We start from the raw sequence: 110,288 nt of genomic DNA on the forward strand, positions 1-110,288 counted from the left end.
CAGGAGTGGCAGGTTTCTGGCTTGGGAGAACGCTAAAACAGAGTAAGAGAAAGGGGACAGGCTTGGGGACAGTTGAGGAGCCCTCTCCCAGCCCCACTCCTGCCTCCCCTCCCCTACAAGGTCTGGCTGGAGGCAGCGGGGCTCTCTCCTCCCCTTTGGAGCGGCTCAGCCCTGTGCCACGGGACCCAGGCAGAACTTACACTGGGCATTGAGGTCCCCTTTCTGGTCTCAAGTGAAAAATCATGTGAAGATTTGGTGTTTGGTGCCACCTAGTGGCCAGTTCGAGTTTTTATGCCTTGGCTCCCCTGGGTCTTGGGAGTGAGGAGATTCCGAAAGCCAGCCACAAAACTTTTCTCTTCTTGACCAGAGACTGACTTGTTACAGAGAGAAGGGACACAGGACCTTACCACAAGGAGAGATGAGAACACTGGACTGGGAGCCAGCTAGCGCTGCATTCAAAGGGCTGATCCCTCCTCTTATTTCCTGATATTGTGGCCTTGGATGTCTCCTCTCCCTAATTCTATTTTCTCAACTGAGACAGGAAAATCGACCTCTCCTGCCTCCCTCTCCTGGGAGGTGTCCTGGGAGCACTGAGCCTGACCCCAAAACCCAGCACCCCTGAAGGTCTCCCATGAGGAGCCGTCGCATAGAAGAGGCCCAGCCGGGGCCAACTGGTCTGGGCCTGGGAACCAAGAGTGATCACCCTAAGTGATCAGGTCCCGCCCCCCAGGCCCAGCTCCATTCCTCTCTGGGGGCAGGACATCAGGCTGGAGGGGACAGAGGTCTTCTTTTTCTTCTGTTCCATCCTTTCTCGGGCCACACAGCAACACAGAGCAGTCTGCATACTATGTTTCCCCAAAAATAAGACCGAGTCTGTCACGCAGGGTGTCATGCGGGGTCTCTGGTCCCTCTCCTCACATAAGAATGCACGATGTGGTGAGGCCAAAAAGGAACACCCACGGAGCCATAGATAGGGAAGTCATACCACTATATTCTCGCCGGCGGCTGGGTTGGAGACACAGGAAGCAGGAGCCACACTATCTGCAATCCACCGCCCACTTCTCTGCCAACCCACCTCACTTGCTAGCTGCAATCCGCCGTGCTAACTGCAATCCGCTCTTGCTAGCTCAGCCACCATCTCCTTGCTAGCCCCCATTTTCTGCTAGCCTAGCCACAGCAGTTATATTAGTGACCAATGGCTCACTGGTTACAGCTGACGGCCAACTAGCCACAGCTGATGGCCATCCAATCACAGTTGATGGCCATTTACTACCCGAGGGAGCACCTTTCCACGTGAGGGCAAGAGCCTGGAAACTGCACTCCTGGCTCTGTCCCCACTGGGTCTTATATTAATTTTTGCTCCATTAGGCCTAATTTTCAGGGGATGTCTTATTTTTTCATGTACAACAATCTATATTTATTCAAATACAGTCACGTCATCTTCTTCTGGAACATCGTCACAACGTACTAAATGAGTCCGTCTGGCTGACAATCTTAACTGGGGCTTATTTTCAGCGTAGGTCTTATTTTTGGGGAAACATGGTACACAGGAGGAAAGATGGATGCTTAGATGGTAAAACTACAAAGAAAATAAAAGTGATTACCATAAAGTCCAGGGAGGGAGGGAGGACACTCAGCAGGGGTGGGGTGGCTTCTTCTGGGGTCCTGGCAACATTCTGTTTCTTCACTGCGTGATGGTTTCTTCACATGGATGTTTGCTTTCTAAGTATTCATTATACTAAGCTTCCTGATTTAGGCATTTTTCTCTGTGATATAATTCACAATGGAAGAAAAAGATATAATCATGTCTCACACTTAAATCTCTCCTATTGTTTAAATTGCTTCCCTTTATAAAAGGGTCAAAGGACGCACAGCGATTGCAGTTATCAAGAGGAGGTAGAGCTGATAGACTGGGCCTGTGGTTGCCAGGGTGGGAGTTGGGGGGCATGACGGGCAGGGGATGTTGAAGCTGATGCCAGTGGTTTCGATTTCACTGCTGAGAACAACGAAGTGCTCCAGCCACAGCTTCCAGATGGACCCCAGCCACCACTTGGCCCCCAAACTAACCTCCTAACCGACTTCATTAAAATGTAACTCTAATAACTCCACTCCCCTCTTCAAATTCAGCCAAGGGTTCCCACTGCCCTCAGGATAAATTCTAAGCTCCTTTCCTGCCAAGGAGCCCTGCAGCTCCTGGTTCTTGCCATCCCAGACCCTGCCCTCTATGTCTCCTTCTCTGGTCCTGGAACCTGGCATGTTCTGGCCGCCCAGCACTGGGCTTTGCAGATCCCTCTATCAGACAACCTCGTCCCCTCACTTTGTCCCACTAACTCCTCAGCTAAAACACCATATGCTAAGTAAGGGCAGCCTGCCCTGACCTCCACCTCCAGGGGAGTTCCCCATCCCCTTACACACCATGGTTGCCCCCGAGCACTTGGCATTCCTGGCATTTTTGCAGTTTAATGTCTGCTGCTTCCCTCAGACTGACAGTTTCATGAGGCCAAGGAAACTGGTGGAAGCTTTGCTGTTGGACAGAGTTCCCTCAGAGCAGGGCAGGGCTGGAGCTGGACCCCAGAAAGCCTCAGCTTGGAACAACGGACTGGCTTTCCCCCTTACCAGGAGGAGCTGGAGCCCCTGCACCCACCCCAACCCCTCAACTAGTAATCTGCTTGCTTCAGCACACCCTCCTTCCCACCCCCTCACTACACCACTCCCTGAAAGGCAGAGGGAGAGCCTTCTCATTCAGAAAAAAATGTTTCTTCCTTCTCTCGTTGCCATGGAGACTGTTCTTCCCTCACCTGGTCTGCCAGTTACAGTTGTAAGAGAAGGGGTAAGAATGCCCCAAGCCGGGAGAGCCTCTTCCTACATTCACTCATTTGTTCCCCGATGCTTGATGAGGCCATTTAATCAAAGTTTAAGAATTCGCATATTACAGTCAGACACCCAGGGTTCAAGTTCCAGCTCTGATTCTGTTCCAGCCTAGGCAAGACACTTCGCCCATCTGAATCTGTTTTGTCATTTGTAATGGGAATAAAACTACTCTACTTCATGGAGTTGCTGTGAGGATTAAGGCAGAGTAAAGAAATGCACTTAGCACACATGTGGTGAGGGCTGGACAAATATAAGCTGCTGTATCGATGCCCACGGCATACCGGGCATTCTGACAGGTTCTGACAGACAACGGTGACAAGACAACCCAACTTGAAAGACTTTCTAAGTGTTTCACCTTCACGGAGTCTTTCCCACACTTTCAATTTCATTTTTCTAAAAATACTCTTGCTTTCCCTCCTCGTATTTCACTGGTAAAGGACATGAATTAATTACAATAAGGAATACTGCCAGCATAAACAGGCTTGGGAACAAACACGCCTGACACTTGGGAAACAACTCTATTAGGGAACAAGGTGAGTGAGCAGGCGAACTAGAGCAGTGAGCCATTGTAAAATAAATGTAACGAGCTGTCACCGGCACTAAAAAAATAATAAAATAATAAAATCTCAAAGGACCATCACACATAGTCAAGCACTGTTTCAGGAAACGTTTGTTTCGGGTGTATATATGTGTGTGTGCTGGGTGTCTTACCTGGGTACTAGTCCCCTTGGTATCCCCTGTGCAAGAACCCCACACACAGCACCACACACACACACACGCACACTCAAACACAAACATACACACTCAGACACACACATTCTTTGCTTGGTTAACTCATTCTCTAGGTCTCAGACCTAGATAATAATTTTTGTGTCATAATTTTCTCTGATTGGGTAATTACTTATTGATTATTTGACTCATTCATGTCCATCTCTTCCCACACACTAGATTTGAGCTCCATGAGGGTAAGGAATGCTTTGTGGTCCATTTTTAGCATAATGCTTAATCTATTATGTTGGTGCAAAAGTAATTGCGGTTTTTGCAATTCCTTTTAACCGTTTAAACCACAATTACTTTTGCACTAACCTAATATCAAACACCATTAGGTATTTGGAAAAACATGAGAGAGGGGACATGGGGAAGGAGGAGAAGGGCTGGGCGAGACCAAGGGGATGCCCTCTGAGGCGTGTTGGTGAAAAGTGCCTGCAGTGCCCAGGAGGAGTTGGGTATCCAGGAGGTGAGTGGATACACCTGCATGGGAGAAGGAGGAGAAGCAGTGTTGTGCGGTGGGATGGCACGTGGAGTCTGGTCCCAGACTGGCAGACTTTGAATCCTTGGCTCTGTGACTTACTAACTGAGGGAAATCGGGGCCCAACCTAACTGTTTGTCTATGCCTTGGTCTCCTCATTTAGTGGCAGGCTGCCATGAGGGTCAAATGAGCTCATAATATAAAGTGCTTGGAACACAGGTAGCTGGTGCATAGTAAGGACTCCATACATGCTCTTTGGTCTCACCATCCCAGGGAGGGGAGAGCAGGGGAGCGGTAACTGAGGCCACAGAAGTGGGTGAGATCAGCCAGAGATGGAGAAGAGGCTAAGGACAGAGCTTCAAGGAGCCCATCAGCAAAAGAATGACCAGAGAGGTGGGGAGTTGTGGGGGTAGTAAGGGGGGAGGAGACCAGATGAGGATGGCAGCAAGAAACCGAGGGGCCGCACTGGCCAGTGCTGCTAAAGGTGGGGGAAATGGGGGGAGCTTTCTGTATGGCATATTTTTCAGATTGTTTGGATGCTAAAGGGAGGGAGACATTCATCAGAAGAGAGGGGAGGGTCAGTTGGAGTGGGGGAAGGGGAGCTTAATTGGAGGAGAGCAGGCGATGTACTAGCTACCTTCCCTCTTCCCGGTTGGGTTTTCTCTGGGGCAGAGCGAGGGTAAACACACACGGTAGCGGGCCAAGTGGGAAGTTTGAAACAAAACATCCCCGGGAACCCAGGCCCTGAGTTCTTTGTGACAAAACCACTGAGACCTCCTGGCAGTATGGGAGGGAGCCCTCTGAGCCTGAAAGGCCGCCTGCGCCCCGCCCAATCAGACCAGCCTGAATCCTTTGTAGTTCGAAGAGGGGGCCCGGCGGCCTGGGGCTGAGCGTCCCGGAGGTGGAGCAGGGGGGCCTGGCTGGCCGGCAGTGGCGGATTCCCGCTGTGGCGCGGGCTGGACCTGCAGATACAAAGGGGCAGCTTGGCTGGGCGCCTAGCCCCGCGGGGGTCCTGAGGGATGAATGGGGACGGCCGGGCCAATCCGAGAGCAGAATTCACAAAGCCGCTAGAGCAGAAGGCCAATAAGATCCCCGATGCGACAGCGACGCGGGGAACTAACCAATCAGATGTGAAAACTGGGCCGGGGGCGGATCCGCGCGGAGTTTCAAATCAGCTGGGATGGGCTAGGAGCATATGTGCTCGGCTTCTGTTCTACGTGGGGGCTGTTGGGTGAGTGCGGGCCGGGGCGTTGTGGGGCTTCTGTTCTGAAGGGACGTGGGCCCCTGGGGAAGCGTGGAGGTCTAGTTAGGACGGGCACGCTGGTGGGGTGTCTGGGTATTGCAAAGTGGAAATCGGGGGGTCTTGTCAGCCGGTCGGGGTCTGGGCAGGAGCGCGTTGACTCAGGGCGAATTTGTCAAAGAGCCACAGGTCGTCGAGCCCGGGGCCCAATGCTGAGGCTTGACGAGGGCCGCTCCTGACCCTCCCTCCCTCCCTGCTTCAGGCGACAGCGGAGAGGAGGCTGAGGTGAAAAGACAGCTGTTTTAGACACTTGCAGCCAGGAAATGCTGACTGGCCTTGTTCAGCCTCTGCCCTCTTCTGGGCCTCGCTGACCTCCCTTTCAGGAAACTCCCTCCTCTCCACAGCCACCGTTGCCAAGTGCCTCCACCCCACGGCATGAGCCTCCATCCCATCCCTTCCCTCATACCCAGGGTCTCTGTGGAGCCTGGGAATGGGATGCCGGATGCCTTGCTGACCTGCCTTTTGCCATCCCCAGGGGCTGGTGAGCGGAACAGACTCTTGGCCAGGCAGATGGCCTCTCGATGGCCAGCTGTGCGGGTCTCCATGCGCAGGAGATCTCTCCAGGACCGGGAGCAGCTGGAGGAGAGCGAGGTGCTGCAGCCTGCTGTTGGCCATCTGGAGACCTCCAGCGGGACCCTGGGCTCCCTCTGCAGAGAGTTCCAACGGAGGCTGCCCCTGAGAGCAGTCAGCCTCAACCTGGGGGCAGGCCCCTCCTGGAAACGCCTGAAAACCCCAGAGCCAGGGCAGCAGGGCCTCCAGGCTGCAGCTCACTCAGCTAAAAATGCCTTTGGTGCCATGTCCCAGGTAATGCTGACCACGTCCAGGTATGGCGAGCTTCCTTGGTGCCAGACAACTGCTGCCCCAAGGAGCCCCCAAGAATATTGACTCCACGAAGACAATGCCTTCAATTTGCTCATTGTTGTGTTCCCAGCACCCCAAGTAGTTCCTGGCACTTAGTAGGTGCTCAACACATAGTTAAGTGAGTGAATGAAAACAGTGTCATGGAAGAAACATCCTCACAACATAAGATGGTAGAGCTGTATTGTGATGGGAAGTTGCAAGCAAGCGGCTAACGGTGGGGGGAAACCAGAAACAAGTTTAGTTGGTGAAGCTTTCCAGAGGAGGTGAATCCACGGAATTCACACAGGAAAGGGGAGGAATGAGGAGTGTATACGGCAGGTGAAGTAGTGTGAGTCCAGACCCGGAGCTGAGGGGCAGCAGGATGCTAAAGAGGGATGGAGAGAGCTTAGTCTGGGTGTGGCATGAGGACAGAGAGCAAGGTGAGGCAGTAAAAGACGGGTCCCGTGTGCTGAAGGTGTTTAGATGGTCCCAAGAGCCAGTGGGAAGAATTTACAACAGTGGGAATCAGGTTCGATTGGCATATTAGAACTTGTTCTTTAGCTACTTGAAGGAAAAGGGATTAGTAACATTCTCCCTGGGGGTCTGGCCTTGCAGAGGAGGGAACAACTTCAAGAGTTACTTGGACGGTAGATTTGAGAGGGTTTGGGGACAGATGAGATGTGTGGGCAGGAAGATGTCACGTATGTTGGGTGTGAGATGCCTGCGGGCCTTCCAGATCGATGTGTTTTCTAACCTGGAGTTGGAGATGTGCGGAGTCTCCCCTAGAAAGGACAGAGGCCAGGAGAGTGAATAGACCTCCGAGGAGAGAACTGGGGGTGGGAGGAGGTTCCCCTTGGTGTCTGATTGGGACTCTGAAGATGTGAGATGGGAAAAGCTGTTTCTGAACGCTTTACAGAGAGGTCTCTGAACCAAATGTTAATCCTTGTCTGGAAGAGCCCTAGGACTGTGTTATTCCCAGGGATCAGACATGAAACAAGGTAGCCTGCCCAAGGTCACATAACTCACCAAATGTAACTCGAGCTGGCTCTAAGCTCTGGACTCTGGTTTGCCAAGGCAAAGACAGTCTAGCTGAGGAAGAGCCTTCACGTTCATCCCCCAGCTGGTGTGAAAGACACAAGAATTAGGTCTTGATCCTGTGAGTAACGAGGAGCAATAGAAGGGTATTGATCAGAACTGCTCTTGAGAAGGATCTCTGTGCACCAGTGGAGGATGGATTAGAGGGAGTGAGACCAGAGGCAGGGAAATAGGTTATCTCACTGTGTCTTGGGGGGTAGGCTTTGCCCTTGAGTCCCTGGGTCAATCTGTGATCTGAAAGGGTTTGGACTTAGGCAAATAGAGGTTCTATAAGCCAGTGGTTCTTCTGCTGACCACTGCACTCATGTCTGGGAGCTCTGAGCGGGGTCCCTACAGTGGACCCATGTCATAGAGTATCACCTACATCCCTCACCCTTGAGACTAACAGCTACCTGTGCGTGTAGGACAGGCTGAAAAGTGGAGGGGTCAGAGGTATGGCTTGGAGATTGGGGTGGCTCACCCTTGGCTTATCTGTGCTCTTTTTTCCATGTACTTATCTCAGCGAATCCAGGAATCCTGCCAAAGTGGCACCAAGTGGCTGGTAGAGACCCAGGTGAAAGCCAGAAGGAGGAAGAGAGAGGCACAGAAGGGCAGTAGCGTGCCAGCTCGTAGTCTGAACCAGAGGAGCACCCGCCTGTCTGGAACTGCCCCTGCCCGCTCAACCCTGGGCCCCTGGGAGAGGGAACGTCACCACCACTCCACTCAGAGGGGCTCACGGGCCCACCCACTTCGGCGGTCCAGGAGGGAGGCCGCCTTCCAGAGCCCCTACTCCTCTGCAGAGCCCCTCTGCTCCCCCAGGCAAGTGGAAGAGAGCCTTGCCTCCAAAATACTAATGGGCCCCAGAGGCTTCTGAGCCCCTCCTGGGGCTCCCTAGAGCCAGGGGCACCCTAAGCTTAATCACGTCTGTATGCTGACCCAGCTCTGTCCCCCACGAGTTGGGGATCTGGGAAAGTCCTTTGGAGCCTTAGTTTCCCTATCTGTAAAAGGAAGAGGTGAGCCCAAAAGCCATATTTGAAGCCATCTGGAGGCTGAGACTCAAGCGGGAAGAGCAGGGCTTTGTTTTGCAAGATCACCTGCCCTTCACTTTGGTCTCATGAGCCTTGATCCATCTGTTCTCTGCCAGCAGCTCCAAGTCACTCTGATGTCACTTCCTGGAGTGAGGGTCTCGGGTGATGACCAGACCCTACTGGCCCCAGGCTGCAGTGCTGGGTTGGGAGGGGCTCCAGCCACAGGTTTCCAACTAGTCACTGGTGCCTGCGACTTTTCCTTCCCTTCAGTGAGTCTGACAGTGACCTGGAGCCTGTGGGGGCAGGAATCCAGCATCTCCAGAAGCTGTCCCAAGAGCTGGATGAGGCTATTACGGCTGAAGAGAGGTGAGTTGGCATCCCATGCTTCAACGCGAAATGGCCGGGAGGGCCCCCCTGGAGTCATGCCATCTTTTAGGCAGGACTCTGGTTCTGGGTCTGGCTCTGGCCCCCTGTGTGACCATGGCCAGCCCCTCCTCTTCTCTGAGCCTCGGTCTCCTCTTCTGCAACATTAGGGAATGAAAGACCTAGATTGGGGTGGTGATTAAGGATGTACCCTGGATTTCCATGGCCCCCTGGGCCTTGGGCCCCCACGTTTGTCCATCACCTGGAATCTCACCAGGCTGGGTACCTGATTCCTGAAAGAACTGCCCTCCCTCTAACACTCCCCATGGCTCCTCTATGCCCTACCTGCCCATGGAACAGGGAAAAGTTGCACGGCTGCTGTGCAGATCTCTGCTCAGAACCCCATCTTGTGAGCAGGGCCTGGGTCTGGAGCTGCCCTAACTTGGGGCCATTTGTTCTTGGCTTTGCTGGGCTCTTAGGTGGGCCCCTGCCAGTTCTGAGTATATGCCGAGTGGGCCACCTTACCACAATGTAGCCACGTCTGGTCTTGTCTAGTCCCGGCTGGGAGGGGCCCTCAGAGCCTGCAGCCCCCAGTGGCATCTGTCTCTCCTGCTTTCCCATCTCTAGCAGCGACATGACTGTTTCCCTCCTTCGTGACTGAGGATAGTGCCCTTCAGGTAATGCCCTCCTCCCGAGCGTCTTTCTCAGTGTCCTCCCACTCCTCCTCCCCCTCCTGCATGAGCACATACGCATATTTGGAGACATGTTAAAGAACTGAATCTTTCCTGGAAAAACCTGCAGAACGGATGGGCCCTGCAAAGTAGTAAGTGTGCAGCCTTCCCACGGGCGCGGAGCCAGAGCTGCTGACCTCACTGACCCCATCACAAACGGAGCACACAAACGGACCCCATCACAAACGGCCCCACATAGCTACAGCCACCTTCCGGCTCCTTTTGCTGGGAGGCTACAGTTTGCATACCTCCCCTGCTCGAGCACAGTGATGTGCACGAAGGGAGCTCTGTCTTACAGGAACAAGCCCTCCCTGACCCCCACGTCCCCACGCCCAGGATCGGTGCCGCCCCACGAGTTCCTGGAAGAAGCCCCTAGGAGTCGGACGTGCCCCTGGTCCGCTGCCAACAAGGACCCGGGTCGGGGCTGCTCTGGGCCTCTGCTCTCCTGCTCCAGCTACATCTGAACCTGCCAGTGACTGCCTGCCACAGCCCGAGGGTGACTCAGGAGGACCTGGGAGGGGTGGGAGCATTGTGCATCCTCCCCTCGTGGGCTTTGAAACACTCCCCACCCTTGAGCCTTGTCGTTGCCTCATTTGCAACATGAAGCGCAGGCTGCAGAACATACCTGAGAGCACTGACCCGTGGGGTCTGCAGGAAGTCACCCACTGTGTTGCCAAGTGCCGAGGCTCTTGAGAACCAGCTCCCGTCTCTGCTCTGGAAAAAGCAATGGGAGGGATTTCCAGGCTCTGAGACCCTGGGTCCACAAGTCCCTATTTATATTCTCAGCACAGGGCACTGTGGGTGTGCAGGGGTGGGGGGCACTGCTCAGCAGCAATTCTGCCCTTCGTAAATTATTTAAGAAATCTGCTTTGTCATTTTATTAGAAAGAAACTGGTGTGTAACTTACCTAGATAACGTTGCTTTTCATAATAAAGACTCCCTTTCTGTATCTGACATCTCTTCTCTATCACCGCCGTCTCCCATGACCCTCTGAGCCACAGGTCTGCGGTTTGGCGCCAGGTTTTGTTCCCCGCACGCACCCCCACTCTGAGTCAGTCTGCCCCCCCAGCTCAGGGAGAACAGGGGCAACGGGAAAGTTGTCTCAGCTTCTTTCAGAGCAAAGCACATTGTAAAGGCAAATAAGGTTTTTATTTAAGTGACAACGTTAGAGAGTTAAAAACCAGCTCACATCAAAATCAAGACCAGTTGTAAAAATCTTTTAACTCCGTAATGCTGTTTTTGTCTTGTTAGAAATCTGATATTTTACATGTTCTTTTCTAACGGATTTTGTACAAGGCAGCCATGAGGAATATAATAAACCTTTTTCACCACAGAACCATCCACCACAGATAATACTGAGAGTTAACACACTTAGGAACAGTCAGACCACGGACGAGATCAGACAGGCTGCCACCACCAAGTAAACAAATAGAAAAGGACAGCAGGATCCGGGGGTGGGGGTCCCCATGAGTGAGCTGCCCTCCTGGCCTGCCCCTCTTTGGTGTCACCTGCCTCTCCTTGTCCCAACAAGTGTGGTATCCCACTGATATTTCTCCCGACCACTCTGTTGGTTCCTCAGCAAGGAGCACAGGACCCAGACCAGGCCTAAGTGCTTAGACTTAACCCGAACTATGATTTTTAAGAAAGTTTCCCCCAAGCCCAGAGGAAGCAGAAGGAGGGCGGTGACTTTTCTTTTGGCTGAGCCAAAGAGAATAGGTGTCAGAGCACTGGGCACCCAAACCCCCAGGATTCCGCAGGAAAGTTTAAGGCGGGGTCAGCTGCGCGGCCTCTTCTCAGTCAGGGCACCCCTCCCGGGCAGGGCCGCTCCTGGGCTAGGTGGGAGAGTGCCCATGCAAAACCATGTCACCTCCGGACTCCGTCTCCAGTCCAGCTTTCATTTAAAAACTGGTGACATATTTTGTCTGCAGGACACTTCTGGATGTGGGGATGGGCTCCAGAGTGGTAAAAGGAGTTTGTTTAAAAGCCATGAGACCCAGCCTCCCCTCTTTCAGAGAGCCTCCCCTCCCCCAGTAGTCTCTGAAATACTGGGGTTCAAACATGTTTGTTTTCTCTGGCCCCGCATCCAGGCGGGAGGCCCATTCATCCAAATGCATGAAACGTCTCCTTTTTTAAAAAAATATTTTGCAGAGTGTAAGGGAGGAGTCGAGCACTTTAGGAAAAAAAAAAACACAAAAAACCCATGACGCCAGAAAAGCAGGCCCCAGCTACGGGTGCACCCTGAACCCCCAACAGGGCAAAAGTAGAGGAAGGCGGCAGGCAGGCCCTCTGTCAGGACAGCCACCAGACTGGAAAGAACAAACATGCCACATGAGAAACAGGGAGCTTTGGTCAGGCGGGAAGATCTGTTTCCAGCTCCCGAGGAGCAAGCACACCGGAAGCTGGAAGGATTTTCTAGAAAACAGCCGGACATGGGTCACAGAACTACTCGGGGAAAGGCAGCGGCCCCCCTCCATAGAACAACACGACTTGGTTCTTTGTTTTTCTCCCATGTAACTGGACAGACAAAATTGAACAAACCACTACTAGAGAAAGTGCATATTGGTTACAGAGTTGCTAGGAAAGCATTACTGAAACCTTCATTGTCTGAGGCAGGTCACTACACAGAACCACACATACAGTCAGTCACACACCAACTAAAGCTCCTAGAGCATGTGCTCACAATATCTCACTGTACACCTTCAGCATCTCAGTGTGAATCGTCAGAGCCCCAATCCGGAGCTCTGGAAAGGAAGGGGTGGTGGCACTCCTGCTGGGGCTGGCATCCCAGTTCCGTCCCCCAGAACCACAGAACCCTGCTCAGGTGGACTCCAAATTCCCTCCAGGTCCTGCCAGCTCCAAGCCTGTGGTTCTCAGAAAGGGCAGAGGGAATCGAACTTGGGGACAAGTATCCCATGATAATTATTTTATCATTGGAAAGTAATATGTCAGTGGCTTCTCCAAAAAGGAGACGGTAGAGTGTCAGAATCAGACTAACTCTGCCCAAGTTTAACTCAGGGTGTATTTTGGGAAGGAAGGGATTAGGGTTGAGGCGGTTATGCCACATGAGCCGGTACGTCATGGAGAGCCGTGAAAGATGACATGTGAGAGGGGATGTGAACCGCCAGGAGGCAGGCCCAGAGAGGAAGCTGAGGGTGATCACCCCTCCCCAGCAGACTTGCCAGCAGCTCAGTGCTGTTTAAATGCATATGCAGGGCTGAAAGTGGAGCACAGAGCTGGGAGACAGGTGGAGCGGATGCGGCCGGAGCTGGCAGACTGGAGAAGACACGTTTCTAGTAGAGGGAGCAAGGGTGGGGGCTGGGAGCCTGGACCCCTCCAGCCCCCGCAGGGTGCCCCATACGCGGGTGGTGCCACACGCCCCTACCAGCAGCTGCGGTCGGGAGGACACTGGCCACATGGGAAGTGCAAGAGGTAGACAATGAGCAGAAGCGACACTGAGCTGACACAGGTGCCTGCTGTGCATACATTTGTCTGGGCTCGGGGACAGCCTGGCCCCTGACACAGAGCCCTAGCTGAAAGAGCTGGATCAGCCTCAGGGGCAGCCCACAGGGGGCTCAGAGGCAAGCCCTGGCCGCCCCCCATGGTGGGTGTGAGCCTGAGCCAGAGAGCAGGGGGAAAGTGCAAGAGACCAATGCTCAGGCCAGGGACCCAGCAGCACGAAGGCCTGTGCAGGCTTTGAGGGGCCCCAGGAAAGCCACACCCTGCCAACCTCAGCGCATGACCCAGGAGGAAGTCTTGGGCACCAAACCAAGCTAAGGGGTGGGGGAAGGGAAGAGAATACAACAGTTTGAGCCAAAACTACATGAACCCCCAGAGCTCTGGGATCTCAGCTCTACACCTTTCAGGAGCCCAAAGGAAGAAATCAGTCCGGGCAGAGCTGGGGAGGAGCAGTCAGATCAGTGCCCTCTGAGAAAATGTCTCTGTCCCTGGGACACTGAGTTTGGGCATCAGTGCAAAGCAAATCTCTCCATGGAGCAGGGACCCCTACGCCCCACCCTGCACCTCCAGGGGCTTCCTTTGAAGTGGTGGGGCACCAGCTGCTTCCCCCTGGTCCACAAGCGCCCCCTCTCAGACTATAGGGACGGTAGAGATCACTGAGCACTCGGAGGGAGTCTTAGGCCTGAAAAGCCACAGGGGGCAGAAATACGGGACAGCCGAGGAGTCAAAAACTCGCACCAATCTCAAGTTGGTGCAATTGAGATCCCTCAGTTACATAAGGAAGGCAGGGCCCAGAGAGGGCAAACAACTGGCTCAAAGGGCTCAGAGCCAGCCCAGTTCAGCCAGAGCCCAAGGCCAACGCCACACCTGGAAGGGCACTAGGCAGGACTCTGGGAAGAGGAACAACTGTCCTCAACTGCCACGGGAGAATGGTGACGATACAGAGGACAAGAAGGGGGATGTGAACAGCTGCAGGAGGACAGGCTGTCAGCACCAGACCCTGCCCCCAAGGGCTATGGACAGACGTCTGAACATAGGAGGAGCCCAGGGGACATCCTCGCACTCCCCAAAAGTGGCCACTTTGCTATAAGAGAGCCAGGCTCAAGATGGTAACCCAGAATGTCACAGGGAGGGCAGGCACAAAAGCTACTGTGCCCCTCCACCAGACAGCCAAGGAGCTGTACCTGCCAGCGACTGTCTACCGCTGGTCTGGGGGCTTCTCCCTTCCGGGCCTGCCTAGCATTGCTGCCGGAGCCTCAGGAACTCAGAAAGATGGTCGACTTCGTCAACTACTCCAGCTCCGGCATGCCTGCCCCCAGGATTAAACAGACATCAACCCTGACCTGGGCTTGAAGTCGCAGGCACGGGGGAGGCGGCAGCAGCGGCACCGAGACCCTGGATCGCACCCCCTGGCAGCCTAGGGAGTCCCCAAGGCCAGGCAGAGTCCCTCCCCCTTGTGGTCGGACACCGCTGGACGGACACAGGAGGAAAAAAGCAGGAAAAGGCCTGTGTCGGGGAGAAGGCAGCGCTCTGGTCCCCGCAGGCAGCCTGGTAGGGCCCCCCTGCTCCGCGCATAGGCCAGCCCTCAGGGCACCGACTCAAACTTGGGGGGCCCACGCGCCCAGCTGAGCGCGGGCAGCGACCGCTCATGGTCCTTGTCAGACTCAGGCTGGCTCTGCGCCCTCTCGGGTTTGGGGTTGGCGGGGGGGTCCGGCTGCTGCACCGACATGGTCCTACGCAGGTGGTTGCGCTTCCGCAGGAAGTCGGGCTGCGCGTGCAGGCCGAAGCTGCCCTTGCGCAGGATCATGCGCGAATTGTTCTTCTTGGGGCGCGAGCGGTGGCTGGCTTCCAGGGCGGCCAGGTGCGCGGCGTAGCCTTCACTCAGGAACTGCGGAGGGCGCAGGCGTTAGGCCCGCAGGGCAGGCCCCTTGTCCTGCCCCCCCCCCAACATCCTCCTACCCCGCCAACACCCGACCACGAGGTCTCCGGCTTCTCCATAGAATTCCGGAAACCGGGAAGCTCTGCAGGTGCCACAGACAAGCTCATTACCGGTCAAGGCTCCCATCCTGCTTTGGACAACTGAGCGCTTCTATCTGTCCGTGAGGGTCACTGGAGAGAGTACTGTAGGTTCTTGATGGGGACGAAACTCCCATCTTAGTCACTTACACTAAAATCCCCAAATATGTCTCTCCCATCATCCACCTCCCAACAGTGTCATTTTCTGACCCCCCACAGCTACTGTTCTTGCCAATCCCCCCACGGTGTCCTCAGTTTGCTACTCAAAGTGTGGTCCCTGGACCCTTGTTAGGTGGAATCTCAGGCCCCACCAGAGGCCCACAGAATCCGAATCTGCATTTAAACCAGATTCCCACGTGGTCCGTGTGTGCATGTAGAGTTTGAGATCAGCATTGCTCTACTGTCCCCACGCTGAGGTCCCTCTGTCTTGGGACTGTCCACTTGCCAGTCAGCATCAGACACCTCACACTCAACATGCCCCCAAAGGAGATCACCGTCCCTTCAATGTGCTCCTAACACCTGCTTCTCATTCCAATAATGGCACCCAGTTACCTACCGAGCTAGACATGGGCACCTTCCTTGGCTTTCCCCTTCCTTCATGCCGCAAATCTGATCTGCTCATTATCAAATCCAATCCATCGTGCCTAGAAATGTCTCTGAGACCCCCTGGCTTCTCTCCTCCCTACCACCCCCTGCCTCGGCTTTCCTCCCTCTCCTCCATCTGCCTTCCACCTGCAGCCTGAGGGAGCTCTCTGAATCACAAACTCACTGTGAAGAGTTCAAGTCCCAACTCAGCACGGCACGCGGACCACAGAGAAGCACTGCCACTCCAGCCCCCCTCCCGTCCCCTCCCTCCCACGTCACACTCAGCCAAGCTGAGTCACTTGCAGTTCCCAGAATGTACATATTCTCTGTCATCTCCTGACCTTTTACTTTTGCTTCTGCCTCTGTCACAAATGTTCCTCCAGCCTCAGGCTTTTCCTGGACAATTCCTTCAAACACCTGAAAACCAGCCTTGCCCCGAGTACAGCTTAGCTGCTCCTGGCTGGGGCCCTACAAGTCTCTGTCTCCCCGTCTTTCATTGTGGCTCTTGCCACTCTGCACTGTTATTGTCTGCAAATTTTCCCATCTCCCCACTAGACTGAGTGGCATGACATCCAGTTCCACCGGGGAACCTCCCCTGCTCCCAACACAGGGCCTGGTCAGAGGCAAGTGCCCAGTAATATTTGTTCAATGAATGAATGAATAAATGAGCAAATGAAGGAATGAACAAAGGAATGAACCACCTCCTCCCTGCTACCATTTTGCCCCTCCATCCCCCCCAGCCCCCAGCCCTGGCCCGGCCGCCCCTCACCTGGCACTGGGTCTGGTACTTCTTGGTGGGCCGTCCCACAATGAAGATCTGGGAGGGTGGCAGGCCCAGCACACTGTAGACAGAGATGTCCTTTGTGGAGCCATAGGCGGCGCTGATTTTGATGAAACACTGAAACACAGGGCAGCTCATGGAGGGAGAGGAGGCCCTATCAAACCGCTCCCCAAAGGATTCCTAGACCTCCCCGGGAGCCCTTGCCGGGGGCACCCTTTCTCTGCACACCGATGGACTCCAAGCCATGGGTCCACCTTGCAGCAGCCTCCCCTGCCAGCCCCCACCCTGCACCCAGGCCTGATACAGGGCTTTTGCTGGTAAAGTCACAAGCTCATGATTCACTGACCCCACTCGGTCAGCACTATGCATAGGTTACGTAACAACTGGCAAAGCTCCTTTGTTTGTGGACAAGGAAATTGAGGGCCAGAACTGCAGCCAGTTCTGTCTGGCCTCTGACCCTGTGCCAGCCACACCGCACCAGACTATGGCACACCATTTGGCCACTCGCTGGTGCTGGCGGGTCTGATGTTCTCTCCAGAAGCCTCATTCCAATTAAAAGAAGTGCCCCGCTCCTCCTCACTGCAGGGCCACGTGCAGATTTGCCACCCACCCCACCGGGATTGAACCATCCCCACCTTTGAGGTGCTCGCCACCCCATGGCTCCTCCCGTTGAGCCGCTCATGAATGTCACCTTCTTTTCTCCCACCCCACCCTCCCTCCAAGTTCACTGGAGGCTTTGGGTTGCAGGCCACAGCTTTCCTTCCCCTAAGGCCCACCATCACCGGGATGACTTCCTGTCCCTGTGGATGAGCCGCCAACCACCTGAGCCTCTCTCTCCATGTCTTGGCTTCTTTAAGGTCAGTGGCGGTCACCTCCAGGACTGAACCCAGAACTGCCCTCTGTGAACTCGGAATGTCTGCGTTCCCATGCTGACCCGCTCCTTCCCTCCAGGTTTCTGACAGCCTTTCCAGCCTCACGCACACCTTCATTCTCTGGACACCCCTCCTGCCTCAGGCCCTCTTCGCCCTGCCTGGGCTCCCTGTAGCCTCCCTGTGTTCTCTGGGCTCCACCTTGGATTCTCTGACCCTTCATCTTCCTCCCACACCCGCCTGGCCACACCTCAGCCTGGAATTTCTTCATACCCACCTTCTCCATTTCTATGAGAATATGCTAGCTTCTGAGAGCTGCCGGAGAAACACAAAACCACGCAGCTCTGACCCCGCATATTCTTTCTGTTCTACCACCCACCCCCCAAAAAAAGTCTCCCAATTTTTACTTCCCTCCCTAAGCTTCTACACAGTCCTGCAGGTGACTTTGTCTTGGGTGTCGAACCAAAGAGAGGGTTTCCTCAGCCCATTGGCCCCTCTCCTCATTCGTTGGCTTATTGCCAACCTGCCTGTAGCTCAAAGGAAGGAGCAGCCGCTTTGTCCCACCCTGGCCCACCTCCTGATATACGCCAGCTCACTCCTACAACTTCAATCCAGCGAGTCCACTCCCATCTGCACTACCCATCGAAGCCAAGACCCACCTTCTCTGCTCCTCACCCCACTGCTTCTGCCCCCTTGAGTCTCTGAGGTGTCCCTTCCTCACTGAGGTCATCAGCGCCCAGTTTTCACCATGAGGACATTTCTTACCAAACCACACTCCTTCACAAGAAGGATGCTCTCTCCTTGAAACCCTCTCTTCCCTGACACCAGGAGGCTTCTCTCTGCTGACTCCCTCCCCACCTGGCTCTCTCTGGTTCCTCTCCTGGCTTCTCTTCCTGCTCTCAGAGGGCGCAGCACAGCTTTTTCTCACCCCCTCCCATGGCTTCACTGACCTGCTTCAGCTGGGGCTGACATGCCTTGTGTCCCGTGCCTATCCTTGTCTCAATGCATCCACCAATGAGCTCATCTTCTTCCAGCCCGGTCCTCTTCTGTGTCCCCTCTCATTTCATTCATTCACTCATTGATTCTACTAACATTTATGGAGTGCCTGAAGTGTGCCATCATCGCCTCAGACGCCAGAGATATATTGGTGACAAAATAGATGCAAGCTCTGGCTCCATGGACACCACGATCTGGTTAGAAGCACCTCCGTCCCTCCTGGCCACTCAAGAAGGACATCTGAGCACTCCTCACCCCTTCCATCCAACCATCACTGAGTCCTGACAATTCTACCTCCTGATCCACCCATGCCTTTTTCTCCATCCGTGGCCACCACCTGGATTCCGGTCTTCCTGTCTCTTGTTTGGGCAACAGCTTCCTAATTGACTTCTCTGCCTCTCATATCTCCTACCCATCTGTTCCCCACACAGCCAACAGAAGGATCTTTATACTGCCACTCCCTGCTTTAAGCTCTTCCATGGCTTCCCACTGATCTCAGCAGAGTTCATGGTCGTTGCCTGGTTTCCAAGTTTTTCAAGGCCTACCAAGCCCAGGTGCCTGATGACCTCCAGGGCCTCAGCTCCCACTTGACCTTGGTCTAACCCTGCACTCACTCCTGTGCCGGACGCCTGCAGCTCTGAAATTGTCTCAGACTCTTTCATACCTCAGTGCCTTTGCATATGCTGGTTCTCGTGCTATCTGACAAACTCATACTCATGCTTCAAAACTCAGCTCAAAAGCTTCCACCACCTCCTAGAAGCCTTCTCTGGCTTCCCCAGTCTTTTCTCCTCAGTTTGCCAATAGGCCTTTTCTAATTATCTACCAGTAAATTGTCAACTTACATGTCTTTTTTTCCTGTAGATCAGGGATTGGCAGACTTTTTATATGAAAGACCAGATAGTAAATATTTCAGGCTTTGCACTCTGTGGCCACTACTCCACGGTTCCGTTGTAGCCAAAAGCAGCCATAGACAACACAAAGCAAATGTGTTGTGTTCCAACGAAATTTTATTTATGGACACTGAAACTTGAGTTTCATATAGCTTCCACGTGTCAGGAAATAGTATTCTTCTTTTGATTTTTCAGTCAACCATTTAAAAGTATATAAATGATGCGCAGCTCACGGGTCATATAAAAGCAGGCCACGGGCCAGAGAGAGCCCCTGGGCCATAGTTTGTCGACCCTTGCTCTAGGTCAGGCGTCCTCAAAATTTTGTAAGCATCAGAATCCCCTGGAGGGTTTGTTAAAACACAGATTGCTGAGCCCCGCCCCAGAGTTTCTGATTCAGTAAATCTGGTGGGAGGGGAGGGACAGAGAATCTGCATTTCTAACAAGCTCCCGTGGGTGGAGTACTGAGGGTCCTGGGAACACACTGAGAGAACCAAACTGCAGCTCTAGGTCAAAGCTCTGGAGAGCATGTCTCATATTCTGTTTGTCTCTGTGTGGCCCCCAGAACTAGGACAGGGTAAGGAACTCAATAGGTACTTAGGTGTCCGTTGAATGAATAACCAAATGCAGAAACCAGCGTGTAGGCCTGAAAGCCAGGAGATAAAGGATGAAAGTCTGACTCTGAGATCTTAGCAAGTCAGTGAGCCTCGCCTCTCTCACCTGTCACTGAGGACAATAGTACCATCTCACAGGGCTATGAAAGGACCCGGTCAGATCACCGTGAATGTGCTTGGTAAACGGGGCATCGCTTGTGCAGTGGAAGATGGTGGGGTACATGGATGAGGCCTCACTGGGTTGAGGGAGGAGGGGAGGAGTATAGAGGAGGGTCCTGGAGGCCTCATCCCCTCCCAGGCCGAAGGCCCCCCTCAGGGCCGGACACTCACCTCCTGCACAAGGTTGCGGAGGAAGATGGTCTTTTGCCGCAGCGGGTCGTGTACCAGCCCGTCCGAGAAGAAGATCATGCCCTGTGGGAAGTTGTGCTGGGACAGCCACGACACCACCCGCTGCTTCTGCATGTCCGGCCGCCCCGTGATGTACAGGATCATGTAGCCCAGGTCCTGCCAGTGTCTGGCGAGACAGCGTGACAGGGTCCAGCCCAATCCCAGCCCCCAGTAGCCTCCCCACCTGCTGCCCTCCTGAGAAGCCAGAGCGGCTGCTCCCAGCGGGACCCCAAATCCACATTCCCTGTTAAGCCCTGTGAGTCCTGGACATCTGGTTGGATCATAGGTACCGCATGCCCACAGCCAACTGACCCCCCCACTCCTGCTCCCTCTGCTCCTCTAATCAGTGAGTTGACCTTTCATTCCACCAGGCAGGATTTTTACTCCACACTCTCATTTTAATCCACTTCTCAGCTTTAGCTCAGGCCCCATCTCTTACCTGGGCCACTACAAGAACCTCCTGGGAGGACTCTTTGCCTCCAATCCTCTCACTCCAATCTAACTTGTGCATGCAACCTCGGGCAGGTTATTTAACCCTCAGGGTTTCAGTTTCCCCATCTGTAAAATGGGAATGATAATAGCAACTACTGCACAGGTCATCCCTAAGGATGAAATTAATTACTCCCAAACGTGCCTACAGCATGCTGTGATCCCTACAGTTGTTTCCCTGGTGATGTCTGTAAATCGCAAATCTAACCCTATTATTCCTTTGCCTAAAGCCATTCCTGGCTCCCTAGTTCTCTGAGGTCACAAGCCGTCTCTGCACTAGTGGCCCTCCATGCTGTGGCCTTGAGCCTGCCCTCCCTCCAGTCACATGGAGCTGCTTGGCTGCCCCAGACCAGCCCTGTGCTCTACTGCTGCAGACCCCACCCCTAGACTGCTTTCATGGCTCCATCTCCTTATGTTTCCACCCTCCCGTCTTTCCAGGCCCTCCTCCTCCAGGTTGCCTTCCCTGCTTCCCAGGCAGAATCAGCCTCTTTTCTCTGCCCTCACAGGTGACTTCACATGTTATCCTGGTTGTAAGAGGTCAGATAAGCCCACACCTATTTGGGAGCTTTTGTGGCACCAGCCACCCACTGGCTACTATAGATTGGAGGTTTCCAAACCTAGAAACCAACTCTGAGAGATTTGGGGAGGTTTTGTAACAATGCACAGGCCCAGGTGTCACCTCCAGGATTCTGGTTAATTCTAAGGTGGGGTTCAGTGATCTGCGATGACAAAAAGCAGCTTCTGATAAGTACCTGGAGAGTAGCACGGGAAGGAGGCAAGAGCACCAGATGGATCCCCAGAGAGGCAGGCCTACAGCCTCCCCTTCCCAGCTGTGGGATGCTGCCTCGGGAGGCCGTTTGGAGAAGATGTTATAACGGGAATAAACGACCCAGCCTTACAAGGCGGAAGCTGACCCCTGAGATAAGACGGAGCCTGTCCAGGACCTGTTCCCACAGGGCCTGTGGGCAGGATGAGGTCAGCAGTTTCCTAGGAGCCCCCGAGCCAGGTTAGTCTTCTCTCCTGAAAGCCATCACTGCTGCTGGGGTGAGGCAGGATAGTCCCTACCCCCACCCCAGGAACTCCCAGGGCCCCAGGTCTGTTCCACTCTTGGGGTTCTGACCACGTGGAGTCCCAGATCAGTTTCTCAGGCCCATGACTTATCTTCCCCACGGAACTGTGAGATGCCTCCTACTAGGCTCTCTCCCTGCACCAGTGCCCAGCACAGACCTGGCTTAGGAAAGGGTGGAGGGAGGCAAGGGTGGAGGGAGGCCAGGAGGGCGGGAGGGACTAAAGTGGTAGCTCTTTTGCTTTTCTGTTGGCAAAACCCTTTTGCACTCCTCGTAGCAATAAGATAGCCCTGAGAGGCTGTGTTTCTAACCATACCTCCCGCTCTGTCCTCATCTGCTTCCAAAATCCAACGACCCTGAACTTGTCGCACCTGTTTCCCACACATGCTCTGCTCTTTCCTGTCCTTGTCACCTTGATTCCTCCTTCTTGGCCTATCAAAATCAAAATCTTTTTTTTTTTTTTGGCCTTTGTTCATTTGCTAATATTTGTACCGTGGCATGGATTGAAAATATACATACATACATCCTTCAGGAGCTATCTTAAATGCCACGTCTCCCAGAAAGACTGCTCTGCTTTCTCCAATCAGCTGGAATAGCTCTCATCTCACACTTAGCACTGTGTGTTAGCTAGTCTCTAGAGATGGCCCTCCAGGGAGCCATGTGTCCCAGTGTTCACACCTTTATGTGGTTCCTTCCCCTTGAATCTGGGCTAATCCTGCAACTAGCTTATAACCAATAGAATACAGCGCACAGGACACTGTGACTCCCAAGTCTGGGTCATAGGAAGGCTTGCAGCTTCCACCTGGGTCTCTAGAAACCAGGGGAAGCTGGCCACCCTGTAGAAAACCTGAATAGTCTGAGACTTCCCGGGGTAGCCACATGGAGCGGCCACACGGAGAGACAGAAGGAGAGACCCAGCATTCACAGGCCATCCCTCCTGAAAACCAACCAGTGGAGCCTTTGGATGACCCCTAGCCCAGACCACCATCTGACTGCAATTGCTAGAGAGACCCCGTAAAAGAACCTTCCAGCAGCACCTCTCAATCCGTAGACACATGAGACAGAATAATAAATTATTATTTTAAGCTGCTAAGTTTGGAGCCATTTGTTACACAGCAAGAGATCATCAGAACACAGCGATTTTATCCTGACTAGGGTCAGAATGTGAGAGACCAGGCTTGATTCACTGCAGAGAATCCTCAGACAGTGTTAGAATAAATGGAGGGAGGGGGGCCGGGAAGGAGGAACTGGGGTCTAGAAAGTGGCAGGGAGTTTCTCAAGGACGTTCAGTAAATTAATATTGGAGGTAAAGCCAGGACTTCCCAGTCCTGGCCCAGAGACCAGTGAGATTCCTAGAGGAAACTAAAAAGAAAAAACATACCCACCTCCCCCAGGCCCAGGTCTGCTGGCTCCCGCCCTGGTGGTGGCAGCATGGGGGAAACAGGTCCATTGCAGGGAAGTAGCACTCACCGCACAACATCCACTGCCCCTGGCCGGACCTTGGGGTCACTTCCCATGATAGACACGCTGGCCGCGAAGGACCCATCAATGCTGAACACCACGCACTCCATGCCGCGGGGCAGCACCGTGAGGTAGCTCATCGCACAGGTCTGATCGCCCCTGAAAGGTACTACCTGTGGTCAGCTGTTTGCTCAGGGCCAGGTGTTAGCCTGAGGCCAGGGGTCAGTCTGGCGGCACGGTCAAGGACAATCTGGGTGATGACCTCGTCCATTTTGCTCTCTCCTCACAGACAGGGATGAGGACCAAAGGAGAGCACCCCGAGGACCCTGTCTTCCGGACAGGTCTGGCTGGAAGGGTCATGAAAATGGGCGAAACCACCACGAGAATGTCCCCGGGGTCTCACCTGACGACCATCTTCACAGGGTACACACCGACGCCCAGGCGTCGGGGCCGCGGCACGCTGTAGGTGATTCGGCCACTGCTGTTGGTGATCTCTGTGTCCAGGTGCACCCAGTGGCCCGAGGACGGCTCTGCCATCACCAGGATGTCTACCTGCAGGCAGCAAAGGGGCCAGGAGACTCACTGAAGGCTGGGGGGCTGCAGACTTTCTTGGGGGCTGGGCCACGGAACTCTCTACCAAGACAGCAGGCTCCAGGACTTAGCGTCCTGGCTCCAGTCATCCTCTCTGTCTCCACTGCAGCCACTCGAGCCTCTCAGACACCTCAAGTTCATCCCTTGCTCCTCGCTTGCCCTCTCTGACCTGCCCCGGCAGGGCAAGTGTCTCCCAGCTTAGCCCTCCCAGAGCCCTCGCCCCATGTGCCATGTGGCACCACAAGGCAGCTGGTGCACATGCAGCCAGCCAAGGAGGGGATGGCCCAGCCTCCATACCTTTTCTCCTGTCAGAGCCACCATGTCAAGGGGCCCGTACATGAATCGCCCCACCAGGACCTGGGGGCCATCTTCAGCAGCAATCACATCGTTGGCCCGGTGATTAGCAGTGACGTTCTGGAAGGACAGAAACCAGCTCAGCCTTTGCAAGCGGGGCTGGACCTTGCATTTCTATTACACTGTCCCTAGGACTGGCTGGAAGGATGTGGACCTGCCAAATCATGCCTTCCTATGAACTCCCATTAGAGTTTCGGAGACATGTTCCCCTGGAACCCATGAGAAAAACAGACCCTTAGCCCTGACGCTGTCTCCAAGGAGCAGTAGGGTTCCTGTAGAAGTGTGTTGTGTTCTCTGCTCTTGATTCTCCCCCACGGCCCCGAGGAACCGCCAGTCCACACCATCTGTCATCCCTCTCGTTTCCTAGGCTGGAAACTGCCAGTCACCTTTGCTTCTTCCTTCCACATCACGGCTCACATCCGACAGCCACTTACCATGGCTATCTTAGCGCGAGGTTTCAAGAGTGTAAGCGTAGAGAGAGCAGGGTAACGAAGCCTTGTGTGCCCAGCACCAGTTCCTCCGCATACCAGCTCATAGCCACTCTGATGTCCCTCTTCCCTTGCTGAGTGCCCACCCCTATCCTACCGCAGATGATTCTGCAGCCATTGTGGCCATCGCATCATTTTATCTGTGAGCATCCCAACGTCCCCATCCTTCTTCACTTCTCATTTCAATTCATTCCCCAGCACCAAGGCCTCCATTGGCCCAACCACCCACCGCACCCAGCCCAGCTTTAACCCCCGAGTCCCCCTCCCATTACAGAATTGCCCACGTGGTATCTCTCCCCACACCCGTGTTGCCTCTCGCCTGGACTCCGCTAATAGCTGCTTAATGAAGAGCCTTATTCAGAAAACAGACCCTGTGGCAGATCCATCATCTTTATAAAACACAGATCTGTTAACACCCAGTGCCCTCCAAATGAAGTCCAAATCCTGCACTCAGCATCAAAGCCTTGCCTGGCAACATTAACAGTCTTGTCGCCTGCTGTCCCCCTTCAAAGTCCCTCTGGTCTTTGCAGGCCAGTGTCTGCAGTGGCTTTCAAGTCTACAAAGAGTTGGGCCCCCCACTCTACAGCCATCACTGGCCCTCTGCCCTCACATTCCAGCCCATCCACTCTGACCTGACGCAACTTTGTCCCCTCCAAAAAGCCCTGCTTAGATTCCCCTGTGGCCTCTACCTCCTCTCAATTCCCCTTGTAGTTCAATTCAACAAACATTTGCAGTCATCTCATCTGCATTAATCCCTAAACTGGGCTGTGGGCACACAGAGAGGAACCAGTCATGAAACCTGCCCTGGAGATACTCCATCACGTGTCGGACATAAGCCCCCTGATAGCAATACTGGAGAGGGAAGAGTTGATTCATGGAAACAAACACAGGGAAAGATGCTCGACATCACTAGTCCTCAGGGAAATGCAAATTAAAACCACAATGAGGTATTCCTTCATGCTCACTAGGATGATAGAATCAAAAAGACAGAAAGTAACAAGTGCTGGCAAGGAGGTGGAAAAATTGGAACCCTCATACACTGCTGGGGGCAACGTAAAACGTAAAACGATGCTTGCTGCTTTAGAAAAACTTGCCAGTTCCTCAAACAATGAAACTAGGGTTAATGTTTGATCCAGTAATTCCACTCCTGGGTATATGTCCAGAAGAAATGAAAACATATGTATGTCCACACAAAAACTTATAAACAAATATCTATAGCAGCATTATTTGCAGTAGACAAAATGTAGAAACAACCCAAATGTCCAACAACTAATGAATGTATAAACACAATGTGGTATATCCATACAGTGGAATATTATTCAGCCATGAAAAGGAATGAAGTACTGACACATGATACAATATGGATAAAACTTGAAAACATTATACAAGGTGAAAGAAACCAAACACAAAAGATAATACACTGTGTGGTTCCATTTACACGAGATGTCTAGAATTGGCAAATTTATAGAGATAAAAAGTAGGTTATTAATTGCTTACGGTTGGGGGGAATTGGGATGGGGACGATAGCTAAATGGAAAGGGGTTTCTTTTTGAGGTGATGGAAATAGTCTAAAATTGACTGTGATTTTGGTTGCACACATCTGTGAATACACGAAAATCCATTAAATTGTATAGTTTAAGCAGGTGAATAGTATGATGTTTGAGTTATATCTCAATAAGACGCTTACCAAAAAAAGTCAATTCATGGAGCATTAATCACCTTCTACCTTTGAGGATTGTTTGTGGGGTCCATGTCTGATCTTCTCACCAGACTGCAAGTGTCCCCCATTGCACAGTCTGTATCTGTAAATCCCTATTCTCCGCTCGCTAGCAGAGGGCCTGGGACACAGTAGGCACTGATGATTGTTTGCTGAGTAAATGAATGAAGGTATACATACCAAACTCCTATTCAAACTTCAATACCCTATAAAGGTGACTCTTCATGAAAGCCGGGCATGGCCTGCCCTGCAATCCTTCTCTACATCGTCTTCCTAATCTGTGCCTCCCTCTCTCACGGCAAACACCACACCAGGTGAATCAGACTGCAAGCCCTGTGATCACGGACAGGACTCTCTCTGATTCATAGCCGCATGTACAGAGGCCTGGCATTTTTGCTCCATAATTGGCATCTGCTCACCATCCCCATGCCCTGGCTCCTCTGGAGCCAGGCCGCCAGGAACCAGTACTCCCATCTCACATACACCTCGCCCCCCACCCCACCCCCTGCAGAGCCATGGGCCTCATCTGAGCGCGAAGCCCAGACTGCGTGGGCGCTCAGCTCTGAGGGGCAAATCAAAGGCCTTAACTGCCATGCGGGTGCCAACAGCCCCCGGGACAACCCCACCTCCCTGAGGCCACATCCCAACTAGCATGGGGCTCCAACAAGCACATACCCGCAGCTTGACCTGGGTCCTCTTACGAAGCCACTTCTCCCGGGAATTCGCGGGGCTCAGGGCTGCAGGATCCAAGCCAGCGCTCTCCTTGACATTCACGCTCTCATAGCGCATCACCTGACATACAGCCAAGCGGGGCTCCAGGTCAGGTGGCCTCAGCCCCTCTCCCTCCTTCCCAGGGTGTCAGGGCCCACTGGCTTGTGGCCAGCAGGCCCTCCTCCAGGCCTCCCCACTTCCCAGCTTGGAACGCGCAGGAAGTTGGAGGCCCCCGGACCCATCTCCCTGCCTGCCTGTCCTGACAGGAGGGTGGAGGGATGGGGTGGAGGGTGAGGGGGGTCAGATCACTGTCTAGCAAATGCTGTGGTCTAGGAGCAGCCTCTGCCCTCCCTGCCCAAACCTAGCAGCTACCTGTGTCTGTGCCCATTCTCTGCCTTCCCTCCTGTCACGGTGGGTGACCCTCACCTCAGGCCAGCTGGAGCCCTGATCCCAGCCCCTCCCACCCACTCAAGAACATGCTCCCACAGCTCTCCCTTGCCATGCTGCGTCACTGATTAGTCCCTGAATCATTAGTCCCTAGGATCATTCTCCTTTGCATCGAAACACACTGTAATCGTGCCCATCGTAAAAAAAAAAAAAAAAAAGACTCTCCCTAGGACCCCGGTGCCCCTCCAATGACCACGCACTTCTCTGCTGTCCCTTACACGAACATTCCACAAATGACTTACCCTATGCCCTGTCTCCCCTGCCCCACTTGCCTCCTCCCCTCCACCCACTCCAGTCCGGCTTCTGTCCCCATCAGTCCACGGAAGCCATTCTTGCCAAGGCACTGTCATTTCCATCCTGCCCAACTCAGAGGTCCACTCCTCTCTTGGTTCTCCTCCAACCTCAGAGGGTGCCCTCTCCTGTCCCATCTCCTTTGGTTGTTCCTCCTCTCTGCCCCATGGAGCTGCAGGACTCACCCCGGAACTTCTCCATCTAATAGAAACTCCTTCGTATCTGTGGTGTTGTGATTTATCATAAGAAGTATATATTTGGTCTTCATCCCCCATTTATGGCACAGAGCTCCTAAAGCCCTTCTAATTTCCTAAGTGAGGAGAGTGACAAAGGTACCTCTTGCTATGTTGGTGAGGTGACTTTGGGGGCCTGGTTGCCAGGGGAACCAACCATGTGAATCGAGGGTTTTCACTTTCAGCCCCAACCCCTGACCTCCAGGGACGGAAGAGGGGCTAGAGGTTGGATCAAACATCAATGGCCAATGATGTAATCAATCATGTCTATGTAATGAAACCTCCATAAAAAATGGGGTTCGCAGAGCTTCCAGCTTGGAGAGCACATGGGGATCTGGGAAGAGTAACATCCCTGGAGAACTTTTGCACACACACCTGTCCCCATATCCTGTCCCATGCATCTCTTCCATCTGGCTCTTCCTGAGTTGTATCTTTTTATAATAAATGACTAAACTAGTATGTAAAATGTTCCTCTGATTTCTGTGAGCCACTTTAGCAAAGTAATCGAACACAAGGAGGAGGCATTGGAACCTCTGAGCTACAGCCAGTTGGTCAGAAGTCCGGGTGACAACTTGGCCTTGTGATTGGCATCTGAAGGGGGGGTGGCGTTAGACTTGTGAGACTGAATCCTTTCCCTGGGGTATCTGAGCTATTTCCAGGTAGATAGTGTCGGAATTCAGTGGAATTGTATGATACCAGCTGGTGTCAGAGAACCGCTTGGTGTGCGGAACAAACCACACATTGGAACTGGTGTCAAAACCAGAGCACTGTACCCTTCACTGGTTTTAAATGCCACCCAAGCTCTGATGACCCCGCATTTTTATCTCTATGCCTCACCTCTTCCCTAAGCTCCAGACTCTCTACTCACCTTCCTTCCCAACATCTAACAGGCACCTTCCCAGGTCCAGAGCCAAGATTCTGTTTCCCCACCTCACCCCATCCCTGCTCTTCCCTAACCCTAGGGAATAGCAACCCTGTAGATATTCAAGTGGAAAACAGGACCCCCTGGCCTCCCCTCTTTCCCTCACAGCCCAGAGGACAGCAAGTCCGGTCAGCACGACTCAAATGCAGCTGCTCCTCAGAACCTTGACACCCAGCATCCTAGCCCAAGTCCTCATCTTGAAGGCTGGGCTCCTAAAGGGCCTCATGCTTTCTCTTCCCTCCACCCGCTGCCCCTGCAAACAGTAGCAGGGCTTCTACTAAAAATGCAATTCAGTTGCTATCTCTCCCTTGCTCAAAACCTTGCAATGGCTTCTCACTGGACCCAGCATAAAATCAACTCCTGACCTTGGCCATGGAGGCTGCCCGTGATCCGACCTGCCCCCACCTCCCCACATCCTTCCTGCCAGCCTCTGCCTCCGTTACTGGCCTCTCTGCTCCACCTTCTCTGTTACAGAGAAGAACACTGAGACCCACAGGAGAGCAGGCATTTGTGACTGCGGTCTCCAAGTCAAAACACGGGTATATTCTCCTATGTAGTATCTTTTTAATTTTCTAGAAAGTACCATACCATTAGCCAGAAGCCAGTGCTCTTTATGAAACCCATTGTCTGACTGTGTCACCCCCACTTGGCTGAGTGTTCCGATGCCTTTCCCAACGCCCAGTGCGGCCTGCAGGGTAAGCCTCTTCTCCAGACATAGAAGGGCGGGACCCTTCAGAGGGGCCCCATGAGCAGGGCCCGGGCAGGGGCAGGTACCTGTCTCAGGATGAAGGCCACCACGTCCGTGGACTCCCAGTAGCTGGCATGGAAGAGGTGGGGCAGCGCCACAGTGGGGAAGGCTGTGAGGACTTCCGGGCAGTACAGGGCATAGTCAATGCGCTTGGTGCCCCACCACTTGACCGTGACTGCGGGGCCGAGAGGAAGGTGAGGACAGAGGGCCTGCCCAGGGCTGTGGCCCAAGGGGCAGTGTGGGTCCCTGTTACACAGACCCAGCGGTAGACATGCCACCAGGGCACAAGTTTGGAGTTAGAGCACCCAGCTTACAATGTGCTCTGGGAAATGGGCTGCATATTGGTCCCCAGGAAAGGGGACCCCTGGAGATGTCCACAGTATTATTACCCCAGGGCTGCTGGGCAGCAGGGGCTCCCAGTGGGAAAACTGAATGTTGGTATTAAGGCTCTGGCTGAGGTCAGAGCTCAGTCTGTGCCTGGAGAGGTCATGGCTCAGTTCAAGGTCAGAAGTCAGGGTCCTGTACAGGGTCAGAGGTCAAACAGTTCTCTCCGAGGTCAGAGTTCCATCTAGATTTCCTTTACCCCTCTTCCCCACCTGAGGCTTGCCCCCAGCAGCCCTGGCAGTGGACCAGCAGCCACCCAGAGGAAGGTCCCTCTCCCCTGAACCCAAGCAGGCCCCAGAAGACCCTCACTCACTGCGGGAGGCACCCATGGGTGCCAGGCTGTCTGAGGACTCTGAGCTCTCGCTGTGGGAGCTGCCCTGGCTCATCTTCCGTGCTGGGCCCTGGGACCTCGGGGCCTGAGAGGGTGAGACGGGGGCATCCAGAAGCGGTGGGCTACCCGGAGAGCTACTCTCCAGGAAGAGGGAGCTGTGGGTGTGCAGGGCGTCAGCTGGAAGGAAAATTTCGTGGTCAAGGTTGCATAGTATGTCTCAATAGAGCCGCCCATGCTGTGCCAGCCCTGTGCAGGGCAAGAGGCGGGGTGCTCAGTGAAGACCCAGCCTTGGCCCTGCTCACTCACCCACCCAACAGGCAACCTGCACCTCTCATCCCCCTGGGACCTGACAGGACTCCACCATAGTGTGTTGTTGAGTTTCACGTCCTCTAAGTCGTGGGTTATGCAGGCACAAGTCAGGATCCCAACCATCACACCTACCCCCAATAAAGCTGCGGAGGACACCTCTGGGAGAGTGCCCCCCAAAGCACCAGCTGAGGTCATGGGGTGATCATTAACCATGTGCTCTTGTATCAAACTTCTCTCATGAGCCACAGAGGACGCTGGCTGAGCTTGGAAGTGAATGGGGACCCAAGCCTGGGAACTAGGGCACTCTCTGTGGGCGGGGAGATGTGCCGGCCAAAGAGGGACCGATTTTACGGTGTGGGAGGGAGGTTTTAGAGCCTCTTCTCTCTATGGGAGCTCCTGACAAAGCTTTGGAAATTAAGCTTCCATTGAAACGGGGTGGGCGGGAGCTGGGTTTTAATCTTGAATGAGCCACATGCACAGAAGTCTCCCCACATCTGGCCCCAACCTCAGAACAGGCTCTAGGGTGTGGAGCCAAGGCTCTGATTTCAAGCCCCTGACTGTCCATTCCAGGTCTCCCCTTGACCTCACCCCAGTCCATGCCCTGCTCACTCGGAGCCCAAGAGCCCTCCCCTAAACCCACCTGCCCTTGCTCCTTCCACCTAGAAGGTTCCCCAACCCCCATTCTCCAGCCCTTCTCCACCTGTCCAAATGCCTTGGTCGAAGGCCCCCTCTTCCACGAAGCCTAGCAGGATGAGATACTCCCTGGTCTGCACCTGCAGAGTCCAGGCTGGGCACTGGGCCATAGTACTCAGCTGGATTCTTAGACTTTTAATCAGGCCTGACAGCTCCAGTCGTTTGTTGGCTCTGGCTATAGGAGCTTGGCCGGCAGAGCCTGGGTCTCTGAGACCCAAGATGCCTCCTACAGAGCAGGTGTTTGCACAGGTGGGCTGATCAGAAGGCGGATGAATCAGCTGTTTGCTTGTTCTCCTCTATCCCAAGAGCACACAGACCCTGCTCAGTTGGGTCTAGTCATTCCATCAGCTGACAGCGTGGAGGGGATAGATCAGAAGGCGGCTCTGAGTGCTGCCGGGCTGGGAGCCAGCCTCTGGCTCAGCACACTCTCTCACACCCCTGAGAGCCTACCGAGGAGGAGGGACTGTCCGTCGCCCAGTGGGAACCTCTGGTAGCGGGGCACACTGACGGGCGGCACCAGGTGGAAGTTGGGCTCCAGCAGTGGCTCGAGCCGAGAGGCGGAAGGGTCTGCGCAGTGGAAGAAGCTGTAGACCTGGCTGCAGGCAGGACGCACCTGGAAACCTGGCGGGAGGAAACATGGGGGAGCCCCTTGCTAGTACCTGCTCCCTCGGCCCTGGGAGGCTCCCCTGAGTGCAGCTTTGAGGAACCTACTCCTCTGCTCAAGAACCTGCCATGGCTCCCGGCTCCAACAGGATCAAAGCCATCATGTTCAGTTGGGCATTCAAGGCCTTGCCAAGCTGCCCCACCTAGGAGCATCGCTGTAAGCACCCAGCACTGCAGCCATGGGGGTCACCTGCAACTCCCCAACCGGGCTTGCTCTGTTCCTTTCTCTGTGCCTTAGTTCACGCTGCCCCTCCTCTAGCAGGCCCTCCTCCCATTATCTCCACTGGTCAAACTCCTTTAAATTGGTCCAGCTTTCACTTCGTTGCTACCTGATCTATGAAGCTGACCCAGTATCTTTTGGTCAGCATCAGCGGCCCCTCCCTCCAGCCCCCACTCAATTCCTAGGCCTGGTAGAGTTAGTGGTTTGCGAGAGCCCGCAGTACACTTCTCTCACAGACCAGCAGGTGGCTCCACTGAGGCCTCCTCCTCATCAGTGTGACTTCCAGTCCCTCTAGGTCAGGGATCCTGGACAGTCCAGCATCCAGGGAGCCCTAAGGTTCCTTAGTGACATTAGGACAGCCGTGGGGTCCTGTCTCCTCAGCCCACTTCACCACCGGCTGGTGCAAATCGCCTCAGTGTGTATTTTAGAGGAATGGAGGAAGGCATTCAAAGCTGTGGGTACTGTATGAAAAAGGCACTGGGGTGGGCCTGGGTATATGCAGGGGTCAGTAAGAAGCACCTGGCAGCAGTGAGTCTGCCTGGGCACTGGGGAAGGAGAGGATGGGTACAAGAGAGTAAATATATGGCTTCTCTTCCCATAGAGCGTGACAACTGGACAAGAGGCCAGAGGCATGTGACAAGGACAGTGAAATTCACCAGGGGTTACCTCACCTTTGCTGGAGAAACAGCCCCACTCTCCCACCTTTCCCCTTCCCCTCCTTCTTCCTTTCTTCTCTGTCCACCTACCCCAACTGCGACCGTGATCCTCCCACCCCTCTCCCCCCAAACCCCACTCTCCCCAATTCGAGGCCCTGACATGGTGGCCTAGTGACACAAGGCATGTCGGGCCCCAGCCCATGCCACACCCACCATCCAGCCCCGGCAGCACTGTCCTCCGCATGGCCAGGACCAGGCCAAGGGGCGAGCCGAAGAGGAAGAAGTCCGACACATCAAAGTCCAAGCGGCCCAGGCTGACCTCAGGGAGCTGGGCCGTCCCGGCTGCAGGCGGCTCGGCCTCATCCTTCAGCATACTGGAGTGGATGCTGCCAGAGAGAGGAAGCCACAGCAGGGCGGGTTAGGGAAGGAGCGAGGTTGTGGCGAGCTCCCTTAGCAGGGCAGCCAGAAGCCCCGCCCTCCACCTCCGGGTCGGGGCCCAGGACCAGCGTCCACTAGCCAGATGCTGTCAACATAAGAAGCAACCATCTTAGCACTGGCCACCGACGCCGGGCCAACGTTTGGGGTCAGCCAACTTTTTCTGTAAAAAGCCAGGAGGTAAATATTTTAGACTTTGAGGGCCATATGGCCTCCATCATATCCACTTAACTCTGCTGTGTAGCATGCAAGCAGCCATAGCTGATATTTGAACAAATACACATGGCTGTGATCCAGTAAAACTTGATTAACTCAAACGGGCTCAGCACCTGAGGACACCTAAGCATCCTACGAGCTGGCAGGCCTGCCCCACCATGCTGGGTCTGTGATGGCCACACTGTGAATTTCTGCACCGTCTACCAGAGAAGCCCAGCTGGCCAACACACAGACCAGCTGGGTGATATCAGTCCTGCCAGGATTAGGGCTTTGGTTGTAACTCATGTTCCAGGTAACCCGCAGACACAGATGCAAACAGCTTGGTCTTCTCTCCCCTCCAGCCCGCAGAGGAAGCAGAGCTTGAAGAGAAAACCATGAGACACACAGAATTCCGACCCTTCACATGCCATTGCAACCAAAGAGTTCAAGGTGATGTTTAGCCACAGACCCAGAGCAGGCTATACAGGCGGGGCAGGAAAACGGGGAACCTCCCTGTTCTTCCAGCTGGCATTTGGGGACAGCTTCAAGTTTAAGACAATCCAGTGGGATTGCGTGATCTGTGAATCAAGACTGCAAATTCAACTAACACCCTCAAGTTGGAGGAGAAAGAGAATTGTATAAATAACAGTTGAAATAGTGTGCGAGCGAGGGTCCAGAAAGTTGAATCTGAAATCCCCTGCTCCTCTGCCTCTCATAGTGTGAGCATCTCCCACTCAGGATGAGGGCTCTCGTGTTTAACAATACATATTTCATGTACAGCGTGGTCCCCAAACACACGCCAACTACTTAATTGCCAAAGAAAGAGCCATCTGTCCCTTTACCAGAGGGAAAAGCTGACTGTGTTGGACCAGCTACTGAAATCCTCCAACTTCTTGTCATTCTCCAAATTTGGGGCTTAAAGGATTTTTCAAGGATGAACCAGAAATGTAGAGATTTTACTTTGCAACCCGGGCTTGAAATGTAGCTGCTTTTCTAAAGAATAATCTGTCAGAGAGGCTGTAAATAGTCAGAGATTTAAATATGCAGAGCCTTTGCCCTAATAATAATTCACCCTCCAGGAATCTTTGCAAACGAAATAACCTAATATATCCATATGTGGTTATGCACAGAGATGGCAACCTGAAGGCTACTTATCATTGCAAAGAACTGGAAAAAGCCAAAGTGTCCAATGACTGGGATTAAAATGGTGTCCATTCACTTAATAAAATATTAGGAATATTTACCAAGTACAGTACTTTTAATTATATGGGGGAAAGATCATAACATAAGGATGTTTGGGTGTTTTTTTTTTAAGTAAAACTATATGCAAAGCATGTAAAAAATATGCCAAAGTGTTAGCAATGGTTCCCTCTGGGTGGTGAGACGATCTATTTTCTAAATGTTGTACTGACCTCATGCTATTGTACTTATCACCTGGGTAAGAAAGAAGGCGGGAGAGAGGACAGGAGGGCCAGAGTCGAGGAGACAGGGAAGAAGAGGCTTCCGTGCATCCTGAATAAATGTGCGGATAATTCATTTAGGCGGTATCGATGAACATGTCTCTTCTAGAAAGTTAAAGGGTGGAAGTTCTGTGGGGAGCCCTGCCTGGCCTATGAATAAACATGTGCTGTGTTTGGGGATTGGGAGACCAGAATGCTGACCCCAGCTCTTCAGTAATTGGCTGTGTGATCCCAGGAAAGTTCCCAACCTATTTGGCCTCTGTTACCCCATCTGAGAAACAATAACACACACCTGGAGTAGCTCACAAAACACACCCCCATCTGTTCTTTCACTAGATTCTTCAAACCACCAGGGAAGTAGGCTGAGCGTCATTTACCCTTTTGCAGAAGATGAAGCTGAGGCTCAGCGACATGAGAACAATTGTCCTGTCCCTCTACAAGTCCAGCTGGAGCAGGGACAGAGCACAGGGTCCCAGGTTTCAGCCCAGGGCCCACGGGGCGTGGCCTAGGTCTCAGCATTTCAGTGCTTGTCTATGGGCACCCACGGAGGGGCCTGGGACATACTGGTCCCAGGCCTCCCAGGTGACTTTGAGCCAAGGTCCTCTCTCCCTGGACGCTTTGCTGGAAGGAAGGGGAGGCACAGGGAGTGGTTACCTTGACAGGAAGGCATGATGCTGGGTGATGGTCTCGCAGTCATAGGTGGAAGAGTCACTCTGTTTCCGTGGCAACGGTCTCTTGGGCTCCTCGTCCTCCAACACGCTGGAGACGTCAATGCTGCTTTTGCTGAGCCGCTTGCTGCTGGCCAGACTGCACTCCTCCTCCACCATAACTGGGGAGTCCTTCGGGCCCAAGGAAGGGCAGGAGGGCACCGTGGTCACCAGAGACTATGGGGCCCTGGCTCCTCCCCCAGGCACATATAACCCGTTTCCTAGATGTGAGAGGCCATACTGCTTCCAAAAGAAGCATGGAAGCTACACAAGCATGTGCCTAATGGTGGCATTTTTAGGCACAAAGCTATTTCCTGCATCTAAACGGATTAGCAATCTGGATGGACTCTGGGTCACTGTCTAGGGACCCTACCTTCTGGGCCTCAGTTTCCTCACCTGTGGTAGTAATCTCTTGCGACTCTTTTAAGATTGTGAAACAATAGTTCGTAACGTTTATCTCCTGGTACAAGTATTAAGGGCTAACACTACCTCCCCCAGAGAGGTCCCTGCTCCCAAGGACAGACCCCGCCACCATGCCCACATCTGGCCCGCACCTGGGTGCTGCTGACGCTCCCCTTCCGGCTGCTGCTGCCAGGGCTGTCACCTGAGGGCCCCGCACTGTAGCAGATGGCATCAAAGGCCAGGAGGCCCCCCACACAGTCCCCGATGAGACACACCTGGAGAAGGCACAGCTGGGACTACAGGCCTGGCCACCGCTTGACCCCTCACCCCCACACCCATTCAGAGCTTGGAAGAACAAGGAACCTGTCCCAGAAAGGCCTGAGAGAGCCCCAGTACCGGGAGGGGTGCTCACTCTGGGACCACGGTCAGCCTGAGGACAGGAACCAAGCTAGGGTCAGGGGTCAGACTGGGGCCAAGGTCAGCCTGAGGACAGGAATCAGGATGGGGCCAAAGGTCAGGCTTCAGTAGGGTCAGCCTGAGGACAGGAACCAGGCTAGAATCAGGGGTCAGATTTAGGCAGGGTCAGCCTGGATAGGAATCTGGCTGGGGCCAGGGGTCAACCTGAGGACAGGAACTAGGCTTGAGTCAGGGACCAGACTTGGGCCAGGGATCAGCAGGTGCTCACAATCAGAGCTCAGATGGTGGCCTCAGTTTTCCCATCTGTAAAATGAGGACAATCTCAAAGATCTCAAAAACCTCTTTGGATCTCAGAAGCTACCACTCCAGAACAGCCTGGTCTAGATTCTTCAGGCAGATCCCAGCCTCTCGCTGGGCAGGGCCAGGATGGGGAGGTGGGCGCAGGCTGTCCTACCTGCCCACTGAAGCCAATGCCATCAGAGGACTTGAGGAACTCTGCGTAGACCTGGTTGGCTCGCTCGATGACGGTGGCAACCGCATCCTGGTACTGCGGGGAGGAGATGGCCAACAGGGGCAGGGCGGCCAGAGGGACGTGGTCCTGGCTGTTGCTGAGAGAGCCCTCATCGTGACTGTAGGGGTTCAGGCTGCAGACAGGGGGCCAAGGTAAGCCCAGCCAGGATCAGGCAGGGAGGTGGGTTTGGGGCCGTGGACTGGGCAGAAGAGAGCATGTGCTGACCAAGAACTGGGCCCGCCCTCCACTCCACACTCTTCAGGAGAATCCAGGCAGGAGCCAGATGAGACAAAGTCCAAAGGTGGGGGTGGGGGTAAGGGTGGGGTGGGGGTGCCAAGCCTGTACTGCCTCCCCTACTTGTCCACCCCATGCCAGCCTGTGATGTGGGCGCTGGAGTCTTGTGACAGTGGCTCTCTCCTGCCCATTCTGTGTGGCCCCAGAAGCACCCCAATTGTGAGAGAAGCCACTGGTGTGGATCCGGGTGGGGACATATCATCATGGCAAATTTCCTGCAGGAAGCGGGGTTTGAACTAAGCCTCAAAGAAGGCTTTAGGGAAACTAGAAAGGTGAAGAGAGGGCATGCCAGATATGTGGATCATATGTTGATCATAGCTTGGAGGTAGGCACGTAGCTGTATGCATGACAGTATGTCCATCTCTCTGGTACAAGGATCCAGGGCCTTCTTTCATAGTCTTTGCAGGAAACTGTGACCCCAGAAAGGACTAAGAGATCCTGCCCACTGCCAGTGGATTGTCCAGCACCAGAATGGGACCCCCTCACTTCCCTGTCTCCCCACTAGGAAGTCCCTCGGTCCCCGGGCAGCTCAGACCCCTCTCGGCTCAGCTTCCCGTTCCCTGCCACTACTTCCACCCCACCCATCTCTGTCCCCTGGGGCATCAGACCCAGCTGGCCAGGAGGGACCACAGAGTGGGGAACTGCCCACCCCCTACCCAAAGCCTGCCCTGCCCCAATAGTCCAAGCTCAGGCTGACAGAGGTTGAAACTGGGGCAGGTGACATGACTCGGGCACCCTGGGCAGGTGACAGAGACCTCGTGGTGTGCAAGGCCGGCCTAACAGCCATCCTTCATCTCCAAAGAACACAAATTAGAGGAAACAGGCCTCGATTGCAGCCGGAGAGATTTTAATTAGCTGAGAAAGAGCTCCCTCCCAGCAGTGATTAGGGCTGATGGATGGCCTGGCAAGGCACTGCCGGGGGCAGAAGTACGGGGGAGAAGTACACTCCCTCCTACTATCCCCTCGAGTGGCCGGGCCATCCATCTTCTTGGAGATCGGGCCAGGGCTGGGTGACCCAGTTGTGGGGGTCAGATGTCCTGGGGGCCGGGGTGGGGGTGGTGCCTGAGATTGATTATGGAGGAGCACAATTAACTCCAACTGTTGGAGTGTGAAGAGGATGGAGCTGTGTCAGCTCAGCTTCCCAAACACCGCTGCAGAGCAGACACTCGGAGCGGATTAATCTGCTAAAGAAGTAGATTCCAGGGCCCTGCCTGCCGGATTCAGAAGCCCCAGGGATGAGGCCTGAGGCCTTGTGGTTTTAACAAGAATCACCCAGGATTTGGGCCCTTAGCCAGGTTGGGGAACAACTGACCTACTCTCCCGCCTTCCTTCCAACTCTGACTGAGATCTGCCCTGCCCGCATCCTGGAGCACAGATAAATGAGACAGGTCTCTGCTCCCTGTCCAGGAGCTAACTTTCCTTTCCCTCATAGACCAGAAAAGTGAGGCCCAGCACGGCCTCACATGTCCCCAGAAGCTGGGGACAGGGCCTCCTGCCCCTCCCAGCACTGCTGAGCCTTAAGGCCACATTTGACTGAGAGTCTGGGACGTCCTGTCCACCCTCCCCAAGTCCCACATGGGTGAAGGCTCCTCTCTGTGAAGCCTCAAGGTCAGAGGCAGAGTCAACAGGAAAGGGAGTGAGGGGCAGCCTCCCTTTCATACCTAACCGCGACAACTTCCCGGCGTCCAGTCCCCGCCATTTTCCACATGCTCTATGAGACATGCGTGCTGCAGGTGCTCGGGCCTTCTTTGCCCATCATATTGGCGTGCAGCCAGGACTCCCACCTGGCTCTTGGCACCCATTTAAACTAATTCAACAGGACAGAGACCCGGGGAGCACAGAGCCCTCAGGTCTTGGAGCAGTGGGTTGGATCTCCCATAGGTCCCCAGGTTCTGGAGGGGCCCCTGGTTTCCCAGTTTATCCCCCACAGGGACCAAAGCAGGTTTGGATGAAGAACCCAGGCCCAGGGAGCACGCTGCCTCATTTCCGCCAGTTGGGTTCTCTGCTGGGAGACACGAACGGCTCCCTCCCCAGTTCCCTGTCCACCAACAGAAAGAGCCGCTTCTCCCCCATGAGAACGATAATGTGAGTCATAGCAAATCCTCACCATGCTCTTTCTATGTGCCTCATTCTGTGCTAGGTGCTTCATATACACTGGCACAAAGAATCCTCACATAAACTCTAGGAGGTGGTTATCACGTAATTATAATTATATGCATTTTAGAGATGAAACTGACACAGGGAGAGCTAAATAACTTCCCCCAGATCACACAGCCAGAACTCAAATCCAGGCTGACCAGAGAACACACACACTTAGCCATGTTATGCTACTCTTACAGCACCCGCCAATGTCACCCCCTCCAGGAAGCCTTCCTGGCCCTCATCCTGAGTGTCCTCAGTGCTCTGTGCCACCTGCCTTAGAGCCCACATCCCTACTGGGCTCTAATTGTGTGGCTCAGGAATGAGGCTGCCTGGGTTTGACTCCTGGCTCTATTCGGAGGTAACCCTGGGGGAAATTGCTTCACCGCTCAACACCTCAGCTTCCTTAGCTGGGCCAACGAGATCAGAGCTTGTTGAGCCTGGCTTGGGGCAGCGGAGGACTCAGGGCATGAGTACTAATTGCTCTGGACTCTTGCTGACCACTTCCCACAGGTGATGCTTACGGTCAGTAAAGATCTGATGTCCCAGAGAGGCCTCGGCCGGTACCCCCACGGCAGGGGCAGCCCCCCATTTAGTCCTCCCTGCCAGCCCCAGCCAGTCCAAACAAGCAGGAAGGGACTCACTTGGAGACGAGTGAGAAAGCTTCCGAGCAGATGGCAGGACAGGGGACAAACTTGATGAGGATGTGGCCCAGAGCTGCGGGGAAGTGGGCGCGTGTGACCTTCTCCAGCACGGAGCTAAAGGTGTGGATGTCAGCTGCCTTGCAGGATGGATCCCCTGAACCCGAGTCCAGGATGTTGCCCCCGTGCAGCACCAGCAGGAGGACATGCGTCTTGCAGGAGCGCTGTGGGCAGACTTCCTGAGAGAAACACCAGTGGGGATAGAGTGACAGGCAGCAGGGAGACTGGATGTGGGGGGAGGGGGAGGGGTAAACACACACACAGGGCTGTGGCCAGAGAAGCATGTCCAGCCTGTCTCAGCTCCACGTCGGGGAGTTCTCCACCCCCTCCTGTGGTAGGACCTGCTGTTTTTCCAGAGTAAAGGGCACAGGCTGCCAGGAGGATAAGTGCCTCACTGTCAGGGCAGGAAGGGTCCCAAGAGGCCTTTCTTGTTCATATGTGAGCTGGAAGCCCAGAGAAGAACAGGAAGCTGCCCGGGGTCACACAGAAAGTCAAATGAAGAGCTGGGCGGAAACTAGGCAGCCTATCTACCGGCCTAGGGCCCTTCCTAAAATCCTGACCACAGAGGTGGGCCCAGATGTCCTCAGAAACCCAGCCCACCTCATTGTCTTCATGGATCTCAATGCTCCCCTGGGCTGGGAACTTCTGTCTTCTCAAGGACACCCGGTACAGTTCTCCTGTGGGGGAAAGAGAAGAGATCTCAGCGGGCCCGAGGCAGGCGAGCTTGCAGGCGAGCAGAACGATAGGTGCAGAGCTAGGGACTCACCACAGCCAGCCCCCTGCCTCTGAAATCAACACAATATGAAACCCGTTCTCCTCCTAAGAAAAGGAAAACCAGCGGGATCACGGATGCTGTCCCTACTACAGGGGAAGGGTGGGTCCTAGAGAAGAACTGTCCTGCTTTTCTTCACCAGTAACAGCCACAACGTGAATATTGTCTGATGGCTTCTACTTCTAGTAATGGACAGAAATTTGGGCCAAGCATCCCTCTGAAAACAACTACAGTTGCTGTATTTAAAAAAAAAAAAAAAAGAAAGAAAGAAAGTTTTTTAAAATATAGTTCAAGCTATCAGAGAGACAGCAAGGCCTTGAAGTACGGGACCCCTGTCCAGGGGAAGGTGAACCCTCAAAGAGGTAAGGCCAGCATTTGGGACCATACTTATTATCACCGACGAGCTTTGTGGTGAAGCCACTCGCTATCAGAAATGTTCCCCTTGCTTCTCCCAGCTGCCTGGGCTCAACTTCTCCTCCAGGAAGTGCTTCTTGGCATCCAGCCCTCTCTGAGCTCTCCTTCCTCTAACACAGGGATCAGGAAACTATAGCTATGGACCAAATCTGGTGTGCCACGTTTTGTACATAAAGTTTTATTGGAACACATTGTCTGTAGCTGCTTATGTTCCACAGGGACGTTACAGCCTGCAAAGCCTAACATATTTACTATCTGGCCCTTTCCCCAATCTAACACCTATATTCCTGAGTGTCATTGCTTTGGACGCTCAGATGCAGAGAGACCTCAAAGACACTGAACGGTCCCCTCATTGTCCACCCAGTGATGCTGCCCCCCCTGAGGAATCCTTCCTTCCATCAAGCTGACATCACCTCTTCTCCTTTCTCCCCATGAGAAGGATATTATTTTCTCTGTGTGGTTGAACCTCACAGCTAGACTGTGAACCACTTGTTTGCTTTCAACGACAGGGAACTCATATACAGCCAATACCACCCTGAAAGCACCCGAGCTTCTCTGGTCTCGGAAGCTAAGCAGGGTCGGACCTGGTTAGTACTTGGATGGGAGACAGGAACTCGTCTCATAGCAGCTGGTTCTAGGCAAGGATAGCCCTTGCCCTCTTCCCCATGCCAGGAACCGGCTACAACCTGCTAGGAGGTGCATTTGGGGAAAGTCCTTCCCAAGAGCTTCGTGGGCAAGCCGGCAGTAGACATGGGTGGGCACCCTGGCCAATGTGTGTCAGCATGAACATCTGCTCAGCCTCTGCTGGCCCCAGGGGAGAGTACATCCTCCTAGAATTCCAAATAAGAAGCTTTTCGCAGGAGGGAAGTACGTTTCTGCAATATTCTGTCCTCACAGACACGAGCCTGGTCTAAGGATAACTGCTTTAGGAGCTCGGGGCTGCTTGCCCACGCAGACAGGAAATCGTTTCCTAACTGATGGAGGGCTTTGGTTTGGAGGAGGAAGAGGAAAACCGTGTTCTGAAGCCTGGCTCTGCCCAGGACTTCCTAAGGCTCCTTCCGCTGGCTCGGAGTCTTCTGCTTTATTTCTAACATCCTATAGGCCTTGCCCTGGACTTGGCTAAAAGAGACCTGTGCCCTGCCCTTAGGACAGGCTCGGAATAGAAGACAACAGTAGACGGCTCAGTTTTCCTGATTACTTATGTCCCGGGCACTATGTGTTATACAGGTGTTATCTCATCTAGTCCCCACAAGTAACCTCTGAGTTTGGCTCCTCTTTACAGATGAGCAAACTGAGGCTCAAACAACCTAGGTCACCTGCCCACAGGCCACACATCTAAGAAGACTGAGTGGGCTGGCACGTGAACCCAGCTAAGAGTACTCCAACGTTCAATAGAAAACGATGCTTGACAAAGTGCTCCCCCATTCTTCTGAACTCCACAGCTTCCCGGTGAGGTGGACACAATAATCCCCATTCTGCAGGAAAAGAAACGGGAGCACAAATCGATAAGTGGCACCTGGAAGACTGAAGTTCAGGTCTGCCATGGGAGAGCAGTTCACCAGCAGGAAAGAGAGTGTTTGAGGGAAACAGAGTATGACTTTCTGTGTCCAGCCTCATGTGCTGCTCTGGGGCAGGTAAACCAGAAGAAACCAGGAGCTGGCAAGGCTGATGTCGTGGGGAGGCCCCTGGGCTGGGAGGGACCCAGTGGAAAGCATGGACTTTGGAGCTAGAATGCCTGAATGCAAATCTTGGCTCTTACCAGCTGTGTGACCTGTGCCTCAGTTTCCTCATCCGGAATATGGGGATAATAATAGTAACAACCTCTTAAAATGGTGTGATGAGGATAAATGACTTTATATAGATATAGATGATATAGATATAGATACAGATATAGATACAGATATAGACGGCTTAGAATGGGACCTGGGACACAGTAAGTACGTGTGTTACTTGTTATCCAGAGTGCATCAGGGGACACAGAGCCAGGGCCACCGCTGACAAGATGGAGCTGGGGGCTGGTAGGGACAATGCTGCCTCCACACTGTCCTGCCCTGTCCCCAAGTCCCTCTCGGAGCCCTGGCAGGCTCCCCAGACTCACTGGGCTGGGTGCCTGCTTGCACTGAGGAGCCTGTGTGCAGTGTGATTACAGGATTAAATACTGTGATTGCCACAAATTACCATAGCAAGGCTATAAATAAGTGGCAAGAAGACATGAGGGTCCTGTCATCTCCTGGGCACCATGCCCTCCGTTAGGTGGGGGCTGCGTCCTGTCCCCTCACTGATTACACTGATGAAGGAGAATCCATAACCTTGATCTGTCTGTCACCCACATCATGTTCTGGGCATCGAATGGGTGGACGAGGGCTATATCCTGGCTGCAAATGATGCTGAGACAGTCTTGGCTCGGTGGGGAGGGAGACGGGTAGGCTTGTCCTCAGCATCTCACCTGCTCCCTAGCAAAGGGGAAGAGTCTGGCCTCCAGCGCTGTTTGGGGTGGAGCCTTGCTTCTTTCAATGCACAAAAGGCAGAGATGCTTTGTTCTGGAAGAGGGAAGACGGGAGACCTAGCCGGCCAGATGTAGATTCTGGCCCCTAGAGAGTTGACTAATAGGACCAGAGTGACCCCAATTGAAGTTACCCCACTGTCTCCGGTCTTAGACAAGTAGAAAGGCAGCCTCGACGCCCCCCTGCTGGTACCTTGCCCAAAAGGGCTCCGCTCTCCCAAGAGCCAGACATTCCCACCACAGTAGTTGAGGCCACTGGCTGTGACACCCACAAGACATAACTCTTTCACTCCTCCATGCCCTTGCTCATCCTGAGCCCTCTGGCGGATAAGCCCTTTCCTCCCTTTGCAGACCGGCCAATTCCCACTTGGCCTTCCAAACTCTGCTCAACTGTCACCACCTCTGGAAAGCCTTCTCAGATCTATTTTAGTGGAGATGCTAACCCCCCAGCATGCTGCGCTAGGCCTGGCTTATTGCTGTGAGGTACTCGTCTACTTCCCCATCAGACTGTGGACACCTTGAGAACAGGGTGTCAGGACCTAGCATGGCATTTTTGTGAAAACTTATTACACGTGAAGATTCAGGGTACACACAGACTGTGAGACAGCTCTATGCTGCCAATCCCCTTGGGAGATCGAGTTTAGGGGAGCATCATCCACTGGAAGCACAGTTCTTAAAAGTCCCCAGGGAAACCATATGGGGAAATCTCTGGGAATTCTAGAATAGCCTGCCCTGGGCTTTATGGCGCCACATCTAGGGGATTCCCCAGAACCTCTCATGACAAGAACTGCTGGCAGGGGTCCTGGGGGGTGGGGAGCCACATGCCGGGGGCCCACTTCTTGGTCATTTCTGTCTGCCTGGCCCTATTCAGGCTGGGTCCCTGCCATGCCCAGACATGGGATGGCGGGAGCCCACAGCTGTTTTTGTGGCAATGCTTTGTAACAAGCTTTGAGGCAGGCCTGCTCCCGGCACTCCTGCCAGTCCTGGCACCGCGTCCAGTGGCCCACCCAGCTCACCATGGTTCCTCCTCCCAGCTAAAGAATGAAGGCTATTTTTGCTTAATCACCACCTTGGGAAGGCACAAATTGTCATGATCATCCCTTCTAATTACTGACTGCTCTTGAGACAAAAGCCAAAGTCAGTCACCCATGCATTCAGTACCCTAAACAAAGAGTCACCTGGCTTGGCTGAGGCGTCCAGCTATCTCCACCTCTCTTGCCACCAGCTGCTGGGACCCATGAGGGGTGGATGCTGGGGTGCCCCCTGGCTAAAGCTGACCACTCAATTTCACCCTCCATCTTATCAGCCTCTGCTGTGGCCCCGATCTCCATTAGTCACCTCTAGGGGCAACTGAGCAGAGCTGGGCCCAGCTTAAGACCGTGGGGCATGTCCTGAAAAGCATCCACAAAAGTACCTAATCTTCTGCGACCATGTGGAAGCACACGCACGGGCATAAGCACACACGTTTTGTGAATGAACCCAATGGCTTTGCGATCTTGCTCTGATGTGGGCTGCAGAAGATACACCTGGGAAGATCTGGGAAGAGCTAGAGCCTCATTCAGCAGGGGGCTCAGAGACCCCAGGTAAGCCACACAGGAACACACACACACACACACACACACGCGAGGAGACAGGCCATGGAAAGAGTCATGCAATGGAAAATCAATGCCCTAGTCAGACAGTAACCTTGGACGCCCTCTCCTCACCACCGCAGAATGAGGAAGTTGGCCTGTATGCCCTCTTAAGACTCAGGCAGTTGGAGAGTCCCTAAGTCCAAGCATGAGGAGCTGGTGCCCTGCGTGAGTTCAAACTTCCATGCCCAGCAGAATTCGTCCCTAGAACCATGATGGGACCTGCAGGCATGACTAGAGAGTCACTTTGAAGGACTAAGGAGAAAGAAAGAAGAACCAGGAAACTGAAGATGGAAAACGTCACCTGGACTTTCAACGTGGTTGGTTCCAGCTAGGGAGCTTGGTGTCAGTTCGCAGGCAAGTCCTAAGCATGTGTTTAGGGAGCCGTTAGCAAAGGAAGCAGTGGCCCCTAGAGCTTTGATGGGTTCTTGCCAGCCCCACCTCATTGTTTGTTGAGTAGGGTTACTGGCCTAGGAACTTGAGGGAACGTCAAGGGCATCTGGGGAGGAGAAAGACATCGGCAGAATGACAAACTACCGTGTTTCCCCGAAAATAAGACCTAGCCGGACCATCAGCTCTAATGCGTCCTTTGGAGCAAAAATTAATATAAGACCCGGTATTATATTATATTATATTATATTATATTATATTATATTATATTATATTATATTATATTGTATTATATTAGACCCAGTCTTACATTATAGTAAAATAAGACCGGGTCTTATATTAATTTTTGCTCCAAAAGATGCATTAGAGCTGATGGTCCGGCTAGGTCTTATTTTTGGGGAAACACGGTATGTGCATGTAGGGAATGCCCAGCTCTCACAGCCCCTCAGGGGTGTGGGTCAATGAATTGCAGCCAGCACAGGAAACCTGACACCATGCTACAGGACTCTGCCAGATAGCAGGATGCGGATGGCACAGCATGGAGCAGGGGACTGAGTGGGCCTTCGTTTGATGGTTTTAAAATCTTTTAAAAACAGGGAAATCTTTTTTTTCTCCATGAAATTTTCCTTAGGATCCCAAACTGCATAACAGATGAAAGTGGACCAGCTCTGGCTGAAGCAGGTTGGGGGGCCCAGAACCCCACTTCCTTACTCCACCCCAAAGCTTCCCCTGGGGGCTCCACAAAACACAACCAAAAAGCCATCTTCCTGTCTGCCAGCCAAACTCCAGGCCACCCTCTTCTACAGTGCCCCAGACCCAGCCATGTGAAAAACAACAATCTAGGTGGAGAGGTGAGTGGGTCAGGGACCAGAGGCCATTTTGGTGTTTCACACTAAAATCTTCGTAAGTGGTTTTCTCTAAATGGTAGGACAATGGGTGATTTTCTTTTTTTTTTTCCTACTTTCTACTTTTGTCTATTTTCCAACTTTTCTCTAGTGAGCCCATGTTTCTTTTTGTTTAAAACTATTTATGAATGTATTTATTGAATGGATAATACAAGCATGTGTCATGTTTGCAATAAGAACATTTTAAACAAGCCACAATCCCCTACTTTACTAAATGCAAATACCACAAACAAAATAAATCCGTGAAATGCTGCCCCGCCCTCTCAGAGCTGACAGGCTAATGAGGGAATGTAAAAAGGAAAAGAAACCCTTGTGTAAGGAACAAATACATGTGAAACACGATGAGTGAATGATGATCCTGCATTTGGGTTTAAAAAAAAAAAAAACTACACATCACTTGCCAATTCCTACTCTATTTATTCTTGCCCAAATTTGTGTCAGGGCTAAAAACACCAAGATGAATCTGATACAACACTTGAATTCAAGGAAGCACCTAGGGTCCCATGATCAAGGCCAAGCCACATGACAAAGACCTAGGTAGGTCATGTGACCAAGCCCAGGCACATGACCAATGGCTGCAAAGCCTGAGCCAGGGTAATGAGACTGCCCGAGATACCTGTCAGCCTCTGAGGCTGCATGCACTAGATACCTCAGCTCAGAATAACGAGGGGACAAGCCTGCTCGGCCCTGCAGCTCAGGCCACTTTGAGGACATGCCTGGAGACCAATAACTGGGCAGGAAAGCTGTGGATGAAGGCCCAGCCTGGAGAAGAGCAGGCTCTAGGGGACTGCCTGCAAATCCCTGCAGAGCTTTGTTTGGGTCACAGGAGCAGAGTGCAGAGCCAGGGTGAATGGGAGTGTTTCTGGAGAGTTCCAAGTTTCAACACAACTTAGGAAATGTTTACAACAGTTGAAGAATGACCCATGCTGGCCTAGAGGCAGGGAGTTCTCCTTCACCAGGTTATACAAGCAAGTTATGTAAGTGGCCACTTAGCAGGGATGCTAGCACAGGAATTTGCAACCAGGCTTGGGGAACTAGAGGCTGAGGCCCCTCCAGGTACACCTTAACCCTTTCAGTGTCAGAATGCAATCAAGTCAGCCTGAATTCATCTGGCTAATGAGGCCAAAACCCAAGGGGGTCAATTAGCTCACTCGCAGAGATGCTAGCCCAGGCTAAGGCCTGAGCTTTGCTGGGGTCTGGGTCCCAGATCCTGCCTTTTGAAAACATGCTGTTGGCCACCCCAAGTGAGCAAGGGAATAGCAACTCCTCTTGAAACCCAGCTCATATGGAGAGTGTCGCCATCTTGAATCAAGCCCAGTGAAGATTCCGGACATACAACCACAGGAAAATACTTCCACCACACTACACAGTGATGCCAGAAGGGCTTGGCATTCCCTACCCTGGTGAATCTCCTGTAATGAACTCAGCCCTCCGAAGAATTGTCTTGAGTTTCTAGTCATCATCCAGTGTCTCAGGTAATCTTCACATTAACCCTGAGAGGTCAGGGTGTTCTCCCCATTTTACAGATGAGAAAACTGAGGCTCAGAGAGTTGAAGTGATTTATCTATCTCTGTAAGTAAGTGAAAGGGTAGGGATTTGAATCAGGTCACCAGGCCAGGGCTCTTTTATTCTCCTGCAGCATTGCCCCACAAAAACAAGGTATAAGAAAGGGGTGTTCTTGCCACTCTTTCAAAGGTCTCCACAACACTGCCTGCCCCGCAGAATGATCCCTGGCAGGGAGGACAAAGGGGACAGAGGCTGTTATTAGCCAAATAGGACCTTTCAATCTACCCCCTAAGGAATCCCTGTCAAGCCCACCCTGGCTCTGCCTGGAAGTAGGCACCAAAACAAAGAAATACAACTGCTCACTCTGACCCACACATTCTCTCCCACCCCAGTAATCTCCTCAAAATGAATGTGGGTTCCAGAAAAAGGACTGAGAATGGCTGTTAAACATAAGAAAAGGAGCTCAACCGCAGAACCCTAAATTAAAGGAATGCTCATTGAAATTACTCTAAAACACCTGTTTTTTTCACCTCTCAAACTAGCAATTATCAACACCATACTGCCCAGGGTGTGGGAAAACAGCGCTTCCTCATTCATTGCTGGTGAAAGTGAAAACCAGTACAATCTCTGGAGCCAGCAATTTGACGACGTCATTCAAAAATGCCCAGCAAGTCCACGTCCATGTGCAAAATGACATAGGTACAAGGCTAACCCCTGCCACACTATTTATAATATAGACAAAAGACAGAAAGCAACCTATGTGCCCACCAAGAGGGGATTGGTTAAGCAAGTTATGCTGCAGTGAAACATGACACACCATTGCAAAGGATACACCTCTACATGTATTGAAATAGTAGCATAATCCCAGTACATTATTACCTGAGAAAGCAAAGTGCTGGGGAATGCACCGTGTGCTCCCATCTGTGTGGGGTATATATAAAAATACAGATGAATGAATAAGGAGATATCCACATATGCAGAGAATATCTTTGGAATGGTCTATAAAAAAATCGTAATCATCACTGCTTCTGGGGGAGGGACTGAGTGAGCTGGAGGATGGGAGAAGGAGGCATACTTGTCACCTTTTGATCATTTAGACTTTTATACTACGTACGTGTGTTACCTACTCAAAAGGCATATTAAAAATCGGAATTTTTTTCAATGCGCATGTAGCAGGGTGATTTTTTTCTGAGACACTAATTTCTTTTCTCTCCCTGCTCTGGCTTCTTTGCCTCTGGGGAGGTTTGTGGCAGAGCTTCCTGGGTTTTGTTTCCAAAAGCACCTTTGTTCCAAGGAGAAAAGGATTTGAGGTGACAAAGATTCTCTCCGGCTGACAAGAGGTCCCTACCCCCACTCCAGGCTGAGAGGAGGACAGAGACCAATGCTGGGTGCCCTCCCAACTTGGGGTACCCTCACAACCCCAGGAAGATGGAGAACAACTACAGGAGGCCTGGCCACCCTGTGCCCCGAGAGATTCAGACCAGGACAGAAGGGACCACCAGGCTGGGGCCCGGCTCACTAGTGTAGACAGAGAGCTCCCTGCACACATATGCGTGTGCACAGACATGAGTGCACAAACACACCATTCCGCCATCAAGGTGTTGGGAAAGACACCTGGGAGCTTTGGACAACAGCAGAAGACTGGGGAAAGGAGAAGCCCCTGGAATCACAGAGGGGGAGTCTCTCTAGTTGGGTATGCAGAGTCAAAATTATAAATTGGCTTCTGCAAAAATAAAGGAAAACGTTGTTCTCTTCCATGTAAGTCAGTGGACTAGGCGGTAGGGTCTCCACTTGCCTCTTCAGATCCACCCTCTACCGTCCCAGCCCAGCTAAGGCCTGAGGCACAGGCTCCCTTGCTTCCCACTGGGTTTGGCCAGTGGAAGGAACCCAGAGAACTGGGGAGAGTGAGGTTCCCTCCCTGCCAGGTCACCAGAGGCTGGTCCTACAGCTCCTGCAGGGTGGGGGGGCTTTCCACAGAGCTAGCTCCAGGTGTGGGAAGGCCCAGGGAATTGCTCTGTGCCTGGTGGGGGTCCTTATACCTGTGAATATGGCCTTTATGCGACTCTCCTCCAGTCATGCAGTTAAGCATGAGCTTTCCTTTTCCTGCTGGAGCCCTGACTGAATCATGCACTAGAGCCTAACTGCTCTACAAATATCTACCACATCATCCCACACCGTCCTTTCCTCTGGCTTCCCACATCCTGACCGAGGCCCGGTGTGGTCTACCCACAAGCCTCAGCCTCCACCCACCTCTCCCACCACTCCCCCCGCCCTCTCTGAGCTCAACCAGGTTTTGCTGCCTGTGCCCAGATATTTCCTGCAGAAACCTCCGTGTTCCTTCCTCCTGGGGGCTTTCCATTCTTATTCTCCTCTTCCCGGGCCCTCCTCCACCCTGGCCCTCTTTCCTGGGACTGATCCTTACATGTTTGGTTTTGAAGTTCATTGATTTTTGTCTTCCCCACCTCCATCCCTCAGACTATAAGACCCTTAAAGGCTGGGATTTGGTTCGGGTTTGCTCCATTTTGTCCCCAGAGACTATCAAACTGCTGGCATATAAAAGATGTTCATTAAATACTTTTCACACAAATGGATGAATGAAGAAATAATGTGTGCCCATTTTGCACCCCTATTAAGTGTCAGAAGCTGTACACGTCCCCAGCGGAGCACACACACTACACAGAGAGACTCCCACAGACACACACTTATCCTCGTGTCAGTGAATGTACCAACGCATCCACATACACCTAATGCACACACACAAATGCACAGGCACACACGCCCTAGAACAGACCACGCCAAGCATCGACATACGCACACACGCAAGGAAAGTGCTCCCAAGGCGGATGTCTGCCACCCTGAGCTCATTAAAACCGGCTAAATATAGCCCGTCTGCAGCTGTGCTCAGCAAGCTGCCCACACAGGCCAGGAAAAGATACCAGTTACCAGGCAGAGGAGTGGGGAGGCCAGCTGTGGGCAGGGGGCTTCGTGAACCACGCCTGTGTGAGGCTGCAGGGCTGAGGGACACAGAAGAGGAAGCCCCTCGGGAGCTGGGCATTCAGGGCTCCAGTCACTGACCCCAGACAGTGGGACGTGAGGTGAAGCCACGTCCCCACAATGGGGTGGGGTGATGCTGAGTGCCCCCACCTTCTCTCTCTGTCCCTTTGGGACGACCACACAGATTTGTCTGACAGTTCATGGGGTCAAGGAACCAAGCTCAGTCCAGGACCAGGGCTGGCATCAGGACACAGCCTGGGACAAATCAGAGCTCCCATGGTGGCTAGGGTAGTGACTCAGGAGGATAAAGATCAAGTCTGGAACTGGGATTGGGACTCAGTCTGGACCAGTATCCGCTCTTGGTCTGGGGACAAGAGAGAGTTCAGAGTCCCCCTGAGCACCCCACACTAATAAGCAGGCGTGGCAATGGGCAGACCCTCCCCATACCTGGGGCAGCCACCTGCTGCCTCCATCGCCACCTCTGATGCCAGGCACTGACCCTGAGAAAGCCATCTGACAACCACGAGGGTGGGTCACATGTGTCAAGTCACACACTCTCCACTGGCTGGGTCCGACTCACAGGGTCTCTACACTCCTAGAAGCCAGCGTGGACAGGAAGGGGGAGAGCCGGTAGGGCAGTGGGCAGGGGGGTTTCGCAGAGGCAAGGCTCATCCTTTGCTGGAGAGAAATCACAGGAGGCCAGCAGGGGACCACAAGAACAAATGTGCCTCCTGTAGAGGACTCTCTGAGCCTCTGGAGGAAGGACTGGTGTGGGAGAGACTGGAGGCAGGGAGGACAGCACACAGAGGACAGACCAGTCTGGGAGAGAAGATGGTGGCCTCAGTAGAGGAGGGACGGGCGACAGAGAGGGGTGGAGCACTGAGAGCTCTGTTTGTGGTAGAATGGATACTCTCAGGGCTCTGATCTGGCTCTGCAAGGTGACAGCGACGGAGAAGTCTAGTTGGACCCCAGCTTTCTAGCTCGAGTTCCTGGACACTGGAAGCATTCGCTTTGGACGAAGGAGCAGGAGTGAGGTTCGAGGAGCAGATGGTGATTTCCCTGAGGTCAGATGTGCTGGAAGTGCCCTGTGGATATTGGCTGTGCCATGGGGCAGCATGAACAGGGTAGAACAGAAAGACATACAGACCAAGGAACCCAGGAGACAAAGAGGCAGCAACAGAAAACCAGAGACCACTACCATGTCAGAATTACAAGGGTCTCCACATACAGACAGGACAGGACACAGGCCGCAGGCCCGAGCTGAGGCTGCCCAGCAAATCGGTGGGAGGGGCTCGGGTGTCCCAACCCCCTGTCCAAGGCCCTCTCTCCCCTCTGTCCCCCACCCGGCCCCCCCACACACACACAACGGCTCCCTAGACTTCCTCAGGTCTGGTTCTAAATAACACGCACAAGCAAGTGTGCAGCAGGCTGCCAGGCTGTCTGTGCAACTACAGGATGAAAGCTGGGGCTACCTGACAGCCACAATGCAGGGCGGATTCTAGGACACTCCCCACCAAGGCCACTGCAGATGGCCCAGACAGGCCTCCTCCTTCCCTGCACTCACAACCCCTGTGGCCAGCTCAGGACGACTCTCTGGGACTCAGACTCAGAAGGAAACCTCTCTGTGACAGTGATAACCGAGGCAGCCACAGAACCAGCAGAGTGTCAAAAAGACTGAGCTCCATGACGACATTCATCCCCCACACCTACACCAGGTGTTCCAGATGCCGAGGCTCATCGCGAAGCCAATAATAAGTGAGAATTAGTATAGTGGTACCTCAGTTTTCGAACGTCTCCGTTGACGAACATTTCGGTTTATGAACGCCATAAATTTTATGGATCTATGGCATCATCACATAGTAAAATTCATGCTAAATTTCTAGTTTTAGGGGTTGATTTTAGAGGTCTGGAACCGATTACTCCATTTTGCATTACTTTCTATGGGGAAACCGTGCCTCGGTTTTCAAACGTTTCAGAACTTGAACCGTCTTCTGGAACAGATTGCATTTGAAAACCGAAGTACCACTGTACATGCTTCCTCCGTGTGAGGTGTGGATCTTGGCACTTGTAATGACTATAGCCCTTCCCAGCTCCCAGGTCAGCAAACCCAGTAAGTAGCCATTATGGTCGTCTTTCCACAGCTGAGTAACCTGAGACTCAGAGACGTCAGATCACTTGCGCAACGTGGCACAGCAAGCAAATAAAGGAACTGGGCCTCAAACCCAGGCCCGAGACCTTTAAAGCTCAGGTGCCACAGCACCAGTCCCAGGATTTTCTGACTCCTGGTCCAGGGCAATTTTTACCACCTCCCATCTTGCTTTTAGTGAGGTTTTGAAAACCAAGTGGAAATATTAAAAAAGATAATATACATGGAAGTGACTGTGAATGGTAAACCACATTATAAACATCAGGCTTTTCTATTATTCTGTGTTTATTCAGGGTCAGACTTTTATTTTGCCAATTTTAGATTAGAAATAAATAAAGCACCATCAGTCACTACCATCATTTCATGAAAGAAAAAGTATTTGAATGCCCAAATTTTAGGTAGGATGTAACCTGTGAAATAAAAAGCAGTCCTTCCAACTGGATGCATTCAATGCTACGGAAAAACACGTAAGAGTGTTGCTGTTCTTCCTCAGAAATGTTGGGTTTATACTGGGACTCACTGACTTCAATGACCATTTCAGCTCCAGAATTTGTCTATGCACCTACTGTTATTCTTTACTCAATAACAATATCCTTAAACAACATAAAATTTACAACCATGGTGGAAAAAAAAAACAACAACAACTTTGCCTCTACTTAAACATGCATATTTTTCAGTCAGCTCCAGAAGACACCAAACATCTGGCCAATTCAACTGTGTCTGTGGAAAACAGAGCTGTGGACCGGCATCATGGGGACAGCCCCCTGGCAGGCAGGTGGCTGTGTTTTTCACTTTGAGGCTGCAGCGTGGTGTCTTCTTCTTAGAGGCCCAGAAGGAACCATCTGGGCTCTTTTCTTCTCTCATGTTCCTGACATCCCTGTTATTATTAATCATGTTTTTTTATTCGATGAAGTTTTGACATCTTGGGGGTGCCTAGCAGGCCAGGGGGAGCCTGCCCCTCCCCAGGGCATGCTAATTCCTGGAGACAATAAACAGGGCCTGCATCTTTCATATGCAAACCAACCCACCCACCTCTTTTCTCTAACTCTCACACACCTAACCACTATTCCCCCTGCCCTAAAGACGTCTGCAGCTCTGGGCTCCAGGGATGGTCTCTTAGCCGGTCCTAAGCCATGTCTCATGCCCTGCCCTCATTTCCCTCTGAAAACACAATAAAGGCTCTGGCCCATGCTTTCCACACGCTCTTTCTACCTCCTGATCAAACCTTCTGCTTCTGCTGTGGCCCTGCATGGTGTGGCATGTCCCCTCCTCTGGGGAACTGTACATAATAAGTTTTCAATGGCATTGATCTCTCCATGTTGTCACTCAGTTACCTCTATAAATTAAAATCCCAGGGTACATTTTAACACAGCTTCTCCCCCATCCCCTGGCTGAGCTCAGCTCCTTACATTCTCTGAGGACACAGGAAAGAGAAGTGCCCCCTGTCTGCGCTGCCGTGCCCTCGCCCACTGTACTTGTGGCCTGAGCCTGGGCGGTGCCCCTGATAGAGACACTCATGCCGCTGGATGTTATGCACATAGAAAGCTTCTCAGCAGGCTTGGGCACCTACTTGGAGCTGCAGCCAGGCCATGAGAAGCTGGCACTGCAGGGACCCCTAGTGCATTGGAAGGATGGAAGAGCTTGGAGGAAGGCCTCAAGGAAGGCTTGCACCTGGGGAGGGGCTGGGCAGAGTGGGCTGAGCCCCCTGTGGAAAAGCAGAGCTTGCCACCCCAAAATATGCCTCTTAGGATATCGATTGTTTCAAGCTGGTTATTTTTAAGAAACAAAAGACTCCCCTTTGTGTCCCATTGTTCTGGGGGGCCCAGCAAGAATTTGTTGACCACATGTTTGCTCCTTACCTACCTTTGAATTGCCTCCCTTCCCTTGGAAATCCCAGACCCCTGCCTCCCTCTCCTTAGTCCAAAATGGCGTAGACGACTCAGCTGCCTCTGTGTCCTCAGGTCCCACATTCTTAAGGAACTCCCACAGGCACATAAGCAATACATTTGGTCATGTTTTCTATTATTTCATGACCTGCCTCATGTCAGTTTGATTGTTAGTCAGCTAGAAGAACTTAGAAAGGGTCGAAGGGAAATCATTTTTCCTCCCCTACATCCCCAAAGTGGCAATCACAGATCAAAACAGCAGGAGAGATAAGTAAGGAAAGTTCTGAGCATACATTCTCCTGTCACCTCCAAACATACACATAGACTCCTCTCCCTGCCCCCAGCCTCAGGTGAAACTCAATACTGCCCAAAGCAAAGACATTTGGCTCAGACAGCGCCGGTAAGTCCACCACAACCTCCAGGAATAATGTCCTGGGGTTACTTTGTCAGCAAATTGACATCTTTACCAAGTCTTTCCTGGGTCCAATCCTGTGCTCATCCCCCTGAGAAAACACAGGCAGAAGGGCCCCTGGAGAAGTGTATATGCTGTGGAGGATGGCAGGGCCTTAGGAGGGCCCTGGGTTCTGCAGGCATCGCCTCTGAGTGATGGGACGGAAGGCTCTTAACCCCTGAGCGAAGGGCCTCGGACTTCAGTCAACACATCCCAAAGAGGAAGGTCTCAAAGGTTCAGGAGGGTTTGTTCCCCATTCCTGCCCTCGTCTCTCTCTGCCCACATGCCAATGACGCACACAAGGCTTTCTATGACCCTGTCTGGGCTGGGCTGAGCTCAGCTTCCCAGCCCGCTAGCCTCAGGCCCTCGCTCTGGCTCTGACGCCTGAGCTGCCCAGTGTGTGGGAAGTCAGGAACCAAGGGCTCAACTCATGGGGCAGAGAGTGGCCCTGGGCCTTCCAATCGGGTGGAGTGGTGGTGAAGATCCTACCACCCTCTGAGCTCTGAGTGGACCAGAGCTTGGACCTAGCCAAGGGGAAGGAAAGCCTGCTTGGGGGGGCAGGCTTAACTCACGCTGCTTCTCCTGGAGGGTGCTGGACGTGCACGGCGCACTCCCTTCTCCTGCAGAAGAAAAAAAAAAAAAGAAAGAGAGAGAGAGAGAGAGAGAGAGAGAGAGAAAAGAAAGAAAGGAAGGAAGGAAGGAAGGAAGGAAGGAAGGAAGGAAGGAAGGAAGGAAGGAAGGAAGGAAGAAAAAAAGGAAAAAAAAAACAAGGAAAGAGAAAAAGAGAGAACCGTGAGCAGACTCCCCGGTATCTGTTGATCAGACACTCGACAGCCACTTGTGGCTGCCTCTGCCCCTGGTCTCAATGCCTCCCTCCCAGAGCTGGGGTGGGCAGAGGTCTCTCCCACCCCCTCATGTCCTACCCCACCCCTGCCACACATAGCTCTTGGTTCTTTATGCAAGACAAAGCATAGGGCCATGAGGTCATTGCCTGGGGAGGTATGGCCTGGCCACCTTTCACCTCAGCCTTCTTGCCTGGCACCTCCTCTCCTCCCACCTTCATAAAGCACCTGCCCCCTGTACACTTACTTTCCCCTCTAACAGTCAGCATTGAACATATCAGTGCAGATGACTGCCAAATCTCTGTCTCTAGTCTAGCCCTCCCTTTGGAGTTCTTGACCCAAATCGCCTGCTGCCTCCTGGACATCGGCCCCGGATGCTCCTCAGGTAGCGCACAGCCCGCATGACCACGTGAGGCTCCTGGAGCTGCCCCTCTTCCCAAGTCCCCACCTCAGTGCAGGTACCACCTGCGCCCCCTGCTTGGGAGTCGGCCCTGACCCTTTCCCCTCCCTTATCCCCACATTCAGTCAGTCACAGGGTGCTGTGGGGTCTGCCTCCTTCTCTCCTCACTACTTTCTCCCTCTTCACGAGACCTAGAGTCCACAATGCAAGGTATTTCTATGTTGTTCATTGGTGCGTCCCCAGGCCTAGAACAGTGCTTTTCAATCAATGTTTGTTGAATGAATAAATAAATGAACCCCCGCCCCAAACACATACCCATACTACCCGAAGGCAGAACTCCATCCTACCTTTCTGGACTATCTCAATAGCTCTGCCTTTTAATGAGGGGCTTTGTTTCTATAATTATGAAAGTAATACAAGCTCCTTATTGATAATTTGGGAAACACTAACAAACATAAAGAAGAAAAAGATTCCTTATCATCACATGAGACAGAAAACCACTGATCTCATTTTATGTCATTCCTCCCAGTCCTTTTTTCCATATGCATTTTGGGGCCTATTGAGATCATATCAGCTTTTTGCAGGCAGGACTTGTCATTTATCTCTGTATTCCCAATAACTAGATCAATGGCCCGTGGAAGGCATCGTAGGTGATAAAGAAGCCCAAAATACACTTTCTGTACTTCAAATTAAAGCATAAATAGTTCCCAGTAAAGTTACAACACTTCTGTGACGTCAGTCCAACCGCTATACATGCTTCTATTCAGAGGATACATCATGGTTGACTTTGAAATTATCCCACTGGTGGAAAGTTTCAAAATGTCACCTTTGTAATTACCGCTGCAACGAACATCTCTGTGGTGGGTGCCCTTTCTGCATTTTCGATGATTTCCTTAAAATACATCCACAGAAGGAGGATTCTGGGCCGAAGGGTAGGAACCTTTAAGGCTCCTGATGTTATTGCCTGATTGCTTTCCAGTGAGGTGTGTCTTCTGATTTGCACACCCGCCCGCAGCGGAAGGTTAAGTACTGTTCTCAGTAGATACTCACCACCCCAGCATGTACATTGATCTGTTGAATTTCTCTGCCTCCGGTTTCAGCCGGTTAATTTTTCTAAAGCCAGCTGGCCTAGGCCCCTCTCTTGCTTAAGACCCTCTAGTTGTTCCTGATCATCAAATTCTGAGCCTGGAAAACAAGCTTCTCCATAAAGTGGCCCCTGCCCCCCTCCCCAGCATTTCCCTACCCCTTCCTGCTCACTATCCACCAGCCAAATCACTGTTTGTGGATCTGCACTCATGGCACAGCCTGCATACCTTTACCTGTTCTTCTACCTTCCTCTGTCAAGTTCACTGTATCCTGCAAGCTGGGATGAGAACCAACCCGGGGCCACCCCTTCCATGAGGCTTCAATTCTTCCCCAGAAACCTCAGTTTTCAGGACCTCTGTCCTCAAAGGTCAGCTCTGGGCTCCAAGGACCAGCAGAGGGTCAGGTTCAGCAAAGGCTAGTGCCCTTCCCTCTTGCATGCTCTCCTTGAGCCCACCCCACCTGACTGGGAGGCTCAAAGGGACGTAAGCCTAAACTCCCGGGAGCTAGAAAGCTCCCTGTCCCCACACTGAGGTTGGGGTATGAGAAGTGGAGTCCCCAGACCCCAGCCACCTGGACCCCATCCAGTCAGTCAGCAGCTCTGTCTGAGCCCCCAAGGCTCTGCAGCCAGGGAGAGACTCTTGGTGTCAGGAGTCCTAGCCCTCGCTCTGTTGCACTGTGTGTTTGTTTTGGCCTCGATTAGTCCCATCTGTCCAATGGAAGACTGTACCCTACCATGCTAAAAGGCCCCACAGTTCTGCCTTTCCACTTCCCAGGAGGAAGTGTCTTGGGCCTGGGGGGTGGCACAAAAGTGGCTGGACTGCGGCCTGGGATATGAGTAAGCGATGTAGAGGTCATGCCTTCAGCCTGAAAATTCTAGCTTTCGGATCTAGAAGCAGGATCCTGCTGCCTGGTAGGACCCTTCTGAACTTGACCATGCCAGGAGAACTACTAGAGCTACCAGGCCTGCCCTGCCCCAGCTTCCTGAGCAAATCTGAGTTCCCCCAAAAAAATTGTGTCCACAACTTCTCCAAGGACCCCAGTTCTCCGAGGAAAAAACCAGGAGGGAGTGTCATTGAGATGTTCGTGAGCCGAATTCACATGAGTATCCACACAGATAGAAGGAAGAATGTTAGAAAAGAAGGTGAGAGCCACCCCCTGAGCACGGGCTCAGTTGTATAAGTGGGAAAGGCTGTACTGGGCGCATAGAAGCTTTATGGTTTGCCCAGTGTTTTGCACTCATTAGATCATCATGATTTCACACCTGTGCGGAACAGGTCCCCTTCCCAGATAAGGAAACAGAGGCTCAAAAGGATAGTCACTTACCCAATGTTTAGATCTGGTCCCTTTGTCACCCCAACTCTGCAGAGGGTTCCTCTCTTGACCTCACCTCTGCCCTCTCTAGGGTTTGGGGAGGCTTTCTAGAGCAGAAGCTTCCTGGGATGGTCCAGGTGGTGAGGGTAGTACTCCCTGAAGTGGGGAGTCATCAAGGCAGACAAAGGCTGTGACAAGTCAGGAACTGAGGAGGGGGAGCAGGGGCCGTGGAGAAGGGGCTATTTGCAAAGGGTGCTGGGGAGAAGCATCCAGAGGCTTTGGCTAACCCATGTTTCCTCAGACTTAGTCTCTTCTGCAGTGAAGCCTGAGCCAGGCATCCAAGGGGCAGGGGGCTGGTGAGGCCACCAGCCTGCGCAAGAAGGAGCTTGCTGGTTGACAAGGTGAGTACGGAGCCAGCACAGCAGGGAGCTGGCCTCCCCTGCCCAGTCGGCAGCGAGTGAGCGAGTGAGCGGAGGAGTCAGCTGTGAACCCCGGCTTCCTGATTAGCAGACTCCCAGGATGAGGGTGATTAACCACATTTGCAGCTGGCTCAGCCACTGCCTAAATGAGACCCCACTTGGCCTAGAGTTTTCCAGGGCCCCTGGGCCCCACAGCCTTGCCTCCGCTGGAGCTTTCTTCATATGCAGAAGCTGCCTGGATGGCTACACAGAGAGGGCTGGGAACCAGGAAGGCAGGGCCTTGGTAGCCTGTCCCCGGCTCAACCACGAATCGTGCCTGTCCCAAACCCCGCACCCTGTAAATCTGAGCCACATCATCTCCTTCAACGGTTTCCTGAGCGATTCTGTTTCCTCTTCCCAATCCCCTTTCCAACAAATTGAAATGCCCAAGAGCAAGAGGTAGCCAAGATCAGAAGCGCTTTCGCTAAACACCTGAAACAGGCGTGTCTTCTTGCCTCTAAGGGGAAGGTTAGGTGGCTGCTGGGGGAGCAATTCAGACAGATGGGCCTTGGTGAAGAAGGAATTGGGAATTCTCCTCCTGATACTCCAGAAAGCGTCTGCAGCCCCCATGGAGCAGGAATGGGAGCAGCTGAAGCACCGTGATTTATAGGCCTTGGGGGCTCCAACCAGGCTCTGGCCCAGCCTGGTAACTCATGGAGTAAGGCTGACAAGGAGAGACCCACACACTCCCACCCTGCTCAGGGTGTTCCCCAAACCCTGAGCCTCTACTGAGTTGCAGGGCCAAGGTTCACCCTTATAACCTCTCATCTAGCCCGTCACAATCCCTCTATACTCATTCCCTGGCCCCCCTATAATCTTCCTCATTGGCTTCCAGAATGATCTTTCTAAAAAGTGGCTTGTCACGCTCCTGCTTACACTATTCCATGGGTCCCCAGGGGCCTCCCTGAGAAGAACCCATCTCTTCAGCCTGGCATTCAAGGCCTTCATCTCCAGCTTCCCCACTCCGCCTTTTCTCCCAGACCTCCTCACCTGTTCCACCATCCCATGGTCAACACCTGTACCCCAACTTCTGTCAAGATGCACTCTGTGTGGATCCCCAAATTCCCCTGCCTTCTCATACCCCTCCCACCCGACATCTCTGCACCTGCTCTTCCCTCTGCCTGTTGCGCCCTCTTGGTTCTGTCCAGAACCCCGAAAGGCCCCCTCAGCTCCTCATGTCTCAGCTCAAGCTCCATGTCCTCTTTGATCCCTCTGTCCTTTGTTTCCACTCTTGTGAGAGCAGTTAGCTCACTGGACTGTAACTGCCCCACCTTTGAGTCTGGGAGTCGGTCATGTCTGAGTCATCACTGTGTCCCCAACTTTGACTGGCACAAGATCTGACACAGAGTAAGTATCAGAGCATGCGTACTGAATGCATTAGTGAGGGAGGGATGCATGAATGCACGATGAGCCCCTCACTACTGCAGGTTCAGAAAGAGAGGCAAAGCACACACTCAGAAATACACAACTGGAAGCAGATGGGTCAGTGCTGCAGGGGATGGTCCAACTAAGCTGTGCTGGATGTGAGGGAGCTGGTCTGGGAGAGGCGGGAGTGTCGGGGAGACTCCCTGAGGAAGTGCACAGGATTGCGAGAGCTAGAGATGAAATCAGGAGGAAAGCAAGGGAAGGCAGGAAACAGAAGAGCTTACGTGGGCTTGAGGGTCAGCAAGCAGCCCCTGGGCATTTGGCTGGAACACAGGATGAACAGAAAAGGAGGCGAGGTGTAGTCCGGAAGTAATAAATACCAGAGTCAGAGCTAACCGTGGGATCACCAGATTTAGCAATAATTGGACAGCCCCTTGATAATATCCCTCATGTAGCAACTTCCTCATTGCTACAGGAATCAAACAGCCATTCCAAGGCTGTTTGATTCCTGTAGCAATGAGGAAGTTGCTGTCCCTAGACAATTATAATTATTAGAAGGAAGAACCACTCTGATTGCCTTCCATGCCAGGCTGGAGGATTTATACTTCATTCTGCAGGCAATAAAGACCTGGTTGCTAACACCACAGCAGAATTATATTACTGGATTTATATTTTAGAAGCATTACACTAGGGTTGGATAAAGACGTTAAACTGGCAACATGATCCAACCTTTGTTTTCTGCCCCAAATCCCTAGAAAATGAAACTACATATTGCCTATGAATTAATCTTCAGTAGCATTATAAAATAAGAAGGGGTGTCCTTGGCAGACCAGAAATTGTAGGACATCCCCAAAAGACAGAAGGCAGAGACATCCAATGGAGGGAGGCAGGACTGGCTGTATAATTTGCAGGGTCCATGAAAAATGAAAATGTGGGGCCCTTGTTCAAAATTATTAAGCTTTTAATGATTTCAAAATTATTAAACATTTCAAGGCGGCAATAGCAGAGCATAAACTCAATTGTGAGACCCTGTGAAATGTGGAGCCTTGTGTGACTGTGAAGGTCGAATGCTCATAAAGCCAACTCAGGAGAGAGGAAACCATAGCCTCAATCCTACAACAGAAGGTTTGTGGTCAAAGATGCAGGCATCCCAGAAGGAACAGCAGACTCATAGGTAGAAAATACAGGAGCAAAGGAAGCTTTTGCCACTGTCTGGGCTTCCATGGTAGAGAAGCCAGGTGCTATGGACCTCCCCCGAATCCCTTCTTGTGCCAGCCAGAGGCATTTGTCCCCAGGTGTAAGAAGGCATGAATGTTTGAAGGACAGGATACCTTGGAAGGCCAAACATACTCAAGAGGAATAAACCAGGAACTAATGGCTCAACTCACCCAGCAGCATTTTCTACCCTCCCCAATAATCAGACAACAGCAGGTTGCAGTAAACAGACTCATCACATCACTCAGAGATAGACTAAGAGGGAACTGCAAATACAAAGTGGAGTACACATTCAAGTATTACCAAATATTAGAGGAAAACCAACAATGTGGAAGAAAGGTATCAAACTCAATGACTGAAGGAAGGAGAGTCTGGGGACATGGATCTGGGGATTCCTTGAACCAACGTAGTATCATAATAATTAATGGTTCTCAAATTTTAGCAAGCACCAGAATCACCTAAAGGCTAGCTAAAACACAGATACTGAGCCCTACCCCCAGAGTATCTGATTCAGTAAGTCACGGACAGGGCTCCAAAATTTACATTTCTGACAAATTTCCTAGTGGTGCTGATGCTGTTGGCCCAGGGTCCACTCTTCGAGAACCACATCACTGGATACAAGGACATAAACTAGAGTCAGGGGGTGAATGGTAAGGAAAAATAGCTCTCTGGAGAGCTGAAGACAGAGAAACTGACCAAGGACAACTAGGCTTGACTGGATCCTTTCTCTCAATGAGTATGTGGCCTCGATGACATTAAGTTTCAAAAACAAGAAGAGCCCTGAATGTAAATAGTCACTTAAGTGACAGCTCATAGACTGTTAGTATAAATTATTCTGGAAGAGATATGTAAACCCTGAGCATAAAAGATTAGTGACATCCTGGAATTTATCCCAGGAATGCAAAGTTGTTCGACATATGAAAATCAATCAATGTAATACATCATATTAACAGAACAAAGGACCAAAAAAAAGGCCACGATCATCTCAATAGATGCAGAGAAAGCATTTGGCAAAATCTGACAGCCTTTCACGATATAAGCATTTAACAAACTCAGAAGAAGAGAGTACTTCCTCAACCAGATAAAGGATAATTACGAGAAACCCACAGCTCACATATAGAATGATGAAAGACTAAAAACATGCCCCCTAAGATCAGGAACAAGACAAGATGTTGGCTCTCCCCATTTCTATTCAATATTATGCCAGAGGATCTAGCCAGGGAAATTAGGTAAGAAAAGGAAATAAAGCACAGCCAGATTGGAAGAGAAGAAGTAAAACTACCTCTATTTGGAGATGTCATGATCTTATATATATAGAAAATCCTAAGGAATCCCCTCAAAAACAACAACAACAACAAAACTAATAAATGAGTTCAGCAAGGGTGCAGGATACAAAATCAATACACAAAAATCAATTTCATTTCTATATACTTGTAATGAACAATCCATAAATAAAATTAGGAAAATAATTCAGTTGCATCAAGAAGAATAAAATACTTAGGAACAAATTTAACAAAATAAATGTAAGACTTATACATTGAAACCTATAAAATATCATTGAAAGAAATTAAAGAAGACTAAATAAATGGAAAAACATCCCATGTTCATGGGTTAGAAAACTAATATTGTTAAGATGGCAATACTCCCCAAATTGACCTATAGATGCAACACAATCCCTATCAAAATCCCAACTGACTTTTTGCAGAAGTTGATAAGCTGATTCTAAAATTCATACAGAAATGCAAGTAATGCAGAATAGCCAAAACAAACTTGCAAAAGAAGGATAAAATTGGTGGACCCCCAGACTTCCACTTCTTTCTTTTTCTTTTTTTTTTCCTTTTTCTTAGATTATGATTTTTTTATTAAAATTTATTGGGGTGACAATGGTCAACAAAGCTACATAGGTTTCAAGTGTACAATTTTATAATACATCATCTATATGCCAAGACAATTCAGTGAAGGAAAGAATAGTCTTTTCAATAAATGATGCTAGTACATCTAGTTACTCACATGCAAAAGAATGAAGTTGAACACCATACACAAAAAGTAAGTGTAAAGAGAAAACATAGGAGTAAATATTCATGACCTTTATTAGGCAATGTTTTCTTAGATATGACACCAAAAGCACAAACAATAAAAATACATAAACTTCATCAAAATTTTTTAAATTTGTGCTCCAAAGGACACTATTAAGAAAGTGAAAAGACAACTCACAGAATGGGAGAAAATATTTATAAGTCATATATATGATAGGGGTCTAGTATCTAGAATATATAAAGAACACTTATAATTCAACAATAAAAAGATAAATAACCCAATGTAAAAATGGGCAAAAGATTTGCATAGACATTTCTCCAAAGAAGATGAACAAATGACCAATAAGCACAATAAGCATATGAAAATATGCCCAATATCGTTAGTCATCAGGGAACTGCAAATCAAAATCACAATTATATATTACTTCACACCAACTAGGATGGCTATCATAAAAAAGACAATAACAAGCGTTGGCAAGAATGGGGAGAAATTGGAAGTTACACAATACTAGTAGGACTGTAAAGTGGTGCAGCCACTTTGGAAAAAAGTTTGTCAGTTCTTCAAAAAGTTAAACAGACTTATTATATGGTACAGCAATTCCACTCCTAAATATATGCCCAAGAGACTTGAAAATTTCACACAAAAATTTGTACATGAATACTTACAGCAGCACTATTCATAGTAGTAAAAAAAATAGAAACAACTCAAATGTCCATCAACTGATAAATGAATAAATAATATGTGGTGTATCCATTCAAGGGGGCAATATTCGGTCATAAAATGGAATGAAGTGCTGATTCATACTACAAGGATGAAACTCAAAAACATTACACTAAGCCAAAGACACCAGACACAAAGGGTCATATATTGTTTGATTCCGTGTATATGAAATTCCAGGGGCTTGAGGGAGAGGAAAATGGGGAATGACTATTAATGGGTAGGAGATTTCTTTTGAGGGTGATACAAATGTTCTGGAACTAGATGGTGGTGCTCATTGTACAACTTCATGAAGGTACTAAAAACCCACTGAACTGTATACTTTGTAACTGTAAATTTCATAATATGTGAATGATGTTTCAGTTTTTTTTTTTTTAAAAAAAAACAATTTGGCAAGACCTACTTTACTTGAACAATGTTAATGATAGCTGTGCTTCTTTAGATAATTAGAATGAAGCTTGCTCTTGCTGTGTATTATAACCTCACTTATGGATCTTTGGCTAATGAATCCAATTTGAAGCATGTGTAGTCTTTCCCATCCACCTCTGACCTACCAGAAAACTCCAATAGTTAAAAGAACAAAGAGATGGAGACTTTAAAAAGCCATGACTCCGTGGCATCTGTGAATCTATATCAAATTTCATGAAGAAGAACGAATCAGAGCACATGAAAAGGAAAAGATGATTGTTTAAAAAAAAAAAAAAAAAAAAAAGCCCTCCACAGAATAGCAGACCAGAAGAATGGAAACAACTGAAAATGAGCAAGTTGATGAGCTGATGGTTAGGTTAGAACCAAGGTATAATTCCAGAACCCAGGAAAGACCAAGAAATAAGATTGGGAAGGGCAAGTTGAGACGTGGTCCAGCATCTATCTAACATAAGTTTTGGAAGGAGAAAATGTAGAAAAAGGAATACCTGAATAAATAATAAAAAGTCATAATAATGAAGAAAGAGTAAACCAGGTGCAGGCATGATAAACAACAAAACATGAGCCACAAACATTGGTTGTGACTTCATAAAAAGAACAAATATTTTAAAACATAAAGCTTCAAGAAGAGGGGAAAAACAGGTGACTCCCAAATGTACCTCAGACTTCACACCAACAACTCTAAATGCAAGAAGGCCACGAGGAATATCTTTAAAGAAAGTTGGGAACATGGTTATGAGTACAGGCAAACCGGCATTCAAAGGAGAAATCAAGATATGTCTAGAAATGCAAGGACTTGGAAAGTTCCCATCACAGTTCTTATCTGAAAGAATTACTTGAGGAGATATTCCAGCAAAAAGAGGAAGTAAGTCCAAAGGGAAGTCATGGAATTTAAGAAGCAGAAACAAGTACAAAGAGTGAATTATGGAATGTAAGTCATACCTCAATATACTTAACTGAAGAAGCATGATGAGGAGGAGGTAAGGGGAAGGAGAGAAGGGGAAGGAGATTACAGCATTACAGTCAGGATGAAACGAGAAAGCCTGCTATAAGTCAGCATCTATCTGGAGATCCTGTGCAATGCAGTTTAATAAGAAAAATGAAGCAATTGGTGTAAATATTGACAAAGATATAACCATTAAGATTTGTAAATGATTTGACACGCTACCTAGAAAATCCAAGAGTCAACTGACAAACTATTAGGACTAGTAAAATTCAGTCATGTGGCATGATTCAAGAATCAAACATTTCAAATATATAGCAGACAAATAATTAATGTCCAGAATATCTGTAAAGAACTCCTAAAATCCAATAAGAAAAAAATAAATCGTCCAATAGAAGATAAGCAAAAAGCATGCTTAAGGAATTCAGAAAAATGAAAATAGTGTTGGTCAACACATTTATGAGAAGATGATCAATCTCACTAGCAATCAAGTAAGGACAAAACGAAACAACTAGAGAATGTCTTCACCCATCAATCAGGTAAAATTTTAAAGTTTGATAATATCAAGTCTGGTAACATTGCAGGGAAATGGCTAACCTAATCTACAGATGGCATGAATCTAAATTTGCACTCTTTTTGGAAAACTGTTGAGCAGTATGCATTTCAATTGTCAATGCTTATACTTTTCAATCCATGTAGCTTCTTTTTAATGATGAAAAATTCCAATGTCTATTATTACAGAATCAATAAATTATTGTCAATCTATTGTAGAGGACACTATAATACAGGTAAAAAGAATGAGTTGAATCTATATATACTCATGTAAAAAGCTCTCCAACAGCCACTATTCAATGAAAAACAAATTAAGTGGCAGTAATAACACCTAATATGATCTATCTTTACAGAGATAGCCTCCACATCGATAAACTCTGCAGTAAGTTCTGCAAATGGAAGTAGAGAAGGGAGACTTTGTCTGTCTGTCTGTTTGTTTGTTTGTTTGTTTGTTCGTTTGTTTGTTTGTTTGTTTGGTTAAAATGAGAATGTATCCAAGAAATAAGGCGGTTATTTGTACCCCAATGTTTATAGCAGCATTATTCACAACAGCTAAAGGTGGGAATATGTACACCAGTAGAAGAAAGAAAGGATAAACAAAGTGAGGTATGTACATACAATGGAACATTGTTCATCCTTAAAAAGGAAGGAACTTCTGACACATGCTGCAACATGGATGAACCTGGAGGACTTTATGCTCAGTGAAACAAACCAAACATAAAAAGACAAATACTGTATGAGTCCACTTATATGAGGTTCCTAAAGTAGTCAAATTCATGGCGACACAAAGTCGAATGGCAGGTGCCAGGGGTGAGGGGAGGGAAGGGATGGGCGAGTTCATGTTTAGTGAGTATAGAGTTTCGTTTGGGATGATGGAAAAGTTCTGGAGATGGGTGGTGATAATGATTGCCCAAGAATCTGAATGTGCTTAATACCATAAACTGTACACTTGAAAATGTTAAAATGGTAATTTTTATATTATGTATATTTTACTAAATTAAAAAAATCTAAATAAAAATAACAAGATAAGCAATTATAAAAATAATAATGTTCATAAGGTGAACTGAGCTCATGTCGGAGGATCCCTTTCCATTAAAATGCCTATATATTGGACAATAGATTACCAAAAATGTACACATGTAACCAAACTCTAAATAAAGAATGGATCATACACAAACACAAGAAACAACGAGGGAACTACCATCTAGAGACGAAAGCAGAAGCTGACCTGGAGGAGACCCATGGAAGATTCAGATGGATAGAAGCTCCAGGACTAGAGGCTGAAAATCTTATTGTCAACTCCACAGACTTGGCCTCAGCCTGTAAGGTGAGGAGAGGAAGTGGGGTGCCCTGTACTATAGGGGTCCTTGGAGGGTTCCTCCATCCATAAAGGCATTTTAGAAAACAAAACACTCCTTTGGAGAAGCAGCAAAGAAACCATTCACACAGTGAGAAAGAAAAAAATCACACATGAGTAATTAAAACCCTAAGCCTCTGCCACATATTGGTGTGGGGTCTAAATTTATACCACTCATGTAGAATGGAAACACTAACCTATAAATTGAGCATATAAAATGCCCAAGATTAGTGAAACACTCAGGCCCAGCAGATACACAAGACCAGTCTCTATAAAGACATTTTCACAACCAAGGGTACACAAGATTGCCACAGAAAAGGTGGAAGTGACCGAGATGAGTTTACAATTAAAAAATGAAGAAACAGAACTCGTGAGGTACATTTAGCTTGCACTCACACGTGCACACAAACACCCCAGAATTAGTACCCTCAAGAACGGGAGCAAACAGACCGTTCTGAAAGTGCCAGTGCAATACATGCTTTAAACAGCTAAGAAGACAAAACATGGACTAAAACATAATTACGGTTTAGGAGGAAAAAGATCAGCTCCATTTGGAACTTGAAGTATAGTCTTCAGAACATACTTTGGGAGGCTCCTGAAAAATCTAAGTCTGGAGCCCAGGAGATAGACTTGGGGGTCATCACCTCAGATAGCTGTGACGGACCAGGGCATAAGCCCTGAGAACCGGGGGAGGAGGGGTCTGTAGCATGAGCCCTGCATTTAAGGGCAGGAAACTTGAAGGAGGCAGGAATAGAGCTCCATCGACACCACCAGTTTTGATTGCAGCCTTTTCCAGGAAGTGTTTTCAGACCTTCCTCTCCCCAGATAGACCCAGACCCTCTCTCCTAAGGCCCCTTACTCAGCCTATCTTATTGCACCATCTCTTCTCACCGCTGCCAGCTCCTAAAAAAAAGTGACAACACCAGCTCCTGTTTATTTCCCCCCCATCTAGCACAAGGTTGAGCTCCTATCGTGGCTCCATAAATGACTGTTGAAATGAGTGAAATTAATGTGTGTTCTGTCGTGCTGTGGGAATTCACATTATGAAGTCACTGGGGAATGGGACTCAGAAGGAGCTGGAAACACGGCTGGTTTTCTCTTCCTCGCCTTCTCTTCTCTCTCTCCCTCCTGCTCCCCATTCTGTACTGGGCGGTAACAGCATCAATTCTCGGACCCAGGCAAGCACTGTCTGTAATTCCACCTGTCGTGAGCACCAGGGAGCGTTTAAGTTGTATTTGTACACTCGTATACTTTACTCTTCTCTTCCTCTTGCATGCATTCTAATAGCCTGTTTGCAAGCATTAGCTCTTTAATCCTCACAACTTTTGTATTAGCCCCACTCTCTAGATGAAGAAACTGAGGCTCAGAGAGGGGACGTGACTTTCCCTGGCCACAAAGCCACAGACTGGCAGGGCCGACGTCCAAACCCAGACCTCTTAGATTCCAAAGCTGCGCTTTCAGCCTCTCCCATCAATCGCCCTCTGCTCCCTTCTCCTCCGCCCTCCCAGGCACACTGACTCTTGCTCGCCCCTCCTTAGCTCACACTCTGTCTAAGTCACACATTCTCTGGCAGACGAGTGAGGGTGCCAGTGGGAAATGGATGACCAGGTGGGTGGTGAGTATAAGTCTGTGTTTGTCTATTCACGGCCACCAAGCATTGTCCTAAGGAAGCACCTGGAACCCATGACTCCTTCTGGGCCCCCTCCATGTTCCTGCGGTGAAGGAAAGAGCAGACAAGGATGCATCTGCAAATGTGTGTCTGTGAAGACTGGGAAATGGTCCTTGGACTGGCCCTGGCGACCAGACTCAGATCCTGCCATTCCTATGAATGTGACAGAGGCCCATGGGGAATGGGGGGCTTTCCTTTAAGACTCTGGGTGTCTTGGACCGAACTTCGCAGGGGCCTAGGACTGTCCCTGGCCGCAGTCCAATCTGGCAGATAACGCCCTGGTCTGGGAATCAAGAGACCAGGGATCTGAGTATGCTGCCACTACCACCTTGGAGGGCCCTGGGCAAGACATGGCTTCTCTGAGCCTTGGGTTTCTTCACTTGTAAAATGGAACAGTCATTCCAGGCCTGTCCATTTCTCAGGATGGGCACATTGGCACGGAGAGGGCTCCTTTCCAAGGAGGAAAGGAGCAGAGTGACAGGCAAGACAGCCAGTATCAAGATGTGTCATTCTCTTGGGCTGGGCCAGAACCATCTCACTGAACACCTGACAGCACGGCCTTAGCCCGTCACGGAGCTCTGGCCCAGACCATGCCTGAGGCATGAAGGGCCAGGAGAGGAAGAAAGGCGAGGAGGAAGAGGGGAAGTTGGAACACTGATACGTAGGGAGGGGCGGGGGAATAGAAAACACTGGCCTCAGGATAACAGGTCCAGAGGTTAGCACCCTGGATCCCGGGGAGCATTCGAGCCCCAGCTCTGTTCCTCATTCCAGTGACACGTTAGTCAGGTGCACCTCCTCTGAGCCTCGGTTTCTCATGTCATCTCAGATGTTACAACCTCAGCGACATCCTCCATTTGCCTTTCAGAGCCTGGCTCCATAGCTTCACTGTCAAGAACCCTTCCTCGAGCTCTCCTTCTCCTGCCACCTAAAAGTCCTGCCTTTCCCCTCTGGGCCCAACAATCCTCAGTGTAAGCCGGACTCCCTTATGTCTAGACTTATACTGTGTCACATGTCATAATACGGAGGCCGCAGTTGAGTCACCTTTGGTCCCTCCTAGCAAGCATTTTGTACACAGGTGCTTAGCAAACATTCTGTGAGTGATGCAATGTGGTCAAACAGAGAGATGGATGTGATGTCTGAAAGGATATGCCTGCTTTGTCTGCTGATTAAGCTCTTGGTCAAAACTCCTCTCCACAAAAAGCCTCCTGGATTCATTCTCAGCCACATGCTCCTTCTTCCACAACCCAGCCAAAAAAGTTACCATCTCCACTGCTGCCCCTCTGCCCTGTCCCATCTCAAAGGCTCCTCCACTCGTCACCCTTCCTTAACCAGCAGATTCCAACACCACAGGCCTGCCAGTCCAAGGAGCTTGGACCCTGCCACCTGCCCTTGTTTACCGGTGCTCCTGGGTGGTCATCCTATGGACAAGGGATGCTTTGTTGAAGTACCCTGGAGCTTTTCTGCCACAGAAAACCCCACAGAAGTCCTCATGAGGGTTCCTGCAGGTGACAGAATTCAGGGGTCACAGGCTCAGGGAGGGGAGGTGCCCAGACAGATAGATGACTCTTCATGGAAGACCCAAGTCCTAGCCCCAAATTGCTAGCACTTCAACCCATCCTGCAACACACATATGTACACAACCTGATCAAGAGAGAAGCAGAATCTTACCTTGATGCTCCTCCAGCTTTCCCATGGTCTCCATCTGCTCCACCAGGTCATTTGAATTCCACTGGCTCATCCCAATGAGGATGGCACTCTTCCCTTCAGCTATCTCCTCTGTGGGAAGGAGCAGAGATGGGCATGAGCTGGCATGGTTGGGTATAGTAGTCCTAACAGGAGCTTATATCTGAGGGAGTACTTATTTCATCATTTGAGCTGAGGTGTCTGTAGTAATGACAGGTATGAGACATTTTGGAATTTTTCACTGCAAGAGAGTGTTGTTGTTGTACCCTACTGGGCCTCCACATGTTAAACCAAAAGAAAGTTAACAAGGGGACAGTAGTGAGACAACCCATAGAAGGCTCCATTCCTAGCCCTAAAGGCAACATTTCTTGAAAGGAAGTGCATTTGGGGGGAAACACAAACAAACAACCAATTCGCCACTATTAGCAGTTTTTCTTTGGGTAAGTTACTTGCCTTCTCTGAGTTTCAGTTTTACCATCAATAAAATGGGACTGGAAATGTCTAACTCACAGAGTTGTTATGAGGACTAAGTGATATAGGGGGTGTGACGGTCTTGCTGCATAGGGGATGTTCATAGATGAGAGACACTATGGTTATTTCTTCACATGAGAAGTGAGTTGCCATCAGTATTTAAGTGGACCGGGATTTGAGTGGGACACGAGCCACTGTGGAGTAACTGGAAGAGCAGAAGACTTCTGCTGGCTCTAAGCAAGCCTTGAGCTCTGCGGAACCCACATTGCAACCTTAGGAACCTCTTAATGCCTCCATTTCCCACCCCCAATCCTCCCCTCAACCCTGTCTCTCTCCTTGCTCTTTCCCAGTCTGAGCTTAGATTACCCTGGGAGGAATTGGTGCAGCCATATTCCCTAACCACACAGGACACAAGCCCCTGGGTCCCACACCTCTGCTGTTTTCTCTCCTCCAAGAAAGGGCCATGTCCTCAAGAGCAAACCCACAAGAATGCTCCCCACCCCTTGTTGAAGACATGGGCCTTCTTGGTGAAGAGCCTTGTGTCTTCCCGCATAGAATAGACATTAAATGGTGGTGAGGCGAATCCTCAAGCGCATGATAACCAAGAATAAAAAGAGGAGACCATTTCACTCTGAAGAATTTTACGGAGCAGGTGGAACCAATATGATGGAGCTGAAGCTTGGGGAGCTGTCCAACGTTCTGAACCACTCCAGAGCTTAGTGATCTAAACCCCACTTCTGGCTGGGACCTGGGTTATTTATTATTAATTATTATTATTATTTTTATTGTTCCTGACTTACCTGATTTATTTAACAACACATCAAATGCTTACTATGCACTGAGATTTTTATAAATATTAATTCGCAATTCTCATAACAATACTAAAAAGGTACAACTGGTATTATTTCCATTTAGGAGAGAAGGAAAGTGAGGCATGGAGTAGTTCAGTAACTTGCCCAATGTCCCTGTCTAGAACCAGGATTTAAACCCAGACCTACTATTTCAAGAGTCCTTAAATCTTGTCCTCCTGATGGCCTGCCCTGGGCATCCTGTATTGGCTGCCCCCCACTCTAGCCAGGCACCACTCACTCCCAGACAGGCACCAGTGTACACCTCTAAGCAGCCCTGTGATCTGGGCAGAGCCCTGACTGGGTTCCAGTCCAGACTCTGCCACATGTGAGCCTGTGCCTTTTGCACATGTCCCTTAACTCTTCTTGTTTTATGTCTTAAATGGGAATAACAACTCTGGTTCTACAACTCTTTCTAGCAAGCTGTCATGAGGACAATGATATAGTAAATTTGCAAAAGCTACATATGCCAAAATGCTGTAAACCAATATGAGGTAGTATTACTCTGGGAAAAGCAGGATCACAAAAAGGGCAAGAGCTCAGCTCTGGTGTTAGATTGCCTTTTTCAATCCTGGGTGCACCATCTGCTACTTATCTGCCCTTAGACAATAACTTATGCTTTCTGAGCCTCAGTTTCCTCATCTATAAAATGATATCATTGTCGTGCCTACATCATAGGATTGGTGTAAAGACTAAATGATATAACAAAGGTTAAGTGTTTACAAGCATGACTAGCACACAGTAAGAGCACAGCACCTGAAGATGATGGTTCACCATCACCACCCCCACCAGGGCATGTGGTGTTGTTATTCCCCCAGACTCACTCTCGGTTCCAGTTAGGCTGTGGTCTGGCCCTACCACACTCTGTCCCAGCTCCAGAGTGGGGCCGTCAGAGTCAGCCTGCAGCCCACTTGCATGCCTAGGAATCTGGCTCAGTTAACCAAGCATATAGTTGTCCACTTGTTCATTCTAACATTCATTCTACATCGAATGGATTCCTGTCCGTGTGCAATGTGAGACATGACCTCCATCCTGTAGGAACCAGTCTTGTGAAAAAACACAACAGTAAATAAGCGACACAGGAAGATGAGTGAGCCAGGGCTCCTGGTCCAGTGCCTGGGATGCAGCAGGTGCTCAGCAGTTGCTAACATATCCTCGCTCCCATCTTTTCTACGATGTGTAAGCCCTATCCCAGGGGTGTATGTGAGTCTGTCAGAACCCCGAGGGCCCCCCAGGCTTGAGGTCTGAGCATGCCTATTTCTGCACCACCCTCAGTCTCTTTCTTCTCTTTCTAGTTTTGTGCATAACCCTCCGCCATCTTTGCCTCTTATAGTCTTTTGTCTTTCTAGTCAATGTACCTTCCTCTCAGACTCCTACCATGTTCTCTGTGCTTGGTGTCTGACCCCATCCCACTCAGATCTGATCGCACCCCATCTCTTTCCATTGATCTCTGTCCCTCTTGGTCCCTGTATTTCTCTGTCTCTCTCAGGCTCTTGGCACTCTCAGCCATGCCCATCCCTCTCTCTGGGGGGGCCTTCATCGTGCTCCCATACTCTCTGCTCCCCCTCTCTCTTTATCCCAGCATCTGTCTCTCTTTCTCTCTCTCTGGGTTTCTCTTTCTTTTTCTGCGTCCTGCCCCTCAGGACCTCTCTACCCATGCAGGTCTTTCTTGTTCTCGCTGGTCTTCTCTCTGTCCTTCTGGGTCACTGTGTCTCTGTCAGCTCTGGTTCTCTCCCAGTGTGTGTGTGTGTGTGTCCCTCTCTCCCATCCTCCCTGAGTCTCTTGCTCTCTCTCTCCCTCTGTGCTTCCTCACCTTTTCCCTGGCTTTTTTGTGCTCTCTCTCTCTCTCTCTCTCTCTCTCTCTCCCCCCTGTCCCCGTCTCTCCAGCTGCTTACCGTCCCCCACCTCTCAGATAGGCTTTCTCTGGGCCTCTCCCCTGCCCCCTGCTCTCAACACTCAGCCTTCAGATCTTCACTCTGGCAACAATGGGCTTGTCCCCTGAGAGGCATTGAGAAAACACACACACACACACACACACACACGCACGCACACGCACACGCACACACAGCCAAGATTGCTCCTTTCAGAGTCACTGAGGCAAGCTGGGAGCCACAAGTCTCTGCCCTACTTCCCCTCACTGTGGTACATGCCTCCCACCAGGGCCCACAGAGGCCACAAAGGACTTCTTTGGGTAAATGTCCTGGTTATTGATTTTGCTTTTTGACTTCTAATGACGGTACCCTGCATGCTAATTCTTATCCCCAGTGACCTGTGGTGCAGACACAGTTTTTGCATCTATGTCACCCCCACTGGGCCCCAGACTAGGTACCAGGCTGAACCCCACCCAGAGGCACCACAACCCTGGCCTGGACCCCAGTCTGATTCTCACCCTGACCAAAACCTGGATACACCCCTGTAAGCACAACCTCCAGGGCCATCAGGAAAGCCTTTCTTCCTACTGCAGGGCCTCTGTTTCTGCTGGATCCATGGGACTTCAGAGTAGAGAACCTTCTTGTCCAGTGCCAGGAAGGCTTTACCTCCAGCTCATGGAGCTGAGGGCCTGCTCACCTTCTGCTGCTGGCTGACCGAATACCATCCATCATCCCTTGTATCAGGCCTACGATGCCAGTCTTTCTGTGGACCTGGATATGCATCGCTCTGGGGCCTCTGGGATACAAGATTGCTACTCCTCCCCTAGGGCTGTTTAACACTCACCGAGCCACCCACCTACTGTCTCCCCACTACTCTACTCATCAGGGAATGGGCCTGGGCACTACTGCCGAGAGGGCCTGACAAGGCCAGTTAGGAGCCTCCTGGAATGTTTAGAGCTGAAAGGAGCCCTGGAGGGGAAGTCCAGCACCCGCACTTTACAGATGCAGAGCTGCAGAGCTGGCCCAGGTCACACAGCACCTCAGGGGCAGGGCCAGGCCAGGAATTCAGGTTCTCCTGCCTGCTACCCAGTACGTTCCCCACTGACACCATCTTGTAGCTGTTGAGTTTATGGTTAAGTTGGAGGCTTTGTTTGTACCTAATGCTTGGTGGCTTTTAAGATCGCTCTCATTGGACTATGTATTACATCTAAGTGGAGGGTTACAGTGAAGGAAGCACCTGATATTTTCTAAACGAAGACATATTTTGCTATAGAAACCAGCCATCAGCGACCCAGGCTTGACATATCCAACCACACCCCCAAGGAACTCATCCAATGTCACAGTGGTCACACTAGCCCCAACCAGCACCCTTCTAGGGATCATGACTCCAAAAGACATAATCATTTTCTCCCTAGAACTTAGCGTTTCACGGTCAGGAACCATAGGACATCTGGGTTGTCCCTCCTTGGCCTACTGAGCTCTTCTTACCCAGTTTCTGGCCACAGCACGTGCCACCCAGCAATCTTCATCACTCACAATGAGAGCTCAGCCTCTCAGGGCCCAGGCATGTTTCCATTGCCGGGGTTCATCCTGCACCAAAGATCCTGAATTCGGAGTCACTGGCCTCCTGTTGGCAGGGGCAGGGGTACCCAGGGCCATCCCGAAGCCTGGGCAGGAAAACACATCCTGCGGCTACTGAGTCTGCAGTGGGTACACAGCACTAAGCAGGCGCCCCCCGGCTCACTCTTGCACACCAGCCCTCCTGTTCATTCCTCCAGTAAGGGCTTTGCGCAGCCTCTTCCCACTGTCCAGAACTCTATTCCCCAGGTCCTCACATGGCTCATTGTTTTTCAGCTCACAGGTCAAAGCCACATCCTCCGGGGGCCTCCTACGGTCACCTAGTCACTCTATTGCGTTCCCTTATGTTATATGGGGGGGAGTTCCTCTATTTTTTAAAACAGCATTATTGGGGTCTAATTGACATTCAATAAAGCACACATATTTAAAATACACAATTTGAGAGAGCACCTCTCTATTATTTATTTACTAGATGGGATACTGCCCAGTTCATGAATCGATCAATAAAGCCAATTAGACTTTCAAATTAAAATTAAAATGTACAACTTGATACACTTTGACATATGTACACACTCATGAAACCATCACCCCAATCAAGACAATGAATATGCATCCATCACCCTCAGTTTTCTCCTGTCCCTTTTTATCTCTCCTTCCCCCCTGACCTGCTCCTGTCACTATAGACTCATTTGCATTTTCTAGAGGTTTCTATAAATGGAAGCATACGGTATCTTCCCTTTCTCCATCTTACTCCTTTCACTCAGCCTGCTGATTTTGCGATTCACCCACATGGTACCGGTATCACTAGTTCATTCCTTCGTGTGGCCAAGTAGTATTTCATTGCATGGGTGTACAATTTGTTTATGCACTCACTCATTGAGGTAGATTTGAGTTGTTTTCGGCTTGGGGCTCTAATAAATAAAGCTGCTATGAACATGTATGGACATGTGTTTCTTTGCTCTTGGGTAAATACCTAGGAATGGAAGGGCTAGTTCACGTGGTGGCGAACGACGATTACCTTTTTAAGATGCTGCCGTCTATTTTCCAAAATGGTTGTACCCTTGTACATTCTCCCCAGCAGAGTTGAAAAGTTTCAATTCCTCCCTCTCCTGATCGGTGGTTTTAATTAGCCATCCTAATAGGTATGCGGTACCTCACTGCGGTTTTAGTTTGCATCTACTTTGCATTTAGTGACTGATGATGATGTTGAGCATATTGTAACTTTTGCCCTTCATGTATCTTCTTTGATGAGGCGTCTGTTCCTTTATGCTATTTTATTTATGGTAATGATCAATGTAATGTACATGCTTGTTTGTTGCCTTACCACCCACCACCACCCATCACCACTAAACTGCTACCTGAGGGCTGGGCCCAGCTCTATTTGCCCCTATAAGCCCGACACCTAGCATAGTGCCCGGTGCTTGATGGGCAGATGCTCAATAAATACTTGAAAGAGGGAACGAACGAGTCTGTACTCTCGCCCCTGCTCTGCCTGACTCTTTGTGTGACCCTGAGCAAGTTTCCCAGTTCTCTGGCCTCAGTTTCCCATCTTGTAAAATGGGTGGGGCCCTCCAGCTCTGACGTGGTCTGGATTTGAGGCACATTCCCTGTTGGCCACCTGGGTTTTCCCTCATTCTGCCCTCCAACCTTGGTAGACCGGGCTGTGGCTCCCAGATGTCCTGTCACTATATTGACAGGAGAGAGAGTGACACCTCTTCTGAGGCTGGGGTGTCTGTACCCCATTGCCCACCCTGCAGCATTCAGTCAAGAGCACCAGCCACCCCTGAGGCCCCAGGCCTGCCACCTTGGCCCAAGAAGTCGGCATCCTGCCCAGAGGCTGTTATGGACCCAGACGGTTCCATACTCTTGCCTGCCTGCCCCCCAGTCCCTCCTATGCCTTACATACATGACCAGAGCCCCCAGAGCCTAAGAGTCTCCCCTCTGCTACAAGACCATGAGCCATGAGGGTTTCTGGTCCCATCAGGTAAACCCAGTGCTGGGCCAATGGGCGAAAGCTTAAGGAAGAAAGGGGATAGGAAGGTCCCGATTTCAGTAATAAATCCAAGAGAAAGGCCTGGCCTGGACACTAAACTCCTGGGTTCCAGCCTTTCATCTCTACCTTGCTGTGTGCTCTTAGGGGATCCCTTCCACGCTCTGGCCTCTGTTTCCCCATCAATGCATTGAGGAGGAGGACATAAGGTTCCAAGGGCCTGTATGGTGCTGAGACCCACTGCTGTAGCTCCACCATGGCTGGACTTGGAACCCAAGAGGCAGCAGGACGCAGACCCTGCTAGGGTGGGGACAGAGACCATACCCCAGGTCAGACACAGGGCTTAGCCTGGCTGGAGAACAGAGGCCAGGGCGGTAGCCCTTCAGCCATGCCCAGGTGGAGCCTAGACAAGCTCCTGGGAGCAGAGAAGGAGGATGGCTTCACCTCTTACTGCCGTGAGCCAAGGAAACATGCAAAGGCCTTGTCCGGAGAGGCGGCCTGGAACTGACAGGAGCTCAGCAGTCGGCAGCTTAGAACTAAAGAGGGTTCTAGCCGCCTGTGTGGGGCAGCTCCTGTGGCTGAGGGCTACAGATAGTTGGGAAGGGGTGAGAGGGGAGGAGGGCGCAGAGACCTGAGGTCTGGTAGGGAGAGCTGAGAGGTGGAAGACTGGGAACAGACAGGAGAGTCTGGGACCCTGGGACAGTGGAGAGAAGGAAAGACAAGGTGAGGAGAGGGGGAGGAGATGGAGGGAAGGAAGAGATGGTGGGGCCATCAATAAGAGAGGAGTGAGAGATGAGGCCAATTGGGGAAGCGCAGACGGAGCGATGAGATCATGGGAGGGGATGACAGAGCTGAGGGAGGCAGCAGCCAGCAGGGAGGAGAGCCGACGTGCCCACAGCTGCTCGCAGGGAGAACAGGTGAGCAGAGCCCCAAGGGATGGGATGGAGCTGACCCACACCACCCCCAGATGCCTCCCACCGCAAGGCACCATCGTCACCTGGGGACGCAGAGCCCTGACGAACTGCAAAAATATTTTAAATAAAAGTGCTCTAGGCATCAAAATATTGAAGCCGTTGTTGTCATACTGTGGGTTAGTTGCTATGGAGAAACTCAGCCCTGGCAGACACTCCAATCAGACCCCATGGGAGACAGGAAATGAGCCCCAAATGGGTTGGTTTAGGGTTGGCATCAAGGAGGGGTTCTCTGCTCAGAACCAAGAATGGGGGAGACCAGAGCCGGGACAGTATCCCACTACCCAGCCATGCTTCCTGAAAATCACCTGAACTAGGTATTCTCCATTTCTGGAGGCACAGAGCTAATGGGGAAACTGAGGCCGAGAGACGGTGAAAGACTTGCCCAAGATCAGAGAATAAGTCAATGGCATGGCTGAGCCCATGTCTCAAGTGTCCTGCTCTGGGTCCAGATGTCTTCCCAGCAGTCTCTTTCTCTTTCAAGACCCCATTTTGCCAGGACTTTCAAAGCTGGCCCTGTTTCAGGAGTAAGTCAACCCCCCAAATATGGTGACTCTGCCTCCCGCAGGTCCCCACACCTGCCCTGCACATTCTCACCTCTGAGCCTTTGCACAGGCTGATTGCTTTGCCTGAAATACACACCCCACGTGGTGCTCTTTTCTCCAATTCTTACAGTGCTTCTTGTTCTTCCCTCCCTGCTTTAAAAGTGCCCCTCGCTATGTCCTGCGTGCTGGTCATGCACCCAGAACTGCGGCTCAGAGCTGACGCCTGCCCACCATTGTCTCTCACCTGAACGGTTGCAATACTCTTCCTAACTGGTTCCTACTTCCACTCTGGCTCCCCTCCTTCCTGTGGGCTGATCTAAGCCACGTACTGAATCACAAGCAGCCTCGTTGCTCCTCTTCCCGTTACTCACTACCTCCCTGCCACCTGGGTCTTCTTCAGTGCCTGGAATGCCCCCATCCTCCCTGCTTCGGCACCATCATACCTGCTGTCTCCTCTGTCTGCAAGGCTCTTTCTCTCCCTCCTCACCTTGCCAACTCCCACCCTCAGTTCTGCACAGAGGATGTGAAGGACCTCAGCACCCTAACTTAGGTACCCTGTCATCACTCTTTTCATGAACACGTGGTACTTTTTACTCAGTGGCACTGTTCCCCATTCGTGATTGTATACCCCTCTGGGTAGCTGTTTCGTGTTTGTCTCTCCCACGAGGCTATAAGCTTGATGAGGGCGGTGACCATGTCTACAGTTTACGGTAATACTGAGAGTGCCTAGTACAGTTCCTGAAACAGATCAGGGACTCAGCAAACACTCAAAGAGGGAATGGATGAGTGCTGAGCCCCAGCCCTGGGAGAACTCACAGATTGCGTGAGTATGAAGCCTGGAACCACTGTGTCTGAGTGAGGAGAGGTGCTAACCCCCAACAGAGTCCTTCTTGGTACTTCCAGAAAGGTCACCCAGCCAATGATGAGAGGATGGGGTTGACTCACCTCGAGCATCAAAGAATTCATCATCCGAGCTCTCCACTGAGTCACTGAGGACATTTCGAAGGTGCCAGGGGGCACCGCCGCCCGGGGTAGGGCCACCTGCCAAAGGGAACACATCCATTAACCAAGCCTGAGACGGTATCCTGAAATGAAGGAAGTAAACCAGGACCATCCCTGGACCCGGGTCAGGCAGCGTCCTTCCTGCCCCTGTCGTCTCCCGTGCAGTGCTCCCTACCTCACAGAGCTCTCCAAGTACCCTGCTTCCATTTCGGACCCAAGTACCTCTCTGAGATGGCTCAGCGGGGCAGCAACGAGTGTTCCCATTTTGTATGCGCTAAAACCGAATCTGGAGGCAGTCAGTAGACACGGCCAAGGTGACACGGTGTAGCCATCAGCACAAGGTAAGTTTTGCTGTGCTAACAAATGATCTCAGTTGCTTAAAACAACAATGGTCCATTTCTCACTCACACACAGGTTAGAAGGGGGCTGTAGTCATGGCAGCCACTCAAAGGCGTCACCACCTTATGATGCCACCATCTCAGAATGACACCTCAGAGTCTGCCGAAAGGGGGAAGAAGAACGCAGAAAATCGCGCCCAGTCCTAAAGGTTTCTTCCCACACTGGACATATTTCTGCACCCATTTCATTGGCTGAAAGAAGTCACATGGCCATGCCCAACTGCAGTAGGGTAGAGGAGGGGAGAAGCAGACATCCCGACGAGCACTAGGAATGTCAACTACACACGGGATGGCAGGCTGGCCTAGGACTGCAGCCGCCAGTAGAAAACGTGTCCCAAACTAAGAGAAGGGGGGCCTGAGCTTGAGCTCTACTCCATGTCTGCCACTTACAATCTGTATGGCTCTTCCCTTTCCATACTACAGCCTCGGTTTCCCCATCTATAAAGTATCAAAACCAATCAATCCTGAGCTCGAAAGGTCAGAAATCAGTGCCTGCATCTCAGGAGGCTCAATAATGGCAACTTCTATTATTATTAAGATCTATGGAGGCCAGGACGTGGGGCTAAGGGATTCTGCCGAGCAGGCAGGAGCAGGCACAGAGAGAATATGGCCCCTTCCCTAAACTCTGCCCCAACCCACCTCCTGCTCCAGGACCAGGGGGAGGAAGTCAGGGACAGAGCGGGGGACAGGAGATTCTCTCCCCACTCCCCATTCTCCGAGCTCCTCTACCAGGCACTGCGGGACACATGGAACCAGCTGGTGCCCAGCCCATCCATGAACCTCTTCGCGTGCTCCCTGGACACATGAAGTACTGGGGATTGCAGATGGACTCAAATTTAATTGTAAGAATTAAAGCCATAAAAGTGTTAGAAGAAACTGGACCTGGTAATTTTCCTGAGAAAATAATCGGAGTACACAAAGATGGAAGTGTACAGCTGATCATCTCAGTGTTCTGGTAATATTATATAAAAAATTTAAAAAATTTAAAAAAAAATAAAAAACCTGGAAGAAATCCCAGTGTCCATCCGTAGGGGACTGGATGTACGTTCAAATACAGTCATAAAGGGAATTCTTCGCAACTATTGGAAAAAATGAAGTAGCTCCTTGTGTACTGACATGGCAAGATGCCCATGGAGTATGGTTAGAAGGAAAAAATGCAGGTAGGTCCCAGAACGGTATGTTCCTTTGGACCTCGTTTTTGAAAAACATACTTATACCTGCATACCGAGCATACGTGCAGCATGTTTAAGAGCTCAGGCTCTGAGGTCGGAGTGGCCTGGATTCAAGCTCAGGCCTTGCCTCTGAGAAGCTGTGTGATGTCAGATGAGGCCCTTCACCTCTCTGTGCCTTAGTTTCCTCAGCCATAAAGTGAGGAAAGCCCATATCTGCCTCGTGAGTCTGTTGTAAAGATTAAATAAAATGCATCAAAGTGCTTAGCACAGGGCCTAACATATAGTAGCAAGTGTTCACAACAATAATTACTGTATAAATATACTTGCAGACGCATTAAAATGTCTGGAAGGACATGCACCAAAATGTCAATAGAGATCATCGCTACTGAGAAGAGACAGGGGAAACTCAGTTCTTAAACTGCACATGAAATTTTATATGACTATTAATTTTATCAATTCATCTTATTTTGTCAGTTCTAAGATGCATATTTTTTACACCTTTAAAATTGGGGTGCATCGTACATGACGGCATGTCATCATTGGCATTGTTTATTCTTTCCTGGGGCATGGAAAATAAGGGTGCATCTGATAACTGATTGCATCTTAGATTCAATGGAAAACAGTAAAACCACTATGCACACAGCGAACACCTTCCCTGAGGCTTCAGCCCTGGCCACCAGGCACACATGTCCTGCCTCTAGAGAGACTTGGCTTCCTATATCAGCAATGCCCTTGACTCAGTCTCCCCATCTTTACAATGAGAAATCCAACAGAGACTGTCCCTTGGAACTTTGCAACTCAGACTGATGTTTGAGGAGCCCATCTGGCACACCGTAGGTGTCAATGAACAGGTGAGAGGTGGGCTTTCCCCCAGCCATGGCTAGCGTGCACATTATGATAGAGTCTTTGGAGGACCTAGGTATAAAACCTATCACACATTCTATATCAATATACAAATATCCCTTGCTGTCCAAATCTATTCCATTCCTAAGAAGCAAGAATCTGGATAATCAGGACAGTTATATTATCCTCATCCATTTGATTCCTGAGTTTTGGATAATGAGCAGCATGAGTTTAAATGGTGATGGGTCCATCTGGAGATTTATCTGAGTCTATTTCATGCCTGAGTTTGAATAGCAAGAGTTAAAGAGAGAAGTTCCTAGATGGGGAGCCTTCCTACCTGGACAGTAGACACTCCACCCAAGAACTAAGACAAGAATATTTCTGCAAACCTCCCCCTCACAAGTAGCATGTGCTAGAGCCTAAGGAAAAGAGGAAAGCTCTAGAATGTGTCCCTCCCTCACCATCCCCACCTTATCCATCCCTTCAGGCCACCGTCATCGTAGGTCACAGCAACACTGATGACGTGTCATGGGCTGGCCATTGTGGGAGTCCCAGTGGGGAGAACGAGGCAGAGGGAAGGCTGCAAGAAGGCCAGTTCAGCTCTATTTGTGGAAGGTGTTCTCCAGTTAGAGGAAGGCAGAGCGGGAAGGGCTTTGGGGGGTCAAAGGGAGCTGTCCATCCCACAGGCACTGTGTTAGGTGCCGGGGACTCCAAGGTGAATAAGAGGGATAGGGTGGGGCCCTCACAGAGCTCACATTCTGCAGTGGGCAGGGAGAGACTGACCTGCAGCAAGTAAACAAGGATAATTTCAGCCGTGGAAAATGCTATAAAGAAAATAAAACCTCTACCTTCCTACCTTCACCTCCACCATATCCTCCTTCCGCGAGGGTCTCTTACGATGTAATTCTAGCCTAAAGAATAGACAGGCGTGAACATGTGGATCTGTATATCCACCAAGGGAGCGGATGAGGGCAATCAGCATCAGTCATCAAAAGAATGTCGTCACTAATACCGTGTCTCTCCTTTCAGATGACTCTTCACCTGATGATTGGTGACTCTCCTTTGTGGTCAAAATCTACATGTGAATTTCTTTTCAGAGGCATATTTGATTTTATTTACTTTTCTCCTCTTTGTTCTCAAAATGTATACCTGCCCTGGTTCTTAAATGGATACTCCAAGTTTGTTTAAATGTGCTACCAGTCCCTCCCTCCTCTCTGGCAGGGGTTGCCCAAAACAACTTCTGGAAAGGTGGGTGCTTGGGGAAAATCTTGGCTATCTGCACTTGCATAAAAAAGACCCAGCACAAACGTATAATGCTGGGAAGGAGATGCTTCCTGGCTTCTGGATGCTTCCTTCAGCATTTCCTCCTGCTTGCAGCTTTTTTAGCAAACAGTAAAGGTCATATGTCAAAAAAGGAAAACAGCAATGGACAGAATATCTTGGGAAGGGTGTGAGGGGAAGACCTTGCTGCAAAGGTATCAGGGGAGTGGAAGCTTGGATGCTAAGTACAAGTGTATAAGTGTGTGTGCACGCACCTGCACACATACATACGGAACGGACAGGCAGGGTGCATCGATGAGAGCCTTCCAGAATGAAGAAACTGCAGGGGAAAATTGCACATGTGAGCTTGGCACGTCCGAGGGACAGAAAGAAACCCTTGTGGCTGGGAGAGGTGATAGAGGGGGAGACAGGTAAAAGAGGAGGAGCCAGAGAAGGCGGGTTTGGCCTGTTGTGGAGGGGAGCTCAGAACAGGTGGGTTTTAAGGTTCCAACCCCCATCTAGAGTCTACCACTCACATAGGAAGAAGGGAACACAGATGCCCAAGAGGGTCAGGAAGTCTCCTGAGGGGTGGGGCGGGGGGCACAAGTCAGGTGTGCTAAAGGCCACACACGGTCTTGAGAGTCAGAGAAGGTGGGCACCATGGTCCAGAACAGCAAGGGCAAAGGCCCAGAAGCCCAGGCTCTTAGAGGCAGGTCCCTGCACTAACCTTTCTGCATTGTCTGTGTCCACTATGTGGTCCCAGGAGGAAGAGGACCAAGAAGTAACACACTGCTAGCTGCTTCACAGGTATGAATCACCCTAACCAAGCCCTGTGCAGTGGGTACCCTGACTCCCCATCTTACAGCTAAGGAAATAAAGATTCAGAAATGGAAGTGCTCGAGGTCATAAAGCTAACAAGTGATGGAGGCAGGATGTGAACCCAGATCCAGCTGCCTCCAAGGTCTGTGCTCAGGACCACCATGCTGGGTACTTTCTATCAGCAAGGGGCTCCCAGATCGCCTCCTCTCTCTTGGTCAATAATAACCCTCCCACCTGTTGCTGGTCAGTTGGGCAGGGGCCGGAGGCCTGTCTCTTGTTACTTTCAGGAGGGGGCAGCCATGGGAGCAGCTGTCCCAACTCTAGAACCATCTGCCCAGCAGATCTGCAAATTAGTGTCTGGGTATCCTTGCATCTGTGTGAAAATCTAAATGTGTGTTCACATTCCTTGAAGAGCACAAGCCTCCCCAACCAGCCACTCCCCCTTCCTAAGCCCATTCGTAAGACACATCCATGAACACATGTTCTCATGTACTCTCTCCCTCTTCCCCGACACACACACACACACACACACACACACACACACACATATCAGCTCCCTGCTATGGGTGAAAATTTAGCAGAAAGGTTAGAGCATGGGCTTTGAAGTGACACAAACCTGGGTTCAATGCTACCACTTACTAGTCTATGACCTGAAGCAAATTAACCTCTCTGAGCCTCACTTTTCTCATCTGTAAAATGGGTATCATAATTCTTGCCTCACTATAAGGCAATTTAACTAAGATCACCCACTAAAGTGTCCACCACTGCCTGGCACTCAGAAGAGGGTGCCCCTCATCAGCTACAGGATCAAGGTGTAGGCAGGGCTCTGGCAGCCCCCTGTGCCCTGCGGGGCTTCATCCAGGGCACCTCCCCAAGGCTGCAGGGTTCCTTCTGTATCCTCCAATACCCAGCCTACACACTCCAGCAGACTGTCCTTCTGTCACACCTTCACTACCACACTGATTTAAAACTATAAATCAGAACAAAAGAGAAAGGGGGCTCTCTCAACCCTTCCCCAGCAATCTGGAAACAAAGGATCCCTCACACCCCAGGATGCCCTGATCTCCCAGCAGAGTTCCTTGCTGGGTGCTACGGGGGGAAGGGCTGCCGGGAGCCTTCCCCTCTCTCTCCTGGCCCTTCTCCCCAGCACCTGCACGTCCAGTGTGGTCTCCGGGACCCTGTCACAGGCTTAGGCCTCCCCATCACGAGTGCAGCCAGAGGTGCTGGCTCAGGTCATCCGCAGCACATGCCCACCGTCCCCACCTCAACCCTGGCTCCCAGGGACACAGGAACACGCACACAGATGGACAGGAGTGTGTCGTTGGTGCTCTGCCCTAAATCGGGACCGCAGGCAGCCCTCGCCTGAGGGCCAGAGCCCTGCCAGAAGGGAGAGACCACCTTGCTCTCAGGAGTCCAGTCTGAAGCGAGAGCTATTTCACAGTAAGGCAAGCCCTGGCATAGTGAGTGAGGGATGCAGGTATTGGCCAACTCTTCCTGGGCCAGACCTTGGGCCAGATGGTGCCCAAGAGGAAGGAGTTGGGGACAGAGCTGAACTGGATCAGCCCCTGCCCTGGGGTGCCAGCCTCGAGGCCCAGTCCTGTACCACCCCTGCACAGAGCACAGGACAAAGAAGGAGCGGGCAGCAGGGCGCCGGGGCTAAATGCGTATACCCCCCGTCCTATAGGGATAGACGGCACCTTCCTGAGGCAGAAACCCTGCAGGCTGGAGGGACCAGGAAGCCTTCCTGGGAGGGGCAAGCTGAGCCTTAAAGGAAGGGCCAGGCTCGGGCACGGAGAAAGGGAGGGAGGAGGGACATGAGTCAAAGCAATCAGGCCATTTCTAGGAGAAGCCGGATCTAGAAGTTTCTCAAGAGTAAGAGGTCTGGTTAGTCAGAGCAAGGGAGAAGACATCGGTGCCTGCTATGACAGCCACAGCCCTGCAAGAGGTCAAGTCACACCCGCCAATTCTCAGACCTCCGGGGAGCCACAGGCACCTCTGAGAGGCCAAGGTGGGGTGGGTGCCCTGAGCTGGCCCTGCCGCCTGTGACTGTGGCCCAGCCCTGCCTGAGACTGTACCTGGGACCGTGGCCTGGCACGTCTGCTGGATTCAGCAATCTGTGCCTCAGAAGGGGAGAGGGGAGAGGTAGAAAAGTGCTTGGCAGCAGCTCATTCAGATGGGCCCCGTTTCTCCTCTCTCTCTCTCTCTCTCTCTCTCTCTCTTTCACACACACACACACACACACACACACACATTTCTATCACACTTCACTGCTCCTCTCTGGCCTAGAACCCCAGAGCTCCACATGTGGGGTGCAGAGTATAAGATGAGTGGAGTCTGGGTGAAGCTCCCAGGCCGGTGGCCGTCCTCCTCTCTGCCCCCCTCCTGGAGCCTGGCCTTCCCCCTCTTTCACATGAACCCCTGTCCCATTCCCACTTGCACTTGAGGTTGGTTCAAATCCCAACTCAGCTGCTTATTAATTGGTGATCTTACTAAATATCCCTGTACACCTCTTTGTGCCTTAGTTTCCTCCTCTGTAAAATGGGGGTAATATTAGGGTGCTATAAGGATTAAATGAATTAATATTTGAAAAAGGTTTAGCATCATGCCTGGCACTCAGTGCTATAAAAGGGTTTGTTAAGTACTATAAATAATCATGATTATCCACAGGCTTTTCTTTGATCCCTTTCTACGTGGAGTCTCCCAAGAGGGGGCCCCTCGCCCTCTCGGCCCCTGGAATGGGATCTCAGAGGGCAGACCAGGAACTGCCCTCCTCTCCCTAAGGCTGGAAGTGCCTGTTCCCAGTTTCTCAGGGAGCGCTCTTGGTGCACGGCTAATCCTTCTCTCCTCTCTCCCAGCAGAGCTCCCTGGAGCTATGTTTTGTCTGCCCCTCAAACCTTGAACTATGTTCCAAAACGCCCTTTGCCTGTGCCCAGCAGAGGACCTATCCGCAGACAGGGTCCAGGCCTGCCTCCCGCACTGGGCAGACACCTGGCAGGAATCCTCTCCAGGTTCTCCCAGCCCAGGGCTGGGCACAAAGAAAGCTCTTGCTATGTGCAGCATGGCCCAGCACGGGGTAGGTCTCAGAAGGGTCCCCTCAGGGAAGTGTCCCATAGGACATGTCCTCAGGCCCCCTGTCTGGGTCAGGATGAGTCTGGGGACCGGACCAATCCAGGGCCGACCAGCCTATGCTCAGACATCAAGGGGCTGTGGGGCCACCCAGGGAGGGATGAGAGGCCAGGAGACGCTGCTTCCAGAAAAAGGCATCACTGAAGGAAACCAGTGCTGGTTGGGGTTTGGTTGCTATAGAAACATGTCCTAACTATCTCTCAAACTGCTGTATACGCCACTGATGAGCTTGTGTGCTGGGCTGTTTCAGGGGACATGCCGGGAGCCCCAGAAGGGCCTGTCTGCTGGAGTTCCCAGCACCTGAAGCCCAGATCCTGAAGGACCCAGAAGGAATCCAGCTTCCGGGGCAACCAGGCAGCTCCATCATCAGTCCAGGGATGGATTCAAGGATCGAGGCTGAGACTCCAGGATGCAGAATCATCCTGAGACTAGCCACAGCCCCAACCTTGACCTCAACCACAGTCTGAACCTTGAGCTGGCCACAGACCAAGTCATAACCCTGATCACAGAATAAGCCGAAACCCGGCCGCAGACCAGGCCACCACCACGATCTCAAACGAAGCTATGAAGTTGACCACAGACCAAGGCACAAAATAAACCTTGACCCAGGCACAGACCCAGTCGCAAATTTAGCCACCCATCAAGCAACGACTCCAGCCTAACTTCAGCCCGACCCTGGCCATCAGCAGCCCCAGGCACAATCCAGGGGCTGCATCAAACAACGTCAAGGATATTTTTACAGCTAACGCGAACTTCTGGACAGCATTTTCCACCAGGGCCAGGGATTGGCATGGCATTCACTTCCTATTGTCTTCACCAGAGCCCAGTGAGGTCATCAAAGAAGGGCCACGATCCCTGTTTGCATATGAGAAAAGGGAAATTCAGGGGAGGAACCTGACCTGCCCACTGTCACATGCCCCTTACCAGGGGTGGGCGATGGTGGGATGAGAATCCCTGTCTCCCATCAGGACACAGTTGGACAGCTCAGTTGCTTTGGAAAAGATGTGCTTTTTGAAGACCTGCTGGTATCTCATAAATATGCCATTTAAATACCCATTAATTACCTTATTTAGGAGCTAATTAGTGATTAATAGCTTTGGCTATCTATTGTACTTTCATTTGCTCTGCTAATTCGGCTCCCAACAGTTCTGAGTTATTTGGAACAATTCTCCCAAGCCCCAGATGTCCCCCCTCTGTCCCTCCAGACTCTGGCTCCATAAGGAACTTTCTCCTCCCTCTAAAGGGAACTCCCCTAGCATCTGTCACTGATGGCTTTGCCACCTGTAGGCTCCTCAGGAGGGCAGTGAGGGGAGCCCCAAAAGAGGGGACAGAAGGCCCCCTCAGCAGCCACAGGAAGGCACTCCTTCCAATCACCCCAGGACCCACTGTGGGGAGCAGGCAAAGGAGGCTAGCGACCCAGGCACCGAACCAAGGCATGGAGAGACCATGTTGGGGTCACAGATTCTGTTGAGGATGGTGGGGGCTCTTTCAGAGACCCCCCCCATTCCCGCCTGCCCCCAACCTCCATCATCAGCCAACCAGCTTTTTGGTAAGGGCACCAAAGACTACCATCAGCCTGATGCAAGCAGCAGCAAGAAAGCGGCCCCTCCCCCAGCAAGGACCTAGGTGACTTCACATGGTCCATTTGTACTACGTGCCACTCTGGATTGCTATTGAGCAAGGACGGGACCCCAGGTTGCCTCTATCCCCAAGCTCTCTATTTGGTGCCAAATCCCAGCACTTGGAATAACCAGCCAGGACCCTGGAGGCAAGGCTGCTTAATGCTTTCATGGCTGTTCCAGATTACACTGTACAAGAAGGAAACAAACAGGCAGCAAGGGATAAACACCCCCCCTCCACTGGGCAGTAATGGGAAAGCTGAAAATAGCCCTTTTTATACCACTAGGGATGATTCCAGGGTTGCTCAGCTGGGACCAGCCTCTCAGGAGGCAGGAGGCGGGAAGTGGGGGTGAAGAAAGGAGAAGGAAGCCACGGGGCAATGGGAGGCCGAAGGGAGTTCTGATCAGGAGGGCCGAGATCTGGAGCTTTCTGGAGCAGTCCAGAAAAGGTCAGCGGTGTATGAGTGACGAGTGTCCACAGATGGTCAAAACCTCCCAAAGACGGACTCCGAGGACAGCTGCCATCCCCAGCAGCGTGCCGTTCGTGTCCCGCACACCTAGGTCTCTCCCCGAGGTCAGGAGTGCAGGCATGATGTGCTCAGCAAACACTGAGGGCCAAGCAAACACAGCATCAGCAGCAGACGGCTCAGAAGAGGCTCTCAATCCTCCAGAACTCGGCGCCCCTCCCAGATAGAGCCGGACGTGTTTCTATTTTTGCTTTCAACCCTTGTTTGGCATACCCAGCTAACAGACGGCTACTTCCCCTCCCTCCAGAATGATGGGGCATCTGGGAAAGGGGACACCTCCTCGCTGGTCTCCCCTGTCCCTGGCCTGCAAATAAACAGACTGACCCTCACAAAGGAGGATGAGGCCCCGGACGCCCCCGGTGAAGCTTCCCCTGGCAGGGCGTCAGCTCCCGGCTCTCCTGCTCACCAGCCCTGGAGAGGAGCCTCACCGAGACACCTAAACAGAACAGCTTGACACCAAAGAACTCTGGTTTCCAGAGGCAAAGGCCCCTGCCCCCTGCCAAGCCTGGCCGTCCACACTGACCTCACTCCCCACGTCCACAAAGCCTTCCTCCGAATTCAGCCGAGACAGACCACAACCTAAACGCCTACAAGCCAACCCGCCTTGAACCAAGCCCTGACATGGCCACACCGGTTCTTAGCTGAGCCCCAGCCGGAGCCATGGCCCCAAGTGCAAGAGAACTCAGGAATGCAGCCCTGAGGAGAGCCTGGGGGAAGCAGGGTGGGGTCCCACCGCAGAGCCTCTAATGCCAGGAGACTCCCCCACCCATCCACCCTTTCCACACATGACCCCCGTGGGGGCTGGTGGCCACACAGCTGTGCAGGTCTCCACAGGCAGACGTGGGCCCTGGAGGTGGCATTTACCTCCGGAGTGACTCACTAAGGCTCCCATTCCTTTGTGAAAGGGGGTGCAATTTAGCATTTTCTTTCTCCGTAGAAAACAAGAATTTTAAAAGCAAGAGTATAGAGATTTGAGGGAGTGGGTGGGGAGCTCAGATCTCATTTGATTTCTAAACTCATTTGTTATGCATTCTCTAGTCCCCCTCCCACCCCCAGCCCTTCCCCTGGGGGCTCTGGCCACCCCCTTCCACAGTGGCTCCTGGCTGCAGCTCTGGTGATGGGCTGGAGCCCAGGGCCCCCAGGAGGCATGTGCTCTTCATGTGCCTGTCCTCAGCACCCCATTTGTTCCCCCAGCCCCACCACCCTTCTGGAAGGGTCCTTGTGAAGTAGGAGATGGGAGGAGGTGATGCCCCTGGAGGCGCAGTAAAGCCAGCAGGGAAGGAGGCCGACAAAGAAGGAGCAGTGTTAGATCTGGAACGCACTTAAAGCTCGTCCTGACCCCCCAACTCTTCCCTCCCCTTCCCCTTTTACAGATGAGGAAACTGAGGCCCAGAGGGGCCGTTCAAGGTCAGTTACAGAGCCAGGTCTCTTCTTGGTTAAAATTTAGCTCCTAGGAATGCTGACTCCAAGAGTAGAAGATACCTAAGTTCTAATTCCAGCTCTGTCTCTATTTGTATGTGTGATTCCTGATCCAGACACTTAACCTCTCCGGGCCTCAGTTTTCTCATCCATGAAATGGAATAACATCAGCCCTACCTCAGAAAGATGCTGTCAAGCCACTGGACAGGGAAGCATGCAGAGGACTGCTACCAAAAAAATGAGCCAGATTGTTCTGAGGCTAATCCCTGCCCTGTTCCCTCCTCTCTCAAGCCTGGAATCTCAGAGAATTCCTGGGAGGAAGCCAAGTCCTAGTGGGAAGTCCCCAATCCGCAAAGTCTCACTGGTCTCCGGGTGTTCCTTGAAGACACCAGCCCTCAGAGAAGGACCCTCTGCCTTTCTGGCCTCGGTCTCCCACCCTGCATAATGAACATATAGAACTGGAAGACCTCCAAGCCTCTTCTAGCCATGAAATATCACAATGCACTAAGAGGTATATGAGAAAACGTCACATCTTCTGGCCAATCCAACTCAGACACGGCCCCAGCAAGGGTTGGGGGGGTCTAGCCATGTCCTCACACTCTGTGTCTTACCACCAGACTCCCAAACACCAGCCAGGTCTCAGGGGCCTCGAGTTGGGACAGTATGCTTGAGGTGGGGCTTCTGAGCTATGTTGTCTTTGACTCATGTAACCACACCACAGACAGGGCTAAGAGGCAGCAAAGGGTCTCAAACTGGGGCCTTTTGGGGCCTGCTGGGGCCTGCCAGGTCTGCTATGACAGGTAACTCAGCAGGGGAACAAGAGACCTGCCCAACCTCCAGCACTTCCCTAACTGCAGAGATGTCCACGAAGGCTTCCTGAAGGCAGAGTTTTAGGAAGGCCTTGAGTTGGAACATTGGCAACTGTTTTGGCCCCATCCTTCCCCCGGGCACCTGAATATGCAATCTCCTTACAGAACATGCTGACCTTCCCAAGATATATCCCAAAGCAATCCTGGTACCCTGGGCTTGGGGTTTCTCCAGAGTCCTGCCTCAAATCCCCTGGCACGTACCCAGAGTCCTGAGAATGCCAGGGCTGGTCTCTTTCAAATGTTCCCTCCTCTGAAAGGTCTAGTCACTTGTTCCCACTCCTAGAAGCCATGGAGCAGGGGCCCAGAAGGTCTGGCTTTGGGACGGTGAGAGGGAGCTGACTCAGCTGAGCAAGGTCCAAACCGAGACTCTGGAAAGTCAGGTTTCTAGACCCAGCTCTGCCACCGCCTTCTTCTGTGGCCTTGGGCAAATACCTACCCCTCCCCAGGCGTCAGTCAGTGTGCCCCTGGTGATGAGGGCTTTGAACATCTGAACATTTGAATATCTGGAAATGTCCTCCAGCTCTAACACTGTAGGATCAGTATTTCACTGACTCGAATTACTGGGTTTGATGCACTCCAGCCCACTGCTCCTCCCCTCAGAGCACAGGCCAACACCTGGGAGCAAATAAACTGGTTCCTCCAGCCTGGAAGGCCCAGCCCTGTGGCCCCAGCCCAGCCTCTCCAGACGGTCCTGCCCCAGCCTGAGAGGTTCCAAGACCCTCTGTTTCTTCTTGACTGGGGCCTCCTACTTGCACTACCCCAGGACTGGCAGATACTCCTGCCACCCTGCTGGGAAGCAGAGAAAGGACCGCAGGGCATAAGGAGTAAGAGAGGGGTAGTGCGCTTGGCAGGAACCAGACAAACCCTTTCCAGCCTGGCGAAGCCTCTCTTTCCACCCTCCCAGGAGCCCTCTTGTAGCAGCCAGAGGGACCTGTGGAAATGCCCAAATCTTACCGCGTCACCCCTGCCTTCGATGCTCTCTAGAGCTCCTTTCAGCTCTCTGCACCCCTCTAGGAACTCGACACCCCAGCCAGACAGATTTCTCCACCTTTGGGCATCTTCTGCCCACCCAGCATCTTCCCACTCCCCACTTACACCTTTCCATTCCAACCTCCTCGCCTTTGTTCACGCCACTACCCCACCTGGAAGCCTACCCCTTACCACCTTCCTGTCCAAATTCTGCCACCTTTTGAAGCCCAACTCCTAGAGAAATCCCGCCTTCACTGTCTCAAGCCACCACTGGCCACCCCTCTGTCTGTGCTGCACTGAGACCTGTCCATGGGTAGCTCTTACTGCAAATTATCATTTCCTAAATGGAGCTCCTGGATCCTTCTCCAACCCCAGCCCCTACCTCCCTACAGCTGACTTTCGTCCCCAAGGTAAGGCCTCTGTTCCCCTCTGTCCACCAGACCAAGAGCTCCCTCAGGACAAGGCCAAGGGCTCTCCTTCCCTGGCCTTTCCTCTCAAGGCTGAACGTGGGGCACCATGACAATCCTGGTCTGTGGGACTGAAATCTCCCCAGAGATTGGGAACCGGTCATCACTCATTTGGGATCCATCCTCTGCGATTTATCCAATCCTTTCCAGGACCTGATTACATTTTCTCTCTCGTACCGGTGTTCTTCTGGCAACATGAAAATCTTTTCACTGCCTCCCTTCAGCTCCTGTCTGACACAGTTGGCACAGCCATGGCTGGCTGCTCAGGCTGTGCACTGCACAAGTCTAGGGACGCCACTTACTAGACTACAATGTGACGACCCCAGAGTCACACACTGTGGTGCCCCTGAGGCCCAAACCCCTATCTCTTCCCTCAGTAGGTGGTCCCGTTGGCCAGTTTGGGGAGGGAACGTCTCATAAATCACGAAGCGGACCCCTCCCTCACAAGCCAGCTTCCTACAGCCTCCACAACTGGCCTTCAACCTCCCTTCATTCTAATGTCACCTCCAGAGTGAAGGCTTGATTATTTATGACCATCAGTCTGTGCATGCGAGGTAGATGGTCCCAAATAGCCACCCACCCCTCTCTGTGTAATATCCCCAGCTTGAGCCTCAGTTTCTCTAGCTGTAAAGAGAGGGACTTGGGCGCCTGTCTCCGAGGACTCCCTCTGTTCTAAAGCTCACCAATCTATTCTACAGAGACTGCCAGTAGGGGAGATGTGACTCCCAGATGCACAGGGCTGCATGCTGTTTTCAATTCGGTCGGCTTAGGAGCCTAAAGAAGAGGGAGCTTTACAAAATGCAAAGTAGCCTGGAAGAGTTGAGCAAAGGAGGAGTAATCGGATTTTGCTGGGGTCAATCCCAAAAGGCTCCTTGGAGTGGCCGCTGAGTATGGGAGAGAAGAGCCTGGGCAGTTCGATCTGGAGGAGGGGAGTCTGTGCTGCCCTGAGGGAAAGGACCAAGCATGAAATTGCAGCAGGAAAGACAAACTGTTAGAACAATACAAGCACTGATGCTCAAAGCAGGGCAGTTTTTTCACCTGTCACTGGCAACAAATTCCCAGACTCCACAGGCCAAGGCAGAGGGGCTGGGACAGCAATCCCATTCCACAAGGGGGTGACCGATCAGGGCAGTGATGGAGAAAACCCATCACTTAGAGTCCTGAGACTCCAACAGAGCTGGCTCTGTGACCAGGGTCTGCCCAGACCCTCTGGGCCACCTTGAGGGAGCTATTTCTCTGAGTATGTGTTTCCAGATGTTTAAAAAAGGGGGGAAATAACATTTCCTGCTTCCTAGGATCGTGGTACACATTGCCTGGTGCATAGTCCAAGCAGTAAGTGTTAACTGCTATTGTGATGGCAGCGCCCTGGCAGGTGATCTGTAAGGGGTGTGCACGCACACACACACACATACACACACAAAGCAGGGCAGTAGGTGGACACACACCCTGTCTTGCGCACTTTGGGAGGAGTGGGGGTGGGTAAGGACCCAACTCAGTGGATAAAAGAGGGAGAGATAGCCTTTTCCAGCCTCGCTGGTGTCATCTCACTGTGCCTCCTCCAGGCAGGGAGAAGGGAGGGAAGCGAGAAAGGGGGTGTTTAAATGTGTTCCATAATTTCTGCGTCTCACACAACCAACCCCACCCCGACAGGACAACTCGGGGACAGAATGGGGGTATGTTCTCAGACACCTAAATCACACACCCAGCATGTGTAGCGGGGGCACCTGAACCCAGTCCAGGGTCTGGGGCAGCATTTGTGAGGTGGCAGTGGATTTACAAACAGCCCAGTGGTATTCACGCCAAGTGTGTGCACAGGTGAATTCACACTCATTCCATCACTGTCATCACCTATGGGTAGAGTGTTGGGGTTCATGCCAGGCCAATGCTTAGTCCCCAGGGGAAGGCACGGCACCTGCCAACGTCACTGGTTGGATATGAGTTCATGGTAGATTTACACACGTCAGCATCACAAGCCAGCCCTGCTAAGACCAGGCTTGCTGCCCCCACTGTATGGCCAGCCCTGTGGGCTTTCCTCAACCCGGGCCTCCCAAGGCACCATCAGGCCCAGAGTGTGCAAACAGGGACAGAGTCTGGTCCACGTCCTGATCCCCAGTGCCCAGCTCAGGGCCTGCCACAGAGCAGGTGTTGGTGAATGAACGTCTGGCTGAATGAATGAATGAATGAATGAATGACTAACGCCCACTCCCTCGCACCAGCCGTCTATACCTCTTGAGTCTGGGGGAGGGCAGCGCCCACGGGACCCCAAACGGGACCCTTCAGACCTCAGCACCTGAGGATCTGCCTCAGGGGTCCGGGTGGGGGGAGGGGGCGGGACGGTCACTGGCGGGTGTGGCGCGGAGCACCCCTCCTTCCCAAGAAGAAATCTGGGTCTCCTGGCTGAGCTGGGGGCAGGGGGATTGTGGCGTCCTGGAAAGAGCGAGCGGCAGGACAAGGGGGCGCGTCCTGGTTTGCTTTGGGGGCGTGGGATGGAGCAGCGGCCGCGGGACAGCCCCTTTGGTCCCCGTGCCTGGTCTACCCAGGGCCTCCAGAGGGTGGTGAGAGCTCCCACAGCTGGATTGAACAGGGGCGCCGCAGCCCTGGTCCTTTCCAGCGGGGCCATGGCTAGTGGGACGTGGTGTCCCACGAGGTGACCGGGGGCGCAGGAAGGACGCGGGGCGCGCGGAGCCCCCTTTGCACGCGCCGGGGTTCCGGCCTCGCCGCTGCGGGCTGCAGCCCTCCCGGAACCTCCGCCCACCTGCGCGAGGGGCTCACCTGGGCCGGCCGCCCCTCCTCGAGCCGCGCGGTCCCTCCCCCGAGCCACCGGCCCTGCCCTCCGGGCGCACGCCCGCCCTCACCTGCACGGCCCGCCTTGGCCATGTCCCGGGCGGCGGGCTCCGGCTGTGCTGCCCGGCTCCTCGCGATTCCCGGGCCCGGCCCCGGTCCCAAGCCGCCTCCGGCCCGAGCGGACTCCGAGCGCCGCGCCCCGCGCCCCCGCCCCGCGCGCTCGGCTGCCGCCACCGCAGCCGCCGCCGCCTCGCCGCTCCCTCCCGCTCCCTTAAAGGCGCCGAGCGGCGACCGCGCCGGCTCCCCCCCCCCCCCCCGCCGCCGGGGAGGGACTGACGGAGGAAGGCGCCCCACCCGCCCCCGCGGGCCCGCACTCCGCCGGGACCGCGGCCGCCGCTCCAGCCCGCTCGGCTCAGGCCCGCGCGGCCACCGCAGCGCGCGGGGGGCGACCCCCGAGACCCCGCGGGGCGCAGAGAACAGGAGCAGAGACCGCGCGAGAGACACGAGACACTGCAGTCCAGACAGAGATGGGGACGCGGACTGGGAGTCAGAGGCACAGAGACATTGAGACACAGCGTTAGAACCGCCTGGGGCTGAAACACCAGCGTGGAGAAAGAAATTCAGAGATGGAAATTTAGAGACTAGAGACCCAGAGCCTGGCACCAGGAGAGTGACTGAGCCTTCAGAGATGAGGAGAAAGGAAGGAAGAAGGGCCAAGGAAGCCTCCACGAAGCCAAGAAGAAGGTGGCTCTGGGGATCAGATTCAGATAAGAGGTAGACCCCTCCATTAGCCTGTCCCACGACAGGGTTCTGGATCATTTCTAGGGTCTGACCAAGCCTCAGAGGGGAAGGGATTTTGGTGCCCTTAACTGTAAAGGAACAAGTAAAACATACGCAAATCCCCCTGTGACTACAGGCTGGAGCTGAGTTTGGGGAGGCCAGCAGCCTACACGTGAGAAGTACCCTCTCCACCTCCCAAATCTGGAATGCAGACGTTTTGGTGAACAGGCCCAGTGGAGGATGGAGAGACTTGGGTTGTGGCTTCTGCAGACAGGAATCCACAGTCCAGCCCCAACAGGGGGCAGGAGATGGGCAACTGTTCTGTACCTGGGTGGTAACCAGGTAGGAGGCCCCAGGGGAAAGCAGTCCTCTCCTTAGCTCAGGGCCAGGCCAGATCTGTGGGCTCATCCCATGTCTGACCAGCCTTTGGCCGCTCCCAACATCCCCCAAGCCAGCTGCCTGGCTCCCTGCTGCTGGAACGGGATATGGGGCAGCTTCTCCTCCAAAGACTTTTCAATTCCCACCAAGCCCTCCCCTGAGAAGATGCCCTCTGCTTCCTTCTGAGGAATTGGTAAGGGCTAAAGCCCAGTTACAGTCTGCAGTCAGGCACCCCACCTGCCCTTTCCTACCCCAACCCTCCAGGGAAAAGGTCTATCAGATAATTACACCCTTGTTCTAGCCATTCTCCTGTATGGAAACTGGGCACATATGAGGCGAAAAGGGGCATTTAGTCCAGCACCCCTTCTGGGGCTGTGACTCTTCCCACAGGATCCCCATAAAGTGGCCCTCCAGTTCCTGGCTGATTACTTCCAAGGACAGGGAGCTCAGTACCTCCAGCAAGAATTCTTCCATCTTTGAATGGTATTGACCATGAGAATGTTTTCACTCATTTGAGCTGAATTCTATGTCTTATATGACCCACCTATGGGTCCTTCTGAAATCCAAGAAACCCAAGAAATCCAAGGCTCCCCAGAGTCCTGTCCAAAATCGCTAGTGTGGTTTCACTGACCATCATGGTTTGCCAGAGACGGTCCTGGTTTTAGGACTGAAAGTCCCACATCCCAGGAAACCCTTCAGTCCGAAGAGCTCTGAATCCCAGAACTACATAGCAGTGCTAACAGAATTTCAGATGGAATTCAGTAGACAGAATTTCAGAAGCTCCAACGTCATGAAGCCAGAGCTGTTCACCAGTGTGTGCCAGTGGTGACTAGCAGGGAGAGTGTGAATGGATCCCTGCAGCCCTTCCCCACTACTGAAGTGTTGTGGGGATGGGACTAGCAATGAATACTTACTGGACAGGCAATGTGCTCAGGGCATTACACACACCGTGTCACGTAACCCTCAGGTGCTCTCTGGGGTGCATAATATCATCTCCAGTTTACGCATAAAGAAATGGGGGCTGAGAAAGTTGCGTGCTCATCGTCACGCAGGATTAGATTTCAGGCCTGTGCTCCATCCTGCCCTCACCCTTCCCGGCAGAAGGGGCACAATCAGAGGCCTGACTGCCTGGATAAAGTCCAGGTTTGGCCACCTGGTCTGTGAGGGTGAGTGGTCACAGAGGAGCAATAAACCTGCCTCAGAGGGGACACACCTGGGCCTGAGCACCTCCCCAGGCCCTTAGCTCACAGTCTGGTAGGGGCCCTGCTGTCTCCTTGCACTTACTTGTGTGTCGGGGGGGTGTGTGCACGCATGCACGCGCATACACACACGAGCAAACATCCTGCTCAGGGAAGATGTGCCCTGAAGTGGACACTGAGACCTCTCCCCACCATTCGGTCCAGTCACCACAAACCCTTGGGAGAGGGTGGGTGCAGCAGTTAAGGGGAGGTACCGGGTTGATGGGAATTGCAGAAATCATCTATCCAGAGCCCTCTCCACACCCTTATTTCTCAGATGGGAGGACAATGGGCCAGAGATGGAAGGGACTTGCCACATGACAATGGATTTCCAGGCTTAACCCATGGCTTCTGCTCTGGAAGCCACTACAGCCCCAGCCCCGCGTGAAGTGCAGTCCTCTTACGTGGATCTGGAATCTGACGGGGTGTGTGGGGCCCTGGCCCCCCCAGGGCAGCTCCTGAGTGCGCTCGCTGTTACAGCTGCCTTCAGACAGAGCAAACACATCAGGACTCAAGGCCATTAGATTAACTGGTGGGAGTTAACTTCCTGTGTCAGTAGAATCGCCCTTAATTGAAGAAAGGAATAACTAGCAATTTAGAGACGACCTCGGCTGCCTGCAGAAGACAGAAGCAGGGTCCAGCAGGTGTTTCCTGGGCCTCCCCGCTCTGTGACGGGAATGATAGTGTCAGCGTTCCAGACAGAACCCTTTCTCGGGGACCTGCTGCCCAAGCCCGGACCTGCTGCCCAAGCCCTTTCCCCTGACCACATTCTGTTCTGTCTCTGTGTCCAAAGTGACCAGCTGCTCCCAGGCCCAGCCAAGCATTTTCCAGCCCAGAGAACTGGGGGCGGGGGGGGGTAAGTGCAGAGACCAGTGCCGCCTATTACGTGGGAGAGTGGGTGCACCGATGTGGACAGTTGGAGAGCTCCAGGCCAGTAGGCAGTGGGAGGCAGCAGGGACAACTCCTCAACCAGCAGACCCAGGGCCAGGATACCAATCCTGGACAGGTGGTATCCAAGCACTCGGAAAGGCAGGTGACAGTCTTTAGGAGCCAACATGGCCCTGTGGAAGGCAGTCAGGCCAGGCTACGCGCTCTTCCTTTTTGGACACATTGTGACTGGTGGTGGTAGGTATTGCCATGCCTGCTGGGCCTGGCATGGCTGTTGCACAACTCTCTGCTAGTAACTTTGTGAACAGTATGGGAGTCGGGAGCCGGACAATGGGCAGGGCAAGTGGCTTATCCCTGATCCCCGCTGACGGAAAGAAGCCTGGGACAGGACGTGGGCCCGCTCAAGCACCTCCGCAAGGGGAGTCCCTCTGCCTCTGCCAGTGTCACATTATTGTCACTCCCCTGAGCCATTGGCCGTGCCTTCCGTCCTTGCAGTGTCCCTGGCCTGCCTCTCTACCTGGCTTGGCCCCCTCCTCACCGATTCCTACACTTTCCAGCCCCTTGGTTGTTGTCCACTGCCATGGGGACCGCCTATCCCCATCCCCTCTGGTGAGAGCTCCTTCTCAGCCAGTATATCAACAACCACGGCCTCACCCGCACAGAAGATGCTAGAAAGGAGGCCAAAAGTCTCATCTGTGGCCTCCTGCAGAGGCAGGAAGATTCCCTAAAGATCAATAAATGACCCCTAAGGTGAGTCCCAGACCCAGGTCCCTCAGCCAAGACAGACCCCCACCCAGTAGAACAAGCTGAAACCTCTACTTTACTCAGACCACATTCCCACTTGAAGCCACAGGGTGGGCTGCGACATCTAGACGAGCATCCGTGTGCTTGTATCCTCAGTATTTTCAAAAGATATTTGGGGACATCTTGCAGAACCTGTTGAACGGGACCTCATCAAATTTTTACTTGAGTGCTGAGATGAACAGAGGCGTCAGCCTGCATTTCATTTCATCATTTGCTGTTTTGCTGGCTTCTCGGTCTTACGGAGTGGGGTGTGCTGGTAGGTGGGATTTTGGAGAGAGGGTCTGCAGAGGCTGGGGGGTAGGTTCCTCAAGAAAAAGGGGGGTTGGATGGAGATGGAAAGATATAGCAAGCAGCTGCTCCAAGGAGGGGAACCATGGGGAATGAGCTGGTTAAAGAGGGAGGCTCTATCCGATAGGTTTTTCTCTATAACAGAGTGGGACCCCTCCTCCACTGCCCGTGGGACCCTCAGCAACAATTGACCACGTCCTTAAGCTTTTGCAGGGGGAGCTGTGTTTGGTGTTTGTTTGATGTTAAGACTGTTGAGATTGGGCCCAAGCAAGCCCAAGTGTTCTCAAGTTATACTTAGACTAAATAAATACCAATTAGAAACTAGGTGAAAATCTCAAACTCTGCTGCAAAAGTAGTTCTTCCGGTCTGCACTCCTGCAACAGCCGTCGGTGCCAAGTGCCCAGAACAAGCACACACAGAGGCTCTCACCTCAGCTTGTCACTCCTCCGTCCTGGCCCCCACACAACATTGTTTGTTTATGACAGATTCCAGAGCTCAGAAAACCAAACACAGTTGTAGATGATAAGGCACTAAAGAAGGACTAGATCAATAGGGGAAATCGCCTGTGGCTCCTGATTACTAAAGCAACAGTATTGACAAAGGCAGGAAATCGCAATCAGACTATGTAAATAGATGATGTAATAGACGGCAGTTTTAGCTGCACCTAGTATACTATCTACACCTGGTATGGCTCTTGTACGACTTGTTTCAGGTACAGCTTTCTCTCGCTCAGGCATGATCCTTGCTGGACCCCAGTGGGGTTCCAGCTCTAGCCGTGCTGGCCAAGTACCTCAGAAGCACTGGATGGCCATATTGGAAGGTCCTGAAGGATCATCTGGACATAAACCATCTTCATTTATTTTGTTTTAACCTGAAATGCACATAATAGGATATAATAGCTTTGGTGTTACCATCCTACTCCTCAGCTCATGGCAACTCCCATTAATCTGGGCACAGTCTTTCCTTCCTTCCTTCCTTCCTTCCTTCCTTCCTTCCTTCCTTCCTTCCTTCCTTCCTTCCTTCCTTTCTTTCTTTCTTTCTTCCTTTCTTTCTTTTCCTCAGCCCCTATCAGTCCATTCCTCTCCTCCAAATGTTGTGTTTTTCCAATCTACCTTCAAGAACGTTCTCCTATGTGTGTATGCACAAACATGATATACCTGTATGTGTGTTTGAAAAACATAATGGCACTTGGTGGACAGACTGTTCTGTCTTCTTACTTTCCGCCCTTAATATTGTTTCTGAGAGCCAGCCACACTGATATGTGTAGATTTGGCTTGTTCCTTTTGACTGCTGCCTACTATTTTATAGTGTGATAACACCTCGTTTTTTTTTCTAGTCCCCTCTTAATGGCCCGTTAGGTTTCACAGCTCCTCTCTGCTACAAATGCTGCTGGAACGGACATCCCAGTGCTGCTTGAGTTCCCGTGGGAGAGATTGTCTGGGGCACATGCACAGCATTGGATTGTGGGGCTGTCAGAACATGCACCTAAATACTGTTTTGCCAAATTGCTCTCGAGAAAAGTTGTTCTGCCAATAACTTCACTGAGGCATGGTAAAACCAAGGCCCGAACAGGCCAGTCAGTTGCCCTAGTTTAGAACCCGAGCCTTCTGCTTTCCAGCCTGGCGTCTGCCTGCTCAGACAGAACATTCTACTGCCTCTGCCGGGCCCCTGGCAGTTTCCCACGGAGCCAGCCCAGCGGCTACAGCCTCACTGAGCCAGAACCTCAGCCTGTGATACAAATTTCGTCTCTCTCCTCCATGTCTGAGCACGGTGGTACCCACCACAAACCTTCGCAGGCGGTGTTAGAGGAGGTGGGAGGTCTGAGCTGCAAGCAACAGGGAAAGGCCTCCTGTACAACCACAGGAATGAACGTGGGTAGCCCCATTACCCACATGTGATGAAAGCTCCCACTACCGGCCCTCCCTGCACTGCTCCGCTCTGTACTTGTTGATACACATCTCACAGTGAATTAGTCTTGACTCCCCAGAGCACCCCAGACAGATTGGGGCTCAGGCAGCCGCTGAATTAATGCCAAGACAGAGTCACTGGGGGGAAGTAACCCCTAAGAGAGGGTCATTCTTTTCATCCTCCCGCCTCCAGACTCTGCTAAAACCTTCAGAACTCTTAACAGAGAGGATAGCTGGGAAGTTCTTCCTCACATCTGCTTTAGTCTCTCCTACTGTAACAACAGCACAATAATAACAACAACAACAGAGTAATAGATATTTGCTGAGTGACGACTATGTGCCCAGAAATATTTTAAGTGTTTTTCATGTGTTACCTCATTTACTAATCCTTACAACAACATAATGAGAGAGGTGTTATTATGACCATTCCCATTTTACAGATAAGGAAACTGAGGCTCAGAGAGGCTTGGTATCTTTCTTTAGGTCACACAGATAATAAGTGGTGGGACAAGTATTCTAACTCAAGCCTTCTGATGTTTGGGAACCTGCCTTAACCACTAGAGGGAAGGAGACAAGAAAAAAATAAGACAAAAACAAGACACAGGAAACCAAGAGGCTGAGACTCTGCCGCCTCGGACAGTTCACCGCCTGCCCTGTCTCTGAACTACCATGTCTATACTACACTTGCAAGTTGCCCAGAGACTTTGCAGCTTGGCTACGAGCTGGGTTCCCAAAGCCCCCTGCGAGGTGCCCTGGCAAGTCGAGAAGCTGAGTCAGCAGGATTCTCCAGGGCACAGGTGCTGCAGCCTTGGCCTTGGCAGAAGCCTCCTGGGGCTATCAATGCCTCCCTGCTCCAAGGCTGCCAACCCAACATCCCTGCGCCGATCTCCGGTGCTGCTCTTGCTATCTATCTATTCATGTTGGAATTTGAATGCTTATGGTCAGAATGACTAAAAGGCTGAATTTTACAAGGGTTTTGAAAGTGAATTGACTCCACTTATTAAAGATATACTAGATTATTCGCTCAGTATAAGGACACTCTGGGGACTCCAGGCTTCGCAGCCTTTCACGAAGACAGAAACATCCCTTTCCGCCAGCCGCTCCCGGTAAACCACGGTGGGAGACATTTCACCAGGCAGAGGCCAATTAAATTACCGGCTGAAGGATCGCAGGCAGTTAAGGAAACATCCTGGCCCAGAAGGGCTGCGGGTGAATAAAGAGGCAGCTCTAGAAATCCCCTCTGGTTGTGTTATGTAAATCCATTTCCAAAGGCAAGAAGGCAAAGGCTTTAAGGACAGCATTCCTGGGAAGCCTTGACTTTCAGTCCAGAAATGTATGAGGAAGGGACAGTGATCACGTGGGGTGTTGAGCGCTCAGAATGTGACGGACGGGGTGCTGGGCAGACGGCAGGCACTGCTCTCTGTTTTCAGACTCAGAGTCCCTGGGAAGTGACTCCTAAGTGGGTGGGGAGGGACTTCCTTATAGACAAGATAGTTAAATAGTTAGAAGGGTAAAAGGACTCACACCTGTCAGAATTGGCAGGCCCTCCAGACCCCGGTCATTGGGTCCAGCTCCAGCTCAGTGAACCCAGCACCTCACTGTACAGATGGGGAAGAGGGGCCCCAGGTACTGGATGGGGGAGGTCAAAAACAGGGTGTTGGTGGCACAGCAGGGTCTGAGTGAGCATGTCCAGGCTCTCTCCTCACACCCTCCCATGGAGGCGTAGGGCGTGCTCAGTGGCTGGGAGCAAGGAGTCTCTTCTCTCTGTCCTCGTCCCCTCCACCCCTCGCTGCCAGGAGAAGCAGTGACAAGTTGCTGGGGTGCGGGCAGCATTTGCTTGCAGAAATAATAATACACGGTCCAGACACTGTGCAGGCAACATGGCTCCTTCCTGTTGTAACAGGCACAGACTTGGGCTCCCTTAAGCAAAAAGGGAATTTAGGGGCAGGCTATCAGGGTCTCAGAGACCCCAAGGGGTCTGCAAGGACAGATTTGGAGAGCAGATATGAGCCGAGGCAGCACGAGAAGGCCAAGAACCATAAAGCGCAGCAGCTGTCTTGTAACAGAATGTCTCTGGCTTGACGGCCGTTCTTCACCACAACACCCCCACCACGGAACGGGTTCTAACGGAACCTCATCTTCACACCACTCATTCCAGCCGGCCTGACTGGCCAAGTCTGGGACATGTGGCCATGCCCCAGCTTCCAGGGGTGGGAAGGGGAACTCTGAGAATCTTGCCAAGGGAGGTGGTCTCCTGCATCCACAGGACGATATTCTCAGGGCACTGGGTGTATCCATACTTCTGAGGGCTGCACAATTTCCATGGGAGGCTGCATCATGAATTGCAATTTACTTAGATATTGGGGCCTGTGGCATCTCATGGCTCCTGCAATTCCCCCCAAAAGCTCATTTCCGAATACGTGAAGGGTTCCAGAAGCATTCAGGAAAGTTCCGCTGTCTGCTGTTCAGGGGTGTGTGAGTGAGGACTTCCGAAAGTCGCCTGTGATTGGCACACCTCCGTGCACGAGGGTCCCGGGGCGCCCTCGGCTGGAAACTTCGGGGAAATGGCTAGATCAACGGCACCAATACCTGATGAGGCTGTCAGTCCTTCTGTAAGCGTTTCAGTTGGGACTGCCACAGGCTGTATGGTTTTCAGTGTTTCAACATGACTCTATTTCATGTTTGGGGAAAAAAAAAACAACTCTGATTTCCAGAGTTCAAATTCTATTTCAAGCCATAGAAAGTAAAACTTACCAAAAAAGCCTTCTTGGCCTATGAGACAGTGAACCTCCACTTGGGGAGGTACATTTCTGCTCCCCTCCCCACAGTGAGTTTCTAGAAATTCCTGGGGTGGAGGAAGTGAGGTCCCCACTCCCACCTCCCCACCCCCCGCATCCAAAGGGAGCGTGGCCTAAAAAAGGGAGAGGAAATAGTGATGGAGTCAATGAGCCCCACGCTGGGCAGAGGAAGACCTGGGATCTAGACCCAGTTTCACTGCTGACTTCCTGGGAGAGCCATCCCTACGCTGGACTTTTGTTCTAGTCTGCAGGAAAGGGGTTAATAAATCCTTCTGTGTCCACCTCAGAGTAAGAGATTCGGAAATGCCTTGTGGGGGAGACACTGCTATGCACATAGACTACTTCAGGTAGTATGACAGGGGCCAGGCCTGGGCCCCAGAATCCTTCAGCTCAGGGGTTCTGCCCAGGCCTGCTGCACCTGTGAGGCCCCTAAACCTGGATGTGAAACTGCAAGTGTGTGCGCATGTGTGCGTATACATATATGTGCGTATGTGTATAGGTGTGTGTATGTGTGTACATGTGTATGATGTGTATAGGTGTGTGCATGTGTATATGTACATAAGTGTATATATGTGTGTACATGTATATGTGTGTATGTTTACCATGGAAAGAATCCATAGCTTTTTCCCGATTTTAAAGAGGTCTTGACCCTTCAAAGTAGCAAGAACTCCTATTTTGTGTGGACAGGAAACAAGCTCCCTAAGTGAGGGTGGGGAGTCTGGGGCTTGTTGGCGTCTAAAGCTGTGAACGATTATCTGAGTTAATTAAGCGCTTTGGCAGAGCCAAACCTGGATCCCCGCCCCCTCCCACAGCCAGGCGGCCTTCTGTCACACATGCCACAGGTCACAGGGCTGCAGCTGTGCTCTCCGTGGGTCACAGGCCCCCGCATGGAATGAGGAACTGGTCTTCCAGGCTTGGCTTCCCTGCGGAGACAAGGATGATAGGATCAACCCTTAGGATCAACCCTGGCAGAAAGGCCGACACCCTGAGGCCGGCCTAGATTGTCCTCACAAAGACCCCACCGCCCGGTGGGCCCCACGTCTGTTTTAAACATTCCTGGGATTTCTTTTTGATGCTAAAGTAAATGCTGGCTGGAGAGCCACCTACGCGGCTGACTGACGAAGACTGCCGGCATCTCATTGGAGGGCCCGGAGGAGATGCTGCAAGTCTTTGAAGATTGCCAAGACTCCTCCGTCACACTGAGCAGATATAAAATCCATTACCAAGCGCTCGTAAAAGCAAGGAGGGCAGGCTGAGGACGATACCCAGCTGGCCGAGGGGGCATGCGTTCAGGCCCAGAGCTGGCCGGGCTCCGCGGCCGCCCCACCACAGCTGCTCAGGCTTCAGTGTTTTCCCCTCTTGGACGCACCTCCGTCAGTTACCCATTGTTCTCGATTCAATAGCTTGGGCAGCAATTCTGTTTCTCATCCACTATAAAAGCATGTCCCTGCAGACCTTTCAGCACATTTACTTGTGAAGCTGGAATTTTTAACGGATTGGATTTCAGCGGCGGGATTGATTACAGATGGAGCATTTGGCAGGGACCTGGGGCTCCCTATAGACTCCCCCCATTTAGAAACAGAATAAAGATTAGGAAGTTTGAGCAAGGGCAATTTGGGGCAAATCATGCTTTCAAAGGAAGGGAGGGTGGACGCGTGAGGGAAAAACTGTTTATCCCTGGTGAAGGCCATCGTCTTGAAGCCGATCAAAATTTCTTGGTCGAGAGAGAGTAATGAGCTGCAGAGACACACTCAGTCTCCTGCACAGATGCTCTCCTTTTCACCTACCTGTATTGGGACTGAGATGGCGGTGGAGTTGTCTCAGCTCTGGCTAAACCCTTCTAGCACCTTAGCCTAGTGGCATTCTGTTCACACACACCCTCCCCTTTCAAGATTTCTGGCCTCATCTGGGTGGCTCCCTTTGCCTGGAGGGTCCTTCTTCCCTTCTTGACTCATCAGAGTCTCAATTATCTTTCAAGGTCTAACTCAAATGCCACCTCCTCCGTGAAGACTGCCACAACTGAAACCCTCACTCCGTGAAAATGAATCAGACCTTGTAATGCACAGCTGCTGGTTACCAGATGCTGTTTTCCTCTCTATTTCTCCTTCATTCTCCTTCTGCCTTAAGAGGGTCTGTGCCTGCACTATCTCTGCATTTTCCTTATTACCCAGCCTTAGGAAGATATGCTACTCTGTGCCGTGTGCCCTGGCGGGTTTTGCCTGTCCAGCATCAACTCCCACTGCTTCAGGTAACAGGGCCTCGATTGTCCATGTTCAGTCCATCCATGTGGTTGAGATGCAGCAGATCTATCCCCTTTGCCAGGGGTGGGTGTGTGACACAGATCTGACCAATCAGAGCACAGAGTTTAGGTCAGGGTTGGGCTTGGTCCAACCAGACCAATGAGCAGTAACCAAGGAGCATTGGCTAGGCCTGCTGGGAGTGAAGGGCTTCTTTCTGCTGTGGTTGCTCAACGGACAACTGTCAGGCCGGGGCTGCTGGTGCCAGTGTGCCACCATGAGGAGGGGCTTTCTGAGAACGGTGCCTTTAAGGAGGGGGAGGAAGGAACTAGAGTGGAGGGCTGGGGACACTGGCTTTGCCACCACGGCTGACCTGGAGGGATCAGGAGGGCGTCTGTGGAACAGTGCTGGGCAAGCACAGTACGCCCAGGTGCTGCCCAAATAAGGGCTGGTACAAGCATGTCCAGTTCAGCCCATGGCCCTGGCACAGAGGCGAGGACACAGGTGAGCCTTCATAGCAGTGTGAAGTGGCTGCGGCTGATTCGTTCCTTCAGGGCAGAGCCCCAGCCCCTGGCAGGAGGTTCTGGGAGGGCGAGACTGGCAGGCTGAATGCCAGCGCCCAGGGACGCCACTGCAGTACCCTGGGAAGGGCCAAAATGTGCCGTCAGACCTGGTGACAGCTATGTTCTCGTTGGGTAAATCTCCATATCACTGGGCTTCAGTTTCCTCTATAAAATGGGTTAATAATCTCTATTTCAGTGTTAGTGTGAGAGTCAGATGCGATCATGTAAACGAGTTACCTAGTACAGTCAGCACTCAAGCAGTGGATCATTAGCGTTGGTTTCTGGTCAGGGCCCGGCTGTAACAGGAGTGCAGGGGATGAGGGGCGTGCATGCAAACTCGTGTGCCTGCAGCAGCTCGGCTCTGGGTAGCTGCGGCGCTGTGCTGGGCTGTGTTAGGAAGGTAGGAAACACATCTCAGTCACCTGTATGCCCAGAACTAAGCAGAGTGCCTGGCATGGAGCAGGACCATAGCAAAGGTTGAAAACCGGAGAGTGCACTTACAATTGACATCTACTAAGATTTTCTAGACCATCTAAGAATCATCCACTTGAGAGAAAGATAAAATTGTGTCACAGAATGGAAAGGATACTAGGCTTGAAGTCAAAAGATGCAGACTGAGTTTTGGTTCTGTCATTGTGTGTCTGTAAGACCCCGAGCCAGTCTCTTAACTTCTGGAGACCTCAATTTCTTCAGCTGTAAAATGAGGCTATTCATACTGCCTGCCCCATAAGGCTGTGGTCCAGTTCAGAAAGTTCTAGTGGCACTGGAAGCCCCAGAGCAAGCTTGCAGGAGCACTGTGCCCAGGGCACTTAGTCCCGTGGCCAAAAGGGACATGTATCTGAGGCAGCCCAGGAAAACCATCTGGAGTGCGGAACCAGATGTGGGACCATTGGCAGGGCAGCCAATGGCATGGCGAGAAAAAGTGTCGCCAAGTGTTCATCTTGAAGGGCAAGGCAAGGAGGGATGAGATTATGCATAAGCAGGAGATTACACAACAGGAGGAAGAAGGAAAGCACTTCAGAACTAAGGCCGTGAGAACAAGCCACAAGGTCCCCTCTTATAAAGTTCTTAGTGACAAACCTAATAGTTAACATTTCCTGAGCGTATACTATCTGCC

At 51.7% G+C, this 110,288-nt stretch overlaps 2 protein-coding genes across 6 annotated transcripts; one reads left to right on the plus strand and one right to left on the minus strand.

Moving 5' to 3' along the window:
- The first annotated feature begins 5,312 nt into the window (after window positions 1-5,312).
- On the plus strand, window positions 5,313-10,353 carry PIMREG (PICALM interacting mitotic regulator). Of its 4 annotated transcripts, none has more exons than XM_033090972.1 (6): window positions 5,313-5,351; window positions 5,896-6,224; window positions 7,858-8,153; window positions 8,633-8,728; window positions 9,353-9,402; window positions 9,527-10,353. In XM_033090972.1, exons 2-5 carry the CDS (start codon window positions 5,931-5,933, stop codon window positions 9,384-9,386), a joined length of 720 nt encoding a protein of 239 aa, XP_032946863.1. In that variant the 5' UTR covers window positions 5,313-5,351; window positions 5,896-5,930; the 3' UTR covers window positions 9,387-9,402; window positions 9,527-10,353. The 4 variants fall into 4 exon arrangements, with proteins under 4 accessions (XP_032946863.1, XP_032946862.1, XP_032946864.1 ...); XM_033090971.1 differs by having other exon boundaries at window positions 9,724-10,353; XM_033090973.1 differs by having other exon boundaries at window positions 9,755-10,353.
- A 234-nt stretch (window positions 10,354-10,587) lies between these two features.
- On the minus strand, window positions 10,588-97,533 carry PITPNM3 (PITPNM family member 3). 2 transcript variants are annotated; one of them, XM_033091007.1, is made up of 20 exons: window positions 97,362-97,533; window positions 80,962-81,057; window positions 71,728-71,835; window positions 56,254-56,301; window positions 40,684-40,760; window positions 40,027-40,262; window positions 36,893-37,082; window positions 36,174-36,296; window positions 35,567-35,751; window positions 33,036-33,208; window positions 31,734-31,904; window positions 30,264-30,458; window positions 29,593-29,741; window positions 26,890-27,006; window positions 23,953-24,069; window positions 23,468-23,616; window positions 23,074-23,223; window positions 19,991-20,174; window positions 16,283-16,411; window positions 10,588-14,800 (listed from the first exon to the last, which is right to left on the minus strand). In XM_033091007.1, exons 1-20 carry the CDS (start codon window positions 97,381-97,383, stop codon window positions 14,498-14,500), a joined length of 2,922 nt encoding a protein of 973 aa, XP_032946898.1. In that variant the 5' UTR covers window positions 97,384-97,533; the 3' UTR covers window positions 10,588-14,497. The 2 variants fall into 2 exon arrangements, with proteins under 2 accessions (XP_032946898.1, XP_032946899.1); XM_033091008.1 differs by lacking the exon at window positions 56,254-56,301 and having other exon boundaries at window positions 97,362-97,486.
- Window positions 97,534-110,288: the final 12,755 nt, after the last annotated feature.

The sequence above is a fragment of the Rhinolophus ferrumequinum genome, chromosome 21 (genome assembly GCF_004115265.2).
Source record: "Rhinolophus ferrumequinum isolate MPI-CBG mRhiFer1 chromosome 21, mRhiFer1_v1.p, whole genome shotgun sequence".
Lineage (NCBI taxonomy): Eukaryota > Metazoa > Chordata > Mammalia > Chiroptera > Rhinolophidae > Rhinolophus > Rhinolophus ferrumequinum.

What these genes read in the sequence shown, in the direction of transcription:
- PIMREG (XM_033090969.1), top strand. Translation starts at nt 5,931, where the DNA reads ATGGCCTCTCGATGGCCAGCTGTGCGGGTCTCCATGCGCAGGAGATCT. An exon ending in GAGCCCCTCTGCTCCCCCAG is followed by an intron (nt 8,154 to 8,632) that starts GCAAGTGGAAGA and finishes CCTTCCCTTCAG; the next exon opens with TGAGTCTGACAGTGACCTGG. An exon ending in GCTATTACGGCTGAAGAGAG is followed by an intron (nt 8,729 to 9,352) that starts GTGAGTTGGCAT and finishes TCCCATCTCTAG; the next exon opens with CAGCGACATGACTGTTTCCC.
- PITPNM3 (XM_033091007.1), bottom strand. Translation starts at nt 97,383, where the DNA reads ATGGCCAAGGCGGGCCGTGCAG. An exon ending in CACCCTCCAGGAGAAGCAGC is followed by an intron (nt 40,761 to 56,253) that starts GTGAGTTAAGCC and finishes TTTCCCCCACAG; the next exon opens with GAGAACTGTACCGGGTGTCC. An exon ending in AGTGCTGCCGGGGCTGGATG is followed by an intron (nt 31,905 to 33,035) that starts GTGGGTGTGGCA and finishes TCCTCCCGCCAG; the next exon opens with GTTTCCAGGTGCGTCCTGCC.